This window comes from Aedes aegypti, chromosome 1, assembly GCF_002204515.2.
Source record: "Aedes aegypti strain LVP_AGWG chromosome 1, AaegL5.0 Primary Assembly, whole genome shotgun sequence".
Taxonomy (NCBI): Eukaryota; Metazoa; Arthropoda; class Insecta; order Diptera; family Culicidae; genus Aedes; species Aedes aegypti.
The window spans coordinates 291031984-291140502 of NC_035107.1; the positions used below are offsets into that span (position 1 = coordinate 291031984).

The 108519-nt window shown below is 39.7% G+C and overlaps 3 protein-coding genes across 3 annotated transcripts; 1 reads left to right on the forward strand and 2 right to left on the reverse strand.

Annotated features, from left to right (window-relative positions):
- Nucleotides 1–7942: 7942 nt before the first annotated feature.
- LOC5577652 (protein artichoke) lies at nucleotides 7943–103930 on the forward strand. Its single transcript, XM_001656600.2, has 5 exons — nucleotides 7943–8357; nucleotides 52863–53005; nucleotides 99574–99718; nucleotides 99782–99874; nucleotides 99940–103930. The coding sequence occupies exons 2-5, from the start codon at nucleotides 52893–52895 to the stop codon at nucleotides 103672–103674; spliced, it is 4086 nt and encodes a 1361-aa protein (XP_001656650.2). The 5' UTR covers nucleotides 7943–8357; nucleotides 52863–52892; the 3' UTR covers nucleotides 103675–103930.
- Nucleotides 103931–104147: 217 nt separating this feature from the next.
- On the reverse strand, nucleotides 104148–104950 carry LOC5577651. The gene has a single exon (XM_021838134.1). It carries the CDS (start codon nucleotides 104806–104808, stop codon nucleotides 104191–104193), a length of 618 nt encoding a protein of 205 aa, XP_021693826.1. The 5' UTR covers nucleotides 104809–104950; the 3' UTR covers nucleotides 104148–104190.
- Nucleotides 104660–107009, reverse strand: LOC110674177 (zinc finger protein OZF). The gene has a single exon (XM_021838133.1). The coding sequence runs from the start codon at nucleotides 106127–106129 to the stop codon at nucleotides 104906–104908; it is 1224 nt and encodes a 407-aa protein (XP_021693825.1). The 5' UTR covers nucleotides 106130–107009; the 3' UTR covers nucleotides 104660–104905.
- Between the last annotated feature and the right edge of the window lie 1510 nt (nucleotides 107010–108519).

Consider the following 108519-nt stretch of genomic DNA (forward strand, 5'->3'; position numbering starts at 1 on the left):
TACATCCTGATACTACCATTCCCAAGTTATGAAATACACAAGTCCACGGCAAGCGACTTTACGATAATAGTCATATTACATGAGATTTCTTATGGGTGGGTGTCCTTAAGACGTTACAATGCACACTAGAGTGATGCAAATTTTGAAATGTTTGCTCCCCTATGCTTAAACGATTTTCATTATGGTAAATAGCATCCTCCCAAAGTTTGAAGTGATTCGGAAGAAATTTGACTGTGCACACGCCATTTGAAGTTTATATGGAGATTACTATGGAAAACGCCAATCTTTTGTGTTCAGCCCTCTATCTCTTCGTCATAACATTTTATGGAAAAGTGAACAAATTCTACTAATGTGAAATCCTCCCAGCTACAACTTTGCCGAAGACCACTTTTTGATTGGACCTCAGGATAAATTGCTATTCATCATCATAAAGTTGGTTTGCATGTAGCATGCTTCACCAACTGTTCGGCAGGCAACATTGGAGCTCCTGGCGGGAAGAATAGATCAAAGTAATCCAGGCTACTATGTTCTACAGCAAAAAAGCAGTGTTGCTCTGAAAGTAATTGAATGATCATTTTAGCATGATACCGACTTTGTTATCAATAATAACAAATTATCCTTACGGAGTTCTGTTTGATCTTTCGACCTTGACACTTGCTTTTGCCTGGGCGAGCGACGAGGGCAGGATCAAACATGTCGCGCGTCGGTCTCGTAAGTGAAAAAGTGGCGTGATCGGTGAGTTCGGTTGGAGTAACTGAAAAGGTGCCGCGATCGGTTAGTTCTGTTTGATCCTTCGACCTTGACGCTTGCTCCTGGGCAGTGCGTCAAGAAAGCGCGAACAGTTTTTTTTTTTATTCTTTTTGGGTCGCGCGCTAATTTTTTTTTCCTGAGTGCTTTTTTATAGCCGAGCAAACGAGTGAAGCCGAAAGTGGATTGCGGCTGCTCAGTCAAGGATAACGGATCAATTGGTGAGCTCGTTTCATGCTACTATTTCTAATCTATAAAATATGTATGACTGCACATTCAATCGTTACAATGGTGGGATGTAAATATGATTTTTCAACAAACTATGGATGGTTCGTCACTGTGAGTGTCGACACAAACTCTGATTCATGATTTATTTATGTTTAACATTTCTTTTTCAGAACACCTCTTACCCAGACAACCAGAATGTACGTATAACCAAATCACCTTCTGCGTTATGCGATGTTTATATGTGCAAAGTTTCACGTATAAGATGTCGCCAAAAGGCCTTATGCCTACAAAAGTGGAGGCGATATATGTACATATGTTATATGATGAAACATAACATGCAGTGCGAGTGTGTAGATTTCCTTGCGAATTAGTTTGTACTCTTATGCGACTTAATTTGTGATAACAAAGTTAATTTGACAGCTGCTACGGATTGATCCGACTTACTTTGTAAAAGTATACGGGACGAAACGGAATGTACGTATTAACTCATAAAATAGCGTTTTGTGCGAGGAAACTCATCAATCAAACGATTTCATCCACCATGTAGTGCGGAAGTGAAGCAGTTTGTACAAATAAACGACTTTGTTCGCATACTGCTATGCGATTTCTGGTTGTCTGGGTATATACCTTTATTTTTGTAATTAAAAAAAACTTTGAATGGTTCGACACTACAAGTGTAGACTTGCGAAAGGTTCACTTTATTCAACAAACTTTGGATGGTACGCCACTGTAAGTGTCGGCATAAGAATAAGAGTGTTCTATGATGTCCCAATCAATCGAGTTTTTTTGTTTCTTTTCAAATGAGTAAAATATAATAACACATGCTTTCGTCCTGACAGCTGTAGGAATGTTACATTTAGGTATTTGTTCAACAAACTTTGAATGGTTCGTCACCTCAAGTGTCGGCATAATTTTCCTCTACATAGAAATTGTTCATATCAAATGAAAATATTATATTTACGTATAAGCATGTATATATCTCACAAATCATTGTTAATCATGGTCTAATCGCTTATCAAAGTGAATCCTATGACCCAACGATCCTCCCCATTAACAAACATCCCTCCCAGTAACCTTTGTGGAGATGCAGAGGCAAACACGGTCTCCAAAAAGCAAAGGTTACACACTAACATTCCTTCCCCCAATCCCACCTGACTGCAAGGACGTGGCCGGCGCCGTTATTGACCATGTATAAATAGAGGCACTGAATTATGCACACTGAAGAAGATTATGGCCAATCCCAGCCGAACTTCTAGTTGATTCTTTGTGCATTTTCACTGACTTCGGTCAATCACGGAATAGCAACCATTGATATGTGTAGTCAGTCTAAGCTAAGCTAAGCTAATAATAACAAATTATCCTTACGTCCCATCAAAATGTGGTCTTCGGCAAAGTTGTAGCTGGGAAGTTTTCACATGAGATGAGGGTGTTCACTTTTCCATAGATTATTATGACGAGCAGTTAGAGGACTGAACACAAAAGGTTTGCATTTTCCATAGTAATTTCCATACAAACTTCAAATAGCGTGTGCACAACCAAATTTCTTCCGAATCACTTCAAATTTTGGGAGGATCATTTTCATCATAATTGACATCGTTTAAGCATAGGGGAGCAAAAACTTCAAAATTTGCATCAGTCTAATGCACACAAAATACATATTAGAAATATTCAAACAAAATGCGATACAAACTGGTGGGTTGGTGTCGAAAATTGTAATTTCAAAATTTTTGATTGAAACTTCATTTGACTCGACTCACCTCACCCGACTCGCAGAATGACCCTAACTGAATGCAATTAGGCTCTGCAGTATAGAGCTTTTTCTGGCGACTTATAATCATCTATCCTGCTAGTAGTTTTCTTTTATTTAAGCATCGTTCCATCAGGGAACAGTTTACTTAATACGTGGGATATTTTAACCGAAAACCATCTTTATAATGCACACGTTACAATTAAGCCATATGAACTAATGTTCAACCATATCTAGTCATAATCAGCTAGCGAACTTGTAATCATTGTCGAAAACAGGGAGGTATCAGAGAGATCTTAGCCTCCTAGAAAACTTTAAGCATCTCCTAGAAAATAAATACTCTTGTGTTAAGTATGTACCTAACCCAAAGGATTTTTTTAAACGAATGGGTCATACCCCATTTAGATTTAAGCTTAAGTTACACTAATGCTAGTGATTGCTCTATTGTATCGTGTGCGTTGTTTGGAAACTCCCTCCTTATTTACTTGTTTTTGTAGCTTTTTGTCATTCTTAATTGTTTTCCTTATGGACACCTTACTAAAGATAACATGAAGAGTATATTCATTAGACTGGCCCAGCTCAGTATGGGAGAAAAATAAAGTTGTATCATTCCACGGGGCACCCCCAGGATTATTCCTTAGGGTTAGAGGAAGACTTCCTGAAAATTTCAGCTCAATTGGTCGTTCCATGAGCTGGCGCAATTGAATTGAAGTTAATTTCAGCTCAAATATATGGGAAATAGAACATCATCTCCTGTTCGGGTCAGGAAAATTGTTGATCGCGTTCAATTGAACTCATAATGTCGAAAACACTACTTGATACCATAGTGAACAATATTGTTGAAGGTTGTATGATGATTACCATTGAGAAAGTTGGTGTTTTAGCTATCTAAAGTAGATTTGCAATACTGTTTAGTATTTCTGCAATATAGCTGGGTGGTAGCCACTAAGCGCATCATAGCCACCTATGACGTTGGGCGAGCTGCGTTACAAGGTGCATGCATATAAGTTATTGTACGGGAGTGCTGATCTTAGCCTAACTTTCAACAACTGAAAGGTTAATGAAAATGAGCCTAAATCCATATACAACCTTCTGCAACTATGTTCATTAGGGTATCAACTAGTGAATTTGTCATTCTGGGTGAATTTATCATTGAACACGAACAACTAGTACGTGGAACGAAACAGTGACATAGGGTCAATTTTCAATATATTTAAAACGTATATAACACAGACAAACAGACGTAACACTTAGAACAAATCCCGATCAAAATCATAGTCACGATGACATGTACGCCCAATGCTAAAATCGGTGTGTTTGGCCGATGGACCAACAGATGGCGGTAGTGTGTAAACGTCAAACGCGAACAAAAACGATGCGAGCGCTGCGGGTGGTGGATTGGCCACCTACCATATATTTGAATCGGCCGTTAAAAAGGTTGTCGATGGACATCGGTGAGAGTGTGACGTCTGTTTGTCTGTGTATATAACATACAAACTTCGAATTGAATGCGCCAGCTGGGGGAGCAACCAAATGAGTTGAAATTTTGAGAGGGCATTTTTCTTACCCTAAGGCATATATTTAGGAGGTGCCCCGTCGAGTTTTACAACTTTTTTGTTTAAGGGCCAGTCTAATATTCATGGAGGTAAAATTCTGACAAATTAAAGTGAATCATTTGTATGCGGACATCATCAAATTTCCTTAGCTTTCATTAACTGAATCACATTAATTAATAATCAATAGTTAAATTTTAGCATTATATCAGCGTCAGAAATACATATTTTAATCTAAAGCAGCTGAAATGATGTACATAATTGATGCAATATTTTAGATCAAGTAATCATAGGAGCAATGAAATTCGAGGATTCAAATTCATCATTAGAAAATGAAAATTTCCAATGCATGCTTTTTAAATCTCTCTTGTGCAAAGATGATTTCAGAAGACTGCTACCGTGATGAATCTAAATCCGGACGGCATCAATATCCGGACAATCAATCAATATTCATGAATTTTATGTTGAAAATCCACAATAATCTGATTATACTTTCTCGTATGCTCAAATTTAATCTATTTCATCATTTAACTATAATCTGCAATCTAGTAAGCGTTGCAAAAAATATTAAAAATGAAAACAAATTCAGTTTGGCACTACTCCTGCGACGAAGAAGTTTTAGCTGTTTAGTTTTGGACAGTCTAACCAGTATTGATTCATTCGCGAAAGTGTGGATAAATGTGTGAATAATGTTTAATGTAACGTTTAATAGGTGAAATATGTGATTTTATGTGCATCTTATGTTTTTAAGAGCAAAACAGGTACTGTCCGGCTTTGTGAGCCAGTGTTTCTATGGCCGGACATAGAATGATGATGTCATGTATCTGCAGTGTAAACGAAAATGAATTTGACAAGCATATTTGTAGAAAATTGAAAGTTAAAGCTAAAAATAAATATATTCAGTGATAAGGCAAGAGTTCTGCACAGAAAAACTGATCATAACATAATTATTTCAGTAGTTGTACAACAACATTTTCGAATCAAACCGCAAGCAAGCAAAGGAGGTAAGAAAACCAAATTACATATAAGATTATGTTTTATAGTATATTGTATGGCAAATGCCAGTACTACGTTCTCAGAAAAGTAATTTTCCATAGTGCACAAAGTTGATTGAATGAGTTCCGTTTAGTTTTGATCAATTTCATGAAAGCTGTCCGTCATATTGATTCATGTGTCCGGGTTTAAGGACACGACGTGCTTCAGTATTTTCGAAATTTGCATGCTATTTTTACAATTTTTGCTTAAATATTCGTTCTTTACTTGAAGATGTGACCCTAAACTAATTGTTTGAGAACTACACTATAATTATATAAGACAATAAAATGGTGCAAATAGAGTTGGAACATTGGTCTGCGTTGATGGAAAACAAAGGAAATTTTGTTAGTGGGAAGGATTTAGAAGCTACACAATCTGGATCCACCATGGTAAGGGATGCGATTCATGTAACCACAATTTTAAAATACATTTATGAACATACATTCGCCCCTTAAAAAAACTGTTTTGTCCATATCTCTGGGATTACATGTTTATTTAAAAATCTCTATGGCTGAAAGGCAATGATTTTATCTTACTTAACATTATTTTTCGAATTTTGTTTATTAAATTGTTACTTTGATTGTAACATTTAAAAATAAACTACCCTAAAAAAATATGGAAAATCTTCTCAACAATGGATCGACTAAAATTTCAAACAGGTTTGACATTAGAACCATACATTTTTTTCATAAATTTTGAAAACATCAAAACTTTGGCGTCACTAGAACAGACTTAAAATACGAAAATTTGGTAAAATATTATACCATCTATATTTGCCCCATTATCAATATTCTTTTGAATGATGTAAAGACTTTTGAAATCGGTTGAAAAAAGGCAGAGATTTTGACAAACATAATTTGCACCCATCTCAGGTGAACTCCAACTTTCGCACGATGACTTGAATGACTGCACAGTTTTTGCGAGAAATTATCGTATAAAAAGTTATCAAGAAAAAACTGATTTTTCAGTACCACCCTAACTTTTTTGCTAAAAAAAATCATAACTCGCGAACCATAAGAGATAGAAATTTGGGTTCTTCGGCAAAGTTGCTCCAAATCGGTTGTTCTAAAACATTGTAGAACATTGTGTAGTCCTAAATGCGTCAGCAAAAAAGTTTATGTGCTGATCTCGTAAACCATGAGGGCCACCCTAATTTCACATCTCTGAAAAAAATGTCTGAAAAATATGGAGAAACTTTGCCGAAGACACCATATATCTAAAACTGACGGTTTAGGCGCAATCATTTTTGTCTTCCTAGATATGGCTTTGGGACCAATGTGGACTGTTTGAATGATTCAGGTTTTTCGAAAAAGATGTGTCTACACACGTTTGAAATAGGAACATGAAACGAGCTCGTTACGTTGTTTATTAAAAACCATTGTTTTTATCTTATAAGGAAATAAATTCTATCCCCTTGCAAAAATTTTGAACTGATACGTCAAATAAATTGTAATATGTGTTAACAAAATGTCAATAATAGCCTCATTTAGTTTTATCAAATTAGGATGATAGTGTTGCCTAATAAACACAATATAAGAAAGAATCGTAGTGTTTGAAGTGATACTAATAAAAAATAGAAGTGAAATTGCACATCGTGTTTGAAACAGTTTCGCTAGATCCTGTCGATACAATCATGAATCGTATCCTCCAAAACATCGGGTTTGTCGTCGCATTGATGTTCATTAGGTTGTGATGTTCTTTTGAACCATTAAAAATCTCTTTCTATCTGTTGGCTCAGGAAATCGACCTACCAGACCAAATCACGCGTTTCCACTCTCCTTCGATGATATACATTTTAAAATCCCTGAAACATTGACTCCAGCATCAATCATAAACGAGATCCGATCATTTGATCATTCTTCTCTCACGCAAATGCCACATTTCTGGTAGGTACCTACTCTCTCAGTTTACAACTTCGTCCACCTGCAACGCCAAGCAACGAAACACCTGAATCCAACCAATTGGCCCCCATCCTGCTGGCAGTTGGACGCCCATGCACGATGCTTTCTCGCGATCTCGCCAACATAAGCAACAACAGCCTTTCGCGGAGTTACTCTTTTCCATGCTGATCATGTTTTCCATTTCTCACTGAATGGACTGGTTTTGTAGGAACCTGTACGTATACCTACTTACGTATACGCTAGCACGGTGTGTCTAGAATCGTTTAAGAGAGAGCAAACCTAGATGTATTAAAAAGCCTGTAGTGAATCTTTTTGACAACAGTAGTTAACTTTAGTTAACTAAATTATTTAAGTTATCAAATGATTTCATTCTAACATTATTTTGAAGCTGAGTATACTTATTGATATTTGTCAAAAATGATAAACGGAAGGAATTTAATTTGAAATAAATGTTTGTTTGTAATGAATACATGTTTGTAGGAATAGATTTTGTTTTCAAATTATTATAAATTTAATTTATCTCGATGAAATATTTTCAATTTTACGGAGGAGATGCTAAGATATATCTTCTAAATGCATTCGAATGGTGGGTTCAGAACTAATACCAGTTTTAGGAACACCGTGGCTATGTCTTGCGCTGTCCAAGAGAAGAGAAGGAGAGAACTCCGCTACCGGGCTGGGATCTGTTAATCCAAGAGTCGTCAGCTCAGCGCTGGGATTGCGCAGCTCGGTGTCAGTCTTCAACTCGCAGCGCGTTCGAATGGTCGATCTTTGGACCCGCGGCTTGGATTATTTAGCAGTCTGAAGAAATAGTGTAGAAACCGCGCGACAAGTGGGACAGAGTGAGACACGCGGCGAACGAAACGGAAGAAAAGACGTCCCCTTTGCTCCGGGGTGCGGGAAAAAAGGGTGCCAGTGAGAGCGAGAAAGCAAAACATAAAACATAGCCACACGAGATATTATAACGGGGTCCGAAGGAATTTTCGAATCTTGGAATCAAACTTAAGCGTGTGGGGTGTCAAGTGTGTGTTTGGTGCTCGTGCGGTGATATTTTTTTTTTGAGATATAGTGCATTGTCGATCGGGATCGTGATCCGGATCCAGTGTGGAGTCGGATTTCTGAGGCTGCTGTGCGGTGCAATCTAATGTAAGCGGGTCCATTCATCCCGAATTCAGTATGTTGATTGTTGAATACATGTCTGCCCAGTTGGATTCGCTGGGAATGAGAGTTCAAATGATCGTCGAGTGATCGTGCGCTTATGTGGGGACGTGTCGTTTCAACTTCCTTTGCCTTAATCGTCGTCGAAGGCACTTACGCGTCAGATCTTTCTCTGCGGGATTTGATGTGTGCGAAGGAGAAGATGTGGACTGGACTGGATCGTTGGACGGTGAAATGATGTGGGACAGCATTCCAGAGGACATACTCGGTTGAGTCAGTAGTGTTATGATTCGTTCCACCACTACCAAAGACGATGCCGTCTCAGCAGTGCTATTATATTGTGATTGTGTATACACATACGAGGCGATCGTGACCATAATAACCATCTGAGGGACTATAGAGCCTTGTGGCAGTCAGGTCGCCAACATCGCCGCCATCAACATCAGCATCGGCAGCAGAAACGGCACGATCGACATCTCTGATGCATGGACACTGGATCGTGGGAAGGGCACACTCGTAAACCAATAATACTTAGGGGAGGGTGGGGAGTTTTTGACCGGGTTTTGTTTTCGGGACGTAACTTGCGAAAAAAATAAGCAGATTTTCACATTTTCAACTGGTATGTTTAGGAGGCAATCAAATTGAACAACTAGATCAAATTGAACAAAGAGATTTTGGAATTCTCATCTATCCATGCTGAAAATATGGCGTTTCAAAGAAAGTGTAGAATTAGCAATTTCAAAGTTTATTTAGGAGTTGTTGACCATTACAATAAAAAGTTATCAGTACAAAAGCTAATTTAGAGCAACAACTACGAAGCAACAAGAATAACTCAAGAGTGAAACGAAAATGAATTATTTTTCTTAATCTTGGCGTACACATTAATTTCTAATGAATGTTTTCACTGGAGGCTTGGTACCAGGTCTCTTTTTAGAGACTTGGTCTCTCTTTTAATGCAAGTCTCTAACCAAAATGGTCTGTAAAGTAACTTTTCTCCTTACTCTGCTTGCAGTGTATCCTTCCGTCAAATTTGAAGAGTTTCCAGAAAATCCTTCAGAGATAGTTATTTCTCAAATTTTTCAAGATTTTGTTCTCAGATTCTTGGAGGAAATGGTTCAGAAATTTTGCTAGTAAGTTTCTGATTTCTGATTCTGGTTTACTGATTTCTTTTGACATTGTTTTATACTTTATCACGGAATTTCCTCCAGATATTTTCCAACCAATTCTTCCAGCAATTTACCTATTTATGTTGTTTTAGGAGATTTTCCAAGGATTATCAAAAAAGTTCTCCAACAAAATCCACAAAGGTTTATTCAAGAGTTTTTGAAGAATTCCTACGCCAATTTTTCAGTTATCCTTCCAGACAGTTTCATCCCAACTAACAATTTTAGCGCTATAAGCCAAGATTATTTGCTTTGTGCTGTATAACAGTTGAATTGAAGCAGCTAACGCAGCAAAAAATGAAAGCTGTCAAAAATAGAACGATTAGCGTTAAAACAGCTGTAACGCAAACGTTTTGCAGCCACCAATCTTAGCTGAATAAATTTCGCCAGTTATCGCTTTTGGTGCTTTCAATAAGCTGTAACTCAACACCGTAAAACCGCAACCTAATTATGTGGAATAAAACTCGCCATCGTCAATCCGGCTGCTTCTATACAATATGATTTGTTATGCTGCTCAATATATATTTAAGAAGCGCTTTGTCCTTAGTTATGCTTAGCAGTATGCTGTAAAACAACAACTTGTGGCGCATCTACTCAGCTTGTTGGATGTAAACATTGCGTATGACGTTTCGCACCCTTTTACAGCCTGATGAAGTGGTGTAAGCGCGGCTATGGCATCTTTTACGATCATTATAAAATATTGTGTGAACCGTTTTCGATGTAGAACAAAACGGTGTGTTTTCTTTGCCTTTCGATATAGACTGTGGTGGCAACAAGGACAGCGTCGAGACTTGTGGATGCAGAGATCATGAGTTCGATTCCAAGCGGTGGCAGGTAACGTTGGGAACATTAAATTCAGATACTTATGATATGAACTCCGGAAGCTGTCAAACAGCTTGAAAATAATATTTAATCGATAATACAGCGAAGCTGTATAATAATTATTCAACAGTTGCGAAATGGTTGAGAAAGCGCCTTCCGAAGATGTTACACAGCTACTTGTCGTGTAACTGTCGAGATAGAGCAATGATCGGTATGAATAAGAGCTGCCAACACAGCTTAAAAGTAGCTGAGTAGATTCGCCAGATTTGTTGGTAAAAGGATCGCATAGAAGCTTTCGTTCGTATGTACAGCGCTTTTACTCAGCAAGAAGCCGTATAAAGAGGGCCTAGAGAATGTTTACATTTGCACTAAATGTTAGTTGGGATATCCTCCCTGGAATTGCTGCAAAAACTCCTCCAGGGTATATTCGAGAAAATATAGTATCTCAAATATTTTCGACAAGAAATTTCTCAATATTTTCGACTTGGGATTCCTCTTAGATACCTCCACAAATTTCTCTATGAATTCTAAAGCATTTAATTCAAGAATTGCCCCAGCAATTCATCCAAACTATTTCTCGAATAAAACCTTCATGGATTCTTCAAAAATTCAGTCCTTAACTGAAGTATTAGCATAGAGAAACAGACGTCACACTCTCAATGCTGTCCATCGATCAACTTTTTAACGATCGATTCGAATATATGGTAGGTGGTCAATCGACCACCCGCAGCGCTCGCGTCGTTTTTGTTCGTGTTTGATGTTTACACACTAGCGCCACCTGTTGGTCCATCGGCCACCTACAGTGTTTTTAGTATTGGGCGTACATGTTTTCGCGACTATGATTTTGATCGCGATTTGTTCTAAGTGTTACGTCTGTTTTTCTGTGGTATTAGTATTAGCTTGTGACAATTCCTACACAATTTTTTTAAGGGAATTCATTCGATAATTTTCGAAGAATTTGCATTTTTTTAGGAAGGAGTCTTTGATTTCTTTTAGAGAACCTTAATCAATAGATAACGTTAATCAAGGGTTACTTTAGAACATAATTAAGTTTTGTAAGTTGTTAATTTGGGATTTCCTTCTGAAAGGCCTACCTGATTTAAAAAACAACAATTCTCAATAATTTCTGATGAAAATCATTGTAATTTTTTTGGAGACATCCCTGAAAAAATGACGGAAAAAATATTTGAAGACCTCCTTGGAAAATTTTTCAAAGAATTTTTGGAACAATACCTAAGGGAATTCTTCGAGAATTTTTTGATTAAGAGCTTTAAGAAATTCTGAAAAAACGTTGCAGGAAATCCTACACAATCCCCGGAGATAATACTGATTGACTTCAAGAAGATATTTAAAGCTTAAATCTTAGGGGAAGCTTTAGAGAAAATTTTGGTAAATGATGGTTAAATTCCTCGAGGACCTGAGAAAATTTAGAAAATCTCTGCAAGAATCTTTTAAGGAATTCCTAATGGAATCTCTGAGATAACTTCTGAAGTTATGCTTAGAATTAATCCTGGAGTACTTCAAGCAGATATTCAAAGCAAATATCTTGGAGGAAGTTATAGAAAAAACGATGGTAGAATTATTGGATAAAATCGTCGAGGACTTAGAACTTTTTTGGATAATTTCTGTAAGAATCTTTGGAGGAATTCCTGATGGAATCTTGAGGTGTCTCCTGAAGTTATCGTTATACACGGAGAAAAAATATTTTGTGTTTAGATTACTATCCTGTATGAACACCATATTTTGTTCTTCGTGTAGTATCGTTTTGGAGAAATTCCTTAAAAATATATGAAGAAAACTTTGAGAAGTAAAAAAATACATACACAAATACGAGCTGTGATGCTTGTCGTGATTTTATGAGGAATTCCCAAAAATATACCTTTAAAATATTCTTTGAGAAATGTCTTGTAAGATTCTCTGAGAAATAAACATCTTATCTCATTGTTCCTGTTAGATCTTTTTTAATTTGTTCTCTTGGTGCCTATTTTATCTCTTTTTGTTTCCTGTTTGGCCGTTTTCCCTCAAAGTTTCCTATTCAAAATTTCCTATTTCCAAAACACTAAGCCGCTATCAGCCCTGTAACAGCTTTAATCTGAAAATTTTGCCAAGATGTCAGATATCATATGTAAATACTTGATTCGAGTAAAGACTTGGCGGTCAAGATTTATGTTCGATTTTGCTTCATAGCTGCGCGTTCACTAAAAAGTTAACCAAACAAGTTTTAACGCTGAGTGTTTTAGAAATAAATCGAAGAAGTGCATTGTGTACAGAATGCAATAAAAATTTAGTTGAAAGTTGATCGAAACTAATTTGAAAGTTAGTCAAAATAAGTCAAGAGTTAATTAATAGAAATTAAAGTATAATTTACGTTGATATTGTGTCAAGAGTGAATCAAATTTGAGTTGAGAACATAAATAAGAAAAATTTCTATCGAAATTTAGTTAACAGTGAATCGAGTGTGACCAAGACCAGAGTAAGTCAAGAGAACCGAGAGTTAGTCGAAGAAAATAAAGGATGAAAAAAAAGTCAGCAAGAGAAAAATTCTTGAGTAAATCCAAAATAATTCGAGAGTTGATCAAAAATAAAAAGAGTATAGATCAAAAGTTATTTGAGGGTAAATACAGTGTTGGGAAAACAAATAGAGTGATAACTACCGGAAAACTAAACATTTCATATACTTTGCAATTGGATTAAATGAACAAATGGATGCGAAATTTGCGAAAAAGTTACTCGTCTTCTCGGTGAGAATCCAACTCATGACTCCCTGTTCACTAGATAGGGTGCGTAACCTCTACACCACGAGAGGACTCATGGACGTAGAAGTTAGTCTGAATTCGATTTCAGCTCAATAATCACATGATTGTCTTTCACAAAGCGCACCTCTCTCGGAAGAATTAAATGCCCATCCAAACACAATACTTTCTATTGTATATAAATAGTGTGGGAAAAAACTTATATTCTCACTCCAGTCCACTTTTTGGATTGCATTTAGGTCCCATAACAACTGTGCAAAATTTCAGCTCGATCGAAGAAACTATATTTTAGCGCCAGCCATGCAAAGTTTGTATGGGATTAGTAAATCATTGTAAAAATTTGTATGGGATTTACTATGGGAAAACTTAGAAAAAATCGTCAGAGGTCGCCCATTGCCCTCTATAAAAATTCTTAACACATATCTCAATAGGTATTTTTACAACGAAGAATATTGTCGAAGACCGCGAAACAATATGGCACTTGTGAAAAAAGTTATTCAATAAAAACCTGTTGACAAGGTGACGTTGATTAACACGTAAAATATAACAATAATGTCAAAATCTAGCAAAATTTCCGAATAGTCTATGCTTAATAACTTTTTACACAAGCATTGGATTGCTTTGCGGTCTTTGGCAATGTTGTTCATCATAGAAATACCTATCGAGAATTTTTATAGAGGATAATGAACGACCTCTGGCGATTTTTCTTTGCAAAAGTAAGTTTTCCCATAGTAAATCCCATACAAATTTTGAATGCCTGGCGCTAAAATACAGTTTCTCTGATCGAGCTGAAATTGTGCAAAGTTGTTATGGGACCTGAATGCAATCCAAAGAGTGGACGGGAACGAGAATCTAAATTTTGCATGTAACCGTGTCCCAGGCTACTATGCAATGCCTAGCCCGAGAGCGCATTATTTATTAGGTATAGGCCTTTTCACGTGACGTTTCAAATCAGCTGATCGGGAAGCTCTTTGACAGTTCTTTAATGAAAACTATGGGCTAGTGGATGCAACGGTCCTCCACACAAATGTCACAAACAAAGTGAGCTCTCATCATAAGTAGTGTTTGGCTTGAATTCTCGAAAACTTTTTCGAATCGAAGTAACTAACTTTTACACGGTGTGGATGGAGAAAAAGGGAGGAATTAAACCCTTATTTCTAAATGTGTTTTAAAATAAATCTACATATTGATTTTTTTTTCTTTACGTATATCTTGAAAACTTTACATGCAAGAAGAACGCGTCCAAAAATTATGATTTGCTATCAATTTCCCACAAAAACCTAATGACAAAATGATACACCGTTACTTACGACGTTTTTGTACCAGTGTAAGATTGGCTCAAGAGTGTTATGTTATTATTATTATTATTATTATTATTATTATTATTATTATTATTATTATAGAGTTTTGGCACTTCTCAGCAAAAGATGCTGGAAACTTTCACCTACCCCGGGCATTCTGTATGCCAAAGGGGATTAGGCTCTGTGCATCTCATTTATCGGTTTACTTATCCTAATGAGTCTGCTTCTCAGTTATGGTGGTTCAGGAACCGTCTGACTATGCTGCAGGTTCCAAGAATCACCGCTTTTTGGATGCTGTGTAGGTCCTTCTTCAATTCCAGCTCGTCTAGGGACCTTAGGAGAGATTTCGGGACAATTCCGGTTGCTGAGAGGACTACCGGAACTATACGGACGTCCTCTAGGTGCCACATCTGCTTCAACTCCTCCGCCAAGTCGTGGTACTTCGCTATCTTGTTAGAGAACGTTGATTGGACATTGTGGTCCAGCGGTACAGCGATGTCGATAAGTGTAACTCGTTTCATCCTTTTGTCGTAGACTACAATGTCGGGGCGGTTGGCACGGATGAGGACGTCCGTTATGATCTCGCGATCCCAGTACAGCTTTATGCAACTATTTTCCAGAACCGGGTCAGGCAGGTACTTGTAGTAGGGCACAAATCGATCCACCAAGTTGTGCTTAAGGGCAAGCTGTTGATGCACAATCTTGGCAACTTCGTTGTGACGATCGAGGTAGGCTGATCCAGCTAGTACTGAACAGCCGGCAACGACATGCTCGATAGTCTCCCCTACTGAATTGCACTTCCTACAGCGGTCCTCCTCGTCTTCGTGCAATATGTAGTGCCGATAGTTCTTCGTCGGAATTACCCGGTCCTGGATGGCTACCATGAAACCTTCTGTTTCTGAGAAGAGGTCACCCCGCACCAGCCACGTGTTTGCCGCCACCTTATCGATGTGCTCGAGCTCCAGTTGATGGGGGTGCATTCCATGCAACTCCTTCTGCTTCCACATTGCGATCATCTCATCGACGGTTTTGATGTCGCAGTTCAGCTGGTAATCCTCCTGCGCCAGATGCAGGGCGCTGAAGCCGTGGTCAGCTTCGCATACAGTGCGGTAAATTTCGTGGCGGTTCTGGCTTTCTACGAAATATGCCCGCAGCTGCTGGATCTGGGAGACACATAGTGCCTGGATATCGGTGACGCCTCTTCCTCCTGCTGCACGTGGCAGGGTGACTCTCTCAATGGACGATTTTGGATGGCGCATTCGGTGCTTGGTGAACGCCACTCGTACTGCCCGTTCTATCGCCTCCAAGTCAGTCTTGGTCCACTTTACCACCCCGAAACTATACGTCAACAGGGGCACAGCAAACGTGTTGATCGCCTTCACCTTGTTGCCGGCAGACAGAAAGCTCTTCAGAATACAGTTGACACGTGACAAAAACTTTTCCTGCAGCTCCTTCTTGATCATCGTGTGGCAAATACCTCTAAGTTGCAGGAATCCAAGGTATTTATACGTTTCGCCTTCAACCATATTCCGAATCTCCTCCTGCTCGTTGACGCGGAAACAGCTGGCATCCATAACTTGACCCCGACGTAGATGAATTGACCTGCATTTGTCAATACCAAACTCCATCCGGATGTCGTTACTGAATGTCGTAACTAGCTGCAACAGCTGATGCAGCCTCTGCACTGATTCCGCAAATAGCTTCAGGTCGTCCATATAGAAGGTGTGGGTAACTTTTGTGCTCCTTTCCCCACTTTTCAGTTGGTAGCCATAGTTGCATTGGTTAAGTGCTTTGCTGAGGGGATTCATGGCCAGGCAAAACCACAGCGGACTAAAGGTATCGCCTTGAAAAATCCCCCTCCTGATGCTGAGAGTCCTGGACCGTAACACAGCTGTACCGTCGGTAATGTGTAGGGATGTGCTCCACATCCCCATCGCGTGTTGCATCAGCCTGATGACGTTCCCGTCTACCTTATACAACTGCAGTACTTTGAGAAGGTACGAGTGCGGTACTGAGTCGTATGCCTTTTTGTAGTCGATGTACGCCATACTCAGGTTCCTTTGCTTTTGAGTAGCTTGCCCTACAATGACTGCATCTACGATGACCTGATCTTTGCAGCCTTGCGTGTTTCTGCGACACCCTTTCTGTTCCTCGGTCATCACGTTGTTGGCGTCGCAATGGGCTTGCACCCTCCTCGCTATTACCGACGATAGCACTTTATACAGACTTGAAAGGCACGTTATTGGTCTGTACTTCGCTGGGTCAGCTGTGTGTTGGTCCTTTGGCAGAAGAAATGTGACACCTCTGGTGATGAATTCCGGTAGCTGCGTGGGGTCTCATAGTACCGTATTGAAGCCGTATCCGCCCATGGATCGTTGTGAGTTTTTTATACCAAAAATTGTGCGTGCACAAAATCAGGTCCTGGTGCAGCCCAATTCCTGGTATACCGGGTAGCTTCACGTATATCCTGAGCGATTACCACGACCGCGGTCATGTCTCCAATTCCATCACATTGTCTCTCTTCTTCTGCTAATCACATCCCATCGCCGTTGTGTTCGGTGGGGTTCTCCCATAAATTGGCCCAAAATTGTGTAACGTCGCCAATCTCTGGAAGTCCCTCGCCAAAGTCGACCTTGTCATTTCGGATGCGGTTGTAGAACTCCCTCTCGTTTATGTTGAACATCCGGTTTTGTTCCTTCCGCTTCGAACATTCTCCATAACGTCGCAATCGTTTCGCAAGAGCACTCAACCGCTGTACATGGGTGTCGAGGATCTCAGTAATGTCGACTTCTCTGAGATCTCGGAGCTCTGCGGGCCTAACAATTTCAGCAACATGACGAACCAGCCTCGTTGATCGATTCCCCTGCTTGTACTGTGTTAATCGACCAACCTTTGATCGCAGTGTTGCGATTCGGCTCTCAAGGCGTCGCATCCATACGGGTTTCTGTGCGTTGGGGCGAGTGCCATCTTCTCCTTGCGGGCGCGTTCGCAATCCCAACGTCTTAACTACAGCTATTGCAGCTGAATACACGATAAACTGCAGATCCTCAAGGTTCTCCACGGCTTCCAAGTACTGTGGCAAAATATCCTGATTTAAGATGCTTACTGCACTCGTCAGCCGGTAGCTTTGGTATCCGATGCCGGGACATGGGGTCTGTCCCACGGAACTGCGTAACTGCTGTGCCCATATGGAGTGCTAGTTTGTCTCGTAATTGCTGTCGTTGCATATCCGCTGTCGGTCCTGGAGCAGTGGGTGCAGGTGAATCACGACTCTCACTCGTGATCGGTGCATCCAGCCCAACAGAACTCCTTCTCGACGTATCGCTCGATCTTGTCCCCTCCTCTCCAATTTCCCTCTGCACTTCCAGCTTGATGTACTCCACTTCTGCAGCGGTGAGCATATTATGAGACATAAGCGAGGAAATCGCTCGTTGAACATCTCCAGCATCCCTGATCTGCCAGACATGTCCGTCTCCATCCTTGTGCAGACATAGTAGCAGTGAATCACATACATATTCATCTCCCTCGTCCACATGATCCGCTGCCGTCGGCCGCCTGCCAACGTGAGTGACTGACGTCTATCAGCCACAGCAACATCGGTAGGTGCAGCATGGCCTTGGTGATTTCTGCTGCTGCCGTTTCTGTTTCGCGTTCGCGGTACGGGCTGTGCCCGTTGACTGGAAGGCCGCTCTTGCACATTATCCTCTTCCAGCCGCTGGCCGCTCGCTCTGTCCCCCGTCCCAGGACCAGCTCCAGTAGGGGCTCCCTCCTCGGGCGATCGCATTCTTCTATTACTCATTGATCGTGTCTCCATTGCTGGGTTTGCTTTCATTCCCGGAAGCTACGGGTTCTGCATTGGCATTTCCTCCAATTACAGTGCTTAATAGCTTGATTCAAGCGCCGCTGCTCGCCGAGGGTGGTTTTACATGGACGCCCAGGATATTTTACCTCAAGCTCCCATCTACTCAAGATGGTGGTTTTTCATGGACGCCCAAGAGTTATGTTGCCTGAGCTCCCACCTATTTATTATTATTATTATTATTATTATTATTATTATTATTATTATTATTATTATTATTATTATTATTATTATTATTATTATTATTATTATTATTATTATTATTATTATTATTATTATTATTATTGTTATTATTATTATTATTGATAATATTATTAGCTTTATTAGGGAGAATTTCAGCCCGAGGCTGGTTCATCTCCATAACAGTATTATGTTTTGATTCGTGGTTATTTTACTTTGTCTCTCCATATAAAAGAGCGAAGAAAGTAGTAGTTAGGTTGCGAAAGTTGAAAATTTTGCTTACGTCGTTCTATAATTTCGAATATTAAACGTCATAAAAGTGGAATTTGAAGTGGCCAGCAAGACGAAACTGAAGATCGTCTTACCAGTCTAGGATCATTTGAAGTTGGAAATTTTCTCGACTTCCAAGGGAATAGAGTATCTTCATACCTGCCACATGACATGAACATGCAAGCTCTAAATTAATAACTGTGGAAGTGCTCATAAGAATACTAAGCTAAGAAGCAGGCTCTGTCCCAGTTGGAACATAACGCCACAAAGAAAAAGAAAAGTTAACCCGTATAGGCCTGAGTGAAAGCAAAAATACTAAAACCCTTACCACTCAGCGAATAATTAACGGATTCAAATAAGTTTTTGTCAGTATACTGGCCCACATATCTATTTTCTAGAAGTGGCCAGACGAACTCGGAAATACTCCTGTAGCCGGAGCTATTGCGGTGGATTACTGGGTCAAGTCGGGTAAAATAAGGTGATTTTTTGGTACATGCAAAGTTATCTTTATTTATTTCCAATGGCAATCATTTTAATTTGCATAAATCATTAAGATCTGATTTTCAACATTGAAAATTAATAGTTCTGAACCATTTAGAGTGTACCAGATGTGGTCACTCGGACTTGATGCCCTGAAGAACCGGCTCTAGATTTGTTAGGTACTAAACCGTTTCAAATTTCTAAAAGTATATATCGAACATAAAAGTTTACTAAAATGCATTCCCATAAGCTTGGCACAGATGTTAAGATAAAAATTGTGCACTTTATCAATAATTTGAGGCATCCCGGAGACCCGAAAATGGTCATTTGTAGGATCAACCAAATGCAGTTAACATAATTATTCACTCTTTAATGAATGTTCGAATCCTCTGAGCAGAATCTCAAATAGAGAAACTTTAAAGTAGATGGAGAACCGTGTACCTTTTAATTCCGCTCCTAAATGCTTATCTTTGACAGATACGCGTATTTCGACTACCACTTGCAGTCTTCTTCAGTGTCAGTTACTCGTATCCACTGGATACGAGTAACTGACACTGAAGAAGACTGCAAGTGGTAGTCGAAATACGCGTATCTGTCAAAGATAAGCATTTAGGAGCGGAATTAAAAGGTACACGGTTCTCCATCTACTTTAAAGTTTCTCTATAATTATTCAATTTAATCGATTATCAGAAGGTTTACGCTGATGCGTTTTTCTTAAAACTCCTCGATACAGTGGCCACATTATAACCGATTCTGGAAATTATCTGTGACTTAAAATTTGCCTACCTCCAGGGGCACAGAAGCACAGAACTCTTGTCACCCGACCTGACCCAGTGATCCACCGCAATAACTCCGGCCACATGAACATTCCCGATATCCTTTTACCACATTTAGAAACTAGATATGTGTACGAGTATACTGACAAAAAATCATTGAAACCCGTAAGGATTCGCTGAGCGGTGAGACTTTTAGTAATTTTTCTTTTTCTCAGGCTTATACGGGTTAAAATCGAGTTGGTTCAGAGTGGAACGTTTCAGATAATATCGAACTGGTCATCAACTCCCCACCATCCCCTACGTTGTATGGTCCTTAGAAGGAATTTTTTAGGCTTTTAGTCGAAGTGAGAGGGCCACTTACTACAGCTGCGATGGAATTCTACGGCCAACATCAGCTGGATATGTGTATATGATTCAGTTGTGGGTAGAATTATGCTTCTCGTGGTGCTCTGGCAAATGAATGAAACATGAGGTACGGCTGCAAGCATGGCCAAGAATTTGTGCCTCATATTTGTGCATTCAATTATATGTAGGTACCACTGAGTGTGGCGCGGTTGCAGACCCGTGTGAACTGGATCATGCTCACTGGTGGCGGTTCTGATTCGAACTGATCAGTTGTGTACACTTCCTACGTCGTCAATGTCGATGTCGTTATGACAGCTAATATGGGTGCACGGGTTTGTGGGGTAATGACTTCGCGAAGGTTGGGTTCTTCGGGTGGCAGAATGTTCTATCAAAGCTTGGAATGATAGCATGTTTCGTGCAATCTATGTTTGGTTGCTCATAATAAAGGTAAACTAAGAAAAACAAATTTGATGCTTCTATGAACATGAAACTTCTACTTCTTGGTATTTACGTGACGTAAATTACGTCCTCACCTTGGACAGAGCCTGCTTCTCAGTTTTGTGTTCAATGAGCATTCCTAAAATTAGTAAATTAGAGCATTCCTACAATTATTAACTGAGAGCTGTCTTTGGCAAAGTTGCCATTTTTTGCATGTGTATATCGTGTTTTTTTTTTCTTCTAAGCAATGGGGGGATAATCTGCTCAACAGACGCCGTGTGGGGTTAGGGACCATTTACTACATGCAAGCAGTAAACAGGACTACACCCCCGACCCACTAAACCATTTCCATTGCCGCCAAACCCTTCGTCTCTCCGGGACCACCAAGAAGGCATTGCTTCGGAGACAAGTACGATGATACACTATGCCTAGGGAAATCAAGAAAACTTCCATAACGAAAAGATCCTGGACCTACCGGGAATCGATTCTAGACACCTTCAGCATGGCTTTGCTTTGTGGCCGCGGACTCTAACCACTCGCCCGGAAAGCCCCTTAATATTATGTAGTATCCTTCCATATTCTATATACACGTTTTTGTATATTACCGTAGTATTTACATTAACTAGAAACACTAAACTGATGCAAATTATTGAAAGAATACTCTTCTTTACTTAAACACTGCTAATTATGGTAAACATCATACCTCCGAGTTTGAAATGTTTTAGAAGAAGTTGGGCTGAACACAAGCTATATGAATTTACTTTGAGAAAGGCTAACATGTATTTTACTGAAAATTACAAAATCTCTTTCCTAAGAAAGATCATATTTTGATTAGGCACCAGGATAATATATTATTCATAACTAAAAGTGGATCTTCATCAATTGTAAAAATGGCGCCAAGAATTGATCAAAATTATTCATGCTACCATTCTCTACTTCGAAAAGGCATTTTTGTTCTGATAGTTTTTGATAGAGGGCTGAACACAAAAGATTGGCGTTTTCCATAGTAATCTCCTTCATATGGCGTGTGCACAGTCAAATTTCTTCCAAATCACTTCAAATTTTGGGAGAATGATTTTCTTCATTATTTTTTTTTTTTTTATCTTTATTAACGAGATTTTTAGCCCTGGGCCTAGTTCATCTCGGGACCAACGGCTTTACTTCCCTTCCGAAGGAAGTCGTCACTGAAATTTGTAGTGACTATATCGGGGATGGGATTCGATCCCAGGTCCTCGGCGTGAGAGGCGTGTGCTCTAACCACTACACCAGGTCCGTCCCCCTTCTTCATTATTGACACCGTTTAAGCACAGGGGAGCAAAAATTTCAGAATTTGCATCACTCTACTGTCCATATACCACGTGGACAACTTTGAGGGTGCGAAGATGAATCTTGCAATATCTGTTGCAAGAATAGTTAGTTAATAGAGACGAATAGTCTGGAAGAAATACTTTATGAATTACTAGATAAATTCTTGTAGATATCCTTAGCTGTGTTCTTCTATAAATAAGTAATTTCTAAATGAAACGCTAGATTATTTCCTTGTGCAATCCTGACGTCCCCTAGAGTAAATTGAAGCGGAGGTTGGGTGATTTCCTGAAATCATATACGGAGTTATTTCTGATATTGTTCCATATGACATTCAAGATTGAACACTGCCTCGGAGTTATTCCAAGACGAATCCCCACAAGAGTTCGCAGAGACATTTTTGAAATAATATCCTATGTTTTGGGCTATTTTTATAGAAACTACAAAAGATAACAAAAAAATCCTCGGTTATCCTGAATCCATGTCAATTTTTGAGATGTCCTAACAAATCTTTCAAAATTATTCTTAGAGACATTTTTGGAAAAAAAATAAATAAAAATAAAGGAATTCATGTTTTAGCATGAACCACTGGATGAATACATCTTTACAAACATCTAGGTGGAATCTGAGAAACCATTCATGGAGAAATGTTGAGTTATAACAAGAAAACAACTTCTGATGCAATTCTTAAGGAAATTTTCGAAGTCATACACGAATTCAAGGAGAAATGCTTGGCTGAATGTTTTAGAGAATCCTCACAGCAATACTTGAAGGTAGTAGAACTCAGTACAAGATCCTTGGAAAATTCATAGTATGACTTTTGTAAAAATCCTCGAAGGAAGTCCTGATGAAAATTAAAAGCAAATATTGGAATTCCTGAAGGAACATCTTGAAAATTCCTTAATAAATAGTTGTCACAAACATATAACGAAGTACTTCAAGAATTTTATTACCAGCTTCAGTATAATGGTTTCTGACCATAGGCGAGTTCATCCAGTAGCGTAGCTAGGATATTTAGGACCCGGTGTGGAGGTAAATTCAGAGGCCTCTGAAAAAAGGGATGTGTGCCAATTGACAAGTTAATTAAACGAAATAATATTATATTTTTAATGAAAATTAATATCTGGGATTGACAATAATGGATCATAAGAACATCTATTCTTGAATGTTTTGAACGTTCTATTTAGTAACCAAATGGTCAATTATTGAAGAGTAATATGCCGATACGACCACTTCAGTGCTCTCTAGTGGCCAAAAAAAAAACTTAAGAGCCCTCATGCCTGAAAAATGCGACCAAAAAGAGACTTAACAGGAAATACGTTTCAATAAGGAATGCTTCAGTAATCTGACCAGACAACTAACAATAGATATCTTTGGGGTTTGATAATTTTCTCAAGAAATTCCAGCAGAATATAATTCCGCAGAATCATAAGGTGTTCTGTAGCTTAGTTGGTTAAAGCGCCGGTCTAGCGTACACGGAGTCGTGTGTTCGAGTCTGACTAGAACGCATTTTTTTTTCGCAAATTCATGTCTCAATTTGTCAAACAAAAAACACACTGTGTCTTCTGATTACAAGTTTCTAAAAGTTTCAGAGTACATTGAACGATTGTTTCACAGTATTCCCAAGGAATTCCTTCAGGAATTTATTCGTGATATCACATATAACAGACGTTTAAGTCCGATTGTAAAACTGTGTAAGGGCCGATTTCTTCACCTTCGCTTAAGCCGTAAACCACGTTTACCCATACGATTAAACCAGGTTTAAGGCCTAGGCGGTGGTCAAGAAACTGCTTATAAGACAATTAACGGTCATTTTAAAACAACACAAGTAGCAACATCGTGGTGGCGCTGTTATCGCTAGGTTTCCATGACGATGATAGTGGTGAATATGAAATATTTCAAGACACTGATATTCACCACTGTTTGACGCAATACGCTGTGTGGCGGCGCTAGTGATTTCAACGCGTTTCAGTTTGAATATTAACCCAGGTTTTCGCAAGATTTTTGTTCAAGCATAAACATCTGTTATTTGTGGTGATAGGGTAACCAATATAATTTGGACCCCTATATATTTTGGACCCCCTTGGCCATTTTCCTGCAAATTTCCCAGTTTAAAACGAAAGACCAACTCTGCTGCTATTTAGGAAGATAGGACTATTCCGCACTTGCATCAACCGTTTGTACAAAGAAAATGTTTTTATTTTATATGAAATTAATTTAATTTAATCGGTGCATCCATGCAACCGTTACACAACGTTACACACAGAAATTGAAGCTGTCAAGAAAGTTTCAAATGTAAACAAAAACGTTTTTCAAATTTCTGGACAAAAATCGTAGAATTTCTTCGGTTTCCCATTGTCGATCGATTGATTAGACTATGGGCAAGCATATTATACATACAGTGTCATGGACTTTGTCACTAAACGATAAAAAATGCCAGTGGTCCAAAATATATTCTTTCAGGGTCCAAATGTATTGCTGTGTCCAAAATAATGAAAAACAGTGCTTCACAATTCAATTATTTTCGACAAAATACGACCGTTACCCTACCTTGAAGAATTCAAACACAAAATTTCCAAAAGAAGTGCTCAAAGAATTGTTACAATATTTCTTTTGGAATTTGTCCAAGAAAATGCTAAGTAAATTTTTAAGAAATAATTGGAGGGAATTCAAATCCTGGCGATATTTCTGAACGAGAACCTAAAGGTAAAACTGATGAAATGCATGATTGATTCGTACAAGAAAGAAGTCTTTCAAAGATGTCCGGATCCCTTCCGGACTCTTGAGAAAGTCTTGGATGAGTTTTCTGAGGAACTAACAAATTAATTACTTGAAAATTAATCAAACCAAAATTTACTAGTGGAAACGCCTGAAAAATTTCGAGTGGAGCTCTTGGTGGAACTACAGAAATAAATGCTGTACCATTTTGTGGTTTTAAATATTTTACAATTTTTTAAATTGGAGAATCTAAGTATAATTTACTTTAAAAATTATTCGATAAAGCTTTTGAAAGAATTTTTAGTTTATGGAGACATTTGAGGAATCCTAGAGTTTATTGTAAATTTCCAGGCAGAATTTCTTATGCAATTTTGGAATTGTCCCTGGAAGAATATAGAGAGCAATTCCTGGGATAATATGTTGGGTAATTCTTGAAAACAACTGGAAGTACTTCTGAAAAATTGCCATGAGAGCTTTTTGAGGAATTCTTATATGACTTCTCGAAATATTGTTTATACGAATTTCATCAATCCTAGAATGAACCTTTCATTTTTTGCTATAAAAATTTCTGTACGAATGTTTTGAAAGTATTTCAGTGTAATATCAGGAGAAATGACTTGTAGCAAATTTCGAAGGAATATTCATAGCATATCTTAAGAAACCATTCAATAATTTTCAAAATCATTTTCTGGGAGAATTGCTAGAGGTCCCAAACGAACCGAAACGTTGGACAAAATAAAACAACAGTTTTTAATTTTGTCAAGACTGAAAAGCCAATCCATCATCAACAAGAAACTTAAGTCGAGCCACCAACGATGTCTGATGATTTCGACATTTATCGCTTTTGGTGTTATCACTAAGCTGTAACGCCATACAATGTACCCAGATAACCAGAATGTTCGTGTAACGTAATTGCCTTTTGCGTTATGCGATGCTTGAATGTGCAACGTTTCACATAAAAGATGTCAAAAGGCCTTATACGTACAAAAGTAAAGGCAATTTCATATGATGGATGTTGGCATGCAATGCGATTGTAAAGATTTTATTGCGAACTATTCTCTAAGCTTATGCGACTAAATCTATGATAACAAAGTTCATATGACAGCTGTTACTAGTTGATTCGATTTACTTTGTACGAAACAAAATGCATTGGTGAACTCAGAAAATTGATTTTTTTTTGCAAGGAAAATCATCACTCAAATGATTTTTGTAAACATTTTGAGCGGGAGTGATGCTAATTGTATAAGTAAACGCGCGACTTCTGCGACTTCTGGTTATCTAAGTAGCAACCTAATGTTATGGAATTAAATCATTCATCATTAATCAGGTTGCTTCTATGCAATATACAACTGGAAAATACAACAGAAATCCGTAAATTAACAATTGTGAGGCAACTTCACAGTCAGTTGGATTTAAACATTGCGTTTGACGTTTCACACATTTTTACAGTCTGATGATTGGTATAAGCGAGGTTAAACATATTATAACATTATTATAAAACATTATATGAACCATTGTGTACAGTGTTTTTTCATTGCCTTCGATATGTACTGTGTGGTGGCCGCAAGGACAGCGCCGAGACCTCTGTATACTTAGATCGTGAGTACGATCCCAAGCGGTGACAGGTACTTTAATTGTGTAACGTTGCGAATATTACATTCATCTACATATGTATTAAATTCCTTGAGCTTTGAAACTGCTTAGGAACAATATTTCATCGAAAGGGAAACAGTTTAAACAGTTGCAAAATGGTCGAAAAAGCTCCTTCCGAAAATGTAATACAGCTACTTGGTAGGTCAATTTCAATGAGATACTCTACAAGCCGGCAAATGGGAATGAAATTTTCACCCAATTTCGTAGTTGAACCATCAATTAAACGTGTAAAAATAGCCACCGTCGAAGGTGTATTTTTTCCTAATTGATTTTTCTAAAATTATGGTGCCTTGTCCGGTCGGCCTCCCATAGCCCATATAATTGGCACAGAAAGAGCTCAGCTCGGCTCACCGAAAGTTTGCGATCGACAAAGGCCAGAAAATTTCACCACCTTTCATCGGTGAAGTGAGCAGCAGCTGATGCGGAGGATGCTGATTCAGATTCCGGCCGAACATATTGTTTCCATATCGCGCCGCGCAGAAACAAACGGTACGTCGGTTCTCGATTAATTTCTGGTTCGGTTTTTACACCTGGCTGAGTATCGAATTTCCGAAACGCCTCCACCATATGGGGAGAAAAGTAATCAATCTCCCATTCATTCCGGTCTATGTTGTATAATTAGAATCGTTTTATTCGGCAAATTTAATTTATTTCAGATCGCTTTTTTTTTTTTTCAACGAATCGATCGGTGACGTCTCTCGCTCTTCAAGTTCAGGCTCATCGGCGAGCTCTCCGAGCGAATCGCGAGACTTTGGTTGATCTCTCGCTCGGCTCAGCTGCAGGCCGTCATTTTCGCCATACCGTCGTCGTCGTGTTGGTGCTTGGGCTGACCTCAAAAACAAATAAGATGTGTAGCCGGAGCTAAGCTATGCATGAAAATTGGAAAGTGGTATAATAAACTGGTTGTTGTAGCAGCATGAAACGGCAACAACAACAATCCAACCCAACGAGAGCGAACGAACAAACGGGTTGGGTTACCCTAGTAAAGAATATTATAACAATAAGTTTCATTGTATTTACCAACAGGTTTACCATAGAAATAAATGTATTTTTTACAATTCATTTATCATTTATTCTATCATTTCCGTATCATTTTGAACCATTGAATTCATTGTGAATGTCATTTTTACAATAATAAATGAAGGCCTCTATGTATCTTACATGAGACATTGTACATTGTAAACAATCCATACTATTTAATTAATTTAATGCTTTTCACACAATAAACAATAAAATTTGTTGTTTTTATATTGTTTTCCATAAACTTTTATTATAGTTTATTATATGTTGTACGAATTTTTCTTACTACTAGAGAACGACTATTAGAATATCTATATTCTAGAATTTATATATTCTATTGTACACCATATGTTGTATGATGTTCGAATAAGCGTAACCATCAAACTGATAGTAAATTTTTATTCGGGTAGAAAGGGTTGTGCAGGGATGGGCAGATGATGGCGAGGAAGTCTTGCGGCGGCTTCTGAAAACGACAATCGCAGTCAAACTGAATGGACTCGGGCCCGCACAACGCTTCTTCCACACGGGCATTTATGCTCACGGGCGGCGCGCAGTAGGCCTACTACAGCAACAACAGCGTCGACAGGCCCCAATATGTATGTAGCCATGCGAGGCGACAGCAGCATAGTTACTCTCTACGGCAGGGTTTCCCAAAGTATTCGAAGTATTCGTGAGTATACTTCGTTAGTTTGCTCACCAAGATAGGAATTTTAGTCTAAGCTATGCCCTAAAGTAGATCAGGAAACAGCTTCAGAATCATTCTCAAATTTTATTTTGAAACCTCTGCAGAGTTTTCTTTCTGGTATAACAACAGATAGTCCATATTGATACAGCATTCAATATGGCCGGCCTGAAAAGTTTCGGTTTTCTGTTAATATGGAGATAAAGACATTATTTATTTTTTAAATTTAGCTTGAATGCCTTCAATATGATTTTGGAAATTTAAAATTTTATCAATGGGTCCAAGAAACTTAACTTCATCTGACCAATGTATTGGAACCCATCTTATCGTGATAACATGTCTACTTGAAGGTTTCAAACAAAGAGCTTTTGGTTTATGTGGAAATATTGTAGGTTGAGTTTTGGAAGCATTAGGAGAATTTTGTATATATGAAGCAATAATATCATTTTTTTTTTTGCAATCTACTACAGATGATACGCAGGCTTCGTTCTTTGGCGGAGAGGCCTGTATCATCCGCAAACAAAAGTTTTTGACTGAGGTAAGCTAAATGTTAAAATATTTCATCATTGTTTTTCATCACGCTAATCTGTCCTGAAACGGCCTACTTTCTTGCACGGACTGCACACAATTGAAACCAGTGCTGTAATGATTCATTACGCAACGATTTCCCATTACGCAACTGTTTTGAGTTGCGTAATGATTTATTACACAACAATTTTTCAGAAATTGTAAAAAAATGGTGAAAGCTTTCCGATATAATTTCTGAAACCCTCAAGTGGTTTTCTACGAAATTGCAAAAACAATGTTGTACGTAACTCGTTGCAGAACTCGATTTTTACAGCACTCGTCGTAATTATCTGTAATTATAAATTTACGACTCGTGCTGTAAAAATCATCATTCTGCAACGTGTTCCGTAAACTACTAGTATAATATTGGTCCCAAAATGCTACCTTGAGTCTTTTAGACTTGGAGTTCTGACAACTAACCTGAAGTGTACGGTTTTACCTATAACTTTGGATTATTCTAGCAATGAATGTTGGAATAATAAAGTTTTTTTTTTTAATTTTACAATCAAGCCTTCATGACAAACACTGTCGAATGCTTACCAGAAGAACAAGACCAGTAGAAGGGCCTTCAGATTTGTTGGAATAAATTAAAAATTCTATTGTCCTTGTCGGAATCCGAACTGTTCAAGCTTGCGCCGAATTGCATGGTAGTGATTATTATCCGATTCAGATATCTGCAGCAGCCACGTCCCCGCCAATCACCAAACGCCCCAGGTGGCGTTACGATTGGGCGGGCTGGCAAATCTACCAATCAAACATCAATCGCCTTCTCGAATTAGAAGATCCTGCTTCTTTAACCAGCTTTTCCAATGTTATTACAAAGGCAGCTATCTCAGCCATCCCCGAAGGCAGCAGAAGACCAGGAGAAAAAGCTCTTCACTGGTGGTCTGGTGACATCCGCTCCATTGTCAAAGCACGCCGGAAAGCTCTGAGAGCACTTAAAAGGCTTCCCAACGATCATCCGTAGAAATAAGACAAACTCAGGATTTACCGAGGTTATCGTGGGAAGAATTTCTTGATTCCATGAATTCTTCCCAAATCTCGGCAGATATATGGGGGGAGATTAACGCCCTATGCGGTAAAAGGAAAATCATGCCGATTTCCCTGGACATCCAAGGATCGACGATCATCGATCCTTCGGCTGTTGCTGAAGCCCTGGGAAACTACTTTGGTAGTCTAGTCAGCTTCGATGCATACGATCCAGTTTGCTGCCAAAAAATCACTAACAACCAGTCAAGTTTATCCAATTTCCTGATTCCGAAGGACCATGGTGCCTCTCAATTGAACGCCGGCCCTGATAATATTGGAGAGAAAGCCTCGACATCCCCATTCCAAAAACCAACGTTACCTCTACTTCCATATGACATCTTAAAATCGTCCCATATATTTAACGTGATGCCTCTCGAAGGTGGTCGAGAGAATGGTTAACCGGCGGTTAAAAGAGCAGCTAGAAGCGGATGGTCACCTTGGTCATCGACAACATGCCTTTAGGCCGGGATACGGCACTGATTCTTACTTCGCCTCCACTGGAGACCTCCTTCATGATGCATGGACAAAAGGAAAGCATGCAGACCTCGTTTCGCTGGAACTTTCCGCTTCTACGTTTGTAACTCGCAAGTCGCGACACAAACTAATGAGTCCAGGAATCAGAATTGACGGGCAACCCATTCCAAACAGGGAAATTATGAGGACGTTAGGAATTTTGATTGACCGTAACTTACAATTTAAGGAGAATTGTCAAGACAACATGTCGTTCCCGTCTAAACATCATCAAAACGTTATCCAAGCCACATAGGTACCGTGCTGCATCAATACCCGGACGCTTAAGGTGAAACATCTCGGAATCCAAAGATGGCCGTCACAATGGCCGACTTCCCCCCCTACTCACGTTTTCAAAGGCACTAAACTGGAGAAGTAGTTGGCAAACGTTCCTGATCTTCTTATTTTAAGCTTTCTGCTAGTGCTCAAAGCCAAAATAAAAAGTGCACTGTTGTTGGATGCTTTCTTCGCGAGATTTGTGCCTTTGAAGTTTTAGTGCAATCTTAGAAGTTGATTCCAAACTGTTTCACCTTAAGCCGACAGCAATGCACAAGCTTAGATTTAGGTATGTCCGGTTAAAATATTCTTGTAGTGTTATTATTCAACATGTTTTTACACTTCAGATCTTTATGAAAGTGACTAAATTTTCGATATTATTTATGATTTTTACAAGTAAATCAATGAAATATTAGATCATGTCGTGTCTTTGAATCCGGACACCTGATCAAGTGATGTTTTTAAAACCGGACATTTTTGGATCAAAATCCGAACACCTGTGTTTTATATGATATTTTTGCATATATTTTCAAGAATATCATACAAAATCGTCGATATAGTATTTTTTAATCAATCCGACGTGCGTTTTTCCCTATACTGTCACAAAGAACAACACGTAATTAATATTAGTGGTTTAAGGTGAAGATGAATCGAAGCCAAAGTTCAAATTTTCAAGAGCATGGATCTGGAGAACCAAACATCTGTTTGAGCTGAAAACATTATCGATTTGGTCACCACCAGCTAGTGACCAATCGATTAAGTTTTCAGCTTAAACAGATGTTTGTCAAAGCAACGCCATGCTGAAGGTGTCTGGTTTCGATTCCCGCTCGGTCTAGGATCTTTTCGTAATGGAAATTTCCTTGACTTCCCTGGACATAGGGTATCATCGTACCTGCCACACGAGATACGAATGCGCAAAATGGCAACTTTGGCAAAGAAAGCTCTCAATTAATAACTGTGGAAGTGCTCATAAGAACACTAAGCTGAGAAGCCGGCTTTGTCCCCGTGAGAACGTTAATGCCAAGAAGAAGAAGAAGTTGATGAGGATGTAGAAAATTCCATCATCGCCAGGAGTTTTCATATTTTTGAATTTTTCAATAATAGTTCTCACTTCTTCCAAAGCAGCCTCCCAGGAATTTTCGAAAACGTTTTCTTGATGAGAATGAGAATATTAGTCCTGAGTAACTTGATTTTCAATTGGACTAGTAAGTACTAAATTAAAATTGTTCGCGCTTTCAAACTGCATAGCAATTTGTTAGTAATAATTTGTTTTCCTCTTTCAATGCCAGTTTTGGCTTCTAAGGTTTTTTCAAGATTTTAGATAATTTCCAAAAGGGCTTAGAGCCAGAGGTCAATTCAGAAATTTTATTTTCAAAATTTTTGTTTCTTAATTGTGAAAAACGTTTCTTGATTTGTTTCTGCAAACCTGCCATATAATTTTCATAGCAGGATCGCGAGTGCGTTAAAATTGCCTTTTTCTCACGTTTTTAAGACGGATCAAGAGTTTAAGATTATAGTCTATAATCACGGATTCAAATTTTACTACATTTTGGAATTGCAATGCTCCTGGCTTCAACAATGGAATTTGTTAAAGTTTCAAGATCATTGTCAATATCAAGTTTAGTTTGTAATGAAATGTTAACATCAAGATTAGAGTCAATAAATGTTTCATATATATTCCAGTCGGCTCGAAAATAATTGAAAGTGGAGCTGATAGGATTGAGAATCGCTTCATGGGATATTTGAAATGTAACAGGGACATGATCAGAATCAAAATCAGCATGAGTAACTAGATGGCTACAAAGATGACTAGAGTCGGTTAAGACCAAATCAATCGTAGATGGATTTCTAGAAGAGGAAAAACATGTAGGGCTATCAGGGTATTGAATTGAGAAATATCCTGAAGAGCACTCATCAAATAAAATTCTGCCGTTGGAATTACTTTGAGAATTATTCCATGACCGATGTTCGGCATCAAAGTCACCAATGACAAATAAATTTTGACTTAATTGCGAGTCAATTTTTGGCAAGTCAGTTTGGAGCAAATTAACTTGCTGTCCAGAGCATTGAAAAGGCAAATAGGCAGCTATGAAAGTATATTTACCAAGTTGTGTTTCAACTGAAACACCTAAAGTTTCAAAAACATTGGCTTCAAATTACGATAACAGTTGATGTTTTATACGCCTATGAATGATGATTGCAACTCCCCCACATGCCCCATCAAGTCGATCATTACGATAAACAAAAAAGTTAGGATCTTTTTTTAGCTTGGATCCAGGTTTTAAATATGTTTCAGTAGTAACTGCTATATGCACGTTATTAGTTTGTGAATGAGTATGATTATAATCTTCCTGGTGGGTATGATTCTGATACATGCGATCGTTAACTGAAAAATGAGCATTATTCGAAACTCTATCAGGGAAATTCCGGAAACGACCGTTATCGTAACGGATATTATCTTCCATCTGCCTGACACGAGCCTCGACAACTCGCCTACGCGAAGGGCAAGCCCAAAAATTTGACTTATGATTGCCCCCGCAATTGGCGCATATGAACTTATCGGTATTTCACTTCACTGGACAGACGTCCTTAGCGTGAGAAGAACTTCCGCAAATCATGCATTTAGGATCCATGCAGCAATGTTTTTGGACTTTTGGCACCGACGGCACTGACTGGGGTTCTGGTAATTTCCTCCAGGTTTCTGAAAATGTTCCCATGTCACACGGACATCGAACATAAGTCTAGCTTTTTCTAAAATTCTTTTTTGTTAAAGTGAACTAAATAATATTCTTGAGAAAGCTTTTTCCGAACAATGCCAGTTTGGGTTCTCTTTTTCATAATGATTACTTGGACTGGGGAAAACCAAGTAAATCATTTATTCCATTTTTGATCTCTTCAAGTGACTTGAGACTTAGTCACTTGAGAGACCTTTCAGGAGGACTTTGAACTGAATGTTTGTCGTCATAAGTAAAACAATTGTGCTTCTTCTCTTCAAGATGTTTGAAAAGAAGTTCGCGATCTTTAAGAGTTTCCGGAAAAACGCGACAGTCTCCTTTCTTTGCAATTTGGAAGGAGACCTTGTTTCCCCTAATGGAGTTCAAGATTTCCTGCCTAAATCCCTCAAATTCGGAACAACTGACCACGATAGGCGGCACTCTTTGCTTCCTCACTTGAATCAAAGAGCCTGGGCTAGAGACTGCTGCGATTTGGTGTTCGGAAAATTTGTCTAGAGCATCGAACTGATTGCTCATTTCGATGCAATTATCAACATTAATTATTTCACCCTTGGAAGAAAGCGTGCATTCCGGAGAAACGTCCTTTCTTCTATTTCTGCCGCATTTAGTGACAGGATCCATCAATGTTTGAGAAACACTGCTTCGGTCATTCTGCACAGCGTAAGAGACTTCAACGGGGCATTAAGCGGGAAGCTCCAGCTGTACATCAACCGACATCGCATCGTTGCTGCTCCGGAGCTCCGATAATGAAAACATGCTGTAGTACCAACAATGAAACGATCTATACGCGGCAAAGTAGAGGAATCTCGACGAAGCTCGGTCATAAAACTAATGTCTAGCTAATGTATATGCTCAAATTAATCTGCATCGGGTGGTGGTTGGTGGGTGGGTACGCAATTTACTTCCAAATGGTATGTGTGTAGATACCTGTCCAAGTCACTGCTCCTCGACTCCTCGACGTCGACAGCAGCGGCATGAAAGCGGATCAAATCCTGCTCTATTACATCACCCCGTCATCATCATTATCATGTGTGTACGGTGCAGTCTGTGTACGGCAAAACATATTTTTGTATTGTGTTTGTTATTGACGATAATCTACTGTTTTTTTTTCTACTTTTCTTGTGCATTTCGAATCCTACTGCACCACGAAGAAGCTTGCCAATAAATCATTCACACCAGCAGTTCGTTGCTGCTTATCATAGATTTGAGAAGTGAGCTTTGCTGAAGTGGTTGCAGCAATGGCCATTTCAGAGAACCTGTTTAGTCAATTTCACTTTCATGGGTGGCATGAACGAGTTTGTTTCGAATCGGATGTCAATCACGTGCCAAATCGATCAACGGAATGTCTGTTTTGCGCACGAGGACTGGGAAGCATTCCACTTTTGAATTCAGTTGTATGTATCAGTTGAAGTGTTTACTGCATAACTTTTAAGATTTGTGATTACGAGCTTGATGGGAGTATTTTAACAAGCCTTACGACAGCAGTTATGAACAGAAGGTAAACTCACTTTCAGGAAGAACACCGTCATGTCTGGCTTTATTGAGGAGGAGCAAGGTCGTTAGATTGTTGAGAGATTAGCAAACTGCCCTAAATTGATCAATTTTTAACAAATTTCTAAAATTTTGCTAGAGAAAGTCTATCTGTTTTATTTACACCCGCTTTAAAGTTTGCTAATATAAAAAACTCAATCATGGGTCAGTTATCTACCCTATAAATCTCAATGTTTCTGTGGTCTCTTTTAAGACGTATCGTGTTCAAAATAGGAATATTAAATTCGTGATCATTATAATGCTGATAAAAGCTCTACTAAAATAAACCGTTTGATTTTGGTCAACATCAAGTTGTTGGTCTTGTTACTAAAATCGAACTGGCACTGTAACTATACAATTTATCAGAAGCCTTCCGTGCGATCTGGGCTTGGCAACTGTGGCTACCAGGAACTTTCATCTTCTTACTGGACAGAGGCTGCTTCTCAGCTCAGTATCCTATGAGGGATGTATCTCTAGAGTATTTATTAAGAACTAGTGGTCCCGGCAAACTTCGTTTAGCCATCAAGTAGGCTGTTGAAAAACGATATTGATCGTCCCATACGAAATGACAGTTCCGTTCAAGCACGTTTTTTCAACTTTCCCGGTGACTCTACTGGGATTTTTATACACACAAACACGTCGGAACCCTTGACGAACAAAACGGAGGTAGAATCATTCCAATCCGTTGACCCGTTCGTAAGCCATTTCGTGACATACAAAAACCATTCCATTTTTATTTATATAGATTATTGGAAAAGTGGCAAGAAAAATTACTGGATGAATATCTAGTGGTGTTCTTTAAGAAATTCTTGATTTATTGCCACATAATCCGACGAGTTACTTGATTTATTCATTTTGAGATTATGAGTAGTTCAGCTGGCAAAGAAGATAAATAAAAATATTTGAAAAATTGAAGCGTAATATAAATCTTGTTAGCTAATCAAATGATTTCGAATTTTTTGGGGACGAGAAGGTGATTCGGTCCACCTGCCTCACTCTAGCTAAATATGCTCTTGTATAATAGACTTTTATGGCAGTGTTGCCATCTAAAGCTAAAACTTGGAATAGTCAGGGATTACTCTGCAGAAAACTTCAGAATTGTTGTTACAGGTGAAATATAATGTCTGGTCATGTGTCCAGGGTCTGGGTCATTTGGCATAGAGCCTTTTGGCATAAGGTCATTGGCATAACGTTCGTTCACTGTTCTGGGAAGCGTTCCTTCCAGAATCCTGAGAAAAGTTCCTTCCAGAATTCTGGGAAGGGTTCCTTCCAGAGTCCTGGGAAGGATTTCTTCGAGAATCTTGGGAAGGATTCCTTCTAGAACCCTGGGAAGGGTTCCTTCCGGAATTCTGGGAAGCGTTCTTCCCAGAATCCTGAGAAGAGTTCCTTCTAGAATTCTGGGAAGGGTTCTTTCCAGAGTTTTGATATTGAACTTTCCGAGGAAAAAAAAAAACATCCTTAGAATCCTCTTTTTATCCAATTTTCGTCAGGTTTCTGTTTCATGATACCGAACGTCAACATTTTATTTTGATTGTGTTGTTTGTTATTATTATTGCTATTTACACGTTATTATGGTTATTAGAACAAAATTAAGTAACGTAGATATGTTATTATTTAACGAAAAGCAAAGTTATTTTTACGAAATTTTATCCGAATTAAATTATGTTAACGAAATCACCAATAATATTTTTTTCGTTGAAGAATTATTTTTGTAATCAAACCTTTCCTGCAAATATTTATTCAATCACAATGAAAGCTGATCTAGATTTTTCTGGAATGTATGCTTCAGAACTTTCGGATTTCTGCAATGCTGCTCTCCAAAAACTTATCTTGCTAAATTTGTACTTTCGTAAATTTCTTCTAAATATCCCTTTTAAGCTTACCTTCTACAATTAGCACTTCCGTTCCTGCTAGGACAGAGTCTGGTACTCAGCTAGGAGATCAAAGCTGAGAAGCAGACTCTCCTCATCAAAGCATATATACAAGAGCAGTTCTAAAATGTATACCGGAATTTCATCAATAATTCTAACAAACATTTCAACTGCAACTCGATCTGAAATTTGTTTAGTAAGTTTGTCCTTACAGAGCTTCTAAAAAAATATTTCCATAGAATAATCCTGAAGCCAAGATCTTTAGTGAATTTTTCTTTGAGGTTCTTAAAGAATTCATTTGAAATATTTTCTACTGGTTCATTCAGAACACCATCCTTATTGTAGATCTTTTATCCAGTAATTGCTGCAGAAAAAAAACCTTTCGCTCTTTCCTTTTTCGTCAATGATTTCTTCAGTAGGTCCATCAAAAATATTACCAATAATATATTTTTGCTTTAGTAAGTTCTACTAGAATCAATTCATATTGATCCATATCGAGAAGCTTATCCAGCTTTTGGGAGGAGCTTTTCCAGTTTTTTGGAGAAGCTTTTTCATCTTTTTTGAGAAGCTTATCTGGGGTTTTCCAGCTTATCGGGAGAACCTTTTCCAGCTTCTGGGAGAACCTTTTCCAGCTTCTGGGAGAAGCTTTTTCAGCGTCTTGGAGAAGCTTTTCCAGCGTCTGGGAGAAGCATTTCCACTTCTGAAAGAAGCTTTTCCAACTCCTGGGTGAAGCTTTCCCAGCTTTTGGGAGAAGCTTTTCCAGCTTCTCGGCAAAAGCTTTTCCAGCTTCTCGGTAGAAGCTTTTTCAGCTTCTCGGGAGAAACTTTCCAAGCTGCTCGAGAGAAACTATCCCAGCTTTCTGGGGGAAGCTTTTCCAGCTTTTTGAGAGAAGCTTTTCCAGCTTTTCAGGAGAAGCTTTTCCAGCTTCTTGGGAGAAGCTTTTTTAGCTTTTTGGGAGAAACTTTTCCAGCTTCTCGGGAGAAGCTTTTTCAGGTTCTCTGGAGAAGCTTTTCAAGCTTCTCGGGAGAAGCTTTTCCAACTTCTCGAAAGTATTCCAGCTTCCCTGGAGAAGCTTATCCTGCTTCTTGAAAAAACTTATCCAGCTTCTGGGAGAAGCTTTTCCTTCGTCAGGGAGAAGCTTTTATAGCTTCTTGGAGAAGCTTTTTTAACTTCTCGTAGAACCTTTTTCAGGTTCTGGCAGCTTTTCGAGCTTCTTCTGGGAGAAGCTTTTCCAGTTTTTGGGAGAAGCTTTTCTAGCTTCCCTACTGGGCCAGAGCCAGCTTCTGAACTTAGCGTTCTTACGAGCACCTCCACAGTTATTGACTGAGAACTTTGTTTTTCAATGCTGCCAATTCGTAAATTGTGTGGTAGGTACGTTGATACTCTATGCCCAGAAATATCAAGGAAATTTTCATAACGAAAAGATCTTGGACCGACCGGAAATCGAACCAAGACACCTTCAGCATGACTTTGCTTGGTAGCCGCGGAAGTTATAACAAGGCTAAGAAAGCCCCTAATCTGCAATGGTCATTTGGTGTAATAATTTTACGAAATTTTTATTGCATTACTGAAATGTAACCTTATAATAATTTTGACACCAACATGGAATGATTTAGCCATAGTTGCGGTTTTGAACTTTACATCAATCATTTGTTGCAATGGCTCAGATGAGAATCAAGAATCAGAAGCATACATGTCATGAAGGATGTACATTTCGATTGTTGAATAGGCCGAACAATTATTAGGTGTACCCATCATTATTGGCATAGGTTACATAATTAGAATAGGGCGATATTCAAAACTGAAAAGCCAATAGATGGCTCTTTTTCAGTGGTAGTAAAAACGAAATCCTGAAGCAAAGAAAGCACCACGGAAGATGAACTAAACACAAAATGTTATGTATTCACTTTACACTTGATTTCTAATCACTACTTTTTTGATCCAGTTTCCTAACTGCAAGAAATTTACGATTTTCATTATTTTCCATACGTTTTGACAGTTCTCCGACTACCATTCTTCCATGCGCTTGTGGTGAAAGTTTGAGAAATTTGAGAATCCAGCGTAGCGCGATCAATGAGAGGAATACAAACATTAGTGTTGCCGCTCGGCGGCCGGTAAGAGAAACTGAATGTTCGAAAGGTTGTTGTCTGTAATTTTTGCCGCTGGCGCCAACTGTTAGCGTTTGAGAACAAAATAAACAGTCGTTACCCTATTTACACAATTCGAACGGCTTCCTACTCCAGCAGTAGGAACAAAGTTAGTTTGTTGATAAGCAATAATCAAATTTATTCGGTAAGAGATATTATTGTTAACATAGCGCAACAAAAATTACATTTTTGGGTGTCTCAATGATCAATTTATGTGTCTCCAACAGAATTGAAGTTGCTGTTTGTAGTTGGCATCACCGTTTTCAGAAATGTTCCAGCACGTCTCAATTTTAAGCTGCTGGTTTGATGTTTAAATGAAATTTAAACTATGATTTATCAATCTTTTTTGTGATCTGATGCACCAAGAATGCAAAATAGCACTCTAACTTCCGTTCCATATATAATTTGTTTGCACGATTTAATTTAAAACAAATTGATTTATACTAATGTGCTTGCAGTCTCCATACAAAATTTTTCGTTTCTCTCATATGGTACAATACAAGCTGACAAACTTGCATGCAAGTTGGTTGATATAGTCAAAAGTTGCATGTTCAACAGTCAATATCTCAAAAACTAGACGTGCTATGATATTTCTGATAACGGGAATGGATTCTGCAATTCTTTTTTAAGTAAATAGCAGTATTTTGGTACTTGAGACAAAAACTTGTTCCGCAGTGTAATCAAGCAATTATTAATCGAAGAATGAGAATTGTTAGGGGTTCTATCTACAGAATCACGGTTACGTTCCCATCTGTCTCCCATCCCAAAACCTCCACAATTCGTTTGCGTGGAAGGCAATCTCAAAAATTCGACTTACGATTGCCCACGAAATTCGAACATAATGTTCCTATCTTGATTTTCTGATGCCAATTGACACCGCATAGAAAAAAAGTTTGACAGGAAACCCTAAATCCAGATTATGACATAACTCCCCAAAGTCATCCGATGACGACACGCATTGCAATGTGCGTGCGTCTTCCATTCACAGGTTTTAAATTATTACCGATAAGCGTCGTAATATGTGTTTACCCAGTTATAATAGGGTATTTCACAACACACAAGGGAAAGTCGCCCTATCGGATATCAGCAGAAGTGGCTCGCGACGGGCTGCGGTGGTCCACTAGTAGGTACTAACCGGTCCCGATATCTGACAGCTATTATGCAACCAGCATAGAGGACCTGTTGAACTCGCAGCATCAACCAACACACACCCTTGGAGATCGGTCGGCGATAAGTTCCATTGATCTCGGACCTCAGCAGGCCAAACTAAACTAGCAACGATCGAAGGGATGCGGTGCGGTGGCGGCGAGGGATTGAGCTGCGTGACTCTCGTTCGCCTACTTGGATGAAGATGATTCACATACATCGGCGAAGGTATATCTATCACGGTGCTCCCCACCCCGTTATTATTAGAAAAAAATGCTCATACAAACGGTTTTTTATTTACCATTATGGATGGAATATATCGTCAGAATTCAATACAAATTTGGTAGTTATTTATAACATCTGGACGAAGTTCTGAATAAGAAGATCTATGACATTTTGAGTTACACCATTTTTGCGGCGTAACTATCAAAAGTACAAATTTTAAATAGATTTATGAGATATTATAATAGCGTTAATCAAATTCCAATTTTTCTCAGACGCGCAGCTTAGTCATAGAAAACGACTGGAGAGCTCAGATTTATTGAAATTTTTCTTCTGATAATAATGGTCTGGGGTGCACCGTGTCTACAGTTGTTGTATGTTTGGTGAAGCTGTGTCTATATCCACACAGCAAGAAGCGAACCCAAAAAGTTGTGAAATCTTTGATTGTGAGGTGCGACTCGTCTGATACAGTCAGGTTTATTCATCTTGGAGTAGCGGATGGCCATATAAATTGATTGATGGACGCGCACTTGTAGAGGACATTTTTTCTTCTGTCCACCCAATGCAACTAAGAAGAAGCAGAGGATCGTGTGAAATTGTGAAACCACTTCTCGCACGGTGTATGAATTTGTGTATTCCTACGTTTAGCAAATCAATGACAACGAAGATGCTCGATGGCGGTCGATTCGAGGCCGATGTGCTCAAAAATCTGATAATCAAACATTTCCCCTGCTGATGATCTTCCACCAAATACGGCAACGAGGGGACAAGTGATTTCGTAATTGTTGCTGGACCGTGCAGCCATACGCTAAGTAGGCCTCGGAAAGCTCGATTGATTCTTGAATGGAATTCCGATGTCCGTGGCAAAGACGACGCGCTTGGAATGCAGTGAGAAAACAAATCCAGTCAACGTCAACCGTCAGGGCTTAAAGGGGGTTGTCGGAGATTTTCTCACCCTGCGTTTGCGTATATAGACTTGGATCGGATAAATCCACGTAGGGCAAGATGGTTCAAAATGCGAAGTTAAACTCAATGGTATTTAACTGAGAAATAACAAAGATTTACAAGATACTTGTGACGTAACACTGTAGTTCACAATAAAGTCAACTCTCCCTTACTCGATATTCCGTATCTTGATATCAAGTTAGATAACCTTAGTAAAAGTTGGTTTCATGACTACTTCGATGGGCCCTTGGGTCACATTTGCACAGGTTCTCTGCCCATAACTGCATACTTGTAAGATTCAACAAAAGTAGGCACTGAGTAAACGGGGTACCAAGTGTGAATTTTTCGTCAGTATGGGATGGCCCCAAAATTTCAAAAAATTATCGAGAACTCCACAATGCTTATATGAATCTGAAGTTTTGTACAGCTCATCTCACGTATTGGGTGGATTGTCGGGAAAGAATTTTGATTGAAATTTCTTTGCGTCTTCCGAACTTTCTAGAACAATCTCACAGATTTTATTAAGTTAGTCGAAAGTATTGATGATTTGATGATGTTCCACGGTATTAACCCGAAATCGTCAGAAATGTCGAATGTGACAAATATGCAGTTATGATCAGTTCTGTGTTCTATTACTTGATACCTCCCTAACTCAATTCAATATCGAATTATGGAGAGTTGACTATATTTTCTTAGGTTGAATCGACTCTATGACACTACCCCGAATAGGATACTACTCCAAACGCCATTACCCCAAAAGCATATTGTTTTAAAATTGATAATTGTGGAGTATTGTGGTGTGGAATTTTAATCAATTAGATATATGATATTGTTGTGAAACCTTAACAGCCATATCGCACAATAAGATCATGCTGAGTATTGCAGATTCAAATATGACGGTTGAGGATTATTTAGAGTTTGAAATTTTGGAGTTTCCAGGGCATACACACTTAGATTTTTTCTCGTTGTTCGGTAATTTAATTTACCGGAAAAGTACTGTTAATAAATATTTTACTGATGTTTCGGTATTACAAACCAGATTTACCAAACAACCTTTAAAAAATAAAAATATCAAAACAATATTTGTCCAGTTTTACCGAAATCGTCGTTTTGTGTACCGAACAACTGTAAATAGTTTAGATTTGCCGTAGACTGTAAATTTTTACCGTACGTCAGTTCATAGTGCTACAATGCTTTACCGAACAAACGGTAATTGGAAATTTCAGAGGCCGCCATATTAAATTCGAAGTGCTTATCAATACGATTACAGGAGCAGGATGAACGTCTGGTACTACTTTTCCGTAAGTACAACCTGAGGGTTCCCATTAAAAGCTTATGTTTAAGGTGAAGATGAATCGAAGCCAAACCTCAAATTTTCAAAAGCACGGATCTGGAGAACCGAACACCCGTTTGAGCTAAAAACTTAATCGATTGGTCACCACCAGCCAGTGACCAATCGATTAAATTTTCAGCTTAAACGGATGTTTGGTTCTTCAGATCCGTGCTCTTGAAAATTTGAGGTTTGGCTTCGATTCATCTTCACCTTAATATGGAATAAAATGTTTTCATTCTAGTATTCGACTGCCAAATTACGTTTCCGGATTGCAGCGTCACATTCACGAGCATGACCATCCATGACGGAGTTATTGGTACCGGTTTTGTTCGTGAGCAGTAAAGAGCTGCAAATGAGCCAGTATTGTTTTCTTATAAGTGAAGCGCGTTCGAGTTGTTGGTGATGTTGTCGATGGTGTCCAATGTCCCACACTCAGCAGTTAAATATTTCAAACCCAACAATTAAAAAATGGAAACACGAAATAAATCGATTTACATTTGACATCAATATAAAATTCATTGTTTTTATTTTTTATCATTTTATTCCGACTACCAGCTGTTACGAACAATGCGTTCGGTAATTTATTTAAGAATTCGCTCGGTAATATTTCACGAACATATTGTAATTTTTTGACAGCTGCGTGTCGATTGAAATTACAGACTGTTCAGTAATTATTAACAAAACCGAAAGCATTACCGAGCACTCAGCGGTTTATATTTCGGTAAAAAAATACCGGAGTCGGTGATATTTTTTAAGTGTGTACCTATACTTTCTTCATTATTTTTATTATTATTATTTATTAACTAAACTATATCCTCGTCGGGGCATTCCTGTCGGAGACTTTCTTCATGGTTTTCACACGACATACGTTATTCTTACGTTTGAATGCTTCGGGTTCATGACCCATTCGGGGTAGTGGCATTCGGGGTAATGGGGAGCAAGCCGGCTGAATCAAATGTCTTTTTTTTATAAACATCTCACTTGACGTAAAATGTTTTTTTTTATTTTTAATCAATTTTTAATGCCAAAAGGTGCTCTGATGTTTTAAATTCTTCGATATTTGTCTTGATGCAATAGAATAATTAAATTGATGAATCCGAATCAGAATGTTATTTTTTCTCCACAACGTTCAATCGATTCTAGATCGATTTCTAGATGCCCTCTAAAAATTTAAACTCATTACGATGAAAACTGGAACTGTACAAACCCTTCAAAGCTTGTTTGGGAAATACTATGGGAAAGGCAAGTAGATTAATCAATTGGTTATAGTGTTTATTCCATGTGCCGTTGAGTCTTAGTACTACATTTATATTATTAGATTTATTTATCGGCTACAACTAGCACGATTCTAGATCGAATTCTTAGTACTCTCTCGAAATTTTAACTCATGTAGATGACAACTGAAATTGCACAAGCCCGTTTAAGTTGTTGTGGGAATCACTATGTGAAAAGCGAGTTCTTTGTTCAATCGGTTAAAGTTTTTTTCCATGTACCCTTAGGGCTTGATACGTTATCAGCTACAACTTTCTCCATTTATCAACTACAGCTTTGTCGAAGACCTTTTTCAATTGGACTTCTCAGCGATTAGTTATTGAATTCTATCCAAACGGAGAATCTTAAACACTACCCAGAAGTTTACAAGTATCTAGATCAAATCTCAACAACTCCAGCAGATCTTCTTTTCCCTTATCAATACACCTCATGTTGAGTTTATTGAATGAGTTGAGCGGATTGAATTAGCGTACAACAATTACAAAATAACCAAAAAGGCATAGATAGCCGTAGCGGTTTGGAAAGGGTCAAAGTTTTTTTTTACTTTTTTTATAAATCCGTATAACTCGAAAACGATAAGACCTACAAAAAAGTGTTGTATGGGGGACTGTCGTGAAATTTCCTGACATTTTAGAGAAAAATATTGAAAAAATAAAAACACATTTTCTACACTGAAAAAAAAATATTCAAAACTTTAAAGTCGATTTAAAAAAATAACGGCCATTACAAATTTTGATCATCCTTAAGCATAAAGTTTCGTAATTAAATTTACTAAAAGTCGTCCATACATTGCAAATTGGGCATATTTTAGGGAAAAAAGTTTTTCTTACATCGAATTTTTTAAGTCCCAAAGTTTTTTTATACTTATTTTTATAAATCCGTATAACTCGAAAACGATAAGACCTACAAAAAAGTATTGTATGGGGGACTGTCGTGAAATTTCCTGACGTTTTAGAGAAAAATATTGAAAAAATAAAAACACATTCTCTACACTGAAAAAAAAATATTCAAAACTTTAAAGTCGATTTAAAAAATAACGGCCTCTTCAGATTTTGATCATCCTTAAGCAAAAAGTTTTTTCAAAGATTTTGTTTTAAACCGTCAAATATGATTGTGTTTTCAAGTGATAAATGAGTTTGAATCAGAAAATAGATTGTATTTTTATTGAGAATAGTTAAAAAACGGAATTATACAGTGATTATGTTTTTTTTTAAATGCAGGCAATCAATGGACTTTGTCTCTGCCTATGAGAAAATCAACTCCGTCTAACAATCCGACGGATTTTTATGGTTTGAAAGGTATCACAACAGTATTGCAAACATTGAAAAGTAACAACCTTATCCATACCCCATTAAATTCTCTTCTAGAAAAAGTTTTGTGAAAAAAAAAACTTACTAAACGTGCCTGCGTTAAACGCCAGATGAATAAGAAATAATGAATATGTTTGTATTGTTATCTAGCTAAAAAAAGTTGATAAGCTCATAACTCATGATTTTATTTGCAAATAACAGTCTACTTTTCTACGGAACAAAAAAGAGTCCTTAAAACAAGGTTAAATACTGGTAATTAGCGACTTTTTTGAAAATTATAACGCTGCTCAAGGATATCACTGGAATAATTTCCAAGCAACGATACACCAATTCTAGATATAAAAACTCTCTTTTACGTTTTAGGATATATAGCAATAATAAAAATAAAAACAAACCACGACTTTTTTCATAAGCATAATATTGACCCTTTCCAGACACCTGTTAAGTTTGGCTTTGACCAAATAAGAAATTAAATATTATTGTGATATCTTTCTAACCATAAAAACCCATCGCATTGTTAGACGGAGTTGATTTTCTCATAAGCGGTTTGGTGCGAGACAATTGAATTTGATTAAAAAAAAAAACTCTGTATGATTCCGTTTTATTTCTTTTAACTACTCCCAATAAAACAAATATGATCTATTTTGTGATTAAAACTCATTTATCACTTGAAAATATGATCATACTAGACTATTTAAAGCGAAATAAACATAAAATAAAAGATTAATTTTGGACTTAAAAAATCGATGTTAGAAAAACTTTTTTCTCTAAAATATGCCCAATTTGCAATGTATGGACGACTAATAGTAAATTCAATTACGAAACTTTTTGCTTAAGGATGATCAAAATCTGAAGTGGCTGTTTTTTAAATCGACTTTAAAGTTTTGAATCATTTTTTTCAGTGTTGAACATGTTTTTTTTTTTTTTTCAATTTTTTTTCTAAAACGTCAGGAAATTTCACGACAGTCCCCCATACAACACTTTTTTGTGAGTCTTACCGTTTTTGAGTTATACGGGTTTATAGAAAAAGTAAAAAAAAAACTTTGACCCTTTCCAAATGTTAGTCTAGATCGATTTTGAAAAAACAAAATATGCAAAGTATCTTAGTTTCACATACTTTTGACATCCAGAAAGTTTCATTGAATTCTGAAGGGGTGCTGCCAATCGCGTGTCGAGTTGGCGTGAAATCCGTCTAATAGGATATAGAAACATATACAATCTGCTAGTTCCCCCTGGAATTCGATTCTATCCACTGCAAGTTTGCTTCCAAAAATATCGAATATCTAAGGAAGCTATCGTTGTTTTTCCTTCAGCTTTAATCGAACTCACAATAAGCTAAAGATGGTTGACTGAAACGTGGGTCATTTTATTTCATGTTTAAAAAACGACTAGAATCGCACAAAAATGTGGAACTGTAAATTGTTAATTTGGGATTGCCACTCAGAAAAATGTTAAAGCATGTAACAAATGTTGAACTACGGGTCGCAAAATTGTTCAAAACACTGGTTTTATTCATTGATTTAAAGCATAACTTTGAACTTATTGTGATGTTCTGTTTGAAGTAGTTGTTGATTTAACAGAATCACATGTGATACTCGCAGTCTCCATACAAAATTCGTCGTTTCTGTTAAATGGCTGAACACAATACTTTTCAAAAAAAAAAAACTTTTGAGAATCTAAAGTATTATTAGTGTTATAAATATTATAAGTATTCATTAACACATAAAATTTGAACTTTGTAGCAAATTAAGCGCATAAATCGCACAGAAAAAACTTGCGAGCAAGTTGGCTTAAATGCCAAACTATGCATTTTCAGCAATGGCAATGGATTCAGCAACCCTAAATTGAATAAATTGTGGTATTTTGGTGCTTGAGACAAACTAATGTTCCGCATTTATGAGATCAAGATGGTGCAGTGTAAGAATATATAAAAGCTTCTTTGGATATCTGTGTTTGTTATAAATTTAGCATTTCTGATCTGTTGAAAATTTACGGTGCGAGCGTTTAAGTTAACCCCCTAAAATATTTATTTTTACCGCCATTAGTTTTGGCTGGTGGCACAGAGAATGTCTGAAAACTGAGTGCTATGCAAAAACATGCGTGCCACTCCGAAATTAGTTATGCGTCTCCCATTATATTCGCAAAGAGTGGGAAACGCACAACTAATTTCGGAGTGGCAATGTGCACGAGACAATTTGTTTTTTGCGCGAGACAAAGCGAGACTATTTCGTGCCAGCACAAAAATTCACTCTAGGAAAATTTCAGCAAGGTATGCGTTTAAGGCAGAGAAGCTTCATAAGTGCTCTGCAAAAACTTAAAGTAGTGGATCTTAATATAATTGGTAAATTCAGAAACATAAGGTGGTAATAAATTATGTTCATCGTGTTTAAAAGTTTTGACATTTATGTATCACTGAAATGAATTCAAGTGGATTTTTGACGCGTGTACGAAACACAAAGAGTAAAAATGAGACAACTTGATACCACGCAGCCCATCGCACATTGCGAATCAGCACTGCCGAGGTGCAAAATAATAACTCATGCACGTTTCTTTTAATTTAAGGTGCTATCTTGCAGCAGCGTGTGTAGCACCGAAAGAGATCTGAGTTGCATCCTGGTAGCATCACCGATAGAGTAATTTCAATTTTTTTCCTACCAAAAGAGTACTTTAATACTAATTTACGTAGAAAGAATGATAATTTTTATAGCACGAGGCTTACCGAGTCAGATAATTACGACGAATGTTCTAAAAATTGAGTTCTGCAACGTGTTGCGTATAACTCTTCATGCAATTTCTCATTGTCATAGTCTGTTTTTCATCATGCCAATCTGTCATGAAACGATCTATTTTCCTGCACTGAATTATGTCATGTCGTAATAGTTATAACGCAGCTGTTACATAATGACTATTACTCAACGCTTTTGCATAACGCAACAGGGATGCTTTTTTATTAAATTGTAACAAAAAAAGTAGTTCGCAATTTGTTGCAGACTTCGATTTTTACAGTACTCTAGTAGTTATCCAGCACGGCAAGCCTCAAGTGTACAGTCCTGTAAAATCATCATTTCGAAGAAGACCACTTGAGGGTATCAAAAGTCCAACTGGGATACATTCACCACTATTTTAGAATTTCTGAAAATTTTAGTGTAATGATTTATTACGCAACTAAAAATAGTTACTTAATGAAAAAGCGTTGCGTTATAGTCACTACGCAACTTATGTCAGTTGCGTAATTACTCTAACAGCAATACGTAATTAAGTGCAGGAAAGTAGTCCGTTCCATGACAGATTGGTGTGATGAAAAACAGCCTATTACGATGAGAAATTGCAATAGTTATTTATGCAACAAGCCGATTGCTGAAAAAATCGAGTTTTGCAACGAGTTGCATACAATATTGGATTGTTTCTGGAGATATTACAAGATATTCAGTATTCCTCAGTTAGGTAGGGTGTGGAATGACTGTCACAAATTTTCACACTTTTATTGCTGATACTTCTTTCATAAACAGACGAGGTAAGATGCCGCTAGTAATTTTCTACCATATTGCAAGTTATTCATGTACTAAATTGCATACACATAAGTAAAGGGTGTCCACGATGAAATTTCCACACACAAAATTGATTCGCAAAATTCGAGTTTTCATCCGATTGCCATCAAATTTTCAGGGATTGATAAATAACTATTAAACTTCATTTTACCATTTTACTCGCATTTTATTTACAGTCCATACGCAGATGCCTGCACCTTGGCCTTAACCCCGGCCATAAGATTCTGCACAACCTGTGAATCAACCGTTTTTTGCATGTAAACCCATACTTTCTTCAGTTCCTCGACTGTCTTCAATACTTTCAGCACGTCCTTGGAGTAGTGGCATGAGGCCAAATCCGGCCAGAAGATTGTTGGGACGTTGTGGGCCTTCAGGAGAGGAAGCAGCCGCTTCTGGAGGCGCTCTTTCATGTACACCTGTCCGTTCATCGTGCCCTGGGTCACGAAAGGTGCACTCCGCTTCCCGCACGTGCAAATGGCTTTCCAAACCAGGAGTTTCTTCGCAAATTTGGACATCTTCTGAGTGTGGACATGCTCCGGAACGCTGAACTTGTCCTTGGCCATGAAAAACAGGTTGCCGGGGATCTGTTTGAAGTCGGCCTTCACATATGTTTCGTCGTCCATGATGCAGCATTCAACTGCAGCATGTTGAGGTACAACTTCCTGGCACGGGTATTGGCGGACTTGTTCTGCTTCTCGTCGCGATTAAGGGCCTTTTGTACCTTGAACGTTCGAAGCCCAGCCTTAGTTTTGGCCTTATGGACAAAACTTCGGCTTAGGTGCAGGTTCTTAGCCGCATCCCGAATGGAAGCGTTCGGGTTTCGGTTGAAGGCCCCAACTACGCGGTTGTGATTTTTGGTGTTGTACGGAATACTTTTTCCTTCACTTCTGGGCTTCCGATCGGTGGTCAATCGTTCCTCGAACCGCTTAATCACTCGCGACATCGTGGAATTCGCGATTCCCAACATTTTAGCGATGGAACGATGCGAGAGATCCTTGTTTTCGTGATGAATGCGCAAGATTTTATCACGCACGAGCTGTTCTTTCGACTCCATTTACGCGAGTTTTGATCACAGGACTTTAAAACTTGCAGGATGTAAACAATGTACTATGAACTAAATCCACCCAAATTTTCATTAAATTCTACCCAACGGTTAAAAAGTGGCAATTTCATCGTGGACACCCTTTATACACGTACCGCCCCTTAACGCTTCCGTCTATTTTGATAATGAGCTCACAAATTCTACTGCCACCTATACGTCCGCAAGACTCAGAATCCTTCACGGTCAACTCCCCGCATAATTATAAACCATATTCATACTGTTCCCCATACCATTCTTAACCATTTGCAACCACGTTTGAATAATTCCCTTAAACATCCAAATAAACAATATATCAACCCTACCGGTAACGGTTTTAACAGTTTGGTGAACAGTTATCCGGAAAATAACAATATGGGGAATAGGCGGTTAAGTTATGTAACCATTTAAAAACGCTGATTTTTTCGAACATTTTTTTTCGAAAACAATTTGCCAAATGACCAGTTTACCATCCATTTTCTGCACAATTCACTGTAACCCAAACAGTTGCAGAATTGTTAAACTGTAACCTTGAAACGAATAATGTATGTATAATGATTGATTTACTGTGCGTTATTGTTTTTTAACCGTATATTATAATGTGTGTATGTGTTTATACCATAAGATTTTACTGCATGTACCTCCTGTTTTGATGTTTCTTGATAAAAATGAATAAACAAAAGTAATGTTGGAATTGCCTTTTTTAACTGGTTTATTTCACGAATGTACGAAGTGATTGTTAGGTGATTGCTGTTCATCGTTCTGTCATGTAAAACACTTCTTTTCGATGATCCATCCAACTTGCATCACCAAAAATCTTTTCCCTGCGGGCCAATGGAAGCTCCTGGTGGCTGCCTCATCTTCGTGCACGTCATCAAAAGAAATCATGTTCTACCGGAGAAAAAAAAGAGATGTAAAAAAAAACATTACATATATACAAAAACTTACCAATTACGAGGTCGCTAAGGTTGCTGCCGTGGGAGGTGGCCATTCGACTCTACTCGTGTCATTTCCACTCTCCTTCTATCGATGATTCTGCACATATAATTCCAAATGAATAAGGAATTCTCCAATCGGAAATTTACCACACATCCGCGATTCGATTGCCGGGGAAAGACGATTTTTTCGTCTCCGTGGGCACATGATACCGAAGCGATAATTAAAAACTGAATTGTTGTGAGCTGTAACAGGATTTAGACAGGAACTGATGGCGCGGAGCAACGTATTTGGCACTCTAGAGCACTCTTAATATTGGAACATTTTTTTCATTCATTTTTTCACTGAAAGGTAAATACAACAGCAGGCACGCTTAAAAAATTCTACATAACGGCTAGTTCAACTGAACTTTTGGAACTTATGGAAACTTATGAGTTTCAAATAACACATTTTCACAAATCTCGTTGAAAAATCTATTTACATTTGAGTAAATTCAATTCTGCGGTTCACTATGTGTGTGAAGTAGGATTAAACGCCAGTTTAAAAGTTACAAAGCTGTTGTGTTATTTTGAAACGTGTTCAGAAAATAACAATTTGCCAAACTGTTAGTTATAAGTAATGTATAGTGAAATGCATATGTGAAAGTGTGTTGCGAAATATTATTACGAACCATTGAACGAAATGTAAAGTTACATTTCAACTATTTCTCCTTAGTTTCCATTCTCATACCGTTCAACCATGTCTGTACAATATGATTTATTATGATAATTTGATATACATTAGACATACAATTATTTATAGTTGAAACCTAAAACTCTTTTATTGTTCAACGTAAAAGCAACTGTTCATGATACATTAACCACTTCGGTTAGAAGAACTTTACTGTTTGAAATGTTTGACAAATTGTGTTTTTCTATGCGGGTAGCTTCTAATTCTACGATCCAAATCCGTCTAAATTCAGGTCGTCAAATGAAGAAATGCAATAAATTAGTTATGTAGGTAATCCGACGTCGAATTGATAAATTTCAAAACAGTACTGAAAAGTGCTACTTTTCGGTACTGTTATTGGTGCTGAAAAGTAACACTTTTCAACATTGCTTGTATCGGTGGGAAAAGTAGGTCATTATGTTGGTCATTCCCTTGCAAAAAGTAGGTCTATATGTAACCGAATTGCAAAAAGGTAATATTAAATACATACAATGTTAACTGGGATGTTGTACTCCAGGAGTGCATTTAGAACCGCATTGCCCTACCTACCTACATGCTTATGCTCTGTGTGTGTGATTTGACCAATTGGATGGTAATTGCGGGAAGTGCGAAACGAAGCGGAAAACCAAAAATAAAAAGATTCCTTCTTCAAAACATCTTTTACACGCTCTCGCGAGTATGAGGAAGAAACAATAGCAACAGCCTAAATACGAACGTCGGGGCATTTGCGGTGAAAAGAGTGTGCTATCGACAATTATTGGCGCGAATCTCTTCGTCATTGCACTCGGTGGGCAATACTGCCCATGAAAGCAAAACAGTCCCATATGGAATTTTGAAGCAAGACCTTTTTTTATCGCAATCATCGTAGTAAGCACTTTTTTTAAAGTTTTGTGGAAAATATAAATTTACTAGAGATTTCTGAACATTTGTGTGAGAAAACAAATTTTAAACTTTGAGCGTTATTTTCTCAAAACCTACATTTTTCCATATAGGACAATCATAACTTTACGCGCAGTATAGGGCTACTTTAAACGTAGGTTTCCAAATTGGCTTCGAAATTGCATTTTCCACCACAATTTGAGCGCGGCTTTTCCACCGTTCGTCCGGACCGAAGTAGGCAATATGTAGGGTATTGGGCATCTCCAAGAGCGCGCGCGCGCTCGAGTTCCGCAAGCGCTAGAAAAAGTTTTATAGTTTTTCGGTGGATTACTCTAATTAGTCGCGCGCCATTGATCGCCGGTCGATGATCGATGACTCTCACTTTGTAGCAATCCACGGCTGGCTGGCATGATGATTCCCGCTTCGTTCGGTTCCATTCGCTACGGATGGAGACCGGAGGCACAGATAAACATACGCAACACTGGGAAAAATTTTTGCTTGAAATCCATCACTCGCCTCACACCGTCATCATCTAGTGAGCATACGACATAACAAATTTGAAGTGATCGATAATTGTGTGGTCGATGGACAACTCGTTAGTGTTACGTCTGCTTATCTGTGCTGGAGGCGTAGGTTTTAACTGACTGGCTGACATCTAATGGTTTTTATTTTCACCGAAAAAATAGGTGCATCGCGTCTGCTTCGTCATCACCGCAATGCCCACTAGATGGATACTTCTGTTCCTGGCAACGGCCGCTGCCATAGGTACCTACGTGCACGCTTGGCGACCCTGTCCGGAGTTGGACGCTGCGATCAAACTTCCCTGCCGGTGAGTACTTCTAACTGCTAATTCCATACACGGTGCTTTATTTATCGTCGATATTTAAAAAAATAGCCATAAACACATAAAATGCCAGTTTATTCATATAGTCATTCGCATTTCCAAACGACCTATGGCAGCATCCATTTATTACGTAACGCTAAATTGGAAATTTTTGACCCCCTCCCCCCCTTCGTAACGCTTTTTATATGAAAATTTTTAATTTTTCATATGAGCCATAACGCTTGAGCCTACTCCCCCCTCCCCCTTGAGCGTTACGTAATTTGTGGATGCCGCCTATCTAGCATTGAGAGATTTTCTTTGTTTGCTTTCTCTTTAATCAATAACTGAATCACGTCACCCTCTTTTTTGGCATTACGTCCTCACTGGGAAAGAAGGTGCTTCTCAGCTTAGTGTTCAATGAGCACTAGGGCAGTTCTAAAATTGAAAAAAAAAATCTCGCATATCTTCTTCACCATCCTTACCATAGAATAGTGTTCTGTGAAAAGTTCAGCTTTCTAGGTGGTGATTTAACGGTGGCCCAAAGAAGATGTAAGTTTATATGAAAATTACTATGGAGTAATCTTCCATACACGTTAATACTGGAATGTGAGTAACAACTTATCATCCCATAGTGAAAACTCGTTCTACAAACCAGCATGAAGACATTTGCTGAAGAGAGAAATTCAATTCGATGTATAGCAGAAGAAATGTTCATGAATTTGTTTTCTATTATTCAGCATCATTATGGGATTATAATCCTGCAAACGTCTACAAAAATCTAAAACAAAATTAGCTCAAAAGGAATTTGTTTCTTCAGCAACATCCTTCATTAAGGTTTGAAGAATGAGTTTTCACTATGGGATGAATTTTGTACTTACATTACAGTACTAACGTGTTTGGAACATTTTTCAAAACTTCTTCATAGTAATTTCCGTAGAAACCTACATTGTCCTTGTGCCACTTTCAACTCGCCACCTAGAAAGCCAAAAACTTCACAGAATACTATGTTTATGGTAAGGATGATAAGAAAGAAATAGGAAATTGGATCTTTGAACTAATGACTAATTCTTTTTGGTAATAACGATAAATGAAGCACCGCGTCATTCCAATAACTAACTCCCCGTACATGAGATTTTGAGTAGGTACTAACCGTCGCCACATGCAAACGTATGGTTATTTCTTAGTCAGGTTGTTATGCATCAATTAACGTGCCAGTTTTTTGGACATCGATGCCCTTGAAATTTGAATGGGAGGTTTTTGGAGCGGCGAGAGCAAATTGAACGAACCCTGAGGCAACGGTAGCTGCGCGCTGCGCTGTATTAGGGCATTTAACAGCCAAATGCGAGCGAAACATTGAAACAATGTAGGATGGTCAAGCTGGGTATTATAATATTACTTTTTTTTGTTTTCATCATCCGTTCGATGGAAGTATTTACATTCTCTGCGCTTGAACTTGGTTAGTGGAAAGTGTGAGTAATTGACAGTGATGACAATGAAGCGTGGGTCAGTTCACCTTGCTCTTTTCAGTCTATATATGGTTGCTTACTGGAGATATTCATAGTTTGAATACATCAAAGATTAATTTGAATTTCAGATATACACTAAAATCACTCTTTACGAAGTCTTTTTTTTACGTAAATTCAATTTACTATATTCAACATGCTAACAACATACATATTGAAAGCTACACAGCAACAAATTCCTAATTTTACAAGGCACGTAAACTTTTATGATTGTCATGTAAATGAGCTAGAACTGAACATTTCACGATAAAACATGTAAACTGCCTCATTGCATTCAGAAATGCTTGCAATCTTGAACGAAACTGAAACATTTCATGATCTTGCATCCAACATTCGCCAATATTGGATGCTTTCTTGCATCTTGAAAGTGATTAGACGCTAAATATTCTAAATATTACCAGCTTTATTGTCACCCATTTCCTCCATTGTATATTGATCCCAAAGCCATATTAAGGAAGACAAAAATGTTTGCGTTTAAACCGTCAGTTTCAGATATATGTCTTCGGGATAGTTTCTCATATTTTTCAGACATTTTTTTTAAGAAATGTGAAATTAGGGTGGTCCACGTGGTTTGGAGATCAGAATATAAACATTTTTGCTGATGCAATACAATGTTTTAGAACAACCAATTTGGAGCAATTTTGCTGAAGATCCCAAATATATATCCCTAATGGTTCGCGAGTTAAACAAATAAGTTAAAGTTGTCCTGAAATTTTTTTTCTCGATAACTTTTTATGCGATAGTTCCTTACAAAAACTCTGTTCCAAGCACTTTCAGCACTTTTGATTTCGCAACTTTTTGTTGGAGAAACCACTGTTCTATCTCTTATGGTTGTTCATCGAAATGCTGCTTCTAACTTCCGATCACCTCGCATTCGTCCATCACAACTCAAGTAACATTTGTTTAAAGCCATATCTAGGAAGACAGAAATGTTTGCTTCTAAACCGTCAGTTTTAGATGTACAGTCAAACCTTCATGAGTCGATATTGAAGGGACCATCGACTCATGGAAATATCGAGTCATGGAACAGCTTTTTATTTGACAACTGTCTGAAGGGACCATCATAGTAACCATGATTGTTTTGTTTTTAGTATGGCTCGATGAGTCGATATCGAGTAATGGAACATCGGCTCATGGAGGGTTAACTGTATGATGTCTTCGGGATAGTTTCTCCATTTTTTTCAGAATTTTTTTTAAGTAATGTGAAATTAGGGTGGCCCACGTGGTTTAGGAGATCATAATATGAATTTTTTGCTGATGCATTTTGAGCAATACAATGTTCTACAATGTTTTAGAATAATTAATTTAGAGCAACTTTGCTGAAGAACTTTAATTCATATCTCTTATGGTTCACGAGTTAGGATTTTTTTAAACAAATAAGTAAAGGTGGTCCTGAAAAATCAGTTTTTTTTGATAACTTTTTATGCGATAATAAAAACTTTATGCGATACAAAAACTTTGTTCCAAGCACTTTTAGCACTTTTGATTTTGCAACTTTTTACTGAAGAAACCATTATTGCAGAGTTCAGGTTGTTCATCGAAATGATGCTTCTACCTTTCGATCACCTCGCATTTGTCCATCACAACTCAAGTAACATTGGCAGCTGAATAACAGCTTATTCAGTTACCTACCTTGATACCTTGATGGCTACAGCGTATCGTCACGCCATTGCTGGGCGTATTGTAGAGCTCCATCTTCATCGATCTTGGGCGAAACTTCTAAGCTGGTTACGTAGTCCGTAAAAGGCCCTATTCGCAGCCGCAACACGTCTTTTCACTTTGCGGGAAACGTCGTTGTCACATGCCACAAGCGTTCCAAGGTAAACAAATTCATCAACAACTTCGAACACATTCTCATCAAACACTACCTCAGCACCTACACCACCAAGCCTGACTCTATCTCTACCTGCAACCATGTACTTGGTTTTGGTAGAATTAATGGTCAGGCCCATCCTCGCTGTCTCCCTCTTCAGAGGCACGAAGGCCTCTTCCACTGACCTGCGATCGATTCCAATAAGGTCTATATCGTCCGCAAAGCCATGGAGCATGTGCGACCTTGTCATAATACTGACATTTCTCAGCACGCCAGATCTCCTAATAGCACCCTCGAGTGCAATGTTGAACAGTAAATTCGAAAGTGCGTCTCCCTGCTTCAACCTGTCTAACGGCACGAACGAGGTTGACACCTCGTGTGCGATCCGAACACTTGATTTCGAACCATCCAGCGTACCACGTATCAGCCTAATTAGTTTCGCCGGAAAACCATGTTCAGACATTATCTGCCAAAGCTCATTTATTTTCACTGAGTCGTACGCCGCCTTGACATCAATAAACAGATAATGAGTCTGCAAGTTATACTCCCGAAATTTATGTAGGATCATTCGCAAGCTAAACATCTGGTCCGTTGTGGAATGGCCCTCACGAAAACCAGCTTGATATTCGCAGACGAAGGACTCCTCGAGGGGTCTCAGTCTGTTGAACAGGATGCGCAACAGAATTTTGTACGCCGAATTCAGAAGGGTAATTCCACTGTAATTGGCACACTCCAGACTGTGCCCTTTCTTGTAGATTGGGCGTATGAGGCCATCCAGCCAGTCGGTGGGCAATTCTTCGTCCTCTCATACTTTCAGAAGTACTCGATGGATCGACTGATAAAGCTGCTCACTTTCGTGCTTGAGAAGTTCGACCGGGATTTCGTCCTTCCCAGCAGCCTTACAGTTCTTCAGCTCGCTGATAGCATTTTTAACCTCTCCTATGGTCGGTGGGTCCACAGCTTGATCGTCATCATCAATGTTCATCCTGTTTCTCGCTACATTTCCATTTTAACCGTTCAACTATTGTTGAAAGTGCTCCTTCCACCTGGCAGCCACCGCCGTTTTATCGGTCAGCAAATTCCCTTCTCGGATTCTGGCGACATTCTTCATGTCTGTCACTCTTCATCGAACCAGTCATTTCGTCTTCGTCGTTGATCAGTGCCAATCACTTCCCGCGCCGTTGTTATCACAGCTTCGTAGATAGGGTCCCACAGACTGTCGACGTCTCCAGCAACGTTGATTCTTCCCAACTGCTCGTCTAATTGTTGACGGTACTGTGCAGCTATCCCATCAGTCGACAAGCGTTGTATATTGAAGCGCAGCGTTCTGTTTGTTGTGGAACTCGTGACGCTGGATAATCGCGCCCGAATTTTAGCTATTACGAGATAATGATCCGAGTCGATATTGAGGCCTTGCAAGGTCCTGACATTCATGACATCTGAGAAATGTCGCCCATCAACCAGCACGTGGTCTATTTGGGAGCAGGCATCGCCACTCGGGTGTCGCCAGGTATGTTTACGCCACGGATATTATTTCGTAGTAGGTACTGTTGTTTGCCATCCTTCTAGCAGCAGCGAAGGTTACTAGCCGCAGGCCATTATCATTGGTAACGGAATGAAGGCTTTCCGTTCCAATGACGGGTCGGAAGAAATATTCTTTCCCGATCTGCGCATTTGCGTCGCCGATGACTATCTTGACGTCTTGTTTAGGGCACTCTCCGTAGGCCTCATCCAGGCTCTCATAGAACTCATCCTTCATGTCATCGGGCTTATCGTTCGTTGGCGCATATATGCTGATCAAGCTGTAGTTGAAGAACTTGCCTTTCATTCTTTACACACAGATTCGGTCGCTTACCGGTTTCCACCGAATAATTCCCTTCATCTGCTTCCCAATCACTATGAAGCCAACTCCACGTTCTGCTCTGTCGCCACCGCTGTAGTAGATGTGGTACTTGAATAAAGTGTTGGCGATAGGATCCACCGCTCGGATTTCGCGTTCTCCGGTTCTCGGCAAGCGTACTTCCTGGATAGCTGCCACGTTCACGCCGACATTCTGCAGTTCACGAGCCAGGAGCCCAACACGCGCGGGTTCATTCAAAGTTCTCACGTTCGAAGATCCAACTTTCCAATCGTTGTCCTTTATTCGTTGCCAGGTCTATTGCGTAAAATCAATCCGTTTGCTCTACTTTTGCCTTTCTTGGTTGGTGAAGAGTCTTCGATAGGCCACCTAACCAGGGTTGCACTACCTACATCGTGCTAGAGTGGCTGCCTACTCGGTGCTGACACAATACAGCATTGTCCGTTTGTTGTTTACATGATGTCCACGGTCATAGTCATCACAACCATCCACCTTTATCAGGGCTTTAGACCTTTAGCTCTGGTTCTCAATAGTTTCAAGTTCTTTTAGACATGCTACTATGGTAAGCCGTCATGCGCTAGCGGTGTTCAGTTAAAATACTATTTATACAGCCCATTTCAGCTGAATTAACTCTTATTCAGCCACCAATGTTACATCGGTATGCTCCTATCTTTATTACTGTAGGGGAACATGGCCCAATACGCACTGATGGGGTAAAATGGCTCGACTCATAGAACCATTCCTTGAATGATTTATTTTGAATTCTTAGCCAAACGATGTTTAAACATGCCTATCCAAAATTTACTGCTACAAGCTTCGGAGATAAACTCATAGGTTTTCCTCTATTTCCTGGTTGAATTCACTTTTTTACTTTTTGATTAAGTTTTAAGCTATTACGATTTCTTTATTGACGAATAAGCGCTTCCATGAATAGAACGATTTCTTTGACAAAAATCGTTGGTAATGGAAAATACTAGGATAAGGCTTTGTATGATTAAGTTCTTCAAACGAATTTTTATTTCTCTCTCTGAAATGAAAAAGTTCTGAACTCGGAAATGATTAGTTTTCAGTGAAAATCTACCAAAAACCATAAAAAAATAGGTGTGTCAAAATCAAACTTGAACAAATCGATTGTGTCATAATCTGTCTGCTCCTTTTCATTGATTCCTAATTTAATTTACTCACGTAATATCCCCAAAATGTTCGAAGTCCAGCCGAAAATAAAAGAAGAGGTAACACAACAGCCGCTATTAATCCCAATCGCGCTCAAACTGTTATAATCCACTTTACGGATAACCGAATTTCCTGACCCCTTTCATTTAAAATTCATATACGCGCGAGCAAAACAAACCACCCAATCCGTCGGAGGCCCCGTGTGGTGAGGCAGACATCTTCCACCCGAGTTCTGAGCTATTGCCGTGGAGTATCAGTTTGAAACAACCGCCGCATCATTAGCTGGAGCCTTCACCCCACACTAGAAGAACGGTACCCCATATGGTCCGAGCACACAAGCATTTCCTCGTCCCCCATGCCATGGTCGCCATCTCTTTCACTTCTTTTCACAGACCTCGCAGACAATTATGCCCCCATCCCCCTCTCCCCTTTCGATCGCTAGAAGCAACCGTTGATTGGAACTTCATAATTGCGTAAAGAAAGATAGATTTGGCCAAAATAATAGGCCCAAAATAGATGCAAATAGGCCCCATACGTACTCCGAATAATTGCAAAACATGTCTGATTCGTTTTTTTTGTTTCACGTTCACGTGTTTTCCCAACGGCGTGATGTTTTGGAACGGGTGGCCGGCCAAGTGCCGAAGCAGAAAATTACGTGTCCATTGAAGCGTCGCGCACTTTCAGAACTAGGTTATGACTCTCTTTAGTAAGGCGTCGTGGTTTCACTCTCGTCGGCGCGCGGAATAAAATAATAATCAAAGTGGTGGGCAAGTGAGTGGAGTTCAGGGGCGGATCCAAGGGAGGGGTGGCGATAAAAAAAATAATGGGGATTCTGCCAAAAACTCAAAAGGTTCATGTCATGAATTCGACAAGTTATATAGAAATTTATCAATCCTGGAATTCTCTGAAGATTTCGTCAAAGAATTTTATAAGAGATAGCTCCACATAATCTCCATGAATTTTTCCTGAGGTTCCTCTTTACACTCCTCAAGATATTATTTTCTAGATTCTTCAACAAACAAACAAATATTCTTCAAAACATAAGAAATTGCTTCAAGCATTGTTTCAGGAGTTCTAGCAAAGACTATTGGAAAATTTGTAGGAATTCCTCAACGTACTCATCTGAATTTACACCGTCGCGATTTTTTTTTATGAAAGTTTGTAAACTTTTCCCCTTTGAACTCGATCAGGAATTACTACTGGAAATTCGTTTTAAGAATTATATTATATCAGGAGCCACTTCAATATATTATCCCTAGGAAAATTCACCCTGTTCTTTTCTTCAGAGATGTTCAGCTATTCCTCAAGATATTTCTCTACAAATTGCTCCTGATAATATAATTCTTTTGTGATGCTGCCATGCATTCACTTATGAACTCTTGCTTATTAAGTTTCTCTAAAATTGTCTATGAAAATTCTTTGAAATAAACCTGAGAATAATAAAAAAATCAATAATTTAGGGGCACCTCAAAGAATACTTTCAGAGATTCTACCAGGAAATTCCTTTTTATTTCCTTCTGTAATTCTTTCAGAAATCACACCAGACTGAATCCTTTAACCCGTATAGGCCTGAGTGAAAGCAAAATTACTAAAACCCTTACCACTCAGCGAGTTCTTAACGGATTCAAATAATGTCACATATCTAGTTTCTAGAAGAGGCCAGAGTAACTTGGGAATACTCATGCAGCCGCAGTTATTGCGGTGGATTACTGGGTCAAGTCGGGTAAAAAAAGGTGATTTTTAGGGACATGCCAAGTTATCTTTATTTATTTCCAATGGCAATCATTTTAATTTGCATAAATCATTAAAATCTGATACTCAACATTATAAATTAAGAGTTTTGCACCGTTTAGAGTGTACCAGATGCGACCACTTGGACTTGATGCCCTGAAGAACCGGCTTTAGATTTGTTAGGTACTAAACCGTTTCAAATTTCTTAAAGTATAGATCGAACATAATAGTTCACTAACATGCTTTTTTTAAGCTTGACACAGATGTTAAACTACAAATTTTGCACTTTATCATAAATTTGAGGCATCCCGGGGACCCGAAAATGGTCATTTATAGAATCAATCGAATGCAGTTGGCACTATTATTCAATTTAATCGATTATCAGAAGGTTTACGCTGATACGTTTTTCTTAAAACTCATTGATATAGTGGCCACATTATAGCCGATTCTGGAAATTATCTGTGACTTGAAATTTGCCTACCTCCAGGGGCACAGAAGCACAGAACTCCCGACCTGACCCAGTGATCCACCGCAATAACTCTGGCCATATGAACATTCCCAAGATCCTTTTACCACTTTTAGAAACAAGATAGGTGTACCAGTATACTGACAAAAAATAATTGTTTTTTTTTTTTTTTTTTTTTTTTTTTTTTTTTTTTTTTTTTTTTTTTTTTTTTTTTTTTTAATTTCTTCATTAGTATCATTCCAAACATTACATTCATTATTTCTTATATCTAGGTGTTCTGTGTTATCAGACAACACTATCATCCTAATTTGGTAAAACAAATCTAAGATTTTATTAACATTTTGTTAACAACATATTACATTTCATTTGCCGTAGCAGTTCAGATTTTTTACAGGTGAGTTGATTTCACCTGCTTATAAGAGAAAAAAAAAAGTTTTTAATATACTTAACCTAACTTAACCTAATCATATAACGCATTAATCGTGGCAATAGAAGATTGTAACGATTTTTGCCTGAAATTATTGGTTATTTTATTTGACATTTGTTCCAATGTTTCAACATTGGATATCCTATGTAACTCATTGGTACTATACCAGGGAGGAAGCCTCAGAATCATTTTCAAAATTTTATTTTGAATTCTCTGCAGAGCTTTCTTCCTGGTATTACAACAGCTAGTCCATATTGGTACAGCATACAACATGGCTGGCCTGAAAATTTGTTTGAATATCAAAAGCTTGTTCTTAAGACAAAGTTTTGATTTTCTATTAATAAGGGGATAGAGACATTTTACATATTTGTTACATTTGGCTTGAATGCCCTCAATGTGATTTTTGAAAGTTAAATTCTTATCTAGCATGAGTCCTAGATACTTAACTTCATCTGACCAATTTATTGGAACCCCTCTCATCGTGACAACATGTCTACTTGAAGGTTTCAAATAAAGAGCTTTTGGTTTATGTGGGAATATTATTAGTTGAGTTTTGGAAGCATTAGGAGAAATCTTCCATTTTTGCAAGTATGAAGAAAAAATATCCAAACTTTTTTGCAATCGACTACAGATGACACGCAGGCTTCGTCCTTTGGCGGAGAGGCCTGTGTCATCCGCAAACAAAGATTTTTGACATCCCTGAGGTAACTCAGGTAAGTCAGATACAAAAAAAAAAAAAAAAAAAAAATAATTGTAATCCGTTGAGTATTCGCTGAGCGGTGAGAGTTTTAGTAATTTTTCTTTCACTCAGGCCTATACGGGTTAAGACATTCTGAAGAATTTTTCACTGCTACGATGATTGCAGGAATTTTTCAAAATTTAGACTAGGAATTTGACTGACATCATATCTAAGAAATGCTGTAGGTTTAGGCAAAAATTTCACAATATATCTTAAGGGATTCTTCCAGTAAGTTACCTCAAGTAGTTTTTAGATAGTATCTTAGTAACTTCATGAATAATTCTAGGGCTTTTTCAAGAAAGATGACGAAGTACCTTTGGTAATTGGAATTTTTCTCGGAATTTTCCCTGTATTTGTTCCAAGAATGTTTATTTGGATTATTTTTGAATTACTGCAGATAAAATACTGTGTGGTTTTTGGATTCTGTTGCATGCTCTTTTAAGACGAGCGACGCAATGAAGTTCAATCGTGTTCGGTTTGCGTTATGGAAGAGCAAAAATATATTCGTGTTCAATCTAGGATCTCGAATCTCGTTTCATGCTTATGACAACACCGGCAATGGATATTTTGATTTCTTTAGACGGTGGTCACTAGTGTCAGCAAGAGTTCTTATTTCTGTTATATGTAGTTTCATTATACACATACTTTTCGTTGTCAGTACTAACACAATTTCTGCTTATATCTTATATCGAAACAACAATCAAAAAGTATCTTTAAGATTCATTACTGATCAAAGGTGACACCTAAATCTTTTTCTTCCCTAACTAATAAACACCCTTCCCATGATGATGGTGGAGATGTAGAGGTATTCTCGGTCTCTAGAATGTAACTCACGGCTGTTCACCGGCTTGAGGAGGGTTTAAAGAAGGTGACCCTTCAACGTGGCTAACGAGACTCTGTATAATCCCTCATCTCTAGAGTTGGCACGCTTATCCTTGTTGTTTCGCGGAATTCAGGAAAACACTTGAGTTAGCTTTTTCACTCTCCTGTTTATTCTTCTTCTTCTTCTACTACTACTTCTTCTCTTACTCTCTCTTTCTCACTGTTCTCTTGTCTAGCTTCGTTTTCTACTTTCTCACCCACTTCCTTAAGACTATTCTAACCTCATCTCCTTCTTCGTCATTTTAGGGCCCCTTTCTTCTCCTATCGAATCGAACCTGTGAATCCTTTTCCTGCCATCTTTGCCGCCTAACTGAACCACATAGTTATCGTCATGGAGAGTAAGCATGAGATGTTCTCATCAGATTGTCTCCTGGTCTTCGGCCTTGTATCGAGAATGGCCGGAACTTCAATTTCAGCACGGTTCTGATGGTGCAACCACGGGGTTCTGTGTTCTTCAAAAACCACACTCACTCTTCCACTTCTATCACTGGTAGAAATACTTGGGCAAATACCTGGGATCTTATCTCCAGAATATTCATCATGACCTTGCTACCACCAGTTGTTCCCATAGGGTTTAGGCAAAGTCCTGTAATGGTCGGCGGCTTCAAGTTATGGCAGCATTTGGCAGGCTGCGTACCGATCGGGTAACCAAACATAGCTCAGAAACACACAACACAAACACTTTCCTAATTTTTTAACATTTTACTGACTCCAAAACTACACTAACCGCGACAGAACCTCGGTAACCTGGGTACTACGAACCGTTACAAGAACTAACAATCATTACAAACTAACATTCCCTCCCTTCCCGACTGGCTGTAAGGACTTGGCCGGCGCCGTTAGTGATCAATAATATGAGGGCTGCAAAAATGCGCACTTTGAGAGTAAACTGAAAGTCCCATCCCTTATTCATTTGGATCTAAGTGCAATTCTTACCCGTTTCGATCAATCACGGAGTATCAACCAGTACAGCCAGACTTTGCTATGCTATGCTATTTTTTTAATAACTTTAGATATTACACAAAACAAAAGAGAATATAGTGATAGAAGGAGTAACTAATTTACTGGAATTCCATAAATATAACTATAACTGGAATTCCAAAAAATAAATTATCGGAATTACCAATGGAGTTCTCTTGAGGACTTCCATAAAAAATCTTATTGTGATTTCTGGAATATTCCTGGAATTTCCTTCGGAAAATATTTAATTTCGTTTAGGAATTAAACCAAAGTTGACCTAAAACATCTCGTCTAGACCACATTCAATATTTTCTTCAAGTTTTACTATCAATTATCTGGGTGTGCTACTTTTCTCCGAATGTCGTTTTATCGAACGCCACTTCCTCGTATGCCCCGTTTCTCCGAATAGACCATTTTCCCGTAAACTGTTTGGCAGTTATATTTATCACGACTTCATACATTTCGGGTAGAGTCCAGTCATCTGGACACGTTTGGCCCAGAGCCATTAGGCTGAATGCCATTTGGCCAAAAGGGTCGTTTCGTTGACTGCCGTTTGGCCGAATTACGAATAGAAAGGTAATTTTATTGCTATAATGCTGATGTGTAGGATTTATAAGTGTGGTCCAATAACTGATCAGCTTTTTAGTTTGTAGAGTTTTATGATGTTACCGGACGTCAGGTTGGTAAATATATAGAGCTCCAGATAAAAACTGACCTGTTAATTTAGGACGAATATGTGAATTCCGCACGTCGTTTCGGGACTCTTAGCTGATTCGTCTTTGTGTTGTACCTTCTTTTAAAACTGAGCTTTCTTGCCAATTGATAATGTTACAATTATAATAAACACAATCCACTTATTTGCATAAAGTTGCCGGTAATAATGTTAACTTAGACAGGGATGTCATTCCTAGAAGACTCACAGTTGCATTCTGCACGGTTTCATTCATAATGTATGGCTTATACAATTCTAGACGAGATATGAGCTTCATATCTTTTTTTTGACATACTGAAATAGAGATGGTAGAATCTCTGACGTTTAGTCCAATGGACATTTAACCGAGAAGAATTTAATTGCTTTAAGCATTATATGACATTTGGTCAAAAAGACATTTAGTTTAAAATTTAGTCGAATAGGGATTTTATTTTGACATTCATACATACCAATTGAACATCCAGAATTCCCCACAAAATCGATAGACCCCTACAAAATCGATACCCCCAAAGGAATGTAATTTATCTGGAAGTCACAATAAACTGTTTCAGCATCAGTAGAAAAAACGTATTTTCTGGTGCACTACGTCAAAAGCGTTTGCTAAAAGCCATGACCATCAAAATTAACCCATATATTCTACATATAAAAGTGCATTATATGCAGACAATCAGGGGCCCAGTCCACGGTCCATACAAATTTTAAATTTTTTGTGTGGACAAATGACCACGAGGGGGTGGGGGTGTCTGAAAATCCAGAAAAAAAGACCACGTGGTTAATGGACAGCCCCTTTGGAAATTGCCTACCTTTAGGCGTATTCCGCGGTTCAAGATGTTTTTAATTTTAAAATAACTTGAAAAGTAAATGACATTTAAGAGTTTGACCTTCATATTCGGTTTCAGAAGCCATGATTTAAGTAAGTAACGACATTTTCAATATTACCGAACGTTGTTTACATAGGTGATCAATGTTACCCCATATCAACTAAATCAATACAATTTTTCCTGACGTCCAATCAAAATGTGGTCTTCGGCAAAGTTGTAGCTGGAAGAATTTCACATGAGAAGAGTGTGTTCACTTTTCCATAAAATATTATAACAAAGAGATAGAGGGCTGAACACAAAAGGTTGGCGTTTTCCATAGTAATCTCCATATAAACTTCAAATGGCGTGTGCACAGTCAAATTTATTTCAAATCCTTTCAAATTTTGGGAGGATGCTTGTTACCATCATTCAAATCGTTTAAGCATAGGGGAGCAAAAATTTCGAAATTTGCATCACTCTAATGCCCAAGCACATATACTTAATCCGATGTAAAGCGAAGATAATAATTATCATGTAGATAGACTCGTTATTGACTTCTGATAAAAAGTCTGCTAGCTCAAAATAAACTCAAGATCCAATGTTCATCCGTTGTGCAAAAAATTTAGCTCGGTTTTATATCTGCTGATCCAAAAGATGTTTGAATCTACCATTGAAAAAATACTTTTTCGAAAAACTGTTCGAAAGCCATTCGATCAATTTAAGTTTCGACTAGATGTACTTTCGACCAATTGTCATTCGACAAACGTCTTTCAACCAAATGTCCTAAAGTCGTTTTCCATTAGTGTCATTTTTCGGCCAAATGGTGTTCGGCCAAATGACTCTTTCGGTCAAATGGCATTCTTCCAAACGGCATACGGCCGAATGACCCGGAACCATTTCGGGGTGGGGAACGAATTGGTCTTCTTATATGCTCGTTCTTTGTTTGATTAGCGGTTTTGACCAAATATTTCCTTCATTTGATTGCGTACCGTTCATTCTAGATGACCAGCCTGCCAATAAAGCCTATTCTTGCATCTTTTTGATCTGTATTTCTTTTTGGTAAAACGGGTCGTTCGGAGAACTGGCGTTCGGGGAAACGCATTCGAGGAAAAGCAGCACAATACAATAATCTATGAATGTCTCTGAGAATAACAGTAAAAACTCGTCTGCAAAAATGAAGTAAAAATCTCAAAATATTACTTTTTAATTTTAAGCATTCCTAGAAGAAATTAGGTGTGCTTGGTTAATTCCAAACATACGGGTTCGGTTTTTTTTTTCGCTTCGTCGGAGCGGAAATGTTTTGTTTTACGTTTCACGTTTTGCTGGCAGTGCGCTTGGTAAGTTCTAAACTATCGGATTCATTTAGATGTCGACGGAGTGAAATTTGGTATGTGCTCGCGATCTACTAGCTTCTTGTTAAACAGTCGAGGATGGAATATCAACTGGTGAGCTCGTTTCATGCTTATGTTTCTAATAAATTAAATATGATGGTTCACATAATTATCGAGACAGCAAAGGGGACACTACGATTGCATATGTGTTCAACAAACAGTGAATAGTCGGTTAATGCCGGAATTAGGTTTTGAATAAGGTTTGAATGGTTATTTTTTATTTTCGCAATATTGCAAAATCTTTGAATGGTTCGTCACTAGAGGATTCGACTTTTCCTTAGAAACTAATAGATTAGATTTTTTTAGATTGATGTTGATGCTCTGCATGGTTCGTCATCAAATGTGTCCACACATTGTGTGCTCAGTCAAGTTTAGTACAGAATACTTTTTTCAATTGAGGCATTGTCATGGACTTTGTTTCGGGCATGTGTAACCAGTGAAAATGAAATGTTATACCTGGTTCACTTCTAGCGGTCTTATAATCCAGCGTGTCGTTCAGCAAGACGAATCCTATTATTCAAGCATCTCTCATGTTCCAAACTTTTTGTGTTTTCAAAGTGTTTTCTCGTGGAAGTACAGAGGACTCTATGGCTTCCTTAAAGTGAGTAACACATCAATATTTCCTACCCATTCCAAATTGACCTACATTCGGACACAGAAGGCACCGGTTTTGCTCAGTATAAAGAATGAGAACTCCTATTCTTGCACATTGTGGGTGCAACTATTCCCAAGTAGCATCCCTTGGTTACCTGTGCAAGTATAATTCTTCTTGCAATAACGAAATTACAACTGCGAGCGGTCAATCATGCTCATGTTTAAGCTTTTCTAGTAAATTCATTAGTAACTCCTTGCTGAATTTTCAAGGAATTCTTGGGGAAATTCTGGATAAAATTCTCATAAATTCTTTAAATTATTGTTAAAGGAATTGCAAGAAAAGCTAAAAAGGAATGTATTAGATCTATTTTGAAGGAGTTTCCAAGAAAATCCCTACAGAAATCTATATAAATAAAAATGGAGGGGTGTTTGTGTGTCACGAAATGGCTTGAAAATGGATATACGAACTGACGTAAGTTTTTCATAGTTGCACTCCACAAGAGAAACGACGTGATATGGAGAGGAAAAAGTTTGGGAAAGTCTCCATAATAATCGGGAAAACGGGAGAACACTAATGTGTCAATTTGTATGGGGAATTACATGATGTTTCACAACAGCCTACTTGATGACAAGACGAAGTTTGTCGGGATTACTCGCCACCTGAGACGAGACTCGCGAAGACGGTCTTCTTTTTCTGTGATTGCTGAGTTTTTTCTTATTCCACTTTGTGTTTATACCAATTATGCGCAAGCCGTTCAAATCCTCACATGAACCTCTGAGCAAAAAATGATTGAGTTTGCATCACATCGAATCATAAATAGCCGTTTGAGTGAAATTTCATGCCAGCAAACGTAGCAGACATTAGAAATAATTAATCTTCTGCTTAGATTTATCAGCAACTTTGTAAAAAACTGCTTCGCTGACTGAGGTTTTCAATAACAATTTACTTTGAACACAATACTTTTCACTTTTTCAGCCATAAAAACGGTGGGCTGCATTTGACGTTTCGTGAGAGGGGAATCTGGGCTGCATATGACGTTGATATTTTTCCTCTTCGCGAGTCTCTCTCAGCTTGCCACTAGTTGACCTAGCAAAGGTTGTATTGTCAAGTAGTAGGCTGTGAAGTCAAAATCACTTAGAAAATGTTAGCATATTTCCCCCTTGTTTCTCGTTTTCCCGATTGATTTTCCGCAATGTTTTAACTCACAAACACATCGCATCCCTTGGTGAATCCAACAGTAAAAGAATTACTTGATCCGTTGACCAGTTTCTCATTCCATTTCATGACATACAACTCCACTCCATTTTTATTTATACGGAAATTGTCACATAAATCTCTGAAAGATTGTCTGAAAAATATCGTTTCTTGGAATATTTTTTGGTATTGTGAAAGAATAGTAGATTCTGAATCGTCGTATTCCATGAATACCAAAAGAATTTATATAGTTTCTTTACTCAGATATGTGTCATGGAGAACTTTTGGAGTAAATTTTGGATGCATTTCGTTAAGAATCTCCAATAAAATAATCTATGGAGAAATCCTGGATGAAATTTGTGGTACATGTATGACCAAGTCCCAAAAAAATATCAGGAGTGATTTGTAAAGAAATATCTTCCAAATTTTGGGAGAAGTTAGATTAAATTTGTGAGAAATTCTTGAAGAATTCAAATACAAACCTTAGTGGAATTCCATGATTCATATTCCGAACATTTTACTCTTTAGATCGATTTTTCAAGAGAACACTCAAACTTCTTCACAGGATGATTCAAGCGCTCTGCATTAGAAAGTTGTGAAAATTTCAAATCTTACCTGTGGAATCGCTACTGTTGGGAATATGAGTCATGTCCGGAATTTTAGACAAAGCGATAGCTATTGGGTTTCTGGATTATCGAAAAAGACTAAGGAAAACTATGAAAAATCCTAAAACATTTTATAGAAGTTTTTTTTTTAATATTTTTCACCAATATTTTTTTTCTGGAAATTCGAGGGTGCCTGTTAAATTTAAGCAAACCTAGAAGATACGTTTAGGACTCAATTTTAGGGTTGTTTAATAGTAAAATACAACAGTGTGGATGCAATTTAGGACCGCTTGCTCCCTCTGATGTAATACCTGGCTACGCTCATGGTCCAACCGGTATAGGGTACCCTTCTATGCCAACTGATGAGCTTGCAAAATCAAACCACAGACATTCACGTAAGGAGAACATCTTTCCCTCCAAGCGCAGCACTTCAAAAAGCACTTGAGTGCAATTAATAAAAAACGTCGAGTATCAGACGCCGAAAGGAGGCTAATTTCGAGTACATCGTCGCCGGGCGTTTGATATTTTCTTTGAATCAAATAATAACCTCATGATCACAAACCGGCCGGTCCCGCCACTTCTACTTGATATCACAAACATCAATTGAATTGACGTCGAGCTACGAGGAAAACAAGTATGCATGAGGAAAACACATAAAGTAGACGTAAGACTTCATTGAACTGGAAAATTTTCGGTGGAGAACGGACGGGTGGCCACGGAGTGGCGGGTTTGCGACGGTCAATGATCGGTTTGCAAATTTTTCTCCGCACGGTTTGTTTTTCATGCGATTCCACTTGCTCTGTTACCTGCTAACCTAATTAAACGGTTTGTGTATTTTGGGGCGGTGTGTGCACAGTTTCAGCTGCACGCGCTCGAGCCAAAATTTGCCCGATTGACGAAATGAGTGATCCTTTTCGAGTTTTTATTTTTAAATTATTGGAAATTCTGTTACTTGATTGAAATTCCGATCGCAAATCACGGTTTTAAGTGCTTTATATAGCTGAGTGAGGACGTAATGTCAAAAGGAAGAAGAAGATGATCGAATGCCAGGGATACAATCTCGCGTCTATTTCTGGTTGTAGCGATTGAAAACTAGAGATTAATATACCGTTTTGATTCATATTACGGACACTTAAGGACTCAGGGAAATATAACCCAGCATAGAGCATACAAAATAAATGATTCTGTATGATTCCTTAGCGCTATCGAACGTCGGAAGCCCTTTACTTTCGAACGGTGGGTGAAGAATACGCTTCCGCAACTTCAATAATTTTAAATAAATCAAAATGTGTGGCCTTTTCATGATTCTTATTCCGAACGCTTCCTCACTTTTGCCTCATATTCCGGACACTTTGAATCGAATTCCGGACAGCTCATGATAATCATTAATGGCACAGTCAAATCATCAATCAAAATCGTTAAACCACCAAAGAGACATCTAAGGGGGGGCATTATAAATTTTCAAAGACATTTATGGAAAAAGTTTACTAAAACGAGCCTTGAAATTGAGAACTTTTGAACAGCAAAAATTGAAACATTTCGCGTGAAATGTTTCCCATACAAAGTAGAGTGTCCGGAATTTGAAGCTGTCCGTAATATGAATCAAAACAGTAACTACAATGCACGAGGAAAGAGACTGTTTTGTGATTAACCCTAAGACATTTCAAATCAGAAACGCGCCTTTATCGAATTGCCCAAACCAAACAAATCATTGTTCAAATATGTGATCGGTTTTCGCAATCTGCATGTCCTTCTTCGATACGCATGAGTCAGTGTTGCCATTAGCATAATCCATCGATACTCTCATCTTCAATAGTTGCTCATCAAACTCAAACTGGCGGAATGCAGTTCACCTTGAAGCGACAAACAAGAGATGCATATCCACATCAGTCAGTCCAACTGACTTTAATCTTCAAATACGCCTTTCCTCTTCGGCCCAAGAATCTGCATCTCATCATCATACTGCAGCATCTTCCCGTCAACCAAACTGATTAACATAAAATGTCCATTTCTCGCAACCACTCGTATTTATACTCATTAACAATCTTGTCTGACTGGCAGTAGCTGTCGGGGGAAACCGGTCCCTCTTCATATTTTCCATCTTCAGCGACAGACCGTCCCAAGCCCCCGTAAAAAAAAAAAAAAAAAAAAAAACGAGAGAACCCGCCGCAACGACAACGGTAATCCTGTGGGATGGTGGGTGTCATTAATTCTACCGGTTTGGTCTCGCTCCCTGACTCTGGCGAACCCTCCTCTATATCCACACTCACTATATTGTGCTGTATCATTCAAATGGTGACAAAATTCACGATGTTCGGACCACTTTCTACAACGCACTCGAGATTTACGGTTGACATTCGCGGTACCAGTTTATTGGCAAAACGTACTGGAATGTGAAATTTGCTTCACTGTTTCGCCACACAACGAAAGGGATTTTTTCTGCGATTTCAAACAGAAAACTCAATAGTAAAATCGTAAAGCAAATTAGTATGACCGAGAGCTCGCCATTAAAAGCGGCTTTGCCAAGAGGCGGATCGTTCTTGAAAAACAGCTCTTCATAAAAGTGGGCAAAACGGTGTAATCATACAAACAATGTGCTTCATCAATCTGTTGAAATTCGTTAAAACGATGGTAAGTACTAAATTCTTGCGTAAGGCCACAGCGACTTCAATGCACATTTTTACAGGTGACGAACCCCACCCCGAAGAGTCACCGACCATGCCCTGCGAGTAATGCGCTCGTCGTAAAGATGAGCGCAGGCAATTACACTTTTTCTTCGTTTAAATCGCCGCCTTGAAAGGAAGGAAAATCTGTAAAAATGAAATTTGCTTTATTGGCGCATAATTTTGGCGCTATACGTTCGGTAGGCCGCTCAAAATGCTTTTTGACACTGACTTTGAAAGCGAGGCAAAAGAGGCGAATTTCATTCAAATATTAGTTCTCGATATTCGTGCCCGTGCTCGCTGAACAAGACACGGATTGAAGCGATTTGCCTTGACTAACGGTCATTCGGAGCAAAAGTGGGACAGGGCAAAGTAACGTAAACCCAGCTGGAGAGCAACCAGCAAGAGGTAGCCGCAGCAGCAAGTGGCAACCATTAATCGGTTGTTTACAGCATTTACGTAGGAATGGAACCTGTTCCCAAACCAGATTAAAGAGCTCTTGGGCCCAATTCCAGCGCGACTCCTACTCGCGCAGAAATGGAGCTGCTTTCCCGATGGAAGTGGTCGAGATCCTGGTTCCGATTGATATCATCAGCTCTGTGACTAGAAGTCGGTTGAAGTTATGCAATGATTTGCATTTTCCAGTCATTGTTGGCGTTGCTATCGACCTTGAAAATAGAACAACTCGCGACTGCGGTGACTATAGGTTGAAGTTAATCGGCAGCTTCGATCACCATCACGTGGGAGTCTGTATTGTCTGTTGTGACTAAAGCTAGTACATGTTCCTGACTAGAGGAAAGTATCTTATTGAGATCTGTTCTCGTCGTTCGTCTTCCATTTGGTGGGTGTTATTTTTGAAGCTTCGTATTAACTATTCACGTTATGTTTCCATTAAACCTCAATTATGTTAAAAGCTAACAATACCTTATCTACATTGATTCTTCTTCTTTTTTTTTACATTACGTCCTCAATGAGACAGAGCCTGCTTCTCAGCTTAGTATCCAATGAGAACTTCCAAAGTTATAAACTGAGAGCTTTCTTGGCTAAAGTTGCCATTTTCGCATTCGTATATCGTGTGGCAGGTACGATGATACTCTATGCCCAGGGAAATCAAGAAAATTTCCATTACAAAATGATCCTGGACCGACCGGGAATCGAACACAGACACCTTCAGCATACTTTGTTTTGTAGCCGCGGACTCTAACCACTCGGCTAAGGAAGGCTTTCACTTTTTTTTTACATTGATCTATGCTTATTTACAAGCTTTGATCATCGCATGACTTTATCATTATGATAATTTATTGGATTTTTTCATAACGATAAAGTCATGCGATGATTAAACCTTGTAAACATAGAATCCAGTCGGCAAAAAAACATAACTTCACTTCGAATGAGATCCATTGGTCAAATTAGAGGTATACGAGATGATGCGCGAAAAAATCCAACAAGTAACGTATGAATCTCCGAAAATATGCCACCAATCCAAAAAAATGTAATATACAACGAGCAATATAGTTAACAGGTCGAGGCGATTCATTTTTGCCTATCTAGTGTTAGTAGTGACCAAAACGTCAACTTCAAACTGTTCAAGACCAGGACGTTTGGCAACAATTTGTCGTTTCGATTGTGTTGTTCGCACATATGACCCTCTGTTAATTCTCAACTTCTATTCATTTCTCTCGTCGTTCGCTTACCATAAAAATGAGTTCATCCTGCCGGCACCAGAACATCCAACTTTCAAACTTATTCTTTCGTCCAAAAGATAATCAGAGATCAATGAGGGCTCAACTTCTTCTACTAGACATTTACGTCCCCACCTGGACAGAGCCGGCTAATCAGCGTAGTGTTCTAAGAGCTCTTTCACAGTAATTAACTGAGAGCTTCCTTTGCCTAAGTTGCCATTTTCGCATATCGTATATCGTGTGAGCCCAGATAGCCGTAGCGGTAAACGCGCAGCTATTCAGCATGACCAAGCTGAGGGTCGTGGGTTCGAATCCCACCGGTCGAGGATCTTTTCGGGTTGGAAATTTTCTCGACTTTCCAGGGCACAGAGTATCTTCGTGTACCTGCCACACGATATACACATGCAAAAATGGTCATTGGCATAGTAAGCTCTCAGTGAATAGCTGTGGAAGTGCTCATAAGAACACTAAGCTGAGAAGCAGGCTCTGTCCCAGTGGGGACGTAACGCCAGAATTAAGTTAAATTAAGTAAGTATATCGTGTGGCAGGTACGATGCTACTCTATGCCCAGGGAAGTCAGAGAAGTTTCCATTACGAAAAAATCCTGGACCGACCGGGAATCAAACCCAGACACCTTCACCTTGGCTTTGCTTTTTAGCCGTGGACTCTAACCACTCGGCTAAGGAAAGCCGCAATGGGAGCTCAAGCGGAGGATAAATTTTTCGCGTTAACTCGCGACCACCACGATGAAATATATTTTTTTTAAATTTACATTGGACGAAAAATCAATGTTTAGTTGTAAAATTGAAAATAAATTTATTTGGCAACACTGTAACCATTTTTTTTTGCATTTTTTAAATAATTTTGTTCAAATAGGGAAGGTATACCGGTATTCGCCATGTACCAGTTATTCGCCACCCCGGATTATATACCGTTTTACGACATATATGGTTGCCAATCGTTTAGTGTTCGTTAAATTGCTTTAAGATGATACGGAAACACTATTGGAAACCGCAAAATTTTCTCAGAAATAACAGAATCCTTAAAATGTTTGCTCCTTTGCAACTATTTTTCGCCATGGAGTTCCTGAATTTCGGTTCCTGAATTCGCCACCTACGTTGATTTCTTATGGAGGGTGGCGAATTCAGGAACCGAAATTAAAATCGTGGCGAATACTGGTGCAAGTGGTCCAGTATTCGCCACCCCCGTTTTTAATACAAAAATAAAGTTTCTGATTAGTTTTTATATTTTTCCTGCTGAGCATGGATTGAAAGCTTTCGTTAAATGTATTGACAGTAACCAAAGGTCGTTTGATATATGTATGAACATTATTTTTCCTTAGGGTGGCCAAAACTGGTACATCTACCCTATGCTGAACGTTTTTCAATGACAACGTCCTATGAGTCGAGAGGTGCTCCGATTGGCATACACCTTGGCTTATTACATATATCCACTGAATTAGCATTTGACCAAAATTTGTGTAAAATTTTTGGGATTTGAACTTTTTTTTGTGATCACTTTGTATAGAATTACCTAGACGTAGATGAATCGACTCCATTGCTCCGAATGCCATGACCCCCCAAGCACGCAATTGCCCTGCAAGACTTTACCCCAGGTCAATGGAATTCGGGGTAATGGCACATACTGGGAAATAGAATTAGAGTTTGAGAGATGGGGTAGAATAATTCAGCTTGAAAGTAGGAGACATTCATGTTGGTATTCTGAAAATGGAAGTATTTCTGACAACTTCCGGATTTTCTCGTAAATTTCTTCGACTTTTTTTACATACTAACACGTCGCGACACTTCAAAAACCTCACTGTGAAATAATCAGGTACATCCGTTGACCCGTTCTTAAGTTATTTCGTGACATACAAACTCCATTCCATTTTATTTATATAGATTGAAATAGGCCCACAGTAAGCCGGATACATCCCTGCATCTACGCCAGTTCATGTGGGAAGGTATAAAGGCAAAATTATTTTATGGCAGAGAGAATTGCTGCTTTTGACTGTCTATGTATCATGCGTAAGGATATACGTGCTATACAAGTTTCCAAGCAAAATAAAGCGAATACCAACACACTATCAATTTCACACATAGATTTCGGTTAAATGAAAGCATATCGATGTTTGTTTGACGTCAAACGCGCTTTCGTTCAACTGTTATGTCCCAATGACTGGGTGAGTGATAGCCAATGAACTGGTCCGGTCTATGGTTACTTTCATTCTCATTTATTTTTCATTCTTACTTAACTCTAGCATTCTACCGAGGTGGTATGCTACAGCCCATTTCGCTGCGTGTGCATTACGGTAGGTTATCGTTCTCGAACGCTGGATGTTTATGCTTACAAAGCATAACACTCATCGTTCGATTCCACGACCTCCTTCATGCCGCACATAGGCGTAAACAGGGGGTGCATCCACCACACGCCCTATCATATTTTATTTAAATTTTTATCTACAGTTAAAAATTTAAATCTATCTGATACAATATGTTTTCCTTCACTCTAAAGGTACAATCCTACAGTAACGTGAAGATACACACTAATCCTCGATACCTCGTATCTTGGACTTGACCTTCTCAAGGTTACGCATCCACCACACGTCCTATAAAATTGTCAATCCTCTTCCATAAAAAAAATGTTTAAAATAATTAATATTTTTATATAAAATGAATAAATGTTCAATCCTATCCAAAAATTTGTTTAAAATGTTTAATCCTATCAAATAAAATGTTTAAAAATGCGTATTCCTATTCAATAAAAAGCTTAATCCTACTCTTATGTACTATGTCTTCTTTATTGTTATTACTGATTTTTACATTTGTACCCATGTCCTCCACTACGTGGTACGGACCATCATATCTCGGGTCTAGTTTTTTCCCTGTCTCATTTTTAATGAGAACAGAATCTCCTTTCCGGTAAGTTGTTTCCTTTGATTTTGTATTTATGCCTACTATCCTTTTTGTCTTTTCCTGAATAAGTCTGTCTCTAACTTCGCTATGACTGATCTGTAATGTTGCTTTTATTCTTTTACAGTAATCTTCAAAATTATACAGAGGCTCAGGGCGGCTGTCCACCAAGTTAGAAGGCATTTTTGAAGGTCTCCCAAAAACTAGGAAGAACGGAGTGTATTTGGTTGCAGAATGTACCGTATTATTATATGCAAATTCATAATACGGCACCCAGTTTGCCCATGAAAAGAGCTTGTTGTCACATTGGACCCTTAGAAAATTCCCAAGGCTTTTATGAGTATTTTCTAATGCTCCAATTGATTGGTGATAATATGCTGTACTGTTCAGCTTTTCAATGTTCAAAAGTTGTGCGACTTTAGTAAACAATTCAGACATGAATTCTGCTCCTCTGTCTGAAGCAATTCTATCTGGCACACCATACTTCAGTATGATACTTTTCATAAAAGCTTCAGCTACAGCTTCCGTTGTCTTGTTCTTAATTGGTGTTGCAGTAATGAACTTTGTCAGTTCGCACTGCGTTGTCAATATATATTCATATCCATCAGAGGGTAAAAGTGGACCCACTAAATCTAAATAAATTTTTTGAAATGCACTTTCAGCTGTAGTGGTTACTATCATCGGTGGTTTCGCAACATTAATTGATTTATATTTTTGGCATTTCTCACAAGATTTTATAAATTTTGCTACATCTTGGTTAATGCCTTTCCAATAATATTTTTGCCTAATGGTGTTAATTGTTCGTTTAATACCTGCATGACCTGCAGTAGGCAATATGTGATAATCGTTCAGGATTAACTTTTTCGTAGTGTCGTCATTGATGATTTTTACTTTATTTGATATTTTTAAAATTGAGGGTACCCTTTTTGCTAAATCATTTTGCATAATATTTTCATAAAATTTGTGCGCACAATCATCGTCTATTTGAATGTATAGTTCTCCGACACCATATTTTTTACATATTGAACCAAGTTCCTCCATTGTTCGTCGTAACGAGACCAAGGTATCTGTTGGTTTAATTATAATTTCTTCTCTTTCAGGAATCCATGTAACGTTATCAGAAAAATTATTTGTTTTTACTTTCAGTTGAACTATTTTTCCACTTGAAGCGTCATGGCCATTGATCACCTCTTTAGTAGAATTAGTATTTTCCTTCTTCGACTGCATTCGGGTCGTTACGAATGCCTCATTGCTGAGTTTTTCTTGCATGTCTCTCAATTCGGTTGTTGAAATACGTGATAGCGCGTCCGCCACAGCGTTTTCACAACCTTTTTTTGTAGAAGACGTCAAAGTTGAATTCCTCGAGGGCAAGACGGAATTTTGTCAGCCTACTCGAAGGATCCGTTAATGTGAAAAGGTAAACTAAAGGTCTATGGTCGGTATACAACTCAAATTTTCGTCCATATAAATATACACGAAAATGCTGAATTGCCCAGACTATGGCCAAAAGTTCTTTTTCGATTGTTGAATAATTTTTCTCAGCGCTATTTAAACCTTTGCTGGCATAAGCTATTGGTTTATCATTTTTGTTGCTTAGTACTGCACCGATTCCGTAACCAGATGCGTCAGTGTGTAGTTTAAATGTGTTTTTCTCGCTAAAATCTGGATAATCTAACACGGGGGGTTTGATGAACCGCTCTTTCAATTGTTGAAATGCAGTTTCACATTCTTCACTCCAATTGAATTCTATTCCTTTTCGAGTTAAATAATTTAATGGTAAACACAAACTCGCAAAATTTCGTATATGCTTCCTGTAGTAATTCGCAAAAGCTACAAATCTCTTAACTTCATCAGAGGATGAAGGACTCTTCCAATTTTTAATAGTTTCAATTTTCTGTGGATCAGGTAGTACACCTTCCTTTGAAATAAAATGTCCTAAATATATCAACTCCTGCTTCAAGAAATTACATTTAGCGGGGTTGAGTTTCAAATTGACTTCTCGTAGTCGCTGAAAAACAGAAATCAAATTCTTATTGTGTTCGTCAAATGTTTTCCCAAACACAATAATATCATCGAGGTAAATCAAACATTTAGTCAAATTTAATCCTGACATTGCTACTGTCATTAATCGAGAAAAAGATGATGGGCTTGTTTTCAATCCCATCGGTAACCTGGTCATTTGATACTGACCGGATGGCGTCGCAAACGCTGTAATGGGTCTGTCCTCCGGTTTTAATTCACACTGGTAATAACCTTGTGACAAATCCAAATGAGTAAAATATTGAGAACCTGCGAGGGAATCGATTACTTCCTCTATATTGGGCAATGGAAATTTATCGTCTTGAAGATTTGTATTGACTTTCCTATAGTCAATAACTAATCTCCATTTCTTTGAATCATTGTCTGATTTTTTGGGAACTAGCAACAAGGGGCTGTTCCACTCAGATTTGGTTTCTTCAATGATACCATCTTTAAGCATATTTTCCACCTGTTTGCAGACTTCTTCTTTCTGAGAGAAAGGAAGCCTGTAAGGTTTACTAAATGCTGGTTGGATGTTTGGCTTGACCGTTAATGACGGGCAATAAACATTGGTGGTACCAAGCTTATCGCCTTTTAAACAAAATATATCGGAATATTTCAAGCAAATTTGTTTAATAGCTTTTTCATCACTACCAGATAAGTGATTTAATTTTAATTCTTCCAATAATTTGCTCGCTCGAATTTTGTCGTATTTTTGATCATCCTTTTTCAATTCTATAACATTGTAGTTTTCAGCTAATGCTATCCTTGGTTTCAAATCTTTAATAACAACTGGTTTATTTGAAATATTCACCAATCGCACCGGTATTTTACCATTCACGGGATTTGCTATAGAATTGGCCACAAACACATTTGGCTGAACTTTCTGGTTCAGTACCACACATGTTTCGGCGAATTCTGTTTCTATGTATGTAATATATTCATATCTTGGTGGTATTGTGAAATGTATTTCACCACTCGGAATTGTGAATTCCATCTTCATTTTTGCAAAGTCAATTTTTGCTCCAAATTTTTTCAAAAAGTTTGTACCAATCAAACCAATAACGTTTGCTGGTAATTGCTCCAGTATATGAAATCTAACAGGATACTCTGCCAACTCATGGCCTAAAGATGTATCCACATATCCCAATGTATGTGTTATTCCATTTACTCCTCTGACTTCAATGGTTGATGACTTATTTATTTTACAATTTTTCGGAATATACTCTTTGTCCAGTAGACAACAGGATGCTCCGCTGTCTACTATCAATTCTATACTCCTTCCAAATAATTCAAATTTGGCTCTTAGTGCTTTTTTAACACTGAAATTAGCGAAAAAAATCTATTAAGTTCGCTTCCTCTGCTTGGTTTTGCTCCTGGTTCACAGGTTGACGTTGACGTGGTTGTTCGGGTGCTTGCTCAGCTATATTTGCTGTATGCGCCCTGTGATCGTTCCCGTTGTGGTTAGCTCGAGGTGGTCTATTTCCTCTATGGCCTCTGCCATAATTGTGTGACTGGGGTTGTGAATTCATATTGTCATTCCTAGGGTTGTTGTAATTTGAGTAATTGCCTCTACCTCGGCCATAGCTTCTACCACGAGTATTTTGATACCCACGGTTTCCACCATAACCTCTGCGACCTCTCGCATAGTAGTACGGGCGTTGGTTTGATGTACACCATAATGCCATCATGTTTTCATTCATATTGTCTGTGCTGGGCGTTGCCTGGCACTCTAAGGCATCAGAGATTGCCTTGTTCAAAGTTGTTGGGTTTCGGGCCTTTAGAAAAAATTTAGTTGACGGATCTTTCAATCCATCAATAAATGATTGAACCGCAATAGGTTCTACAATATTTACAGCGGCGGCTTCATGCGCAAATGTGCCCATAGAAACATGAGCTGCTGCCAGTTTGGCCGACAATTTCTCCATTTCAGAACCAAAGTCAGATATTGACTTTTGGCTTTGTTTTAGAGCGCTCATTTCGTTCTGAACCGCTCTTGGTGTTACTCTGATCGCGAATTTGTTTTTCAAAGCCTGTAGGGCATCCGCAACGGTTACAGATCCATCGATCGCACCGTGCGCAGAACCTACTAGCGTAGTCTTTAGAAATTTTATTATTTTGTCTTCTGGCACCCCTTCAGAGTAGTCCTGGAAGAGCTCAACTCCTTCGATGTAACTAGTTAGCTTAGCTACTGTTCCATCGAACGGCTGAATTACCTTCAGGCCTAAACTGAGATCAAGTTTCGTGGCCATGTTTTCAAACTCTTCTTCAAACTCTGTTTCTGAGCCTTCTGTAGAATCTTTACAATTATTGTTATCTAATGATTCCTGTTCTAACTCTAGAGTGAATAAATTTCCCAGTATCGATTCTTCCAAAGGTGACTTTAAAAGATTTAGACAATCGTAAATAACTGCTCTTAGCCTTTTATACCTGGCAAACAAATGTTGCCTAGTTACATAGTCAATTGAGCTGCTCTTTACTATTGCTTTTAAATCTTCTTTAAGAGCTATCAATGTATGCACCTTTTTGTCTCGTGTCTCTACTTTAAATGTATTATATTTTTTCAAGCTTTGATGCAGTTTGAAGATAGCATCTTCGATGCTGAAAAATTTATCCATTCCATTTTTTTTTTTTTTTTTTTTCTTTACATCTACTTTTCACTCACCACTGTGCCATTTGTTCGTCCATGTTCGTCCATGAATACATGTACCCATTCGTACTTTTTACTTCCCTTATAAATCCATTTGTCGATATGCCTCCATCGCCATGGATAATTCACCGTAGTTCCACTGAAGGTTTTGTACGTCCACTGGTCCACATTCGATGGCTGCTACTGCTGCCACGCGATGAACTGCTTCAATGATGGCCTTCTTGGATTCAAATTCCTCTATGGTGATTAACAATCTTTTCCTAGCGAGGCGTTCCCAATGCATCAATTCTCGCTCGAAAAATTGGTAGCACTGTCTCAGCTTTTCTTCATTTAGTGTTCTTCGATCTCCCATCATGTATGATTGTTCTTAAAATTCGTTGATTACTTGTTAATTTGTATACCGTGGTCACTAGCATTTGCTTCTCTATGCACTTTTCCAATTTAACGACTTAGTTCATAGTCTTTTCGTTCACTTTTTGGCACTAATTTTCTTCGCGCCGAATGTGAATGTGAATCATTAAGCAGGCAAATTTGCCAACCGTGCGGTGCGCTCCGCAACACGCTCCGTTTGCTGCCGGTGACACTTCATCAGACTTTTTACGAGTAGATATCCCACGGCTACTCCAGCCATAAGACATAGCGCTACGGTCTGTGCTGTGTGATGACTTTCTGTTGTAGTCACTGCGGCTGGGGCGACGATTTCGTCCGCCGAAAACCAACCCATTTTGCTGCACTTTTCCGATCACTATATCAATTAATTAACTTGCACTTATTGATTCGTTGGTGTAGTTGCGGGGTTAATCACATAATTAACTTGCACTGATTGATTCGTTTGGTGTAGTCACTGGCAAAGGATCGCCATGTTATGTCCCAATGACTGGGTGAGTGATAGCCAATGAACTGGTCCGGTCTATGGTTACTTTCATTCTCATTTATTTTTCATTCTTACTTAACTCTAGCATTCTACCGAGGTGGTATGCTACAGCCCATTTCGCTGCGTGTGCATTACGGTAGGTTATCGTTCTCGAACGCTGGATGTTTATGCTTACAAAGCATAACACTCATCGTTCGATTCCACGACCTCCTTCATGCCGCACATAGGCGTAAACAGGGGGTGCATCCACCACACAACGTAAGTCCAACAAAGAAGTGTATGTTCGTCCGCACATCTGTTTATGTTTACTTTCTCACAGCAAACAAAAGTAATGTTGTGACAGGTCTCACAGCAAACAAAGAAAATTTTGTCAACATTGCACTATTACGCAGGCGATTGGATTTGCCTATAATGATGGAAGAATGGAAGCGTAGGTACGGTTTCTTGACAGTATTTGGCTTTAGCGATTGTTATGAACGAATAGTTTAAGGGAATGGTAGTTTTTCGACTGGCCTTAGCAGTCTTGAATAACTACTACTCCACACTGTGGTAACCGAAAACGCAAACGAAGGACAGCACGTCCATTCGCCTGTAAAATCGTTCACAGAATGCCTTGCACATGCTTCGTTTCGAAAGAAATGCCTCAACCTCAAGTCCAGGCAAGAACACATATATGCACAACAACTCTCAATCTTATTTCATTCCTTCTCACACGCATTGAATCTTTGGCAACCCTCAATCATGCTACCTGTACCGTAAAGCAAGCACAAGTATGTGTTGCATGTTTCAGACTCACACATCCAAACTCAACCGAGAAATGGAACTCGTTTCAACAAAACGAAGATGAATCAAAATTCTAAGAAACTCTCAAGTATTTTCAGGCAAATCTCAATCAATACACTCATGAAATATTTTAATAAAATCATTAATAATTTTCCAATCCTTTCATTATCTCTACACACACATACAACACGATTCACATCAGTATAAACTACTATAATTCAGAAAGTGTCGATTAAAAGCGTAGGTGAAGAAACAGTCAAAAAACTATAAAAGTTCAAGTACAAACTAAGCTTATACACAAAAGCTCAACAGAACAGTGTACTCCCAAAATATAGAGAAAAGCGGAGAAAAACCCAAAAAAGGTGATATAAAGTGAATGTGACTTTCCCACTTCTAGCCACAGTGAATCGCCATTAGATGAGGACCGTCTGTAGAACATTCCTTCTTTAACAGAGAAACTCGTCTTCGTAAGTAATAGTAGGATAGAGTTAAAAACCGATAAGAAATTATTCCTTCTTTTTAAAATTCTTGATAAAGGTTGAATAAAACAACCAAAACCGTCGGATGTAAAGGCATACTTGTTTTTACCGTTATTCAAGACTGCTAAGACCGAAAAATAGCCTCCGATAGAATAGTTTAAGTGTGAACATTAGCATGAGCATGATTGACCACTCAGTTGCTACTCCATTATTACAAAAACAATTGTACTTACACAGAGAAAAAACTGCTACTCAGGATTAGTAGCATCTTCAATGTCTAAGTACTGGTGCTCAAACAAACAATAATGGCAGCGTCCGAATGCAGGTCAATTTGGTGATGGGAGGGAAATGTTGGCGTTTTACTTGCTTTATGAAATAAGATGAGTCCTTTGCATTTCCAATGCACATTCAACGGAACAAGCTTTATTGACGAAATTTGTTTTTTTTTTTCACTCGCACACTTCGTTTATTTTATCATCCGCACAACGCGAACTGGACACAATTCCTCAAATTATATTTCTTACAATGAAGAATTACCCAAAATTCCGTTATGCCGAATGCTGTTACCCTCAAATCGAATTCAAGGTAATGGTACATTCTGGGAACTTAAATTTGGTGTCATGGCTTTTGGCGACGGAATAGAGAAAAAAACAAAGTGTGCGGAAGAAAAATAAAGCGCGTTAGTAGTGTTTGGTCCGTTGAATCTGTTCATGATCCTTTGTGGGCGAGCAACGGAATCCGGATCAATTGTGTCCAGTTCACGTAGTAACCGCACTATCGGTATCGATCATCCGTGTATATGCTTATACGTAAATGGTCCAAAATGCCACTTTAAGGATTTGTGTCGTTTTCTTGTAGTAAGATCCACATTTGAAGGCCATTCGAAGTCTTAACAGTAGCTTTACAATATTTGCTAGCTACCACAATGAAAACATTTTCCAAATTGAGTTTTTTTTTACGGTTTCAAATCGTGTCGAAAAGTTGTTTGAAAAATGGGGGTGGTGCAAAATGATCAAATGGATGGGGTAGAATGCCATTTAGTATGGAGATCGAAGAGTCAGCAACCATGCTTCCCCATGAGTTTGCTCTGTGGCATGGAAACGCTTATTCGTTAATAAATTAATCGGAAAAGCTTACAACTTAGACAAAAAAGTGATAATTGTTTAATTTCATCGGGAAATTAAAGGAAAATCTATGAGATTATGTCACAGGGTTGTAGTAGAATTTCTAGAAACTCTTGGGTAATCATATTTGAATAGCGTTTATCAAATTACACAAATTGAAACGTTCTAGGAATGATCCAATGAGTAGGGCCATTTTACCCCATCAGTGCGTATTAGGCTTTCTTCCCCTATTCATTTCAAGTTCTATCTTTATCGTTTACCAAAACGAATACTTTCCCATTTACAAACTCCCAGTGTTTTCTTGTGGAAGTGCAGAGGACTCCTCGGCTTCTATAAAGCAAGGAACACGTCAACATTTCCCTCCTATCCCCAAATTGACCTGCATTCGGACGCAGCCGGTTTTTTTTATCCAGTGTCGGGGACATATTACCACTGCGACCATTTATTTGATCTTTTGTGGTGAGCCGGTGCCGTTGGTGTTTTTTATAAGAATGAGAGCACCGGTACTTACACATTGAAGATGCTACTGATCCTGAGTAGCATCTGTTGGTTCCCTGTGTAAGTACAGCTGTTTTGGCGATAACGGAATAGCAACTGCGGGCGGTCAATCATGCTCATGCTCATGGCTTTTGAATTAATGGCGTGTTAGTGACATTCAGATTAATCACATTCGGGGTAATTGGTTTGTGGTAATAGGGTAGAATCAATAAGCTTAACGTAGGATACATTTATGTTGGAATGAATTGGATGTATGTCTGAAAACATCCATAAAATCCAGAAATCTCGATAGAATTTCATACAAAAAACAAACAATTAATCCCAAAATTACAGTATGCATGAAAAAATTTCTGGAGGGTTCTTTGAACAATCGCAGAATTCAAGAATTTCTTGTTGAAATAGTTTGTAGAGAAATTTAACATGAAATCACTAGAAAAATTTTAGTGGAATTTTAACAGATTAATAGTAGGAATTTGAGGCAAAAATTATCTGGCAATATTGTGATGAAGTCCATGGAAGAGACAAAATAAATTTTCAGAAATTTCTATACCAATTGCTGAAGGATTTTGTGATAAATTTCTATTCAAATCACTTTTTGATGTAGGTAATTTGTTTAGAAGTTTCAGAGTTGTGTGTGGTCTTTCGATTCCATTGTATGCTCTTGTGAGTTGAGCGACTGAATCCAGACCAGTGGTGTTTGGTCCGCATGGTACGAGTGCGAAACACGAATTGCGTTAGTTGTGTGTGGTCTTTCAATTCCATTGCATACTGCTGTGAGGTGAGTGACAGAATCAAGAACAGTCGTGTTCGGTCCACGTAATGCGAAAGCGAAAAAAGAATCGCGTTTCTCAGATAGTCCGTATGCAGTAAATAAAGCTGAAAGTGGATTGTGGCTGCTCAATCGAGCATGAAGAATCAATTGGTGAGCTTGTTTCATGCTGTTATTTCAAAACTGTGGATAAAGCTTCTGTGGCCACATTCCCCGGGGCACCTGGAACCTACTATAAAGTGGTCATGGCAGCCGGTGATGCTGGAAATGCTTCGGAAAGCATAACCTTTAAAAATCATGAAGTTTGATGCCCATATTGATATGGTTCCGGATATGTTCCTAATTGACCACTTCCCCCAGGGTACTTGGAACCTTCTATAGTGTAGTCTGTGCATCTAATGGTTCTGAATATGCTGCAGGAATCATCATTTTTAAGGTTAGTGTCCGCTTGGATATAGCTCCGTATAATATTAACATGATTGGAAATACAAACATGACTGACCATGCTTTCAAGAACCAGTTTTACGGAAATGGTCATATTTCTGAAGATTTCCAACCAATCTTAATGCGTCCAGTGGCATTCAACTTCCTATTAGTTCTAGTTTCTAGGAAAATTGCAAACATCTATCTAACTTTACACCGCACAAAAATACAAGCGACAGAAAAAATGACATTTGGACATGACCTCAGAAAATCCGGAACATCTCCGGTGTCCAGTGGCAAATATGCATGGCCCGGAAAATTCCTAAAACTGGACCAAATTTGCCGTCGACTGCTTCCAGATGCATCCAATTTCATCCATTTTTCATAAAGTTATAAGCATTTGAATTTGGGCAAAATTTTGCCTATCTCAATCATTTTGCCTATCCCCTGTATGTACAATAAATCGTTACAACGGTGGAACGTAAATAAGATTTTTCACTGGTTCGTCACTGTGAGTGTCGGCATAAACTATGTATTCATAAATTATTTACAGATTTTTTTTATTCTTTCATAATTAATTTCTTGTAAATTAAGGTGAAGGTGAATCGGCCCAGATAGCCGTAGCGGTAAACGCGCAGCTATTCAGCAAGACCAAGCTGAGGGTCGTGGGTTCGAATCCCACCGGTCGAGGATCTTTTCGGGTTGGAAATTTTCTCGACTTCCCAGGGCATAGAGTATCATCGTACCTGCCACACGATATACGCATGCAAAAATGGTCATTGGCATAGTGAGCTCTCAGTTAATAACTGTGGAAGTGCTCATAAGAACACTAAGCTGAGAAGCAGGCTCTGTCCCAGTGGGGACGTAATGCCAGAAAGAAGAAGAAGAAGTGAATCGAAGCCATAGTTCAAATTTTCAAGAGCACGGATCTGGAGAACCAATCGTCTGTTTGAGCTGAAAACCTAATCGATTGTTCACCACTAGCTAGTGACCAATCGATTAAGTTTTCAGCTTAAACGGATGTTTGGTTCCCCAGATCCGTGCTCTTAAAAATTTGTAGTTTGGCTTCGATTCATCTTCACCTTAAACAATGATTTCTTTGTAATGAAAACAAAACTTTGAATGGTTCGCCACTGTAAGTGCCGGCATGAGCGTGTTCAGTGATGGTCAAGCCAGTCGAGTTTTTATTTCTTTTCATATCATTGGAATATGGTCAACTTGTTTATATCTCATAAAAAAAATTGTATATCATCGTCTAATCCCTTATCAAAGTGATTCCTGTGACCCAACGATCCTTCCCATTAACAAACATCCCTCCCAGTGACCTTTGTGGAGATGCAGAGGCAAACACGGTCTCCTAATAGCAAAGGTTACACACTTACATTCTTTTCCCCAATCCCACCTGACTACGAGGACGTGGCCGGCACCGTTATTAACCCTGTATGAATAGAGGCACTGAATTATGCACACTGAAAGAGATTATGGTCAATCCTAGCGGAGCTTCTAGTTGATTTTTTGTGTATCTTCACTGACCTCGGTCAATCACGGAATAGCAACCATTGATATGTGTAGTCAGTTTAAGATAAGCTAAGCTAGGTAAATTGTTTAGAAGTTTCAACATAAAATAAAGAGTTTTTGGGGAAATTTCACTTAGAATCTGTGGCAGACTTCCGAACAGAAATGAAGTCTACTTTTCTGTTTTTTTACATTCCGATAAATGTTAATAGATGTTACTAAATTGGTTTGATAATGGGATAATGCGTTTTTTTTTTCAAGAATTGGAAGTCGTAAATATGATTCTTTTCGAAAAGCCGTTTTTTACAAATTTCGCTTTATTTATCCATTCAATCCAAATGAAAAGTATATGTATGTAATAACCAGCATTTTGCTAGTAGGTAATCAATGGTAAAAAAAGAAGTGACATGACTCTCAAATTATCTTAAAATTTCTGAAGGAATATCTTGACGAATGATTTCTCAAGAAATCCAGCAATACTTGAAGGAATTTATGGTGAGCAAAATTGTCTTGATATTTTGGGACCAACATTAGGCGTAGATGAATTTTTAGTATTCTTTGAACAATAATAAAAGCGCCAAAAAAAGAAACGTTTTTAGAACCTCACAACAAAAATGGCGATCTCAGATAAGTATTTAGTGCAAGCCCAGGATAAGTTTCTGGTAAATCCCAGAATGCTTTCTTCAGCGCAAGTGGCAGAAGTTTTGCACGTTTTTTAAATCAATTGAGGATTTCTCGTTTGATTATAAGACAATAACTAATTACGCAAAGACAAACCTGTCTTAGGCCGAAAGATTTCTAATAAAGATACATTTTTTACGGAAGCGTCCAATATGTGCGAGCTACAACAAGCTGATTAATGTATACTCACAATTCTAACTGTTGTGGACATATGGTAGAAAACCATGTTCAATTAAATCAATTATTTGGTTTTCCTATAGTTATTCCATACAAACTTCGAGGGGCTTTTGCATTCTTAATTTTGATAAGCTCATTTTTTTTTGTGAATCTGACCTAGAATCAAATACGCAGTGTGGAGCAAAAACGATGCTTTCAACCACCCAAATTTACATGTTTTGATTGCTGTTTTCAACAAAAACTCCAAATTTTCTGCGTAACTGTGGCGATAGGTAATAAGAAAGAAAAATATTACATAGGAAACATTACGTATTCTCGGCAGTCTAAGCTAATAACATGCTTCTTTCATGAATTCTTGCACATCTGCAAACAAATTTCTCGTTTGTCTGTTTACATTTGTGAGGTACTCAATCATAATATATCGATTCACACCGACAGAATTGATAAAATCTTTTTGGAAACGTTATTGTAATGTTTAAAAATTCTCATGTCAGTGTGACTATTCTCAGCAATCTCGTATTTTTTGGCAGTCTTCCCATATGTACTACGGATTAATTTGTTGTTCGGCAACTCGAAATGAGCGGAATTTAGAACGAATTGAACGAAATGAATTTCCATAAATAACAATTTTAACAAAATTATTGGTTAATTCTTGAAAATCTTATCACAGAGAAGGTGATAGACCAAAGAATCAGCTAAATGTATTCGTTGGAGCATCGTGATAGAAAATTCTGTGAATTGACCGTTTCAATTTTTGTAGTCGACTAGCCGAGTGGCCATCCTATAAAATTCTGGAAGCACGATAAAGGTTATGGAAGGCATGTTTGTAGTCAATCGCTGCTTTCATTTGGACTCATTTTCAGCCCCCAGTTGAATTTGTGTTTTCGAATATCTTGTCATTAGCTCAAGAATATTCTCGAAGAAGTCGAGCATCCACCAGAAAAGATCGTCTAATGAAACCCAGTCGTCTACATCAAGGTTTTGCAAGCATGCTTGCTATAGAGCTAAAAAAGGCCTCAGTTTTCAATGCTCACATTCCCATATGTGAGCCTTTTCTTCATTAGCATAAAGTAGGTACGATAGCAATCAAAGTGTACATTTTGATTTGGTTAATCATGATTAAGACCCACACGTTACCCCTCTGGGGTCAGCACTCATCATCGAACAATTACCAAAAAAACATGCAATCTTCCAACTAGGTCACACTGTATGTGCTTTCATGAAGACCTTCTTTGGATCCCATGCGAAGACGACCCCCATTCTCCCACAATTGAGTAATAATGGTGTTTTGTCCCAGTCGCTGATCATGACATGAGTCGGGAGGTCTATTGTGACTGTGCCATCTCTGTTGACATACGATTATGTATGCACGAGGCATTCCATGTGTAAAACAACTTAATGAGCGATTGACCACATCGCTATCGAGCTAATGACATGTCCAACCATCCAAATGGTTCGACTCTTCACCCATATGTCGTCGTAGCCTTTGCCACTGTGAGCCAGGAATCCAAATTTCGCGACAAAAATCCAATCCAAAGTTCATAAAACACGTTTGTTTTAGGTTGAGATACCTAGTTTGGAAAGCATTCTACAACCTTTTTGTTTTAAATCACACGTTTATGAGCTTTGAATATGTTATAGAGTTAGTTAATGCTAATATTTTGGTATACTCAACTAAATAATCAAAATTTAGAATTAGCTAGTTGTAGCATTAGAGACAACAATAATGAGGAATTCATATATATATAATTTATTTTGCATAAAACAGTTTTTTTTTAAATTATTGTCGCAAAATTTTGATTCCCGACCCATAGTGCTTCGGTTACAGCTGGTTGAATTGCTGAACGTCCAGCGGGAGACGAACATATGACCCATCCAATCAACCGCCGCAGTCCCTGGGTTCGAGTATGGAGCAATTAATATGATAGCCGTGACGCGTCCCCGGGCATGTTTGTCTAACGCGTGTCTAGCACGCCAAAAATTTTCATGAACCTTTCAGACCCTTTGCGCACCGAGTTGCGCAACAAGCCAGACTCGGCGATCAGATTGGTCTGGTGGACCGCAATCAACGCAACTGTCGCTTTCAGTTCGCAGCGTGAAAATAATCATTAGAATCGAGTGAAGTTAGTTTACTTCATGTGCCGCCACAGCACACGACGACGCTATAGTTGCATCACCTCGGGCCAAGTGGTTAACTCTCTATGCGAGCCAGGTTGGTATGTCCACAGAGGCTTCAATCGAGCAAAAAATAAACTTAAGGAATGTGGCTTGCTTGGCTTGGGCCCCTAGATTGGCGCGGCAAGGGCTTTCTTGAGGCAAACACAAAATTATGATCCAACCCAACCATCCAAGCGTTAAAGTGATCGTCACCGGTTTTTTATTTCACTAACCATCACCAACTGTTTCGGTAGTAGGTGTTGCAAAGGATGGATCAAAAGCCATCATAAGGAATGTGATAATCGAGGGTGACTGTCAAAAAAGTGCTGACTGCCAATCGATCAGGGAGGAGTCGTGTGGTCTGGTCAGGGTGAGTGCTTGTCAGAAGGTGAACACTTTGCAAGATGTTGGTTAACTTTTATTTTGTTTAAATCACTAAATATTATTGGCAACTGGTGTACCTTGACCGTTGCTCTGTTATTTCATAAAATTTAAGCTGTTGGGTGGTTAAACAATCGATTCTGATCTACACCGTTTATTAGATACTTGGACAGGTCTTAGAGTCCCTACTTCTAATCAGAAACTCATTTGGATTAAAAATGAATGTACGATGAATGATCATATCACATAACCTATGTGTGGGAATTTTCTCTTCCAAACTAGCACAATTGGGACACGTCGAAGATTCTGCGTGGACAAACCTGAGCTGGTGCTGCATATAGCAACTATGTCGTGACAGAAACTCTTCCTTATGGATCATTTTATACCAGTCTGACACATTTAGTATCAACCGATGGTTCAATCTACCTTTAATAGAGTAATACCATTCCTGCTGTCAACCTCTAAGAGATGTCACTTTACACGCGTTGCAAACTCTTCTGATAATCCTTTGGTCGAAGCAAACCGTTCGGCATGCGCTTGTTACTCTTAACCACATGATCGCATACGTGCTTTCCAACCGCTTTATGTTTCTGCTCGTTCTAAGCGCTTTTGCCCAGATTGGTCCTCCATACCTTAGTATGGATAGCGCCACGCTTGCCAGGAGCTTGCATTTGCTGACAATTACAGCAGAGATGTTAGACATCATCCTCGAAAGAGCTGCTACAGCCGTAGATGCCCTTTTACAGGCATATTCAACGTGGATAGCAAAGCTGAGCTTGTCATCGATCATTACCCTAAGATGCCTAAGGCATCAGTGGATCTATAGTGCAATTACCTACCAATAAAGGCGCGCGTTGCTGACGTTACGCGGTTGTTGACCACCACCATCTCAGTCTTGTGACGAGCCAGTCCTAGTTTTCTACACTTCATCCATCTCAACTATGGAAATAGAGTGCGCTGCTGTCAACACTACTTCCTCCATCGATTCGCCATAGACCACTAGGGTGATATCATCGGCGGAGCTAACAAACTTAACACCCGTTGGAAGGGTCAGCCTCAGTACGTCGTCGTACATCGCATTCCATAACATTGGGCCCAGGATTGAACCTTGAGGTACTCTCGCGGTAACTCGAACGCTTTTCTGCCCCTCATCTGTGTCATACAGTAGAATCCTACCGTCAAAATAGCTTTCTAGAAGCTTACACCACTGCACCGGTACCTTGAGGCGGTAAAATTCGTGGGATATCGCTTCTCAGCTTGCGCTGTTGAACGGTATCTTCACATCCAGAGTGACAACCGCATAGTAACGGATACTTACCTTACCAGTCAGGCTAAGGCCTGGGTGGCCTCTGCTGTACGTAGGAGACGCCTCCATTCGACTCGGTCCATGGCTGCCCGTCGCCAGCCACGCATTCTGCGAAGGGTCCGCAGATCGTCCTCAACTTGATCGACCCATCTTGCTCGCTGCGCACCACGTCGTCTTGTGCCGGTCGGATTGTTTTCGAGAACCATTTGCACCGGGTTGGTATCCGACATTCTGGTGACATGCCCGGCCCACCGCAGCCTCCCAATTTTTGCGAGGTGGGCAATGGTTGGTTCTCCCAGCAGCTGGTGCAATTCATGGTTCATCCGCCTTCTCCACGTTCCGTCTTCCATCTGCACTCCGCCGTAGATGGTCCGCAACACCTTCCGTTCGAAAACACCAAGGGCGCGTTGATCCTCTGCACGTAGGGTCCATGTTTCGTGCCCATAGAGGAGTACCGGTCTAATCAGCGTCTTGTAGATGGTCAACTTCGTTCGATGGCGAACTTTGCTCGATCGGAGCGTTCTGCGGAGTCCAAAGTAGGCACGATTTCCAGCAACGATGCGTCTCTGAATTTCTCTGCTGGTGTCGTTGTCGGCGGTCACCAGTGAGCCCAAGTACACGAAATCTTCGACAACCTCGATTTCATCACCGTCAATATGAACTCGGGGTGGGGGGCGTGCCGTGTCTTCTCTTGAGCCCCTCACTATCATGTACTTCGTCTTTGACACATTGATGTTCAGTCCGATTCACCTAGCTTCAGCCCTTAGTCGGATGTACGTGTCCGCCATCGTCTCAAAGTTGCGTGCAACAATATCAATATCGTCGGCGAAACCAAGTAACTGAACGGACTTTCTGAAAATCGTGCCACTCGTGTCTATCCCCGCTCTTCTTATCACACCCTCTAAAGCAATGTTGAACAGTAAACACGAAAGGCCATCACCTTGCCGTAACCCTCTGCTAGATTCGAAGGGACTCAAGAGTGTCCCTGATACTCGGAGTACGCACATCACTCGCTCCATCGTCGCCTTGATCAATCTTATCAGTTTGTACGGGAAACCGTATTCGTGCATAATCTGCCATAGCTGTTCTCGATCGATTGTATCATAGGCCGATTTAAAATCGATGAATAAATGATGTGTGGGTACATTGTATTCGCGGCATTTCTGCAACACCTGGCGGATGGCGAATATCTGGTCCGTTGTTGCTCGTTCGCCTATAAATCCTGCCTGATATTGTCCAACGAATTCTCTAGCAATTGGTGATAGACGGCGGCATAGAATTCTGGAGAGGACCTTGTAGGCGGCGCTCAAAATTGTGATCGCACGATAATTGGTGCAATCCAACTTGTCGCCCTTTTTGTAGATGAGACACACGACACCTTCCATCCACTCCTCCGGCAATACTTCCTCCTCCCAAATCTTGGAAATAACCCAGTGCAGCGCTCTTGCCAGTGCATCACCACCGTATTTTAGCAACTCGCTTGGAAGTTGGTCCACTCCAGCGGCTTTGTTGTTTTTCAACCGTCCAATCTCCGTTTCTACCTCTTGGAGATCTGGAGGCGGAAGTCTTTCGTCGTCCGCGCGTGCTCCCAAAGTTATTTCCGTGCCACCTCCGCTACTGGCCACATCACCATTAAGGTGCTCGTTGTAGTGCTGCCGCCACCTTTCAACCACCTCACGTTCGATCGTGAGAAGATTTCCGTCACAGTCTCTGCACATGTCGGCTTGTGGCACAAAGCCTTTGCGCGAACGGTTAAGCTTCTCGTAGAACTTCCGTGTGTCTTTAGCGCGGAACAGCTCTTCCATCGCTTCGCAATCTCGTTCTTCTAGATGGCGCTTTTTTTCTTCGGAAGATCGAGTTTTGTCTGTTTCGCGCCTGTTTATACCGTGCCTCGTTCGCTCTCGTGCGGTGTTGCAGTATTCTCGCCCATGCTGCATTCTTCTCATTCCTCAACTGCTCGCATTCGCCGTCGTACCAGTCGTTTCTCTGATTCGGGGCCGCTTGACCTAGTGCTGCTGTTGCGGTGCTACCTATGGCCGATCTTATGTGCCTCCAGCCATCTTCAAGAGTGGCGGCGCCAAGCTGCTCTTCCGTTGGTAGGGCCACTTCCAACTGCTGCGCGTATTCTTGGGCTACTTCTGAGTCCCGTAGCCGCTCGATGTTAAGCCACGGCGTTTGGCTTCGACGCGAGTTGTTCACCATCGAAAGTTTTGAGCGCATACATACAGCAACTAGATAGTGATCCGAATCTATATTCGCACTGCGGTATGTGCGAACATTGGTAATGTCAGAGAAGAATTTTCCGTCGATTAGAACGTGGTCGATTTGGTTCTCGGTTAGGTTATCGGGTGATCTCCAGGTGGTCTTATGGATATCTTTGCGGGGGAAGAAGGTGCTTCGGACTACCATACCACGAGAGGCTGCAAAGTTGACGCATCGTTGGCCGTTGTCGTTAGATACGGCATGCAGACTGTTCCGCCCAATCACCGGTCTGTACATCTCCTCTCGTCCTACCTGTGCGTTCATGTCGCCAACAACGAGTTTCACGTCACGAGGAGAGCATCCGTCATAAATCTGCTCCAGCTGCGCGTAAAACGTTTCCTTCTCGTCGTCGGGTCTCCCTTCGTGTGGGCAGTGTACGTTGATGATGCTGTAGTTGAAGAAACGGCCTTTTATCCTCATCTTACACATCCTTGCGTTGATCGGCTGCCACCCGATAACGCGTTGTCGCATCTTGCTCAACACTATGAAGCCAGTTCCTAGCTCATTTGTGGTGCCACAGCTTTGGTAGAAGGTAGCCGCTCGATGCCCGCTTTTCCACACCTTCTGTTCAGTCCAACAAAGTTCCTGCAGCGCTACGATATCGAACTTACGGGGATGTAGTTCGACATAGATTATCCTGTCGCAACCTGCGAAACCAAGTGACTTGCAGTTCCATGTTCCAAGTTTCCAATCGTAATCCTTATTTCGTCGCGTGGGTCTTTGCCGATTGTTCCGGGTCGTATTATCTCCTATGTTATTCGCAATAAGGTTTTTTTTTACGGGTGGCTTATTGGGCCTACGCCAACACTCCTGTCTCGCCGGAGCGCCATCGTGCCAGCTCTGTTTAACGCCCCAACTAACACTACACAGTAAAAAATAATGAAGATTACACGTCATGTAAACTTCATTTATGCCATGTAAACAAGAATTCATGTAAATTTAAGTCTGATATCATGTAAAAATGTGTTATATGTCATGTAATCACTCAGGATCCTGTTGGATTACATGATATATAATTGAAGTTTACATGACATATCATGTAAATATCCATGATATTCCACGCTCCAATTATGTGCATTATATGTCTCAGAAATTTACACGTTTCGTTCGAACTGTGTAGGACGATCGCGCTGATGGGGCTACCACCTTGGATTTAGCTGTGCGCGATTCAGCATTTCTTACTCAGCCGCTGGATACCAGAACAGACGCTGTTTGAGCCGCACCTCCTGGTGAACAGACGCTCGAGACGTACCTCCTCAATCTAGCTGATGTCAGAAGGACATCAGTGCCCAGGTTGCACTACCAGCTAAGTACGCAATCCTTAGCTGGTGGTCTTTGTCATCGTTTGACCCGTGGAAGCGTGAGGTAGGAACTTGTGAGGACCAGAGCTGTGTTGAACGCTCCTTCCTAGTTGTCGACTCACCGTTTTGCAGCCCAAAATAGTAACGGATGCCGCTCCTTTTATGCTCGATTGTCACCTCAGCTGTCTGAACAACAGACTGGATGGCGTCCAGAGTAGATTTGCGTTTCCTGAACATAAGCTGGGTGTTGGACAGGCCGTCCACAACTTCCGTATACGGAACTGGCCTGTTGAGGATCAACCTCTCCAATAACTTGCCCGTCGTATCTAATAGACAGATAGTTCTATACGTCGATGGGTAACATGGTGGTTTCCTAGCCTTTGGTAGTAACACCAATTAGCTTCCATACATCCGGGAAGATTCCTTGATCTATGCAGCATTGCATCGCGGCTTTGAACATGCCCGGGCCCGCGTTGATTGCCGCTTTTTTGTTGATCACTATCTGGTGATCAATAATAATCGATACCGATGGCCGCTTCTGTATGGCCTAAAGTGCCCACAGATATCGTCACTACATACGCGCAGCATTCCGAGGCCGCATGACTGGATGAGGATGGTTTGATGGAGCCCCCCTTAATGACTGCTGGAATATAGTGAGGGGGGGGAGGAGGTGGTCAAGCCAAGCGTGACAAGCCTTACAAAATTTTTGGAGGGCTCATACAAAAAGTGTGACAAAGAGTGGGGGGGGGGGTTCGAAAAAGTTGAAATTTAGCGTGACATAATTTGTGTACCATCTCTAAGCTGAGAAGCAGGATCTGTCCCAGTAGGACGTAACGCCAGAAAGAAGAAGAAGAAGAAGAAGAAGGGACATGGAGGTCTTCATTTCGTCTTTGGTTCTGACGTTTACTGGCTTTGTTGTTCACTAATTTTATGAAGGAGTGAAAGAGTAAGACTGATATCAATGCAGAGCCCATACATGTTGTAATTTAAGTTGAACATCCCTAATTTAAATAAATTAAGATTGGGAAGTTGGGTTCGTATTTAATGAATTGGGAAATCTATTGAATTAGGTTGTATGGGTCGGTGCAACAGCTCAGTCACTGTTGGCACAAATAAAGTGTTGAAGTTTGATTAAGCATGAGTTTCGTTTTCGTAATCCGAATATTTAAGTAAAGTAGCAGTAGGTTAATGCAGAAACCGGCTATCGATTAATGACGTTAATAAACAAGTAAGGCCTTGTTGGTTCAAATTATTGTAGTACTTCAGCATGCTCTATTGTTTGTGGAAGTTGAGCCTACTATGTGCAATCAAAAGTGAGGTTAAGTTGCGAAAGTTTTTCAAATTGAAATGAATATTTACGGTTTCCAGTTCTTTAAATTGCAAAACTCTTTTCAGATGAATGATTGAGGTGTTTTTTCTCTCAAAGTTATTACTATAAATTTTGATTAAGATGCACTAGCCCCTATTCTAGAAACGCGCCAACTACGCATTTTAGCTATGCGTTAGCTCACTAATTGGCCGCAGAGGAAGTTGCGATAAAAAAATACTCGCACAGATTTTACTAAAATTTAAGCACCAAATGTACCAAATGCAGAACGCTTATAAAAACGTAGGCTATGCTGTGGACCACCAGTTGTTGTGATTTCGTACGCTGGGAGCTAAGGGTGATATTTGGCGCAATGCAGGAGAATGGTGTGTGGCGGCGAAGAATGAATCACTAGTTCGTACAACTCTACGGCAAACTCAGTCCTTATAGGAATTAAGCTCTACTTTGCTCAATATCTTCCAACTCGATTTCTCTATGAAAATTCGTACAATATTCTTTTTAATGCGATATTTAGACCAACTCGATGATTTTTCATCAAATTACATAGGTACTGTACTAATATTTATAGTATTTAGTATTTAGAGAATTTTAAAAGCTATATGGCATATATCAACTGCTGTAATTGTCCATCAAAAAAGCCTTACATGTACTCATTAGCCTTCCCTCTTCCTACGAGCATGATGATACAACTTACCTATGACCCACTTGCGAATAAATTTTGCTGACCAAAAACAGCCATACCCCTCCGTAATTGATTGTTTGCAATGCCATGCGCAAGGAATTTCTCCTTCAACCTGAAATCGAGTGAAATCAGCGATCCCCAATGCTGACCACCTCGTGCATCCGATGAGACAGGAAACCCTCGATTTCCATTCGATTACTCACTTACCTACCTTTGTTTATTACCTGTCCAATTAAAGTGTTGATTTGATTGCCACTTTTGGTCCGAAGGCATATCTTTTCTTCGGCGAAAAGGGTTTCACGGTACAAACGCCGATTGTCAACGCTAATCGCTGCAAGGCTTCGTGTGTCTAATCGTATCGGAAGCTGAACGCGTTGAATCTACTACGCGCGTTCAAAATCGTTGAAATTCAAGGGTGCCTCCGGTGGTCTTGGGTGTAAAAAGGTCCGACTACGCTTCTGGAGCCGTAAAACAAGCGTGAATTCGGTGGTAAGCATTTGATCGATCATTCGCTAGTCCGATCGAAGGTCGCCTTTTTCGGCGATTGGTTATGATTGGATGAAGGTTAATTGCTCGGTTTTTGTTGAAGTTTACCCTGCGTTTCGATGAGATTTGATGATTTATGTAATCTAACTGCTGAATTCAGATCTCAAGATCTTGATCTTCATCGCAATGATGACACTGTTGCCTACTGCTCTGGTAAACTCTACACGGGCAAGTCTTGCTGCCCGCTTCCATTATCGCAATTCACCGCCAAATTATGCTCTGTAATTATTCGGCGGATTCAGCAAGCTCGATCAATGACCCGATCACAATCTCATAATTTCCCCACATTGGAACGACTGATCACTCGAAAACTCAGCACAGTTTTCGATGCTTTCTGACGAATAATTCAATTGCTGGTCGTTGGCGTTTGCAAATCATAACCATCATCATCCATCCATCTATCCATCCAACCATCCATTGAATGATCTAGTCTAATTGGGTTCAATTTTCTCTTTTTCCGCCATGCTTTTTCGTCGTTCGCTGCACGTTTCTAGATGCAACATCGAAGCAGTGGGTAACAATAGCCAGTATGGATTCATCGCCGTGGACTGCGAACGAACTGCACTAACGGGCGGCTTCCCGGCCGGCCTGCCGGTCATTTCACTCTCACACAAAAGCAGTGGACTCTCCGCTATTCCGGTAATTCAGTCTCATTGTTATTCCGTCATATGGAAACACTGACAACTCTTCATCTATTGACAGGACCTCTCGATGCTGAATGCTGCCATTAGACGACTAGACTTTTCGAACAATGCAGTCCGATCACTGCCGGATAAGGCTTTCTCCGGTGTTGGGGTAAGCATGATCAAACAAATAATCATTCCTTCTAAACCCTTAATGACCTCTCTTCCCCCACACAGGAACACATAACCGAATTGCGTTTGGCCAACAACCTGCTCGGAGACAACCTGAACCCGATCTTCTCTACGACCGAACTGCAAACGCTGAAGAACCTCAAGCTTCTGGACCTGTCCCATAACCAGCTGATGGCCTTGGACGAGGGAATCTTCGTAGGCTGCCGCAAGTTGCAGGACATTCAACTGGACGGCAACAAGCTGTCCGATGTGCCGGCCACATCCTTCAAGGATCTACCCGCGCTGCGGTTGATCTCCCTTCGGAACAATCTGATCGAAAACGTTTCGGCCGAGTCGTTCGAGTTCTCGAACAAACTGGAACGGATAGATTTGCGTTACAACCGGATTCATACGCTGAAATCGAATGCGTTTTCGAGCTTGCCGACTATGAAGGAGCTGCTGCTCGCCGGGAATTTGATCAGCGTAGTGGATGAACGAGCCTTCATGGGAGCCGACTCGATCCAAAAGCTTGATCTCTCGGATAACTTGATCGGCGAATTCCCAACGGCTGCTCTGAGCTCCATCGAATCACTCAAGGTGTTGAATCTTTCACTGAACAACATCGACAAGCTGGAATCGAAACATTTGCAGCAGTTGAAGAACCTTCAAATTTTGGACATTAGTCGCAACGTGATTGCATCGGTTTTACCGGGGACATTCCGGGAACAAACATTACTGAAATATTTGGATCTCAGCCTCAACTCACTGCGAACAATCGAAGACGACGCTTTCGAAGGCTTGGATAACCTCCAGACGCTGATCTTGCGGGACAATAATATCTTGCTAATCCCAGGAAGCGCCTTGGGTAGACTTCCTCGATTGTCCAACCTCTATTTGGACTTCAACCGAGTGGCAGCACTTTCGTCGAGTATCTTGAAATCAATCCAACCGGAGAACATCCGGTATCTTTCACTTTCACGGAACGTCATTCGTGAGCTTCCCGCTAATAGCTTCACATCGTTCCGGAAGCTGATCTACCTGGATATTTCTGGAAACAGCCTGGGAGTGATCAACGAAGATACCTTCGCTGGATTGGACAACACTCTGATGGAGATCAAAATGTCGTACAACAAAATCTCAACCTTCCGGAAAATTGTACTGCCTAAACTACGCCGTCTGGATATCAGCTCCAACAGCATCGATGATCTGGCGGTTGACGCTTTCCACGGACTGAGCAATCTCCTATATCTGAACATGAGCGGCAACGAGCACGTCACGCAAATCACTCGCACCATGATCTACCCGTTGAACAAACTTCAGGTGATTGACATGAGCAACTGCGGTCTGAAAGGGGTTCAGTCGGACCTGTTCCACAACAACACCGAATTGAGGATCGTGCTCCTGAGTCACAACCACTTGAAGTCCGTGGACGAAAACACCTTCATGGCGCTGAACAGTTTGTTCAACGTTGACCTGTCGCACAACGAAATCACGGCGATCAAGCCCCGATCGTTCATCAATACGGTCAATCTGAGGACGTTGAACCTGCGTGGAAACAGCCTGAAGGAATTCAAGGCCGACATCTTCAACAGCGAAACGGCTATGGAGACACTTGATCTTTCGGAAAACGAAATCACGGCTTTTGCTTCGAGCACCTTCCGCATTCATCCACGGTTGCGAAAGATAATCCTCGCCAAGAACAACATCCAGCGATTTGCTCCCGAGTTGACTAACACGCTGGAGTTCTTGGAGGTGATCGATCTCAGCGGAAATCAGCTGATAACGATCGACCAACTGGACTTTGCTCGGTATATCAACCTGAGGGAGCTATACTTTGCAAACAATCAGATCGAGTTGGTCAACGATATGGCATTCCACAACTCGACCCAACTGCAGATCATCGATTTGAGCCAAAACAGGCTCGATCGGTTGACTGAACGGATCTTCGAAGGTTTGACGCGCTTGGAACGATTGGATATGAGCGACAATCCGCTGCATGAGCTTCCGGAGAGCTTGTTTGACAAGAGTCGCATTCAGAAGGTGGAACATTTGATTTTGAGGAACAATTCCTTCAAGTCGATTCCGTTCAATGCGCTAAAAGATCAGTATGATAGTATATACACGTTGGATATGAGTAACAACCAGTTGAAGGATATTCCGTCGACTAACACTTACATGGTGATGGTGAACATCAAGAACATCGACTTTTCGTTCAATCCATTGTCCGAACAGGCAATCAAAATGCTGCTAGAACAGCCGAAAACCGCGAGGAAGATTAACTTGGCTGGAACGGGAATCGAGCGGTTGCCAATCTTGGAGACTCCGTATTTGCAGTTTTTGAATTTGTCCATGAATAACATTAGCGCTGTGGGAGATCGGGTGTTTGAGAAGACCACCTTGCTGGAAGTGTTGGACCTTTCGTCGAACAGCTTGGAAAACATCGATGCAATGAAGCAAGTCTGGCCCAAGCTGGGTTTGTTGAGCTATTTGGATCTATCGAAGAACCCAATCAAGATGATCATGGCCCACGCGTTCGATTCTCTTGAGGCGCTTAAAGTATTGAAGATCCGCGATCTTGGAGAGATTACTCGACTGGAAAAGAATGCCTTCAAGCCGTTGAATAGCCTGTCGGTGTTAGAGGCCTTCAATTTTGCGAAACTGGGATACATAGATGTTCAAGGAATCCTTCAAGAGTTGCCGTCACTTGCCGCAATCGACATCGAAGTGAAGGACTCGGTTCTGGAATCGGATCAGCTTCAAGTTATCGACCACCCCAAGTTGCACTGTTTGGGTCTGTACGGAAGGATGCTACAGAGCTTGTCTTCCGGAAGCTTCGCAGGGCTGAGGAACAAATATTTGAGTGTGAGTTTGAAGAATACCTCAGTTACTACGTTGCCGCCAGCTCTGTTGTTCCCACTACCACGATCTTCGCACATTGATTTGGATATCTCCGGATCGAAGATCACGACGTTGAATCAGCCTTTCCTGAGTTCTATGGATGACCGCAAGAATAGTTTGACCATCACCGGCTTGGACGCCAATCCAGTACGGTGCGACTGCCAAGCTCGAGCCTTCAGACGATGGATAATGGCTGCCAAGATCATGGGGGTGAAGTGCGCTTCACCTGAAGGGGTTCAAGGGCGATTGTTGATTGAAGTTGGAGATAATGAGTTGGTGTGCGATCAGAAGAAACCTACGACGACCACGACAACAACCAGAACATCTACGATCACGTTTACTAATTACACGTCTGGATTTACCCAGGTCATTACCAAAGTGACTCCCACGACAGAACAGGACATCATTTGGAGTGTTGCACCGACGGCCAAGACCAAGGCCAAGACGAAGATGCCCCCGATGAAGCAGATGCCGATCACCAACGACGATATGCTAATTATTGGAATCGTGGGTGGAGTGATCGCGTTCATCTTCTTGCTGGTTGTAATTATTTGTATCTGTAGAGTACGGATGAACAACGATACCTATCGGGGTCCTCCGATAGGAATGTCTACAATGCACCCCAACGGCATGCAAGTGAACTACAAGAGCGGCAAAGGAACTCCAATCTATCCGATGGTTGCTCCATACGGACAGAACTATGCAACGTTACCTTACAAGCAAAGCTCATCGCCGGACGCTCAGCCTCGACCCAATTATTCGACAATCGGACGAATTCCCTACCAATACCAAAACCAACACATGATGCCACCACCTTCGCAACTCTCTGCAGCGTCGATGCACTCGGTACACTCAGCCCAGAATCCGTACATGGCCTATCAGGACGACAAAGCCTATCGATAGTCTCCGTTCCACTCCAGAAATCCCCCAATTCCTCATTTTTGAGATTTTTCTTTTAGCCCTTAATTTATTTATAACTGCTAAGTACAATGTTCTGTATTTTTAAACCCTAATCGTAGAACAAGAAGAAACTGCCAATCTCTTGTCACTCTGTCTATAGGAAATCTTCCGACCTGCAGGATATTAGGAGTGTGACAGGAAGTCATTACTTAGAACAAAAAAAAAACGAAAATGCTCAAATCTATGATTACACTAAGTCGAGAACCTCCACTAACCCGTCTGCCTCGACGGAACAGTCTTCGTCGGGATTGGGCAGAGGGTAACTGTTGTTAAATAGCTCCGTATGAGATGAACTCAGATCCCAACTGATGTTTTTGTGTGGTGCTGCAGCGAGTGCGGACTGAAACAGTGTCTCACACTAAAACACATTGTTTCTATATGCAACCTTTTTCGTTCGTAAATGAAACAAAAACCAGTGAATAAATGTGCCCTCTAGGAAAACAACATTGAATCTTTATTTCACCGTCTTTGATAAATCACAAATTGATTGAGGTTTTCACTTCCCACCGGAATACTGTGCACGACTGTCCACTCCTGATCGGCCGGGAACTTAGCTCCGAACGGCAGTGGATCCGTATGAACACCTCTTCCCTCCATCGGCCCAGCGATTATCACATAGTGACCGCTGAAATTTTTCACATACTCTCGAAAGGCTGCGCCATGATTGAAATAACAAAACATCATCGCCTGCCCCGTTTGCTGACCTTGACATTCGTTGTCTACGTTCGTCATCGCTTCAGCAAATAGCATGGGGATGTACGTTCTGGTAGCATACTTGGATCGCCACCACTGTTCGTCCTTTTCAACGCCTGCTACCACGATTCCGGTCGAAGCAGTGATCAACCACTCCAGCAGGCCCGTCCCGCATCCTATGCTCAGCACTTCCGTTATACCGAACCGCACCAAGCTTTCCCGTATCCTTTCGAGATCCTTCTGCAGTGGCCACAGCCATAGGTATTTCACCCGTTGGTTGAACGGCAACGCCTGTCCTAGGTCGATCACTTTCTTCCAATCCCCTGCGGCGATGCACTCGCTAATTTCATGCTCTACTTGCTCGCCCCGTCCAACGTTTTCCATTATGCCGATGAAGGGAAGATAAGTGGTGAACACCCCAAAGCTAGCTGCAGCCGTCTGGCAGAAATTTTCACGCGGATGGACACGCGCGCGCACGCTCTCACCGATTCGAATTGGTAGCGTAGATCTGCGAGGTGCGCTTTCGCCAATGAACTTCAGTGAAATTATTTATAGAAGAATTATTACTACCGCCACTGTTGGCGATGGATGTATTGTCCGCTGACGCCTGCGTCGACGAGCTGTTTGTTGTTTTCACCTGCGCATTCGAAGAGGGTAGTTTATTGTTGTCGACGCGATTGCCCTCTTCCTGGTTGTCGTCGTCATCGTTACTTGGCTTCAGGATTTTGCGATAGATTTCTAAGGGATTCATTTTCGGTGCCGGTGGTTTGGGTTGAATTTCAGTCTTGGGAGGACCATCAGCTGGGACCGATTCGGTCGGTTCAGGTCTATGTAGAGGTTTCGGTTTGCCCACGACCTTGATTACGCTGATTCGATTGGAGATTGGTGGTTCCGCCGGAGGTGCGGCGTCAGTCTTTATTGGTGTCGATTTATTGCTTTGCTTTGCATCTTTCTTGATTGCATCCAACTGATCCGTGATTTCACTTTTCAGTACAACCTTGCTTACATCGCACTCTGGATGGAAACTCTTGGCATGCCTTAGGATATTGTCCTTTCGAGAGCTAGATATTCCACAAATGTCGCATCTGAACTCCTTATCAGTAGCATGCGTTTTCAGATGCCGTTCCAGATTTCGCGCGTCTACAAACTCCTTTTGGCACGTTTTGCACTGAAAGTCCCTTGATCGATGGTTGAGCATGTGGAACTTCAGGGCATTATTGCGATAGAACGCCTTTCCGCATTGGTCGCATTTGAACAGCTTCTCTTTCGAGTGTATAATCTTGGCATGCTTGGTGAGGTTGCCTTTGAGGCCGAAGGTCATATCGCATTGATCACATTTGAATCGCTTCGTCGAGGCATGCTGCGTTCGCTTGTGCTGTGCGAGGGCCTGCTGCGATTCAAATTGTTCCGCGCACCTGTTGCACTTGGCTTGCAGCGACTTCGGTGCCCTGTGCTCACGATTATGAAGATCAAGATCGCGTTGGTGTTGGTAGGTCTTGTCGCATTGGGTGCACTGTAGCCGTCGGTTCGAGTGGGTCTCTTCGTGGAATGTCTTGTGCGCTTTGGTACTGAAGGTGCGATCGCAGTGGTCACACTTGAACGGTTTTAGCTCCGGGTTCTGGCAGTGCTCGTGGTAGTGCCGACTGGAGCGGCTCTTCAGGGGCTTGCGACAGATGGTGCATTCTTTCGGCGGTGACGAGGTCATCCGGTCGATTGTGTACGGTTGAGCACAGTTGATTACCACTCGAATCGCAAACTAATTCCGATTACTGCATTTTATAATGTATATTTCTATGCCGATTGAGCCACAAATCAAAACAATGAAAATTACTTAGCACTATAATTTACCGACAAAACAAAAATACATTTTGACAATCAGGGGGTTTATCAATGACAACGGAAAATATTGGAATATTCTCTGAGTATCGTTCATAATGTTATCGCTCACCTTTTTATTCATTCATAAAGCTTATGCTCCGAGTCTAATAAGAACAAAGAAATTCTTGTAAAGCAAGCTATGTAAGTATTGGTGCTTTCTAGTGTAGCGTATGCCGACTGTGATTCTAACTCGCACATGAAGATGGCATTGATTGTAAGCTTACATAGGTTTACATGCAATTTAATAATAAGATTTTTCTAATGAAAATAAGAAAATGTTTTCTCATAAGATTTTTATATCTACAAATTTTATTGTATACACTTGGGATTCATGCAAAAACATATCGACATGGTAGAATTTGATATCAAATCACCTTTGAACATTTTCAGCTTTTCTCAAGTCTTCACATGCCTGCACAATCTCCACCGTTTTTTCCCTTTATCGTACACCAAGGTATAGTTACCCAAAAATGTATGATCGCTTCAAAAACGAATTGTTTATGAAGAACTCTGAGTGTTTAATGTAGAATAGGAAAAATGGGGTGATTCACATTTATAAATAACCCACAGATCGGCTGAAAATTTCTTTTTAAAAAGATTTGCAATTACGCAACACATTTTACCTTCGAAAGCTTTGCAGTCAGTAAAAGCGAACGCGCAGACCGACTAAAAACTCGACGACCGAAAGACTCTGAGAGAGAAAAATGAATCACTTGTTTGTAGAAAACGCACTTTAGCATGAATTTATTGAAAGCAACCTTCCGACGTTTTACAGCAGGGTCGCCTCTTTGCGGATACAGTTTATGGTTTATCTCTGTTGTTGGTAGTGTTGATCAAGGGGTATTTGTGAGGGTAAACGATTGCACTCTAACACCCCCCGTCAAGCTGAGAGCCCGAGCAATTCACGTAGCTTAAGAAACTGAAGTCTGCCCAGCCCTTTAGTCATCATATCAGCAATTTGATTGTCCGTACACTAAACGAAACACTCCCTTTTGGATTTCGTCCCTTACAAAATGGTATCTCACATCTACTTGTTTCAGTCTCTTCATAATCTTGTCATCTTCAGCCACTCGAATACAAGCTTCGTCTTCTTTCTGGCGTTACGTCCCAACTGGGACAAAGCCTGCTTCTCAGATTAGTGTTCTTATGAGCACTTCCACAGTTATTAACTGAGAGCTTTCTTTGCCGATTGACCATTTTTGCATGTGTATATCGTGTGGCAGGTACGAAGATACTCTATGTCCTGGGAATCGAGAAAATTTCCTTTACGAACAGTCCCTCGATTAGCGGGATTCGAACCTACGACCCTCAGCATGGTCATGTTGAATAGCGTTTACCGCTTGAGCTTCGTTATTATTTATTTAGTTGGTGTTACATCAATTAATTTGATAAAACCTCGTTAACGATGTTACGCCAATTTACTCGGTCAATGGCTGTGTCTCTCCAACTTCGATTTTGGCCCACGTTCTCCAGATCTTGTTGCACCTGATCAAGCCACCTCGCTCGCTGTGCTCCTCGCCTTCTTGTGCCAACCGGATTCGACGCGAACACCATCTTTGCAGGATTGTTGTCCGGTAATCTTGCAACATGCCCTGCCCATCGCACCCTTCCGGCTTTCGCAACCTTCTGAATACTGGGTTCGCCGTAGAGCCTAGCGAGCTCGTGGTTCATTCTCCGCCGCCACACACCGTTTTCCTGTACTCCGCCAAAGATCGTCCTAAGCACCCTTCGTGCGAACACTCCAAGTGCTTGCAGGTCCTCTTCCAGCATGGTCCATGCTTCATGTCCATAGAGGACCACCGGTCTTATAAGCGTTTTGTACATGGTACATTTGGTGCGAGGGTGAATCTTTCTCGACCGCAGCTTCTTCTGGAGCCCATAGTAGGCGCGACTTCCACTGATGATGCGTCTCCGTATTTCACGACTAACGTTGTTATCAGCCGTTAACAAGGATCCGAGGTAGACGAACTCATCAACCACCTCAAAAGTATCCCCGTCTATCGTAACAATGCTTCCCAGGCGGGCTCTGTCGCGCTCGGTTCCGCCTATCAGCATGTACTTTGTTTTTGACGCATTCACCACCAGGCCGACTTTTGTCGCTTCACGTTTCAGGCGGGTGTACAGGTCTGCCACCGTTCCAAATGTTCTGCCGACAATATCCATATCATCCGCGAAGCAAACAAATTGGCTGGATCTTGTGAAAATCGTACCTCGGTT

What these genes read in the sequence shown, in the direction of transcription:
- LOC5577652 (XM_001656600.2), top strand. Translation starts at nt 52,893, where the DNA reads ATGCCCACTAGATGGATACTTCTGTTCCTGGCAACGGCCGCTGCCATA. An exon ending in GTGGACTCTCCGCTATTCCG is followed by an intron (nt 99,719 to 99,781) that starts GTAATTCAGTCT and finishes ATCTATTGACAG; the next exon opens with GACCTCTCGATGCTGAATGC. An exon ending in AGGCTTTCTCCGGTGTTGGG is followed by an intron (nt 99,875 to 99,939) that starts GTAAGCATGATC and finishes TCCCCCACACAG; the next exon opens with GAACACATAACCGAATTGCG.
- LOC5577651 (XM_021838134.1), bottom strand. Translation starts at nt 104,808, where the DNA reads ATGGAAAACGTTGGACGGGGCGAGCAAGTAGAGCATGAAATTAGCGAG.
- LOC110674177 (XM_021838133.1), bottom strand. Translation starts at nt 106,129, where the DNA reads ATGACCTCGTCACCGCCGAAAGAATGCACCATCTGTCGCAAGCCCCTG.